Genomic DNA, 144179 nt, shown 5'->3' with positions numbered 1-144179 from the left:
AGTGAGCAGATGCCATTGGGCTACACTAGCATGCAACAGGGATGAATGGAAATGTTTCTGGTGCCCCCTCAAGCAAATCGAAGATTAATGGGCTGACAGGTGATACAAATGATTGGAATGGTTTATTATACAGCAAAATTTAACTGAAACAACAAATTAAAATGATGGTGTCAAAGGGTCTGATTCATTAATTCTGGGGTGAATACAGGCCTTAAGTGAGGTGCAAATATTGGTCTAGGTATTAGTTGGAGAAAAAAGCAAGAGAATAACACCAGAGTAAAATCACAAGCTGGAATCATTCAGGGTCAGTGCAATATCCCAGAATTTTATCCCCTAGGCCAATGTTGCCTAAACTATTCTTCAAATTTGTGTCAAAGGGTATTATCTTCATGATAAAAGGGTTTTTTTTGTTGTTGTTGAATATGTTAGAGAAATCTGTTTTGGAAAGGCATGATTCTCATTTTATTGAATATTCTAGTTCTCTCTATTCAAACTGTCATTTCTAAAAATGTTTAATTTATTGCATTTTCCCCCAGGTTTGTTATAATGCCATCCTAACAAACATACTAAAAAACAAAAAAAAGACACAGAAGACAGCCAATTCAAAATTAAACTATGAAATCATTTTTCTATGCATACTTCTGTTATATTAAAGTTTATTGCAAGACTACTCGATAGGAATACCATGGAATACCACATAGGTACCTGTAAGTTTTTTATAGCCACATTTAGTAAAATAAAAGGAAGTAAACTAATTTAATTTAATAAAATATTTTGTTCTTTATACTCTAAAATACTGTCATTTGTCATGTGATTGCTCTATCCATTTATATAATCAGGTCACGGTTCAGGTCACGGTTCTCCCGTTGTTCATCGATTTGCTTGAGCGGGCCCAGTAACATCTCCATTGTGAGACTTAATTGTTACTGTGTTTGGCATATTGAATATGCCACGGGTAGCTTGCCAGGCTCTGCCGTGCGGGAGAGATACTCTCGGTAGCTTGCCGGGCTCTCTGAGAGGGGCGGATATAACTTTTCAAAAATTAAAATCTTTTTTTTTATTCTCCCCCCATATGTCTTGAAAATGTGGCATGTATTTCGAAGCTAGCATGTATCTCAGATTGGACCAATCACATTTCAAGAGTTCATTGGGAACTGTATTATCTCATCTACTGTATTATAGAAACCAGCAGAAAATGAAAATTTGACCTTTAGTAATTTTCCAAAGGTTTGCTTTGGTTGACTGCATTTTGGACTTACATCTTCTCTTTTGAGGGATACTAAAGAGAGTGCCTATATGTAAAACAGGTCTTTTGTTTACTGTAAATCTTGATTCTCATATTATGTGTTCTCTTTATAAATATCCTGGGGGATATATATATATATACATATGTATGTATATATACACACACGTGTGTGTGTGTGTTTCTGCTCTTAGAATCCTCAATAATTGGACTTGTCTTATTGCTTTGTTCTGTTTCTCTGGACATTATATGTTGTGCAACTTGTCTCATTATCCACTTCTCATTTTATATCAGAAATACAGAATAAAATTTGTGGCCCACACACAGATGAGTATAGGATAGCATTTCCCAAACTGTTTAGGTTAATACTAACTTGTAAAACCCCAGTGTTATTCAGGCTGTTTTTTTTTAAAGAGAGAGAGAGAAATGAGAAAGAAGCAAGGAGCTGGAGACTGTAGAACAAGAGAGGGGCAGGAAAGTTTCATTGAGGAGAAGGTGTGCACAGTCTGGGCATTTGGATCCACAGATTTGTCCATCTTCGTATTTATCTTCAGAGCTTCCTGATTGGAAAGTTTTAGGTCTCTAAGGCAAAACCCACCTGCCTGGTGCTGCTGAGAATGGTGGACCACCCCTGTCTGGCACATGCAAAGCTGGCACTAAGCTCCTCTTAGTCCTGAGAGTTGGGGACTGGGCAACAGGGTGTGAATTTCCTGGTGATTTCCCTGGCAAGACCTGAGTTTCTTGCAGCCAACACCCGCTTTGGGGAAATAACACGCCATATTTCTTTTGGGGATAGGCCAGCATCAGTCTTGCTTGACAGATCAAGCCATAACAGGGATGATGGGTGTCTCTCCAGAGATTTGCAAACCTCTTGGCAACCTTTACCAATAGATCCTCCAGCCAGTGGAGGATGAAGAGCGTAGGGAAATATGAGGATTGTGAAGCTCAGGATGTTGTAAGCAGAAATATTTCCTAGGTTGCTGGCGTCATCTGACCCTTCATTGCCTCCTTCCTGGACAGTATGGGGATTTCCTCACTGGGGCCACCCAGTTTTATCTACTCAAAAACATTGTCATTTCCTCATATGATTGCTCTGATCATTTATATAATTTTTTAAAAATTGAGATCTTTTATTCTGGCCCCCTCCTACTTCCTTTATCTTCAGAAGATGAAACATGTGCTACACACTGTGTGGCATGTGATACACACTTAACATTATCTGTTTGGAACAACCACATTTCAAGTGTTGTCCTGTTTGGTCCCTGTCTTGTCCAGTCTTGCCTACAAACCAGCTTCCCGCATCTGTCCTGCCCCCCATGCCGGGCTCTGCTGACTCTGTGGCCTGAGCTATAAGGGCCTGGGGGGTGGAAAGGAGAGAGTCCCCAGGGACCTTTGAAGTCATTCCAACTGGAGCTCAGGGGGTGAAGTCAAAGCTGAAACCCACAAAGAATAGATCCCACCACAGAGGCCCCATTTTGGTGGAATGGGGTTCTTGGGGACAGCCCTGTTCTGCCAGTGACCTGGGAAGCTTACCATTGTCTATTGGGGAGCAGAGAAAGATGGGTGGGTGGAGGGGGCAGTCAGACAATATGAGGCAGCATAATATCTGAGGAGGGAGCCCCAGAACTTTGAGAATGCCTCTGTCCTGTTTTCTTCCCCACTATGCACCCCCCCCACACACACACTGTGCAGTGGGAATAATGACCTTGACGATCTCAGGGGTTCCGATGAAACTTCCACCAGGTAATGATGGTGGAGGGCTGGGCCAGGTCCCATCCGAGAGAAATGCTATAGAAATGCTGGTCAGACAAAGCAGAAAGAGATTTGGAGGGAGGACTGGGGAAAGTCAGGTGGACCCCAACTCTACTTCCTTTCTTGCCTGGCCAGCCAGTGAGCTTTGGGTATGGGGACACAGCATACCTGCAGCCATCCAGAACGGTGTCCTAGAGCTGAAGTGCAAGCCATGGGTGACCTAGGGGAATTCCAAGTCAGAGACCACTTCAGGTGCCAAATATGTCAAATCCACAGGAAATGAAGTTGACGTTTTCTTCTCACTGTTGGCTCACAAAATGACTGGGTTTGTGCTTTGTGCAAATGTGGTGCAACCTTCTTCTCTGCAGATGTGTGACCACATGAAATCTATAGATGCACATCTGATCAACACCTGAGGCCCTCCCTCACCCAAATCTAGACACCATTGAATGTAAAGAGGACATTAAAATCAAGTAATTTTTGAAATGTTCATTTTTAAGCAGAAATTTGTTATAGAGTGAGATTTTCAAATAGTGTACTAAAATTCTTTTCAAAGGTAGCCATTTTTTGAGGGGAAGGAAGCTGTTTGGGTTATATTCAGCAGTGCTCAGGAGACTGACTATTCCTCCTACTTTTATATTCATGAGTGCCCCCTGGCAGTACGGGGTGAGGTGGGCACCACTTTATGCAGTTCCAGGGCTCCAATCAGGGTAGGTAGCATGCGAGGCAAGGCATATTTTCCAAGAAATAATAAGTTTTAAATATTTGTACTGTAAGTCAAGGTTTAAAGTTCTATGTATTCTTGCTATATACTCACAAAATTCAATTAGTTTCCTAGCCATATTTCTAGCTATGTATCACTAGCAATCTTCTGAAGTTTTTTTCAGTATGGTTTTATTTTTAAAATAATTTTAAATAAATAAATAAAATAATTTTTGTAGGCCAGAGTAAGAGTACAGAGGGTAGAGCATTTGCCCTGCATATGGCCAACCTGGGCTCAATCTCTAGAATACCATATGGTCCTCTCAGCCTATCAGGTGTGAGCCCTGACCACAGAGTCAGGAGTAAGACCTGAGCATGGCTAGATATGGGCCCCAAACCAAAAAACCAAAAAACAAAACCTTTTTTTGTAATATTACTGTCTGTTATCTTAATGGTTGTTTCTTATGGTCAATAAATTAAAAGTTGTTTATCACTTCTGCGTTAGTTGATAGTGTTGTGATAACAAAATGTCACTGGGGACATTGGTGGTGGGAAATATACACTGGTGGAGGGACGAGTGTTCAGTTTTATGACTGAAATCCAGTCATGAACAACTTTGTGACTTTGTATCTCACTATGATTCAATTTTTTTTAAGTCACATTATGGGAGGCTTAAATTTCTGCTTAATACAGAAATTTCATAGCTTTTGCAAAAGTCCATGGAATAATAAAAGCAATAACAAAACTACTTTATTTTCCTAAAGTTGACCTTTCAGGGCTAGAGGGATAGTGTAGGAGAAGACTTTTGCTTGCTAGTGCTTGACCTTGATCAGATATGGCCCACTAGCACTGCTAGGAGTGATTCTTGAACACAGAGCCAGGAGTAAGCCCTGAGCACAGCCAGGTAATGGACCACAAACCAAAATAAATGAAGTAAAATAAATAAATAAGGTGACCTTTCAAACTGTGTGTTAAGGCTAAGCTTTCTTTCTCCCTAAGTTTAAACTTAAGCATAGCTGTAATGCATCTCTTGACTATTTTGTTAGTGTTTTATTCTGCTGAGCCAACCATAAGAAAACAACATAGAATGGAAAATAAACGACAGAAATTTTTTAAATTACAGTTCTGGTGCCTGAGAGCCCAGGATCAAGGTTCCCGCTGATTCTTTTTCTGGTAGAGATGCTTTTCCTGTCTGCTGACTGTGTTCTAACATGGTTTTTCCACCTTGCAGATATGTGGATAAACAGAGTGAGCCCCTCTTGTGTCTCCCCTTACTTTTTAAAAACTGAGGTGATGTTGATTTAAAAAATATGTCTTGGGGTATACAGTTTCATACTTCTTCATATGTATATTACTATACTACAACCAGTGTACCAATATCTGCCCACCAGTCCCTCCATTGCGCCCCCTCCCCTGTTTGGCTCTCCCATGCTCTCACTGACCTTAATTACAAGGTAAGGATCTAAAGGTTTCTTGCGCTGCTTCTTCACATCCCACATATGAATAAAATCATTTGGTATTTGTCTTTCTCCTGGTTTCCTGAAAGAAAAATTCACACTTCACCAAGTGAGATTAAAAACACCTTTTTTGGGCAAATACTTTGGACAAATCATCATCTTTAGGTAAAATCCTCCGAAATAATTAATACATTTAAGTAGAAGCTAATGCTTATTTAGCAATTTGTACCATCTGGATTTCATGAAATATCAAAGAAACTCATGGTGGACAGTAAATGTCAACCAACATCTTATGCAAATTACATATTTGTTCATCCCAACTTCCTTGGAAAATAAAATTCATGCTTAATCTTGTATCATGCTGGCACTTGAACTTCTTCTTTTGACAAAAAATATTTATTTGAAAAATGAAGTGTTTCAAACAATAAAATAAATCATGATGGCTCTCTACATCATCACAGCCCACCCATGGGTTCCTCTTCTCTATGGAAGGAACCTGAAGGATCATCCAGGAGCTGGTGATCCTGATTCCCAGCAGGAACTGGCAGATCAAGTCGGGTAAGGGAAGCAAGAGGTTCTTAAATGACACTGAGAGGAGAGAGATTGAAATCCCAGGAAAGGAACAAGATATTCTTACTCTAATTCCTCCATGGGTCAGCTCTACCTCCCACCTTCTTCCTCATTAACTTTCTGGTTAGGTGTCAGTAACTTGAAATTTTTGACAGCTTCTCCTATGGGAAAATATGAAGAAATCCAGAATTTTCCAGGAACGTCTCCAAGAAAACTTGCCTTGTGAAATATCTAAGTACAGGGCCCAGTTAGACCAATGCCAGCTCTTACCTATCATAATACAGCAGTGGAGGCTGTCACTGAGGGGTCCTTTTTAGTCACTCTCACCCTCTGAGGGTTCCTTGAGAATGGAGAAGCTAATAATTTTGTTTGCTTCCTCTCTTTCTTTCTGCCTCTCTCTTTCTGAGAGGGAGGTCACACTCTAGAATACTTGGTCTATTCCTGTTACATTGCTTGGGGACTGCACTTTGTGGTGCTCAGGAGACCATACAATGCCCAAGATTGAATCCAGGCCTTCCACACACAAAGATATGCTTTAACCCCTTAAATTTAACCTCCCCAACCAGCCTCTTCTTTTTGACTCTCAAATTTCCCTTCCCCATAATCCAGAATTTGTATCCTACTTCCCTATCCTTATGTTACTCTTAGACTGCTTTTACTTAGTCATTTCAGCAGAAAAAACTACCATCCCAATTAGTCCTATTTTACAGTTATTCTTCCTCTGGTATCCTAAATGACTCCTCTGTGGAGTCCTCTCCCCTAGCAGGATTAGGTGACCCCTCTGCTCACAGCACTTTTCAGATCGTCAGTGAATTGTTAACACGTTGCCGAATGTCACTCTCACTCCAACCTGAGTGTGCAGTTCTTCACAACTCTTGACATAAGAACCAGCAAGTGCTTAATGAAAATTTTCCTTCAACTTGTTAGAACTAATTTGCGCACAGATTTTAAGGTTCAGATTCTCAAGGTCATGCAACCTCTGGCCCCTCCTACCCATCTCCAGTCTCCTGTGCACATCTAACTCTTGCTTTTCTTGGCACTCTTCTCTCACTATATTTTAAATAGAGCCTTCTGACCATGAGCCCTCTGGAATAGTTTTTCCATATCTGATGTGGTCCATATGTGGGGGGAAATGGCCTGTATCCATTTTAAATCCTGCACAACAGGCTAAAGAGAAACAGTTCAGCAGGCAGGATGATTCCCTTGTAGGAGGCCAAACCATGTTTGATTCACAGCACCACATATGGTTCCCAAGCCCTACCAGAAGTGATCTCTAGAACATAGCCAGGAGTAAGCCCTGAGCACTGCTAAGTGTAGTCCAAAATAAAGCATAATAAAATCCTGCACTAGGAATATAATGATGGCATCCCAGTGGAGGAAGTCTGCAGTGTTTTTGTTTTTTAGATCACACGAGCAGTCACCCCCTACCACCACACCCCTATACACACATGCTACTCTCTTCATGGTGCTGGGGTGGGGGTTGTTGTTCTTGTAAATATTATTGTATCACACAATGAAAAGGACTGAACCCAGGGCTCCAGCATTCAAGACATGGACTCCAATTCTTTGCACTAGTTATCTGTTCCTAAAAGTCTACTGTTGAGCCCTTCCAGATTAATAAGAAAAGCAACATTTATGGAATGCACTGGCTATAGTAAAACATGCTGACACTCTTGGGAGGGAGAAATATCAATTTAAATGTCTGCCCAGCACAGGAGGCATGAGGCCCTCTTAAGACCAGCCCAATTAAGTGGCATCTATTGGCATCTATTCTGTAATTCTTACCACTTTCTCTCTCCTCTATCTTTGTCTAAACTGATATAAAAAATCATAAAATCAAGATGGAATGATGCTTGAAGAATGATGACAGATAAGCAAAAGGAAAAAGGAAGTAAGCTTAGCTGGGGAAGTGGTCTTATTTAATAATCAAATTTGGAATCTTGGCTGTTATCAGGGACTGGGTAGTAAACCGAGATTGAGTTTTCATTGTAGAATTTCCTTACCCACAGAACAGCAGAAAAATGTCAGTGCAGACCAGCGCCATCCTCATTGGATATTAAACTTAAACAGACAGTTGGAGTTAAAAATAAATTTGCTCCGATGACTATTAAAATCCTGAAGTCTTGCCAATTCTTTGTACAAGGCATACCATATAAACTGTAAGAAGTCAAGTATTGGCATTGCGTCAAAAAGGAAATAAAAAAATACAAAAAATATTCCTCGAAACAAATGAAAATTAAGATACAGACTACCTGAGCCAATGGGACACAAATAAAATTGACACTTAGCCAGATTAACTAATAACAAAAACAAATATCCATATTAATCAGTTTAGAAATGAAAGGGTAGAAATTACAATGAAAGAAATGTACAAGATTATAAGCAGTTACTGTGAGCAACTTTATACCACTAAGTTGGTGAACATGAAAGGAAGGAATACACTTTTCAGAATAATACAACTTGTCAAGACTTAAATCAGGAGGAAGCAGAAAATCTGAACAGACCAATCATGAACGGAAACTGAGGCAGTAATTAAAAATATCCCACATCCAATAAAACCCAAGTCCATAACTGCTCACTAATGAGTTCTGCCAAAACTTTAAAGAATATTTTCAACTGAACTCCTCAAACTTTCCAAACTAATGAAGAAACAAGAACTCCTAACAGTTCTGTGAATCCAACATTATCCTGATACCAAAAAGTAGAAAAAGATATTGCCAAAAAATAAAACTTCAGGCCAATATTTTTTAATAAAAGTCACTGCAAAGATCCTGGATGCTGGGGTTCTGCTGGGGTGGGGAGGGAAACTCAACCTGTTCCCCTCTGAGTTGCCAGGGTGAGGACAGCAGGACCCTGGCATCCAAAAACCTCCAGAACTCAACCATACAACCATGCTCAAGGCTGCTCTCCACAGGCTCAGATGAGCCTCACCTACGGAAGAACATGCAGAAAAAACCCAGGTATGTGGGACCCATGACTGAGATCTCCACACTCGCTTAGAACAGGATTGGGCCTCAACTCCCCTGCCCCAAGCTCACCAGTTTTCCAGTAGCTCAGCAGTCACACCCACAAACTGCTTCCAGCACTATACAATCTCATCAATGGCCAAGATCCAGAGACTATGAAATAAAGTTCCTAGAAGAGAGCGACACAGAATGTCCTGTGCAGGACAAAAGTATCACACATTTGTTTGTGTTTAACATATACGTCTATAATCTCTTATACAAGAGCTTAACTGGCTCTAGGATGAAATACAACAATTTCCTCTTCACACACTTTCCTCTTATGGTGGCGGGAAGGTGCACAGTGGTAGGATTGGTGTTTGAATATTATCTGTAATGAACTATTGTGAACAACTTTATAAAATTAACTTAAATTAAAAAAAACAAATAGGATTTATCCCTGGGATGCAAACAATGGTTCTGACTATGCAAATCAACTAAAATAACATGTTATTTCAACAAAAAGTAAAAAAATGACCACTTCAGTATATGCAGAGAAAGTTTTTTGACAAGATTCAACATCATTCATGGTAAAAAGCTTTCATAAAATATGGATGGAAGGAACATACCTCAAGAGATTAACGTCCATATGCAACAAGCCCACAGCTAACATCATACTCTAAGGCCTTCCTTCTGACATCAGACACCAGGAAATTTGTTCACTTTCTTTACTATTACTCATTATAGTCTTGGAAGTCCTTACCACAGCAATCAGGTCGATTTGCTCGAGCGGGCCCAGTAACGTCTCCATTGGAGACTTTGTTGTTACTGTGTTTGGCATATCGAATACTCTCGGTAGCTTGCCGGGCTCTCCGAGAGGGGCGGAGGAATCGAACTCGGGTCGGCCATGTTAGCCGCTTGTAAGGCGAACGCCCTACCCGCTGTGCTATCGCTCCAGCCCTAGCAATCAAGTAAGAGAAAGAAATTAAAGTATTGAAATTGGAAAAGAAGTTAAACTTTGACTTTCACACAAAGAAATTTCACACACAGAGCTTCTCAGAAACAGTAAACCAAAACAGCAAAATAACAGGTTACAAAATCAATAAACAAAAAATTGCCATTTGTATATACAATGACAAATGGGAAGAAAAATAAAAATGATAATCCAGGGGGCTGGAGTGATAGCACAGCGGGTAGGGCATTTGTCTTGCACACGACTGACCCGGGTTCGATTCCCAGCATCCCATATGGTCCCCCAAGCACCACCAGGAGTAATTTCTGAGTGCAGAGCCAGGAGTAACCCCTGAGCATTGCCGGGTATGATGCAAAAAAAAAATGATAATCCATTTAAACTAGTATTAAAAATCAGGTATACCTTGGAATAAACTTATGCATTGAAAATTGTCATTTTTGAAGGAAACATAAAGGGACACCAGGAAAAGAAAATTGTTTTCATGTTCACAGATTGGAAGAAGTAACATCGTCAAAATGAGCAACCTGCTTAAAGCATTACACAGATTAAATAGAATCCCCATCAAAATCCTCATGATATTCTTCAAGGACATATAACAAACTCAACTAAAATTTGTATGGATCATAAAACTATCTGATAGTTAAAGACATTTCTAGATTTAAAGAACGATAGAAATTGTTGCATTGACTCTAATTATATGTAAAGCTATAGAAATCAAAAAGGTGTGATACTGGCGTATTGACCAACCAATGGACTAGAATTGAGAACACAGAGACAAACCTTAGATTTATGGAGAGTTAATCTATTACAAGGAGCTGTGTGTGCATGAAGTAAAGAAAGCCTTAACAAAGGGTGCTGAAAAAACTGGACAGTCACATGCAAAATATAAAACAATATATATTGCACAACATATACACAAAATAAATCAATTAAAAGTGGATTAAAGACTTTGTGATTAGACCAGAATCCAGAAAAACATAGGTAGAACTTTCAGAATAGAAACATTAGAGTTGTCCTCAATAACTTAACCCTGAAGAGAGGTCATAGGTGATAGCTGTGTAAGAGACAACGGGAAGGAGCAGAGAATGAAATGCAAATGGTATATCTATGCTAATGAAACCAAGGGAAAGGAGAATGCCTGTTTTCTGGCAAAGGTTGGCAGTTGCCTTCCGAAAGAGCCTGGGCTTTTCCAAGAAGCAGAAGATAGATTCTAAAGCAACCTCAGTAAAGTTTCAGGGAAAAGACTATGGCAGGCCAGGGGGGGAAAGTGGGTTCATAAGAACTGAGAACTGAATTTGTGGAATATATAAATAAATAAATAAATAAATAATATGAGACTAATATCCAAGAACAATAGAAACAAGGGCTAGGAGGAGTATTCTAGGGTTGGAAAACTGCCTCAAGTGCCGGGGAGAAGACAATTAGGATAGCGAAGGGACCATTTTGACAAGATAATTGAAAATGATCAGTCTGGATAGGAACTGTGTGCTGAAAGTAGGTAAACAAATAAACATGATAACCTCTCTGTGTTTCGAACAATAGTGCCCAGAAGGAGGTGGGGAGAGGAAGAGGGACAGAAGGAAAGTGCTTGCCATAGAGTCACAGAGGCTGGCTGGGAACTGGGTGGAGGGATGCGGGAGTGGAGGGAGGGAAACTGGGGTCATTGGTGGTGGGAAATGGACAAGGTAGAGGGATATATTTTGGATCATTGTATGACTGAAACCTGATCATGAACAGCTTTGTAACTATGTACCTCATGGTGACTCAATTTTAAAAAATTTGAAAAAAAAATAGAACTGAGAACTGGGTGCCAGAGCTTTAGAACAGTAGTTAGGGCACTTGCTTTGTACACAGCCATTTGGGTTTAATCCCTGGCATCCCATATGGTCCCCGGAACCCTGGAGGAGTGATATCTGAGCTCAGAGCCAGGAGGTAGCTCTAAGCACAGCCAGGTGTGGCCAAAATAGAAAGAAAAGGAAGGAAGGAAGGAAGGAAGGAAGGAAGGAAGGAAGGAAGGAAGGAAGGGAGGGAGGGAGGGAGGGAGGGAGGGAGGGAGGGAGGGAGGGAGGGAGGGAGGAAAGAGGGATGGAGGGAGAGATGGAGGGAGGGTGGGAGGGCAAGAGGGAGGAAGGAAGGAAGGGAGGGAGGGAGGGAGGGAGGGAGAGAGAGAGAGAAAGAAAGAAAGAAAGAAAGAAAGAAAGAAAGAAAGAAAGAAAGAAAGAGAGAGAGAGGGAGGGAGGGCAAGAGGGAGGGAGGAAGGAAGGAAGGAAGGAAGGAAGGAAGGAAGGAAGGAAGGAAGGAAGGAAGGAAGGAAGGAGAAGGGAAGGCAAGGCAAGGCAAGGCAAGGAAGAGGAAGAGGAAGAGGAAGAGGAAAAGAAAAAAGAACTGAGAACTATAGGATAACAGAAATGTGAGCTAGTGCTGCTCTGCTCCCAGGTACAAGGCCAGATTTTACTGCCAGCCCACATGATACGGGTAACGTGCTCTGAAAATGTGTGCAATTGTACCCCTACAACACATAGTCTTGTAAACCAACATTGCCACAATAAAAAATAACTGCCACACCCAAGTCAGTTGATCTAGCTCTATTCAAAACCCTGAGGAGGATTTGAACCCTTAACTAAAGGAAAAACAATTCTTACTAAACCAAGGTTTGGTCTGAAATAGCTCTAGAAATTTGCTGAAGGGACGAATCCAGAACCCAGTAGTGCCTCAAGGAGGAAAGAAAAATGAAGAATGGCCTGTTATTATCAGTGAGGAAACGGAGGCATCGTCCTAGGTGTGGGTAGACTCCTAGGCCCAGCCCCTCAGGTGCCTCTGTCTCTGGAGAGACACGCAGGTAAGAAGGGGAAACAGTGCCCTCTGGCAGCAGCTGGGAGGCAGAGCAATTACCTGGCTGGAGCTTGGCTTGCACTCAGGTAATGTGCTTCACTCCCCCACATGCAGGCTATTCTTGGAATAAGGATTATCTCAGAAACGTTGGGAGGCAGATATGAGGCCATGATCCGCGACTGAAGGAACAAATATGAACCAAAAAGGCAACAGAGGAAGAACACCAGAGGGAGTAGGACAAAGGAGAAAATTCAAAAGAAGGAAGAAATGTTTTGCTCTAGATATGGCAAGTGGATTTTTCTTGTTTGCCCCAATAGGCATGCATTCTTTTGGCTTGGCATGTCTTCACCTGTGACCTCTGAGGCCTGGTTCAGGCCTAAAGCTGGTGCAACAGAATAAGGCTTTTGTTAATATGCCTCTAGAGAGAAGAGAAGCTATTTCACCATATCTGCAGGTAAGGTACATGAGAATAATGCCAAGCAGAGTTGTACTCAAGAGCAGGATGCCAAAGGGAGGCTGGATAGGCCCAATTCCCTGTCATAGAAAAGTGGAGATGGATAAGAAAGAGGTTTTCTCCCTGAAGAGACAGTGGTCTCTTTCCCAGAGAGTGATGAGGTACCACAGAACCTAAATAGAAGCACTCAGCCCACAAAATGACCAGAGAGAACACTGAAGGTAGCCTTCACCTGAGAACTCCTCATGAGAAATTACTATCAAATCTGCATTAAAAGTCTCTTGCAAGTTGTTCTGGACTTTGAGTGTGAAACTGAACCATAATAAAGTACAACCGGTCCTTAAGTAATTCCCTTCATTCTATATAATTTCATTATAATGTTGATGAGAAAAAATAATTCATTCCTGCCAGTGGTGTGTGTGTATGTGTGTATGTGTATGTGTATGTGTATGTGGTGTGTGTGTGTGTGTAGTCTGCACATTCTCCCATGTCTGTATGAGCTTTCCACAAGTTCTCAAGTTTCTTTCCACATGCCAAAGATGTGCACATTAGATTCATGAATGTGTCTCAATCATCCCATCCGAGGGGTGTAAATGTGTGTGTGGGTGTGTGGGTGTGTGTGTGTACATGTTTTGCCCAAGGTTGGTACCTGCCATGTAGTTTCAGAAATGCCAGCTTAGGGCCTGCCACCATGACCCTGAACTGGAAAAAGCAGATTAGAAAATGAATGAATGGATGCATGCATGAATGAATGAATACATGTGATTGTTAGAAATATCCTGAGACTTTATAAATTTAGTGATATTTCTGTGACCATAACTATATCAGAGAATTTGGGGGCAGAGGGATTGGGCCACACCTGGCAATGCTCAGGGCTTACTCCTGGCTCTAGACTCAAGGATCACTCCTGGTGATGTTTGGGGAATCATATGGGTTGCCAGAAATTAAGCCTGGGTCAGCCACATACTACACAAGCACCCTACCCACTGCACTATCCACTACAGCCCTTTGTCACAGAAATGTTAGTTGTTTATATCAATAGGCCTATGGTAAAAATATTTAATTTTATGTCAATTCTCTAAAGTTGATGTTTCCAAGATCTTATCAACTACTATAAGTGAGGACTTTCTCTCCTTTAATGTTGGATAATATTAAACAAGATATGAAGTCAAAACTTCCTTACTCCCCACCATGCTTCCAGTGCTTCAAACAAACAAGCAAAAAGAATCTCATGAAGTTATTGCTTTTAAAGTGTTGTTAAGAAAAAAATTAATGGATTACTCATCTTCATATTTCCAGCTGGCCTGGATATCAGGTAGGTCCATCAGTGGTTATTTGCTGCTGATGAATGGATGAATGAATGAGTCACCTCTTGAGAACTCAGATTTTATCATTACTAGACTGGCTCTAATTTGAAAGATGTTACATAAAAGCTTGTCCAGGTTGAGCTACCAGTGGGGATGTCACTCAAACACAGGATGTGGTAAGAGTTCTCACCATCTCAAGAGTGAGTGTTAAGTATTGCAGGGGGGCTTTGATTTGCTGGTGGGGCCTGTGCTGGGGCTGACTCATCTGCAGAATTCTGAGTTTAGAGGAGCAAGTTGCAAAAGAAGCAAGTAATAAATATCAGCAAAAGATGAGAAGAGGCTCTTTGCTGCACACATGCTGTAGGAGGTGCACCAGGATCCTGGTGGAAATGGAAAAAAGTGTAGTCTCTTCAGCACAGACTTGCCTAACTCCTCAGAAGGATGAAAATTTCTGTAGAATAGTGATGACTCCTTTGGGATTGGTTGTGAATATTAAATATGATCATGCATGAGAAGCACGCAGCAGAGTGCCTAGATCAGAAAGCACACCCAATAAATATCTATAATCACTTTCCAATACTTTTTGAAGGATCATTTCAATTTTCTGTCACATTGGTAAGGAGGGGAGAGTTGTGAGGTTTCAAAACATGAGGCATCAGAGAAGCCTTCCTTTGCAGTCATCCCCCACAGCCTGGTCTCTATGGGGAAACATTTCTGTCTGTTGCTGCCAAAGTCGAACCCCCATTCCCTTTGTCACATGCTGGGAGATCAGGTTCTCTAGGGGACAGATTAAGAGTCTCAACCTGGAGCTAAGATATGTATCAAGAATTTACATACAAGTGGCACTACATGGAAAGTATCATGTTAAGCAAAGTGAGTCAGAAAGAGAGGGATAGACATAGAAAGATTGCTTTCATCTGGGGAACATAAAGTAACAAAATAGGAGACTAATACCCAAGAGTGGCCGAGATTAATACCAGGAGTTTTTCTCCATGGCTTGGAGGCCAGCCACACATGCTAGGGGGAAAGGGAGCTCAGATAGAGAAGGGAGCACCAAATAAAGGGTGTTGGGAGGATCCTCCCAGGATGGGAGAAGCATGCTGAAAGTAGACTATAGACCAAACATGATTGCCACCCGTTGCCTCTTTTGCAAACCACAACACCCAAAAGGAGAGAGAGAACAAAAGGGAATGCCCTGCCACAGAGGCAGGGTGGGATGGGGGGGGGATGGGAGGGATATTGGGACCCTTGGTGGTGAAAAATGGGCACTGGTGGAGGGATGGGTGTTTGATCATTGTGCAATTAAAACCCAAGCACAAAATTTGTAAATCTACAACTGTACCTCATGGTGTTTCATTAACAAAAACTTAAAAAAAAATGTAAATGCTGGAGAATGGGCACTGGTGGAGGGATGGATACTGGATCATTGTATAACTGAAACCCAAGCACAAAAATTTGTAAGTTTACAACTGTACCTCATGGTGTTTCACTAATAAAAACTTAAAAAAAAGATATGTATCAAGAACCATTTCTAATGGGGATGGAAAGGGTAGATTTGGTTGGGAAGAAGCTGAGCTGCAAAGAGAATGAGACAGGAGACAGTCCGGAGAATAGTTCTGAATAATCTGGCCAAGAGGAGCTCTTGGAGCAAGTGATGTCCATCAGAGTTGCTCCCCTGGGACTCATGTGCCTGAGCCATTGTGCTCTCACCTCATTTATCCTACTCTTACAGGCTACCCTTAGGGCAGAACCATAGAGCAAAAACTACCTCCAGGGTAGACCCCTAGCATCAGGCTGGCTGTCAATGCAGCCCATAGCTGGCAGCAAGCCAGTATATCCTGGTATATCCAACCCCCCCCCCCCCCCAGAAGAAGGGATTTATTATTCTAGGGACTTGCTGCCAGCTACCAGGGATATTGGTGGTGGGGAATGTGCACTGATGAAGGGATGGGTGTTTGATCATTGTGTGATTGTAACCCAAACATAAAAGCTTATAACTATCTCACGGCGATTCAATAAAATTTAAAAAAGGAAAAGAAAAAAATGTTTTAATTTTTTTAAATAAAAAGATCCTTCTTTTCCAAGATACCTTTGTGATGTTTGGTTATTCCTGTCTGATGTACAGACGGGCTGGAGTGATAGCACAGCAGGTAGGACGTTTGCCTTGCATGCGGCCGACCTGGATTCGATTCCTCAGTCCCTCTTGGAGAGCCTGCCAAGCTACCGAGAGTATCCCACCCGCAAGGCAGAACCTGGCAAGATCCTCGCGAAGTATTCAATATGCTAAAAAGAGTAACAACAAGTCTCACAATGGAGACGTTACCGGTGCCCACTCGAGCAAATCGATGAACAATGAAAGGACAGTGCTACAGTGCTACAGATGTACAGACAGGTGTTTGCCATTTGATTTTCTGATGAATCCCATTTGCATAAGTGCTGCTGTTTACAGTCAACTTTCACAGATTCGGCCTCATCTTGCATATATTTGAAGTGAGGAATGCAAGACTTTGGGGTGAATCTGAAGAAGATGTCAAATGAGGAGGATCAGAGAGCTCATTCTATTGGTTCAATGTGTAATTCTCAGTTTTAGATACTGGTGACAGGAAAGACCTTCCCCAGCTAGTTTGAAAAGATGTCTTAGGTGGTCAGTGTCAGGAAAGAAGAGAGCAAGCATCCCAAGGAGTTAAGCTAGAAGGAGGCAAATACAGCCAGATCTGAAAGAAGACCCTGAGAATGCCAACATCTGGACTCTACTTTGAGCTTGAAAGACAGTTGTGTCTAGACAAACTGTTTCCACACTCTGAGTTTCAGTTCCTCTGCTTATTTCAATGTACTAATATAAGTACACTGATAAGTACACTCAGCTTCATAGTCTAGTGACTTCCCCTGAAAGGTACTACACATTTTAAAAATATTTGTGGCCAATCCAGGTCGGCTGCATGCAAGGCAACTTCGTGCCATAAACTAGAAAACTAGATTAAATAGACATAGCAATTCTTTGCAGACATCAGCAACATGAAATGTAGGACAGTGACCTTTGAGAGAAGAAACAATGAGATGAGCCGAGCTTCCTGCTTGAGAAACAATTTTCAGAAAGTAGCACAAGGAGGGAACAGCTCAGAAGAGTGTGGCCTTCTCACTGCTCTGGGGAGACAGAGATTGGAAGTTGAAAAAGGCTGGGATGTCCAGAAATTGTGTAACAGAATGCCAGAGATAAGATTGCAACATAGACCCAGAGGCTCAGAGTCAGCCTGGAGTTCTCTTGAATCTTTGATTTCTAATACATAGAATGAAACTCCAGAGGATTTAGAAAAGAACCACTGTCAAAGGGGAAAACACCATCAGCGTGCTAAAAACTAAGCAAGCACCAAAACTTCCACAGGCCTGGGAAATGGTCGATGTGAGACAGGCCAGAATGAAAAATATTTGTGGAGCACCTGAAGAAACTGAATTAGCCCCTCAGAAGAATTAAATCTTAGTTAAGGGCAGTCAACCTAAAGAGAATGCTAGATCTTCCCTAGCAGATCTTAATACAAACTTCATAATGTTCAAGTCAGTTGAAAGTAAACTTGAGCAGTGGGGGGCGGGAGACGGAGGGGTGAGGCAAGGGGTAAAAGAAGCATTGCTGATTGAAAATGTCCATTTAACCCCAAATACAAAAGTTTTCCTAGGGGTCTTACCCAGCAAAGCTCTCTTCATGCCTCATTGGATGCAAAAGAATACAGAAGCCAATACAGAAGAATAAGGTTAGTATGTATAATCCAGAGGATTTGCAATTTTTTTCTTATTTTCCTTCAGGGGGAGGTGGTCCCAATAAACCTAGGTGCCTCACTGTTGATTCAATGAAAGGATTTGAGGATGGTAGTGCTGCTCCTGCACTAGGGATTTCCTGGGTCACCCTGGCAGCGCTCAAGGGCCTCCATGACTGCACTTGGTGGTCCCCAGTGAATCATGTGGTACAGGGATTGAACCGAGGATACTAGCCACTGTCCTATGTCCTGGTCTCTGTAATTGAGTTTTTAATCCCAGAATAAGGAGTCTTTCTTCTAAAATTAAAGAATTTCTTTTGGTAGAGGGAGCAAAGAGAGGTTCTCTTAGTAGAGTCGTAACAGTGTGCATTGACAAGATTGTTAGATTGGTGGGGCCAAAGAGATAGTACAGTGGACAGGGCATTTGCCTTACATGTAGCCAAACTGGGTTCCATTCTCAGTATCCCATATGGTCCTCCAAGCATCATCAGGAGCACAAAACCAGGAGTAAGCCCTGAGCACAGCTGAGTGTGGTCCAGTAACTAAAACAAAAAGATTGTTAGGTTGTTGACAAAATTTATGTCATTGATTGTTTTTTCATTAAAGGTACTCTGTTCAGTGTTTGGTGACAGCAAATAACATGTAGTACTACCAGGTAGAACCCCTGACCCTGAGCCAAGCTATCTTCACCTGGGCCCCTTGAAGGGGAGCGGGTTGAGTTTCCCTCCCCGCCCCAAGTAGAACCCCAGGAACCAAAAGCCTCCAGAACCCACCCACAGCCATACTCAAGGCCACTCTCCACATGCTCGGATGAGCCTTCACACAAGAAGAAACTGGGAGAGGAACCCAATTATGCGGGATCCATGGCTGAGATCTCCAAGCCTGCTCAGATCGGGACTGGGCCTCCTCCACCCAGATCCTCCATTTTCCAGTAGGTTGGCAGTCTCACCCACAAACTGCCCCTGGTGCTGTGTAATTTCATCAATGGCGAAGATCCAGTGACTATAAAACAAAGCTCCCGGAAGAGAGAAACGCAGAAATTCAACTGCAGGGCAGAGCCTGGAAACTACCGTTGGAGTATTTGATATGCCAAAAATAGTAACAATAATGGGCCTCATTCTCCTGACCTTGAAGAGCCTCTAATACGGCAGCATTGGGAAGGATGAGTAAAGAGAGGCTGCTAAAATCTCAGGGCTGGGACAAATGGAGATGTGACTGGCGCCCACTCGAGCAAATCAATGAACAATGGAATAACAGTGATACGGTGATACAGCTACCATGCTGACTCTGGGGCAGGATGATCTGGAAGATTTCACCAAGGAGTTACTTGAGGGAAAGACCTTTAGGGAGGGACAGAGAGATAAAAGAGTGGGTATGGTTGGTGACTGTCTGCTAAAAATTGGCTTGCCTGGGGAACAGAGAGTTGGGGACTTATGAAGATGAACTGTCTTGGCTGTTTTAGGAATCTTAGGTTACTCTGAAGAATTGGAAGATGCGTGGAGGAAAACTAAAACAGCGGGTAGGAAAAAATGTGCATGATATATATGTAAACACATAGAAACTGTGATATAATATTGTTACAGCATATAATGTGTAATAAAGCATAATAGTGATACAGTGTATGTTCTAATACACTGTATATTTGATAGCATATAGAATACATACTATACATATAATAAAGCAGGAAGAAGAATTTATTTTGAAAAACAGTTTCTTCTTGTTGTTAGCAAACACCGGCATAATCTGTCTATTCTGAAAAGTTAAATCCCAGGTTCAGGTTTCTAGAGTGAAAAAGGAAACAAGAAAAGCTAAACTGCTCTTCAAAATAAAATAAGCCTTTAAGATTTTGTCTGAAGAGAGGGTCAAGGGGTCCTGAGACTTGGAAGAAAAGGGGAAACAGGTGGAGAGAAAGTTAAGTCCCTGATACCAGCTCCTGCTTCACAGAGAGGGAGCGGACAGCTTTCCACTGGCAGAGCCAGAATTGGAAGGCCAACTCCAAAGTCTGGTGCTCTTTATGCTGCAGCATTCCCTGCTCAGTCTGAAGAAGCTTGGGTTTGAGTCAGGAGGCCATTGGTTGGTTCTTCACAAATGTGACTATCTTCAAAAAAAAAAAAACACCAAAAACCAAACCAAACAAAACAAAACGAATGTGACTATCTTCAACTATGGAGAGACTGAGGGAAGAGTTCACCTCCTGGTGTGAAGTGAAGCATCAGAAGCTCTTGCAGGAAGCCCCTGAACCACTTTGGGGATGGGGCTACTTCCTCTGGTTAGTTCTCAGGGTGCAGGTTCCACTTGATTTCCCAGAGAGAGCTAGTAAACAACCTCACCCCACCTCTTGCCCTCTAGGCCTCCTGCAAGTAGGCCTGGTTGGGTTGCTAAGACAACCATACTTTCAATTTCCTGATAAGGAGGAGCTGAGTAGCTGGGTCCCCAAAGAATTTGCATTTTGGTTTCCTTCACATATTATTAAAAGAAAAGAAGAAGGAAAGCAAAAGCAAAACAAAGCCCATTTTTAATGGCATGGCCTATTTCTCCCTGAGAACCTGGTGCTTGGGGTTTCTCATAGATTCACGTGATTGCTGCTCAGGCCACACATGAAGTCCCTCATTAGCTGAGCTCTGCCTCCTTCTGCTACTCCCAGCTGTGAGGATGGCCTACCCCTGTGAGATACATGGCAACCGCATTATCTCAGAAATGCAGAAGACTCTACGAGTTTTCATAAGTGAACTTTCCTTGGGTTTTAACAGAAGCTTGTCTGCATCTTGCGTCAAATGTGAAAACTCCTGAGGGCAGAGATCCTTGATGCTGGGTTCAGGTCTGGATGATTGCTTTGGCAGGCCCCAGCTGGGTGCCTGAGAATCTTGGGAAATGACAAGTGCTTGAAGATGCATGAGAGTATGATGGAAAGTGAATGGGGTAATAGAGAAAACAGTGAAAAGACTGCAGCATTTTTTGTCTCTTAGTTAAAAAATCTGACATGACATAAATCCACTGAGGCAGAGGTTGACTTTGAGGCTTGAGTTGGTCCATAGTTTCAGGAAGACGGGCTTTGTGGGGGCACAGGGTTTAAGTGGCTCCATTCAGCTGAATCCAATTTTGGGATAGGTATCAACTGTGCACATAGAGTTTAAAAAAATGCGTGGGTACCTATGAGTGTGACCTTCTCTCTTATGTTATGACCAAGATAGGATGCTTTTCTCTGCCTGGACAAAGGGGAAGGAGAAGAGAGGTGTCTCTATGATCCAACTGGGCAGAGGGAGTTGGGATGTCAGATCTGTGGTGAGAGGTCAATGGGGCTCTATGAGTTTCCTCTTTACTCACAGGCTTGTCTTGCTGAGAATTGTATCATCTCCACAGCATCTCCCATGTTGAGGCCCTTACATTTAACAAGATTGTTCAGTGCATAGCTCTTCCTGGGCTGAGCTGGGGCTAGCAGACAGGAAGGAGACTATGGGAACGTGGGAGTCCTATTTTGTCAGGCTTTGTTATTAGTATGAGCACGAAAGGTCGATGTCATTAATTAATTAGTGGACAACTTTTACTGATGGTGGAGTTTTGGAGCTGTGGTGGAGTTTTGGAGCTGTGCAGGAGCTCACTGTTTGGTTTTCTCTGTTCAGTAAGAGAAAAGGCAGAGGGAAGAGTTATAGAAGACAATTATTGACCAAGTCCTTTAGTTGGGTTGAAGATGGGAGCTTGACTAGAAAGTGTAACAAGGCTTCACTCCCTTCATCTTCCACCTCTCACCCCAGCCCAAGAAGACCCAGAACCAGCAGATTTCAGGTTCTCCAGGGAGAGAACTTCCGATTACTGAGACCAAGCCAGTGATGATGCCAGTGTAGACAGAGACAGCCTGGATCATGAGAATGCCTTTGATACTGTACCTTCTGACTTGACATTCTACAGTTCTGAATTCTTTCTGTCAATAAATGGCCAGAATAAATGGTGCTTAGTGAGGTGCAGAGGAATAAACCAGGTGTGGAATCCAAGTAGGCCATAAAGAAATTCAGGCAAAGCAGAAACGAAATTCCAAGTGATCAAAACCATAATTCATATGGAAGGTGTGTTACCTCTCAAAAAATAAAAAGTAAAAGAGTTGTAGATGTGTTATATGTCAAAAAAACCCCTACCATTTTCAAAAGACTTGCTTACTTTTGGGGTTCAGCTTGTGAGCTTATGACTCATGTGGTGTAATGTTGGAATGAACATGCAGGTTTTGTTTCCTCATCCAGAGTCTCAAAACAAACCCTGATTCTAAAATGTCAGTTTGTGTTATATGTCTGAGATGGCTTTTAAGTCCCTAACTTGGATGAGAAAAATAGGTATCTCTGGGATGTTGTACACAGAAGCAGAAATATAAATATATAAATGCATAGTCGGTGCTTTTGGGAAATGGTGTTCTGTCAGGGACCAGATAGGTAAGGAGGTGGAATGAGTGGGTAGTTTATGAACCTTCAAACCCAGAATGCTGACACCTGGAAGCAGAGTGCTGCCCTTGCTGTGTGTGTGGGTGGGGTGGAGGGTAAGGAGGTTGTGGTGTCCTGTATCTGCTCTACCTCTGTTCCTTCTCCTGGAAGAATCCACCCTTGAGAAAGAAGCTTGTCCTAATAAATTAAGGCCCTCAGATGTGTAAAAAGTCTAACCTGTAGCACTGTCCTCCCATTGTTCATCGATTTGCTTGAATGGGCACCAGTAACATCTCCATTGTGAGACTTGTTACTGTTTGGGGCATACTGAATACGTCAAGGGTAGCTTGCCAGGCTTTGCTGTGCGGGCAAGATACTCTCGGTAGCTAGCCAGGCTCTCCAACAGGGGCGGAGGAATCAAACCCAGGTCACCCTCAAGCAAGGCAAACGCCCTATCCGCTGTGCTAGATAAATTAAAATAGTTAGGCATTTGACCAAAGAATGTTGTTCTTCTTGTGATGATTACTGGTCTAAGTAATAAATATTGCACACGGAAGACAGTCAGGGCTCTCAATCTATGAGGCTGTTAGCCCCCTGACCTGATGACTTTTCTCTCTTATTTCTGTCGCTTTTTCTAATCCTTGCAGCATCCCTGCTTTAGGCCTTTTCACCAAGTCGGCCATTCAGGTAAAGTGATTTGCCTTCACAATGCTGCCTGGGTTATGTTTTATCTAGTAACCTCATTTAGCAGGTGGACAAGTTTCATTTGTAGAGCTTGTTCACATATTTAGAAAGACTGCTTGTTATGATGTTGTGTTCCTTGTTAGAAGTCAACTTCTTGGAGTCTTGGAGAAAAGCAAACATATTGAAATTTTATACTTCTAGGTAGCAAAGTCTAAGTATCTTTAATTTTTCTCTAAGTATTTAAATTAAGCATCTAGTTTAATTTTTTTACTTTGGGGGTAAGGAGGATATTCCTGGCTCTGCTCAGACGTACTTGTGACTCTGTGCTCAAGGATCACTTCTGGTGGTGTTTGGGGGACCATTATGTGGCACTGGGGATCAAACAGGGGTCAACCTCAGCTTCATCCAAGGCAAGTGCTGCACTCTCTGTACTATCTCTTGGGCCCCAAAGTGTCTTTGATGAATTCCAGAGGCCTCTGTGATCCTCAAGCCCTTCTTTCCTCCTCTAATGCTGGGTGGTGGGTTCATTTCCCTACAACTTTAGTGACTTATTTACATCTTGGAGTACTTCTGGTAGCTGTGACAGCTTTTATGGCTGGCATCTGTCCCATGTAGCAAAAAAGTAATGACATTTCCTAACATTTTTGAGCCTGTTTCTTTATTGATAGAACAGAGGAGTATTATCTAGCTCAAAGAATTATTGATGATGCTTATTCAAAAAAAAAAAGGTTTGCTTAATATGGTCCCTGGGATATAGAAAGAACTCAAGCCACAAGAATTATCTGTTCTTTAGGACATGGTTGAGCAGAAATGTGCAATCAAGGTGCTAGGATTACAGTTCAGTTCAACAAGTATGGATCGACTATGTGCCAATGTTAGAGATAGCAAACCCAGGACATATTCATTGGTTTAGCAAATACTTATAAAGCAAATATTGTTAGCAAAATTAATTACGACTATTGGTTGCTTAGAGGTCTGAATAGAAAGACTTCTTTTTCTTCTCTTTCTTTTTAATTTATTCTATATTCCAAAAAGATGTTTTAAATTTTGGTGAAGGAAATTAATCAATAATGCTATACTCAGAGCTGGGATTATTGCTAAGTGGTAGAATACAGGTTTTGCATGTATGAGTTTGATCCCTGGCATTCCTCTTCCCCACACCAAGAAGCAAAGAAAATGATACAAATGACATTATTCCTTATCTATGACATTCGGGAAAAAGTACAACTATAGAGATAATGAAAGGACCAGAAGTTACCAGGGATTTCAAGGGAGGCTAGAAGGGATAAATAAACAGAACATTGGGGGTTTAGGGCACTGAAACTATTCCATAGGCTACTGTAACAGTGAAAATATGTCATTATGCATTTTCCAATACTCAAAGAAAGCACACGACAAAGTTGATTTCTAATATAAGTATGAACTATAATAACAGCATAGCAGCAGCATCAATTCCAACAAATGGCCCACATTAACTCAAGATGTAAGAGGGAAATTCACACTGTGTGAGAGGTTAGAATGAGGGAGTATATAAGAATTCTTTGTAATTTCTGTTCAATTTGTCTGTATACATTAAATCATTCTAAAATTAAGCTACTCAATGTTTTTAAAAAGTTTCATTATTCCATTAAATATCTCAGTTCCACCTTCTAGAAGTTAGATTTGAGTTTGGGTTGTTTCTTCTTCCTATTTGGGGACAGGCCCACATTTCTTCTGACCCCGGTGCCTCCACATTTTAACATTTTCCTATAGAGCAGGAACCGTGCCCTACATTTAAGTCCTCTGTTTAGACCTCTCAGTGCTTCTCATTCCACGTGTGTTACCTGTATTGACTCATTTAATCCTTTAAATAATCTGATTATATAGTTACCACACTTATCTCCATCAAGTAAGAGAAAACCAAATCACAGGAAGGTCAAGAAACAAGTTTTTTCCAGTGTAACAAAACTAGTCACTGATAGAGCATGGCCAACTCGGCTTGTCTGGCTTTAGGATTTTGGGGAAGTATCTTAAAATCCTGCCAAAATTTTTTTAAAATAGTGAAATAAATAATTTTATTTGGTGGGGGGGGCGTGATGGAGAAAAGAAGAGAGAAAGAGAGAGAGAGAAAGAGAGAGAGACATGGCTCTGGGATGTAGACACTTCAGCTACTCCTTAAACGTTTTAAACTATGGGTGACACATACTTTTGTATAGTGAAATCATTTTTTTTAAGTGTAGGAGTATTGCTATTTATTCAGTCATTGATTAGGCTGATTGAATTGGGCATGAACTCCACTAGTGAAGTCATTTTTGGGTGTTTTAAATAAACAAGTTTTCTCATGTATTGAGAGTGAAATTGTTTTTGCAAAATGTTTGCAATTTTTGTCTACTATATTGTGCGTATATTTTCTGAAGATCCTATATAAAGTGCATTTAGAAAACTCACTGCTTTAATCCAAAAGGAGAGCTAGGGCCTGAGAGAGAGAACTGATAATAAGGCACTTGTTTTGCTCTTGACCAGCCTGACTCAATCTTTGATACTCACATTTGGTCCCCTGAACTCTGCCAAGAGTGAACGGAGCCTAGAGTTACAAACCTGAGCACAGAGCCTGAATGCTACCGGGTGTGTCTCCAAGACAAATAAGCAAAAATCAACAAAAATCTTCAACCAACAAACAAGGAGAGTATTATGACCCTGGAAAAGGAGAATTCTAGAGCCAACCCAACTGCAGCCTCCAGGCTGCTCATCCCTGACTCTTGCTGTCTCACTCATCCTGCTGCCTCTGCCTATGCTCTGCAGTGTGTCCCAGCTTCTACACAGCAGCACCTGTAATCATATCCAAATTCAATAATGTCCAGGGATAGAAAAATGTCATTCCTTGTGGATTGTGATATTAACAGTCCCCAGCTCTTGCCTCTCGATGCCCAGAGTGAGTCACATGCCCACTCAAGTCAACCCAGGAAAGGAAATGGGGCTGCCAGGATCAGAATCCTCCCACCCGAAGATCTCTGATCAAAGACTGCCTGCAAAGATAAGAGAAGGAGTGGGTGTGAAACAATCTAAATGTTTTTCCAGTGTAGAAACCAAAGCAAAAATGTTTCAAGAAGGTATTCTCTATTTCCTTAAACATAGACATTTAAGGCATAAAGTCCATCTATTCAGTCATCCATTTATTGATTCCAGAAATGTTTTCTGATGATCTAATTCATGTCTGGTACTGAGATAGGCACTGGAAACACAGTGGTGAACAAAAGGAGGCACCTGGGGATGTCTCTAGAAAGGGACAGAGTAGCTGAAAAACTAGTTTCCCTCTCTCTCTCTCTCTCTCTCTCTCTCTCTCTCTCTCTCTCTCTCTCTCTCTCTCTCTCTCTCCCCCTCTATGTGTGTATTTGTGTGTGTTATATTACAAATTGTAAGTGCTTCTAAGGAAATAAGAAATTGTATGACTTGAAGTTGTAACAGTGAGATATGATTTAAGTAGCGAGGAGTGTCAGGGTTTCTTTCAGGTTGTCTAAATACAGAGCAAATCCTTTGTCTAGGAGAGAGAGAATGTTGGCTCCAGAGCCCTTTGCAGTAACATAAAAGATTAGCCTTCCCAGAGTGACATAGCAGCAGGTAGAGCACTTTCCTTGCACATGCCCAATTCAAGTTCAGTCCTCAGCATCCTGTTTGGTCTCCAGAGCACCACAAGCAGTAATTCCTGAGTGCAGAGCCAGGAGCAACCTCTGAACATTGCTGGGTATGGTCCCCAAACAAAAAACAAATAAAAGGCCCCCAAATAAAAAACAAATAAAAGACACTCCTCCCCAATTTTTCAGATGTCCTTTTTCCAACTTACTCCAGCACTTGAATCTCCAATCTCCCTTTAACTGTAGACCAACACTCATTCTACTTATCCCCAAAATTTCTCAGTTTCTGCTTAACTTGTTTAAACCTTCTTATGCCATCTTATCATCCTAATGAATACTTTCAAAAAGTCTTTTAAAGTCAAAGTTTCACATACCCTTGAATAGTACACATAAGTCTATAGAGCACAGAATAATTACATAGCTATTGTACCTAATATCTGCCACCAGGGAAGGGTATTAATGTGGTGGCAGATATTAGGTGATATCTATCCCAGAAGTCTCATCATCACTTTGTTTATCCTCCTGAAATCTAACAACATCCTAAATTCTCATTTTATATATTAGTCTTGCCTCTTTTTTCAATTAATATAATTAGGATCTTATATTAATATCTGCTCATTTCCTCTGATTCTTTTGTTCAGTATTATCTTACGTGATATAGCCATGCTATTACATGCATCTGGGTTTGTTTCTATTACTCCATTGTAATAATATGCTGAAATGCATCCATTTCACTGCTCATGAACATGATATTGTTTGAGCTATTTCAAATACATCTTTGAAGTTTTTGTACTTGGCTTTTGGCATATGTGTACATGGACTTCTTCATTTGCTATATTTTATTTATTTGGGTATTTTGGGCCACACTCAGTAGTGCTCAGGACTTCCTCCTGGCTCTGTGCACAGGCATCAGTCTGCAAGTTCTGGAGACCATTTGGGGTTCCAAGTATCAAACTTAAGTCAGCTGCATGAAAGGCAACTGCTTACCTACTCTATCTCTCTGGCTCCTTTTTCTTCTAAAGGAAGTTGTTAGCTGGGACCACAAAAGAGATGGAGAAAATTAAGGCACTGTCATAGTTAGCCAGTTGGATTAATTTATCATGAACAATTATTCTATTACATAGAGATGCAGAAGAACATGGTTGCAAGCAAGAGACGGTATTTGGGAAACAGATGTGTGCTGCATGAGGAAATACACAGAAACAGACCGTGTAATTAAGTACAAAATTGTACAGTTCCAGAGTAGAGGCAACTTTTAGAATCTCCTGGCTAAGACCAGACAGTTTAATACTAGGGCTAAGAGTCCTCCCTTCTGCTCACCTCACAGACCGCCAGGAGAGTCCCTAAGGATCTGACATGAGGAGAGAAGGGGCTAGAGGTGTGGGTGTCATTTTCATCAATGCCAAATATAGATTTCTGCCCAACTGTCTTCTTTCCGCTAGGTCCCACACTTAAACAGCCGCAAAAATGGCTGCAAATGGAGAAAGTGCAGGTGGGTTCTGTGTCCCCTCCGGCCTTCTTAGGCTCAGGACGCTGGTCCTGGGAGCCAAAGCAGAAAACCCAAGAACAACTTGGACTTGGTCTTAGATGCATGGCGCTCAGAATCCGGTCCTCTTTATAAAGCAATGAAGGTGAAGAGGCAGGAGGAAGAGGTGAACGCCTGCCTTGGAACTTGGGATTAGGAGTAGTGCGGATGGTCCATCATTATCATTCATGTCATCATCACTTAAATTTGCATCGTTTATGAGCTCACAAACAGCTTTCAATCGATTGCCCCGATTTTAAGGGTTCGTCCCCAAGAACCCCTATGCCGGGAAGGCAAGGCAAAGCCTCTATCTCTTCCCGCATTCCTCCCCGCGCCTCTCCAGACCCTTCTGCGGAGCCCAGAGGGTGCCCCTCGCTCCACTTCTCTGCGGAAAGGTAAATAGCCCTGCGGCTGGAAGGACAGCAGACGGCAAGAGACCAGGGACAGGCCCCGGGCTACAGAAGTGACCAGAGCGAGCCGGAGTAGCTGGAAACGTGACAACTCGGACACCTCAGGCGCCTGCAGGGATGGGTCCGGGACGGCCAGACGGGGCGCGGGGCCGGGGGGGCTCGGAGCGCGGGGCCGAGAGGCGGCCGGGACACGCCGGGACTTGGGGGCGCGGAGCCGCAGCTTTGGCCGCGCACCCCGCCGAGGGTGGCGCCGCCTCTCCCGGACGCACGTCGAGCGCGGTCACCCCACGTCGCCCCGCGGGGCCCCGGGCAGAGCGGGCCCGCCCAGGTGCGCGGGGGTTGGGCCGGGCAGAAGGTGCGCCGCCCCGCAGCCGGTCACGCCGGGGGCCCCGCGGGAAAGCGAAAGTGTCGGGGTGCGCGGGGGGAGGGGCGCACGGAGCCGAGGGCCATGGACGGGCTCGGCCGCCGCCTGCGATCCAGCCTGCGATTCAAGCGAGGCCGTGGGGGTCAGTGCGGGGCCGGGGTGCGCCGGGGGTGGGGGCGCGGGCCCCGGGAACTCCGCCCGGAGGCGGGCGCGGGCGCAGGGGCTCAGGTGGGTGCGAGGGAGGCGCAGGTGGAGGCGGGTCGGCGCAGGTGGGGACCCGGCTGGAGGTCAGTGCGGTGGGCAGGCCTCGGGCGAGTGCGCCGGCTGTCCCCGGAAACGACATTGGGGCCCGGGGCCACGTGTCCTCCGGATCAAGAAACTTGTGGTGCAACCGCAGGGCTGCTGCGACCGCTCGGGACCCGCCCCTCCCCGCTGCTGCAGGGGCCACTGGGTCCCCCGGAGAGATCAGCGCTCTGGGCACCCCCAAAATCCCATGCGAGATGCGCGCATATCCCTGACCCAGGGAGACTCCGGGACGGGATGAAGATTGCTTAGGAAGCCTCTGGAGTGGAATGGAGGCTGTGTGTGTGTGTGTGTGTGTGTGTGTGTGTGTGTGTGTGTGTGTGTGTGAGAGAGAGAGAGAGAGAGAGAGAGAGAGAGAGAATGTGCAACAGAGATGTATCATTCTGTCACTCCTGCTGCATCCTGCTTCTGTCAAGATGTCAAGAGAGAATCCTTGCTCCCATCCAGGATTGCGGGAGTGAAGTTCGAAGCCAAAACTCTCCTTTCTTCTTAAAGGGATCGCTGGCTGGCTGGTGAAGGAAGGCCAGGAGAGGTCCAGGTTTGCTTTCATTCATTTGACATCTATTGCCTCTGAATGTCATAGCTCACAGTCACTTTGTCCATAGTCACCTCCTGCGGAAGAAAGCAGGTTGGAAGGTCAGTGGGAGCATTTCAGACAGTTCCCTACTTCCCTGACATCCAGGAGTCAAGGGTGAAACCACCACCTCCACCTCATTCCAAGTCTCAGACTTCAGAAAACCCCAGAGTGCCCTGTCTGCTCTCCTGACACTTGCTTCCCTAACCTGATGGTTCTCCCAAATACAGGGATCAGCTCCACCCAGAGGGATCAGCCACCTGACTCTGTGCCCTCACCTGCCTTCTTGCTCCTTTCACTTGGTATCCCTCAACCTTCAAAGGTCTGTGTGAGGAGCTCCATGTTTTCCTGAGTTCCTGCTCGCCAGCCACCAAGCTGATGATGTTGCTGGGGGAGTAATAGCCAGTATTACCTGTCCTAAGCTCTGGCACCTGAACCTTCACCCTGCCAACAGTCTCCAACTGACCTCTGGGTGCACCCTCTTGGGGATTCCTCCTTGGGAGTTTCTTCTTGGGCAGTTGTGTGGTAGAAGGGTATGTGTGTGTGTGTGTGTGTGTGTGTGTGTGTGTGTGTGTGTAAATCATTATGGTGGGGACCAGGACCTGTGGTGGTGGTGGAAGAAGAGGAGCTCGGTTGCAGGAACCTCTTCATCTCCATTGTACAGTTGGGAGCCTCCATCAGGTGACTGGGAGGGGTTTTCTGTGGAGGAACAAGTGGAACCAGAGTCTGGACTTCCCTAGAAAGGGTGGCTCCCTCCTCAGCTACAAACAGGACAATCATCCCTTTACAGGGCACTAGGAAGTGAGATGAATTATGTAATTATATGAAGCATGTATGTTTGAGGGGTACTAGCTTTCAGGTTTTCTCTTCTGTTGACAGCTCCCTTTGAAAGGGGACCCTGTGTAGAGAAAGCAGCCTTTGGGAAAAAAAATTCTGGGTTCTCAACTCAAAGATCTGGTCACTTTGTTGATTTTGTTCCTTTTGCGGTTATTTGGGCTCTCCTGATGAAGAAGGAGGAAAATGACTGAAAGTGCAGCACTCAGGATTCAGGGAGAGGAACAATCTCTTCAGATCTGATGAAAGGCTTTTGCTCCTCAGTCCTGTGCAAACAAGGAGTGGTGTCGCACTGGGTGAAGGTTTGGTGCATGCTGCATTCAGAGGGCGCCTGGAGCTTGGCCTGGAGGCCTCATCATTTTCATGCACAATCATGTCTGCTCATTGTAAATAACCCCTGAATGAGTCCCTGCCTCAGTTTCCCAGTTTGTTTCAAGAAGAGGCTGGTTCCTCCAGATAGATCATGAGGTTTGCTTGGGTGTGTGCAGGCTGTGAGTAAGGTGTGGCTCTGTGGTGCGGGTGCTGTGTCTTCTGGGTCACTGCTTATGTCATCCCAGCATTCCATGCATCCTTATGAACCGTGACGAGCCTCTGTGCCAGAGCATGGCTGGAACACTGAGCTTGCTCTTGCTAGTCCCATAATTGCCAGATCTGAAGCTCAGGAGCAAGGCAGCTATGCCCCTCTCTCAGTACCCTCTTTTTTCCTGGACAACTGATACTTCCTGACAAGTGGGAAGATTGACACCAAGCCCTTTGACCTTTCTGGTTCTCTAAGGGACAGTTTCCTGGCCCAACTCCTTTAATTTTGTATCACATGTATTTTGTGATTTAATGGTTAAAGGGTAGGAGGGGCAGAGAGATAGTACAGGGATTAAGGTCCTTGTTTTGCATGTGACCAAGCCCCTTTCTATGCCTGGCACCACATGTGGTCCTCTGAGCACTGCCATGAGTGACCCTGGAGTGCAGAGCCAGAAGTAAGACTTAAGCTCTTCCAGGTATGACCCCGAAACAAAACAACAAAGGCTTCTGTGGGATTTTAGGATGGTTTTTATTTATTTATTTATTTAAATCTTTCTCAGCCCCTAGATGCTGCCTCTATAGACACCATTACAACTCCAGGGTAACTGCTCTGTTGTTAGTTTGAGTGGAACCACCCTTGGCCAATTATGGGTAAGATATGGAAGTAGTAAGGATAGGGCAGAGAATACCCAGACACTTTCCACTGCCACTAAATGACCCTCAATTTCCTGATGCAACTAGTCCCCTACTCTGGGGGAACTTCCTGAGTCAGTAAACAAGATGTATTCTCTGCTAGAGCCTCAGAACAGGGCTCCAGTGAGAAAAGTTTATCCTAGTCAGCCTGTGTGGGAGATAAAAGACCCAACAGAATCCAGAGTGTCGGCTCAGAGATGGACTTTGCTTTCTGCTTAGCTACTGGGATTGGAGGCTCCTAAGTCTGAATTGGTCTGCATGATACCCTCTTTGGTCAGACCAATTTTATCATTTAGGTCAACTCCAGTCCTCTTCCATGGGGAGGCCGGGGCCTCCCAGCTCTGGGTGGTATTTGTGCCTGTGTGCTTACTCATGGAGCTCAAATCCTGGAACTTCAGATCAGCTGATGACCTTACAGCATGGCTACGGTTGAGTAAGCAAAAGGTCAGGAATCCAAGTCAAGGTGATACAGGATCCCTTTCCTTGGCCTTAAGGTTATCAGGCTTTTTGCAGCCTGCAGAGCCTGGCAAGCTCCCTGTGGTGTATTCGATATGCTAAAAACAATAACAACAAGTCTCACAATGGAGACATTACTGGTGCCCACTAGAGCAAATGGATGAACAATGGGAGGACAGTGCAGTGCTAAGGTTATCAGGCTTTCTATACTCAAGGGAGTAGGAAATAATCCCCCTGCAGAGTGCGTAACCCAGCAAAGTCCTTAGCCCAGCCCAGCAGCTGGGCTTTGGAGGAGCTCGTGACCTTTTCTCTCACCACACCCTGGGGCTCTTGGGAGGAGCTGAGGTCTGTGCTGCATTGCCAGGATGCTGCCTCTGACAGTGCGGCTGTTCTGCTGCCTTCCTGGGCCCCATCACATCCTTCTCGCCCAGACCGTGGGTGCCCAGGATGGCAACTTCTCTTCCCCGTTTGGAGGACAACACGGGGCTTGGCTCTATCGAGTTGTGGTTGGAGACTAAAGCAGTGGCCACTTTCTCGGGCTTTTGGTAGCCAGGCAGTGCTGGAGAGGGAAGTCCCTCTGAGACAATGGAAGGACAAGTGGTAGGAGGCGTGCTCAGGCTCTTCCGCAAACGGAGTCCTCTTCGGCTGCCACGACGCCGACCAGGTTTGGACTAGATTACCCACTTCCTTTCTTAAATTGTACTTTCTCCATGGTTGCTTCCTTGAAATGTGTCTTCCTCCTTTTCTTTTTATAGTTCGACCTCTACCAGGCCCCCGGAGGTCCAAGCCTGGAGGTTTCCCATGTTGGTTTTCAGAACCAGTCATACCCATTGTGGTGGTTGATATAGCCCCCATCTCTTGCCCCCGGGCCTTATTCTGATTTCTTTCTGATTATTTTTAGACCTCTCTCCTTGGTGATGTCACAATGATGGGGTGGGGGCAGGAGCGATAGCACAGCGGTAGGGTGTTCGCCTTATAAGTGGCCAACATGGCCAGCCCGAGTTTGATTCCTCCGCCCCTCTCGGAGAGCCCGGCAAGCTACCGAGAGTATTCGATATGCCAAACACAGTAACAACAAAGTCTCCAATGGAGACGTTACTGGGCCCGCTAGAGCAAATCGACGATCAACGGGAGGGCCTTTACCTTTACCTTTATTTTTAGACCTCTCTCCTCTCCTTGGTGATGTCACAATGATGGGGTGGGGGCAGGAGGCCACGTATTTCTATTGTGGGTCTCAGTGGGGACTCATCCATTTGAGTTGTGCTTCCTGCCTGCTGCGTTTCAGTGATGCGAGTCTGGCTGGAGGGGGAGGGATCAAACTCTTTAACATCCTCATGCCTTCAAGGCAAGTGCTATACCTCAGATCTATCCTGGGCCTCCTAGTTCTGATTAAACAGAAGTCAACATAATTCCCAGCACTGGCACTGTGGGGGAGAGGCAGTGTTTAGTACTTGGGGTGAGTGGCCTCCAGGGCATTGCCTTGGCTCTCCGATCTGTGGTTTCTTTGTTCTTAGTTTCCCCGCAGTTTCCCGCAGGTTCAGGTGTCTCAGGGCAGGCGCTGGAAACTGCCCAACTGGCTCTGATCCTGTTCATGACTTGAGGTGCTGGACAGGCCCCAGTGGGACCTGGCAGCCTCCAGGGAGCTGGAAGTCTACACACTCCACTTGCCGGGTCCTGAACCAATAAGATACTGAACTGAGCCTGTGTCTTAGTTTCAGCCCCACCACAAGACAACACTGGGGCCACAGACAAGGAGCCAGAAAGGACTCAGGAATACAGTTTGCCTAACCTCGCCGGAGGCCAGCACTTCTTTGAATACCTTCTTGTGGTTTCCCTAAAAAAAAAGCCTTCTGGGACCAATTATGCACCCACAATCACCTACCAGTTTCCCAAGGTAAGGACCCAGGGAGTCAAAGGACTGTGGTATTTGGAAGGGGGTAGTGGGGTGTGCTTTTCTCCCCAACATGCTCTAGTCTCGCTTCTTCTGCTTCCCTTCTCGCCCAGCCCTGGGCTCTATCACCAACAGAATCTAGGTCTGGCTTCTGGATGATGTGCTGGCAGGATGCCTTGCCCCCAAATGAGGCTAGAATGTCCCTTTGGAACCTCTGGGTTCCTTCACATTCCACCCTTAATCACCTTTCCCTGGGAGCAGCTTACCTTCGGCCTGAACTCCTTGCTGGAAGCCCCTCCCTGGGGTGGTGTCGGGAGAAGGTGGAGTGGCCTGTGGGGAGGCCCAGCCTGTGGCCTCAGCCCAAGCATCAGGTTCCTTCTTGTCTGAGGCAGCTATGCTGGAGCTGGGTGGGAGTGGGGCGGGGACAGGCCACTCTTCTCCTTAACCCTGTCTTAACCTTCATCCTTAACTAAGCTGGTGCTTCTTTTCCTGACCTAGCATCTCTCTGATGTGGTCGCCACCTCTGAGCTCTTCTGCACACAAGCTGGTCCAAATCCCCTTTCTTAGTTGTAAGAGTAAGAAAGCTTCATGAGTTCTAACTTGGGTCCATGGGTTCCTTGAAACAGTCCAGGAGGGGCTGTTTCAGTCTCAGGGATCTTGCTGCCACACTTTGAATGAGCTTGTGCACAGAGACAGGCCGGGGCTCTCTATGAGCCCCCGTGCTCATGAAGAAGCTCCTACCAGGGCTGTTAGACCGTTAAAGGAGGCCTGCTGGCCTCACTTGTTGTGCCCCATCCCTGAACTCTGCCATCCTTGTCTCTTCTTGTTCCTTCTAGCGGGAGAATCTGCTTCGGGGCCAACAGGAGGAGGAGGAGCGGCTGCTCGGAGCCATTCCCTTATTCTGCTTCCCAGATGGGAACGAGTGGGTACCACTCACTGAGTATCCCAGGTAACTGCCCAGCTATGGGAGAGGGGGTCTGGAATTGGGTGCCAAGGGGCAGGTGAGGGCTGTGCAGTTCTGTGGCCTCTTGTGCAGTGAGTGTGCGTGTCCCCTCAGACTTCCCTCCTGTGTAGAGGCACTGGGTGGACTTACTTATAAACTCCTCGGTTGCAGGCCCAGCTGCCCAGGCTCTCAGCTAACTAATCACACCTATCCCTGGACTAGAGAAGGGGTAGTTCTCTGCCCTGTCTCAGGAAGGAGAACCACAGTGCTTTGACTTGGCTTCTGGGAGAATATATATTCAGAAGCAATCTGCTGGTCTCCTAGAAAGAGACCTGCCCAAGTGCCTCATAGCACAAGCCCGGGATGGATCAGGTCACCTACCTTACTTGCATATTTTGGCTTTTATGAGTCTGACGACCCTGAGTAGGAAACACTCTCTCAGATCCTCACTCAGAACCTGCATCTTTGAAGTGAGAGAATCACTGAGAGCACCTCAAAGGGTTGCTCTGTGGATGAAATGAACAGAGACAAGCAGGCTTAAGACCAGACAGCACTTTAGATGTTCCTGAGGTTATTATTACCCTTGGGATCAATCGGTAACTACCCTCTGCTCCCCTGCCCTCCCTCACCCCACTCAGCTGTCAGCACCCCTCAGACTCTGGCTGCCTTCCTGTTTGAGAATCTAGCCAACAAATGCAAACCGGATGTTGTCCGTTCTTCCTCAGGGAGACCTTCTCCTTCGTTCTGACCAATGTGGACGGCAGCAGGAAGATCGGCTACTGCAGGCGCCTGTTGGTCTGTGCATCTCAGAACCACTCCCTCCTCCCAGTAGCTGGCTGGGTTCCACCGCTGAATTTGCCCAGGGCAGAACTGCAAAAGCCCAGGTCCCCAGGCAAATATGGTTGTAGCAAGGGCACAGCCCAGCACCTGCTGCCATATAAATCAGCCCCTGCCCTAGCAATCCTCAAGCACGAAGACATACCTCCCATTCTCTCCCCGAGGGGCCCTTTGCCAGCTTGCCTTGGACTTTAGCCCTCCCTGATGTTCATCATCAGCCCCCTTCAGAGGGAGGCTCCACCAGAATCCTCGAGCCAAGGTTTGTAGCCTTAGCTCCTGGCTTGGTGCACCCAGCGCGCACACTGAAACTTAAACCCTGAGTTTCAGTTTGGCGTCGCAGGAGGACTATCCAGGTCGCTGTCCTGTTGCTCATCTTGTCAGTCATCTGCATCTCTACAGCCCCAGGTTCCCCTACGGTGCTGGCACTAACTGTCACCTTGCTTGCCTGGGTGATATCTTGCTCCAGTTAAGCTGTTTCAGGTCCACCATGGCCTAGCCCCAGCCACCATACCCAGGCCTCCTCAGTCCTAATCAGGTGACACTGTGGAGTCACTGTGGTGCTGAAGGTGCCTCTCTGTCCCCCCAGCCTGCCGGCACCGGCCCTCGCCTCCCAAAGGTGTACTGTATCATCAGCTGCCTCGGCTGCTTCGGCTTGTTCTCCAAGGTACAGGCGGGTATAGCGCGGCTCCTTGGAGGCTTGTTTGGTGGGCTTGACTTCTGGGGGTCCGCTTCAGGCTGCCCTGTTTGCCCCCTGAATCTTCCATGGAATTGCACCCTCAAGACCCCCTCCTTCATGGGTCTATTGGGAGAGAAAAACACTTGGGAAAATTGAGGCAGATTATGGTGGGGGTCAGCTTGATTTCAGGGGAAAGTAGGAGTGAAACCTAGAGCGTGGTCTGCCCCCTTCCCTGCAGAGACCCCCGCCCCTCTATTCAGTTGAGAGCAGTGGGGGTGGTGGAAGAGCCACAGATTAGGAACTGGAAGTTTCAGAAGACGCCTGACCTTGAGATTCAGCTTTCTGTTCTGTCAGATGTGTGATGGGGTCCTCATGCTCCCTGGTGGCATGAGGCTCTAGTGAGGTGATGTGGGAGACTCTAAGCACACAGGAGGCTGCTGGTTATGTGAAGGTGCCTTCTTCCAACTCCTAGTTATGCAGCTAGTGTGAGCCCAGAGCTCCTGGGCTGGGGAGTGCCAGGGGATGGCAAGTCTTAAAAGACCAATGGACCCAATGGATCATTGAACAATACACATTTGAATGGTGTGGATCCATTTGACCCTGGATTTTCTTTTCTTTTCTTTTTAGTTCTGCACCACACCTAGCTATGTTCAGGGCTTATTCCTGGTGGTATTTAGGGACCCATTGGTGGTGCAGGGGATTTGAAGTTGGGCTTGCTGCACATAATTACCTAATTTTGTGTACCATCTCTCTGGCTCCATCCTTGGATTGTTTTTTTGGGGGGTGGAGAGGGGCACACCCCATGTTTCTCAGGAGTTATTTGTGGTTCTGTGCTCAGGGATCACTCCTGACAAGTTCTGAGGACCATATGGGGTTCTGGAGTTCAAATCCAGGTCAGCTTCATGCAAGCTAAGTGCCCTGCCCACTGTACTATTTCTCCGGTCCCCCATCCCTAGATTTTCTTATATAAAAAAGATGATGCAAACTTGTAACATGGATAAGTACGGTAATGCAAATGTATTTTTCCTTGTTACTTTTTACATCTTAAGAGCCCGGCAAGCTACCGAGAGTATTCGATATGCCAGACACAGTAACAACAAAGTCTCCAATGGAGACGTTACTGGGCCCGCTCGAGCAAATCGACGATCAACGGGAGGGCCTTTACCTTTATTTTCTTTATTTTACTTTAAGAATACAGTATATAGCACACTGTCACTGTCACTGTCACCTCCTCCCATTGTTCATCGATTTGCTCGAGCGGGCCCAGTAACTTCTCCATTTTGAGACTTGTTACTGTGTTTGGCATATCGTATACGTCACAGGTCGCTTGCCAGGCTTTGCACACATACTATACAAATTATGTGTTGAATGGCCTATTGGCAGCGTTTCTTGTCAATGTCAGGCTGATAGCAGTTAAGCCTTTGATAAGTCCATGATTGATTATACAGAATTTCTGACTGTTCAGGGGGCTGGTGCCCTTCCTGCATGTCAGAAAGTGTGTTGTGCTCTGGAATGAGTACTGGGAAGACTGTTGTGCTGATGTTAGGGAGAGGAGAGGAACATGCATTAGTAGAGAGAGAATGAAACTAGGGAGAGATAATACAGCAGGTAGTGGGCATTTACTTTTACTTTGACTGACCCTGGTTTGACCGCTGGGCACTGCATAAGAAAGATCCCTTGAACATTGACTTGTACCTGAGTACCACCTGGTGTGATTCAAAAAGCAAAAAAGCAGGTTTGGAGCAGCAGATAAGTAGCAGATTGTTCAACAGAAGGTCCATTCCTAGCAAGAAGAGAACCAGTTGGTGGAGGAGCTGAGGAGGGACAAAGGAGGGGACCTGGAGAGGCGAGTGTTGGTCCCACCCCCAGAAGTCTCCCCTTGAGCCATGCCACTCCCCTGTCCCTTTTCCCTGCAGATCCTGGACGAAGTGGAGAAGAGGCATCAGATCTCCATGGCCGTCATCTACCCCTTCATGCAGGGCCTTCGAGAAGCAGCCTTCCCTGCTCCTGGGAAGACTGTCACCCTCAAGAGCTTCATCCCCGACTCAGGAACTGAGGTGGGTTAGTAAAATGGGAGAGAACGGCACTGCCTGGAGAGCCTGCACTCCCCTGGGTGTTCCCTCGTGCTCCACTCACTGCTTGTTCCCAGAACTCCCAGCCAGGTGGGACTTGGCTACAGTTAGGGATAGAGATGAAAATCAAGCTTAACTTGTTGGATCCTCCCTACCTGATGTTTCTGAGGTTCTAGTCCCCATTCAGGACACCAGATTTACATATGTAGTAAATGAACCAGGAAAGCCAAGATTCTCAGTACTAGAAGGGTCTTTGACCCCAGACCACCCCCACACCTGCCTTTTGTCCCTGAGACCACCCCAAACCCTGCCTTTTGCCCCTGGAGCTGTTCCTGCTCATGTCCTGTATCTCTCCCTCCACCTGCATCTGTCTCTTATCGCTCATGTCTCCACCCAGGCCACATAGGCTTGCCATTGTTCTTAGGCAGTGGCCTGACCTCTGCTACTCCGGATAATCTAGGCGCCTCTGAACTTTGGTTTCCCTAAGTAAACGGAGGCGAAAGAGACTCGGCTTTTTCACTCATTCAAAAAGTGCCTGTGGGGAGAGGCCCTGCACTCTGAGGCCTTTGGAGCGCGACGACACCCTCTTTCTTCTCTCTCCACAGTTCATCTCGCTAACAAGGCCTCTGGACTCCCACCTGGAGCATGTGGATTTCAGTTCTCTGGTGCGATGTCTGTGTTTTGAGCAGATTCTCCAGATCTTTGCCTCTGCAGTGCTGGAGAGAAGGATCATCTTCCTGGCAGATGATCTCAGGTGGGTGCAATGCTTGGACGGCTCCCTGGCACTGTTGGGCATCCTTGGGCCCAGGCAGCAGATGTGAGGGCCCTCATTTGAAACCAGACTGTGAGCCTGGATGCTCACCTTCCTGCCTCTTGGTGCACACAAGGACCCCAGAAGTAGCTGTTGCAATCTTCTTGTTCCCATCTCCACACTTGATTGCTTCTGCCTGTCAGGTATAAAGTTCCTGATTTAGCTCTGAGAAGGGCCTGCTGTTTTTCCAGCAACAGCCCAGGTGATGACTAGTTAGGGTGGATACAAATGTGATTTGGCTTTGAAAGGCTCTAGGGGAAGTGAGGACAGACCAGGAGGAGCACACGGTTCATGTGTCCATGTCTTCACTCATCCCACAGGCACTTGGTTTGTGTCAGCTGGTTGCCAGATGCTGAGAATTGGGAAGGTGCAGACACACAAAACGAGGTCATTGACCTCAGGGACTCTAAATTATCTCATGGTTGAAAGCAGACATGTTGAAATCAGCAGAATGAGGTTCAAGACCCACGTGGTTTCTAACTGCTTGAAGTTGTGATTTTTTCCTATCTGTAAAATGAAGATAATGGTTGCATTTACCTAATAAGGTTCTGGTAAGGAGAAGTAAGTGAGTTAAAGCACAGTAGGTACCTAGGACCCTGCTGGGTTAATTGATATTTTAATAATAAATCCACTCTTGGATGGATGGATGTTTGAAACAGGGGTACGTAGTCATCTTTTTTCTTTTTCTTTCCTTCTTTTTTTAATTTTTTTTTTTTTATTTTGGGTACACCTAGCAATGCTCAGGGTTAGTCCTGCTCTCTGCCGTCAGGAATTACTCCTGGCAGTGCTCAGAGGACCATACAGGATGCCTGGAACAACCCCAGGTTGGCTGCCTGCAAGTCAAATGTGCTACCCACTGTACTATTGCGTGGGTCCTCCTCGCCACCCCCCAGTCATATCTTGATCTCTTATCTCTGGAGTGTTTCGAGTCCGAGAATGATAAGGAGGGAATGGGGAAGGCAGACCGAAACAAAACCCAAGAGGTTGATTTCTTCATGCCAGGGTAGGGAAAAAACTTGAAATACAGAACCAGCAACCTTAGTTCTGTATTTTAAGGAAGATGGAAGAAAAGATGTTAGCAGTCCAGAGGCTAGGAACAGGTCAGGAGAATGTCATGGGTTTTAGAGGAAAGGAAGCTTGGGCAGGGAGTAGGGTTTCTGAGTTACAAATTCCACAAAGAATCTGATAAGCAAAAGAAACTCCATACAGGCTGGTCCTTGAAAAGATGATGTATCTTTTGCTTTGGAAAAAGCACAGCCATGCAGGCAGATTTCTGTTGTGTGGAGCTGGATTTGTGATACTTCCCCCTGAGTTCTGTGTTTAGGAAGTGAAAGTGACAGGTGTCATTTGACCTGGAAGTGGGGAGCACTACTGGTAGGACCCCTTTCAAGGTTAACTTTCTCTGGGGAGATTCCCACCACTCCCTGCATCCTTCCCTCTGAACTTTTCAGCTCCCTGAAGTGCTGGCAGGGAGGGGACTTCCAAGCAGCAGCCTCTGTGCTCAGAGACTCTCTCCAGCATAGGAAGTGCCCCGTTAATGCCAAGAATTGAAACAAGGTTTCCACATCTGTGTTTCTACTGGCCTTGACTTTGCGCCATTTGGAGAACTGATTGAGCCACTACAGCTGAGTGGAGACTAGAGAGAGGAGTTGTGTGTGCCAAGGGGGAGAGTGAGGTGCTGAGTCCTTACCTTGGGGTAATGCTTCCTTGGAAAGGTCAGAGGACATTCCCCTGTGGGACTTTCCTGTAGGAATCGCCTGGCGGAGATTCCTGGAATCTAGGAATTTCCCATGTTAATACAAGCATTGACCTGGTAACTTTGTTTATTTGGTATTTGGGGTCACACCCAGTGGTGCACAGGGCTTCCTTCTGGCTCTGGGCTCGGGGATCTCTTCTGGTGGAGCTTGGGCCTTATATGGTACTAGGGACTGAACATGCAAGGAACAGAAGTGCTTTCACACCTGTGCTCCCATTCCCAACCTGGTAACTTTAAACTAGCATGATTAGAAGAAACCATGGGAGGAAAGACAGCATGAGGTGGACCCGCCCAAACAGGAAATAAGGCTGTGCCTCTCTTTTGCACTCCAGTGTTCACCTTTATCTCTGTAACTATATGGTGAGTTCCTTAAAAGTAGGGTCCTATATTTCTATAGAGGCCACCCTCAGTGTTTCTTGGAATGTTTGGAAGCGACTTTTGGCAGAGTCTGGCCTGGTATGGGAGGTACTGGGCCACTCCCACCAGAGCTAGGGAAGGAGCATGTAATGCCAAGGCTTGAACTTGGGACCTCAGCCCTGCCAGCCATGTGCTGTGCCCCCTGACTCAGTTTCCTGGCCAGCAGGAGCCATCTTACAAATATTAACCATCTGCACGTCTTCATCTCAGTGGGGAGGCTCTGGAAGGGGCTCAGTCAGCGATCTGTGTGAATAGAGGCATTTATTTCTTCTCCCTCCTTCTTGAGAACCTCTTCCACTTTTGGGAGTCACAGATGGAGAAGACTAATGGTAAAGAGAGGGCTCTAGGAGAGAGCCTTGGCTTCTCCTAGTTTCCACCCCACTCCCCACCCCCCGACACACACACACACACACACATACACACACACACACACACAGAGCTGCGAGTCATCATGTCTGACCTTTGCATCTCCCAGACTTGCCATTGCACACACAGGCAGCATTCCTAGGAGTTGCTGTGTGAGCTAAAGCTGGAGGCCTGGGAGAATCCCTGACATCCGTTCTCTGTCCCCAGCACCTTGTCTCAGTGCATCCATGCTGCTGCCGCTCTGCTCTATCCCTTCAACTGGGCACACACCTACATCCCTGTCGTCCCTGAGAGCCTTTTGGCCACCGTCTGCTGCCCCACCCCCTTCATGGTTGGAGTACAAATGCGATTTCTGCAGGAGGTCCTGGACAGCCCCATGGAAGAGGTAGGATACACCAAGAAGAGGGTCTGGTTTGGAGGCAGGGTGCTCGAAATTCCATCCTAGCGATGCCACTAGCTGTGCCATGATTTCAAGTTTGAAGCCTGTTGCTCACCCTCTTTTAGCCTGAGCATCCTCATCTGTAAAAGGAGGATAAGGATGTGCAGGTTCGAGGGATGATGAGTCTGGGTTGTGGGGTAGGAAGTGGGGAATACTCTGCATCAAGTCTCTCGTCCAGGTATAGTTGAGAGTAAGTACCTGTTCCCTGCTCCAGGGTGTCTGCCTTTGGGTTAAAAGGACAGCACGTAGCTTGTTCAGAGGTCATCCAGCTGTTCCAGCCAGCTAGTCCTAATGAATCTGCTTCAGGATGTCCCGTCACTCATCAGTGGATTCGCTCAGCTGCTCTCTTGCCACACACACCCTACCTGATGCATTTAGAGTGCTTGAGTGAGCTAATATAGCTCTCCACGCACATTCTGACTTCAAATGTAGATTTTTGTTGCAAGAATCATCTCTCATTAGTGTGAAGCTTACTTGGCTAATGAGGGTACAGGTCCAAACCCCCTTTGATTTTTTTTTCTCTTGGTTGTTGTTAGCTTTTTATTTCTTGGCATTTCCCCAGATACACTGGAGGGCTTGGTGGTAAAAGTGGGTTTTAAGAGGTTAAATCAATCCTAGTGTTGAAAGGGCAACTCAAAACATGCACTCTGCTATGAGCTGTCTAGTAGGAACCTTCAAAGGAGAGCAGCTTCCTATCATCTCAAGCCAAAAGAATTCTGTGGGTGCATGTACACCTGGAAACCACAGACTCTGTATAGAGGAAGGGCCCACCAAGGAGAGAGACACAGTCAGAGGAAAGCTACTACTGAAGCTGCTGTAATTTCTCCCATTTTGCACGGGCAAGCTTTCAGTTCGTGTCCAGCTGACTTCCCCAGGCCAAACAGGCAAGATGGAAGCCTTCCTAAAAATCTTCTGACACGAAGCACTGCTGGGAGCCAAGCAGCAGGCTGTTTCCCTTCCTCGTCTCCCAGCCCCCCTTGAACTGCTGAGTACACACACATGCACTTTGAACAGGCCTTTGCCTTATGACTAACTGGGGCAGAGTATCAGCCCCATGTTTAGCAATTACGTTTCAAATGTCCCAACCCCCAAAGTTAGGAAATTTCCTGACGCAGCAGCTCAAGCTCCCCAGATGTTGCAGCCCCTCCCCGCCAGGGGCTTGCAGGAAGACACCAGAAGGCCACTAGGACTGAAGCTGCAGTTCCTGTTCTTGGCCTGTTCTCCCAAGAAGAAGGCAGAAGCCAAAGGCCTGAGTGGGCGTGAGTGGACTCCCTGACTACCACGCACATCTCAGGAAGGGCTTACTTGACAGTAATAAGTGCCAGTATTGGGAAGATTTCTGGGGACAACTTCTCAACAGAAATCTTTACACACTCTTAGCTCCAACTTCAGCCCATCTCCGAGCAGATCAGCCTCTGACTAGTTGAGCTTGTCTCCCTGCTGATAACTAATGAGGGCAAGTGCTGTCTTTGATACTTCCCAGTCCCTCTATTTGCTCCCATTGGAAAGAAAGGAGCAAGGCCTTTCATTCCTTCATTGTCAGCACCCAGGAATGCCCCCACAGAAGGCACCAGCAGGCATTTAAGTGTCCAACAATGATTGGGTGTGTCTGTGTGCTGTGTGTGTGGGGAGGTCTGGGGTGGGGAGTGGGGTAGCATTTATGTGCTGTGAGGAGACGACTATGCTCAGTTCTGTCAGAACGTCACCCTTTAGAAATGTGGGCATGGGTAGGAGCTGCGGACATTTTAGATGTTCCCAAACCAAACCTTGGGTGAAAATTTTCAATTCAAATAACGGAAGAAAACCCAGAGTGCTAATCATTATACCAATTGGGCCTTCGGCAAAATTTTCTTTTTGGTTTGTTTTTGTTTGGGGGTTTGGGGGTCAAACCGGTTGATGCGCAGGAGTTACTTCCTGACTGTGCACTCAGAAATTAGAAGCTCCTTGTGGAGCTTCAGGGATACTTTGGGATGCCAGGAATTGAACCCAGGTTTCCTCCATGCAAGGCAAGTCCCCTGCCCACTGTACTAGCTCTCCCGCCTAGAAACAAATCCAATTGTTTAAAAGTACTCTTGGAATTAAAGAAACATAACTGTGTGTTGGAAGTCAGCCAGCAGGGGTTGGGAAGGCTGAGGGGCTTCAGGCAGTGATGGGGTTGGTACTAGAAAACCCATATCTCCCAAGTTATACCCTTAACCACCTCATTTCCAGCCTATAGGCATAAGATGTCCTCAAAGCCATTCTCTCCCTGCCTGCTGAGACTGGGATCGTTTCTTTTGCTGTGTCCTTTTGGGCTGGAAAGGGCTGTACACAGTGCCAGGAGTCAAACCTGGTTTGGCCACTTGCAGGGCAAGCATGCCTTAACCATTGCATTATTTCTCCAGCCTCTTTGGGAGAGTTTTCAAAGTAGAACAGGCAATTATATGTCCAGCTCTTATAAGCATTAAAAGATTGAAGGAAAAAGAAAAGTCCATAGCTGTGCTAAAGCTGAGCGGAGGGGAGGGGATTGAGGGGTCACTGTAGATGGAGTTGTACAGCCCCAAACACTGTACCATCTAAGTGTGGAAATTGGTTCCACTCACTGTTACAGTGTTATCACCTCAGATGATTTAGCTTTTTTTGGTTCGCTTCCTCTCCTGCTAAACAGGAATGGTACTTGCCTTGACAGGCTGAAATGAGATAAATTTCACAAAGTACTTACTAACTTCTCACTGTGCTACAGATAGAAGCAATCTCTGTGATCAGTTTTATGAAGGGTTTGATTGGCTGGGAACACCCCATAGGTGTTCCTGTTCTCTTCTAACTTTTTGTTCTTGACTGGGAAAACCCCGGGTATTCCTGTTCTCCCGTAACTTTCTATCCTTGTCCTCACTTCCTACACCTTTAAACCTTTTCCCCAGGTTTCTAAAGTGGAGGATAGTGAGAAGAGGATTAGTCGGGGAATTAGAATTGAAGATTCTGATTCTGTTGCTGCTTGGGCTTCAAGACATAGGGGTAGAAATGGAGATGCTAAGTTCTAATTCTCCCAAAGGGGGCAAGATCAAGTGGTTGTTCTGTGTTCCTTTCAGGTCCTGTTGGTGAATCTCTGTAATGGCACCTTCATAATGTCAGTAAGTTTCTACACCTCAGCCCACTCTCACCTTATCCCCTTATTTCAATGAACTTTAAATTCTTCTGTTGAGTGAGAACTCTTAGACTTCTCTTTCAAAGTGCCTATGGTAAAGAGACAAATGACTTTATTAGAGCAGTAAGGCCACTGGTCTCTGTACTTTTTGAGCAAGGATAATAGCCAAGTAGCACAGGAATAGAGATTTGCAAATGTTTAGACTTAAACTAAGACCAAGAATCAGCTTGTTTTGCTCCACAGTGGCTGACTAGTTGGGGGCTGGGACAGTAAATTTGTACCCTCCTTATGCTCCTTGTCACCATTTCACTCTACACCACTCCCTCACTATTGACCCTGAGTTGAGTCTCCTTTCTTAGGTTGGTGATGAAAAAGATATTCTGCCCTCCAAGCTTCAGGACGACATTTTAAACTCTCTTGGCCAGGACATCAGTGATTTACAGAGTAAGTCCAAGAACCCTCTTTTTTGGGGGGGGTTTCTCCAAAGAACTGTATGGAAGACATGGTTCCTAATATTCCCTTCTAGGTCTAGGATGAACTCACTTAGTAGTTTGGGACTGGTCTCAGTGATAAAGCTGTAATCTTATATTCCAGGGCAAGACCCAGTCTGAAATTTTGTTCTTCCCAAGGAATGGTGGAAACCCCAGTTGTCCCTTAAAATCAACCCACAATTATTAGCTCTACTTTAACCCCTTCCCTGGCAGCTTTCAGCCTGAAATGAAAATCACTTGGAGGTATGAGTGGGTTGTTTCAATCACTGCTCCTTCTAAAATGGTCTCTGTTCCCTGCAGCTTCAGAACAAATCAACGAGCATGTTTCAGGTCCTTTTGTGCAGTTCTTTGTCAAGACATTGGGTCATTATGCTTCCTATATCAAGCGGGAGGCAAATGGACAAGGCCATTTCCAGGAAAGGTCCTTCTATAAAGCTCTGAGCCAAAAGCCCGTCAGGAGATTTGTGAAGAAGTTTGTGAAGACACAGCTCTTCTCCCTTTTCATTCAAGAAGCAGAGAAAAGCAAGAATCCTCCTGCAGGTAACTGACAGCCTTCTAGTGATCTGCGTCCAGAGGGATGTGTGTGTGTGTGTGTGTGTGTGTGTGTGTGTGTGTGTGTGTGTGTGGTGGGGATGGGGGGTATAGGAAGGAGAGGAAGAGAAAGAAGATATAGAGCATTTCTGGAGGTGAACAGAGTTGTAATCTTATTAGTGAAGTGGAAATAACATGGGGTCTAAGAAAGTATCTCCTGGGCTAACATTTTATAGCAATTTCTCTACACATAAGGTCATTTTAAAGTGGCCTTTTCCCTTGCTTTAGTCTGGAGCTAATTCCTGTCAATGACTCCCTGATTTTTGGCCCATTTGTTTGGAGTCGATTAAATTTCCAGATCTCCAGTATCCTGTCAGGGCACATGAATCCTGGCAGGAACGTGTGTATGTGTGTGCGTGTGTTGAGGGGGTACGACTGTGGTGAGCAGAGGATATTGCTGATCTTACTCCTAAAATGGGCCAGTTTAGAAGATACTGACACTTTGTATTTGACCCCACAGGGTATTTCCAACGGAAAATACTTGAGTATGAGGAACAGAAGAAACAGAAGAAATCAAAGACTGTGAAATAAGAGTGGTGGTGAGCAGGACTGACATGATCAACAGGCCAGTTCTGGACTCTGGTCTGCAGGATAGCATCAGCCAAGCTCTCGGCCTGTACACTCCACAGGGCTCTGAGTCCTGACTCCTGGTCTTGCATTGAGCTGGTGTCTGAGTGTGGAATCCCTGGGATCAGCTGTCTCATGCCTCTGGGAGGCTTTGACCTCTTTGCTCATGGAGCTGGGCTCCAAGCTGCCTTTCTTCAGAGATGATCCAGAGCCGACACAGTAGCACAGGTGGTTAGGGACTTACTTAGAAGCTGCTGCAACTGTCCTCTCCTGGGAGACACTTTTTATAAAGTCTTCCACAGAGATAGCAGTTGGCCCCAAGCCTCAGTCTCTCTGCATTAAAAATAAAAAAAAAATATATATATAAAAAGAGGTCTGTGGGCATGTGAGGATAAGAATAAAGATCAAAATAAAAATTTTCCTGTGGTTAATGTGCATACGTTTGGTTTCCAGTTGAGGGGAGAAGCACGAAAATTGAGGATGAACTAGGCTAGAAGAGGATGATTTGGTCATAGTGGCCCAGAAATTTCGGCTGTGTGGTTTTGTGTGTTAGAGGGTGCAGCAGCTCCATGTCTAACAGGAGTCAGAGATGCTGGAGAGAGCAGGACAGCCGTGAGGACTGGACAGCAGCTCTTACTCCTAGTCGGGTATGCAGTCTTGAGTCCTGGAAGGAGTCACTGTTGGACAGCATGGAATTCTTCCAGTCTAGTAAAGTGAGGTTAGGAATTCCAGTTCGTGAAGCCAGAGGGAAACATTGTGCCTCTTCCATAAATGTCAGCTCATCAGTTGCAGTTCGGAGTCTTCTGTTGTAGATATTCGAAATCCTGTTTTGTTGTCTCCAGATCAACTCTATAGATGTAGGCAGAGGGATCCCTGTATTTCTTTTTGAAATGAGACTCAGAATTGTTTAAGAGTCCAGAGGAACTGAGCCATCACCTTGTCTAGTTCTCTTCTCTACCACTACTGACTGCTGCTGCTTCACAGCTGTAAGAGATGGGAAGTGATTAGAGAGGATCAAATTTTCCATCTTCTTTATGTGTCTCTGAATGTAGTCCTCAAGGCCCTTGAATTCTCTACAAAGAACACTTGTTTTGGGAGGCTGGAATAGGGGCATGGGGTTGCCAAACTGAAGTGAAAGCCAATATACCTTGATTTGGGGACAAAGAGAATGGCTGCAGTTGGCAGATTGTTACCACATTCCACCTCTAATGATGCTGCTACTACTTCTAATACACACTGTTTTATTGTTCTGGGCCCTATTTGGTGGTACTTCAAAAGTATTTAGAATAAGGACTTGAATCCTAGGAAATGTAAAAAATACGAAGACTCTATTCCATAGCTACCAAATCCTGCCTAGCCCTGAGGCTGGAGAAGTTTCGAGTAAAAAAAGGTGATGAGGGTTCTCCCTTTCCTGCTACACAACCTAGCAAAGTCACTGCTAATCCAGATGATACATGGGACTGACAGAACCAGCAAAAGCACAAGCAAGCTGCCAAGTTGAGGCATTACAGCTATTACTTATCCTTGATTATGGAAATGGCATAAAAGGAAATTAGAAAGAAGATACTCTTTACCCAAAGTTAAAATCTTTTTTGCTGTCTTCTCTTCAATCAAGCAACTGAATTATCTATGTACCATGGAAAGAAATCTGATTTGCAATTACTGAGAATACTTGACTCTAATTTGTATAATTAGTAGCTAAAAAAGACAAAATCAGATTTGCAATAAATGCTTAGAAAGGCTTGGGAAATTACTGAAAATGTGTGGGAAAGGCTGAGACTCCATTAAGATGGATAATTCTCATGAGTGACAATTATAACAACACAAATCTACTTTTTTTAAAAAAAGCTGAACAGTTTATATAAAATAGAAAGGTGACAAGACACAACTGCAGCTGACTGAATCTCCTTATTTATTAAAGAACAGAAATAAATTTCGCTTAAATTAAAAAAAAATGACATTATAACTTAGTTTATCTTTCCAATGAATAAAACAGAAAAAAAGCTGGCTTTCAGATCATATATTTATTTAAAAAAATAAAATGGATTGACAAAATTACCACATTATTTTGCATGCTAACAGGATTTCCCAAGCCCATAGAGACCATTTTTTCAGAGCAATAAAAAAATGACTTCTTCAACAATATCAAGATAGGAAACCTTTCGATCCAAATTCAAGGTCTTTACCACAAGTTCATCTCACAAACCAGTGGGAATGTATCTGTGCCCCAGCTGAGTTCCTTAGTAAAGAATGCTTGAGAAAACACGCAATAAGGATGTCACTAAAAGATGATAATTTGTTAAAATTAGATAGCAATCATCTTTTGTCCTGCAAATATTCTACATCAGAAATCTCCACCACTGCGTATCTGCTCCCCATGACAATTTTCTTCTGAATCCAGGATAATTACAAACACATGGAATCTTTTCCTGCATGCTTTCTTGGACCAAACCCTGTACAACAACATGTACAAGATACAGGATGGGAGTTGAAATTCCCATTCTCACACAGGATAGTTAAAAGAGTGTTACCAATAACAAAGAAGGGAAGTTATACAACATTGATTATTATAAATTATATTTGTTCCTATCCATCCCATTCTTCTTAATATGTTCAGATTCTTTCCTGTAGAAAACATGAGTTTCCTATATGACACCGATTACATCATTAGTGATGATTAGAATGACCTGTAGAGACCTTGATTCTGAAGACATGTATGTGCAGGTGAGAAGCAATCTGGTTGCAGACACTGACACAGTAGCGGATCAAGTCAAAGAAAGAAAAGACCTAGAAAGAAAAGTGATGATTAGATTCTCAAGGACTCGTGGAGGCATTAAGTTTCCAGGAAGTAATGAATAGAATTTCTAACTCCTTGCTTCAGATTCATCCCCAAAGCCATAAAATTTATTATCTTGGCTTCCTCATGAATCTTTCCTTTGCATTAATGATAAACTTTGTCAAAGAGAGGGTAAATATTTTAGACGTTGCTAATCACAATGTCTTTGTCACAAGATGTAGAGTAGCTTAACTCTCCACTATGGTATGAGGTATAAAAGCAGGAATAGATAATATAGCAATAAGCACTCATAGCTGTGTTCCAATAAAACCTTATTTACAAAAAACAGGCCACTGGTCTCCCAGGGTATAGTTTTCCAACTTTGGCCTTAAATTTAGAAATCTGTAACTTATGAGTAGGCAAAACTAATGCAAATTATGCAAATTATGACTCAAAGATAACATCACAGAATTTCTGATAAGGTCTCATAAATATGGTTTTCTGACAATCCAAATCATTATTTGGTTGTGGGGAATGCTCAGGGATTACTACTGGTTCTGTGCTAAGGATGAGGGTGAGGGGGGTCATTTCTGGTGGCACTCAGGCAATCGTATGCAGTTCTGGAAATCAAACTGGGGCTAGCTATATACAAGTCAAGTACCTCTGTTCTAGCTCTCTGGCTATTTCATTACATCTATTTCAAAGGACTGGCAAGAAGCAAGAAAACAACCTCCAACTCATGAAACAGGACAAAGGACAGCACTTACCAGGGCAATCCAAAGTACAATATATTCATCAATAAAGCTGTTAAAATACTGGTCTAGAAACAAAAGTGCTGGGCCTATAAATGCCGTGTCATGCAAATGCATTTCACTTTTAGTCATATGTGCAACCTATGAATAAAACAGAATCAATGAGGTAAGCATTTTTCCATAAGAGCAATTGTAAATAAGTTTTGTTCAAAGGCTTTAAGAATTATATAGAAATATTTATTACATTTCCCAAACTAAAAAACTGAGCTGTTTACTGGAGGAATATCTATCTATCTATCTATCTATCTATCTATCTATCTATCTATCTAATAAGCCCCCACCCTCAGCTGTTCTTCCTTAAAGGTCTTACTTTGAATGTAGAGATTAAAGAGTGCAAATTAGCTAAATAAACAAACTGAACTTCGAATAAAGGAGAGAGCTCCAATAACCTCAGATGTGGTTTTACAGGAAAAAAAAATTGCTTCCATGTTCATGCCAAGAGACTGACTGGAGAACAAACTTTTTTTTTTTCTTTTTCTTTTTGGGTCACAGCTGGTGATACACAGGGGTTACTCCTGACTCTGCACTCAGGAATTACTCCTGGTGGTGCTCAGGGGATCATATGGAATGCTGGGACTTGAACCCTGGTCAGCCGCATGCAAGGCAAAAGCCCTACCCGCTGTGCTGCTATTGCTCCAGCCCCTGGAGAACAGTCTTGAACAGCTTAGGTGCTACAAAATGAAAAATGATAGCCCTCAAACTACACTGAGATGCAAATTAAAAGTCAAACAAATAAAAAAATCTGGTGCTTACCACAAGTTTGTTAGTGATTTTAGCAGATACAAAACCAAATGTAAGTATATAGAGACAAGGATGCTTCTCAAAAAGCTGAACTGCTGATTTTTTGTAGATCATTGCAGCTAATGTAATCACTGATCCAATATGAAGGAAAGGAGAAAGGACACTTGTTCCCTGTGCAGAGAAAAGAGAATTAATGAAATACTAGTAGATACTGGAAGAAGATCAACTCAGACTATTGAGAACACCGTAGTGTCTGAGCCAGTAAATTGTTTTGTTTTTGGAAAGGTGGGGGGTGGTGACACCTGGTGGTGCTTAGGGCTTTACTCTTTGCTCTGTTCTCAGGTATCACTCCTGGTGATGCTGGAAATAACACTGGGGTCAGCCACATGTGCCTTAGTCCTAATTATCTCCAGTCCAGAGACAGTCATTTCTAGAACTCAGTATCCTTCATTAGTAAACTAAAGTTTACAACATTTGAGAGCTTATCGCTTTCAGTACAAGTAATGAAAATCAATAATATGGACTGGGTACCATATAATTGAGGACTTTACTTGGGAGTTAGGCTTATTTTACAAAACAAGTCATACTTAAAAAAAATACACGTGTATAAAAATATATGTATAATTTATACTAGTTATATGAGATTTACACTAATAAGTGAACAAAATATGCAAACACAAGCATATGAAGTAAATGCGGTGGACAAATCCTGGATACTTTTTCCTGTTGGTGATGGGAGGAGGCATACCAGGTAGTGCTGGGAGATTACTTCTAGCTCTGTGCACTTGGGTCAACCCCAGCAGTGCTCAAGGTATCAGGCAGTGTCAAAGATTGCCTCCTGCGTGCGAAGCATGTGCTCAGCCCTTTTAGCTATCTCTCTGGCCCTTGATTTTACTTTTTAAAAAGATAAAGCTGAAACTCTAAATTATCAGGTGGTCCCCTCATCCCCAATTCAAGTAAAAACAAAATGACCACATAACCAAGCCCCAGTGTTCCAACAATCATTGGAAATCTTATGATATACTTACTGCTATTGTTGATCCATTTTTTCCAACACCACCTGTGAAGATTACACGGAAGTAATTTGTACAGGAAAATATGGTCCCCGCTACTGTACAAAGTGCAGGAAAAATTTTCATTTGAATATTCAGCACTGGAATCTTTAATGAGTAAAAAGAAAGAAAAATTAAAATTTTTGTACAAAAATTGAAATTAGAAAACTATTTGATTCATGTTTTGAATATTCTCAAAATCCTCACAGTTTGGTAAATAGTTAATAGAAATTCCCTGATCCCTTTCACTATAAGCAATATAGTAAGTCTCAAGAAATAAGGGGGGAAATATAGAAGTCATTCACATATCTGACACCAAAGTCGAAGAGAATAGTGAATCCCAATCTTATTAATTTGTGTCATAAGCAAAGTTTTAACTAATGCAGGCCAGAAGTCTGGCAACAATAAGCCAGGCTGCTTCCCAGATTTTTTTTTTTTTTTAATAAAAGAAGTGTACCATGCCAGGAGTATGGAAAGCCAGGAGTAACTCCTGAGCTTTGCCAGATAGGGTCCCCAAACTAAATAAATTAAGGACCAGAGCAATAGTACAGTGGCTAGGGCTTGGCTGACCTGGGTTTGATCCCTGGCATCCCATATGGTCCCCTGAGCACCACCAGGAGTAATTCCTCTGTGCAGAGCCAGGAATAACCCCTGAGGACCACTGGGTGTGGCCCCCACACAAAACGAAACAGAAATGCACCTTGCCTTTTCCTTCTTGCGGTTTTTGAACTCTCTCTTAGCTAGATTTTAAAAAAATCTACAAACTAAAGAATGGAAGATCAAAGTGGGTAAAAATCTATTCAGGAGAGTTCCCAAATCCAAACAGTTAAGATGCAGACAGTTAGTAGAAGCAGTGGGCTAACCAGAAGATGTTCATATGCAGGGGTAAATAAAACTCAAGTACATCCAGCTCCACAAAATTTAAATACTTATGTTCATATTCATAAGTAGTATATACATTGTATAGTAAACAAAAATTTATTTACCTAACATAGGTGCTAAGTAAGCTGAGATCATGTATTTAACATTTCAAGTATAATGTCCATCATTTAAAAAATATACTTAAACTGAATTTTTAAGTCCCTCCCTTTTTTTGCATGTTTCCTTTACCATTTGTGAAATTCACCATAAATGTTGTCTAATGCGAATAAAGCAAAATTATCATTCTAGTAATGGAAAGACATGACTACATGAACAAGATTCCAGATGCTCAATTTGGTTTAATATGTGTTGAGTTCTTACATTAAAAACATTTAATTAGGGCTGTTTATACATTTTTTTGGGGGCTACCACCTTGACCACTCTTTAAAATAAAGAGAGACCGTGGGGGCAGGGTGGGGGTCGGGGAAGGAAAACTCAGGATGTTGGTGCTGGAAATTACACTGGTGGAGGGATGGGTTTTGGAACATAGTATGACTGAAACCCAATCATGAACAGCTTTGTAATGCTCATCTCATAGTGATTCAATTAAAAAGAAAAGCAGGAATCGGCATGTTTGTATAGCTCAAATAATATTTGAGCTAAAGAAAAGTACTAAATGATAGTAATGAACATTACATACTGATTAAGGGACCAATAAATAGATCAAAAGGAAAAAAAGAGGAAAACAATACTTTCTGGTGTTTGTTGTATAAAACTCTAGTACAACTGCAGGCATGAATCTAAATGTTTAGTTACTGCATTTCTTCAAAACTCTTAAGAATTCTCAAGGACTAAAACTCTCAAGAACGACTCAACTTGTTTACACAAAGCTCTTTTGCAAGATGATAACTCAAAAAACCTCTGAAATCAATTTCAGACTTCAAGTAATACTGTGGCTGTGTTTAATTTTCTAAAATGAAACTAGTACACTTAAAAATCAAGTTCAAAAATACAAAAATAAAGAATATCTTAAATGGTCATCTTCCCCCACTAAATGAGCTCCAATTTTTACATACTAATTCAAAACTTTTCAGTGAAGGTGCCATGATTGCTACTGAACCCCAAGAAAAGAAAAAAAAATTTTGCTCTATTTCAGTAAACTAGGGATATTACAATCTAAATCCAAAGCACCTGGCTGAAATTCAATATTCTGGAGCTAGTTTTCTTTTTCCTTCAGAGACAAAGGACCTGACTGGCACAAGGTGAAATACTAGACTCCCTCAGAACACAAAAGAAGCCAAGTATTTATCCATTACAGGGGCATCCCTATGTTAGGTTTAAGCTACCGAATAACAATAACTGGCAGCCCTGCTGTGAAAGTAATCTGTGCCACAACTGAACTGACTAGATCACAACAGTATTCAAGGTTTGGTTCAGGATCATGGAAACTGTTGCCAGCTGAAAGAATTAGCATAAATATTAGAAAAGCCAGCATATTTGTCAATGGCTCAGAGCACAAAGCAAACTACAGATTTATGAACAACCTATCATCAACAAAATCAGTAAGAGCAAGCACCTTTTACCTCCCTGAATTTTTCTTTTGTTCTCTTCCTCCAAAAACTCCTTGTGTCCGTAGTATAGCTGCTCTACAGAAATGGGCACAAAGTGATAGACCTTCACCTAAGGAAAACTCTGGAGTTCCAGAAGTCTTCTAGACTGGGAAGAGTTAGAACTGTCTTGTGTCAAACCCAATACAGCCAGAGGATAGTGCTTTGGATTCATGCCATGAATTTATGCATCCAAATAAATACCAATTTAGTACAATTAATCTTTTTAAGAAGTGGTGAAAAAAAAATCTTAAATTGTGAACCACATGATAATGGCCATATTTTGGTTCGATCATTTGCATTATAGCAGCTACTAAACTGTGAGGCTATTTTTCTTACTGGCATAGCAAAATATTCGTACAACGTTTGAAAATTTCAGCAGAAATAGAAGCATCATTTTGAGATTAGATATTTTCTTCCAAAGAATGTGAAAAGTCTGTAAAAACTTTTTGTGTAAGTGAATTCCATAAAAATAAAATGTAACAAGTATTAATGTCCACTACATGTTGAAGAAAAATCCCCATGTCTTAATTATTTAAGTCTAAGGGCAATTCTAAAGTTTTCACTTCAGAAGAGAAATAAATTACAGCACATAGTCTTTAGTTAAACATAATGAATTTTGAAACCTCCTATGCTCACCATTTACCTTCACTGAGTTCCAAAAGGTGTCTTATAGTTTAATTAACGCCCATATTTAAAAGAATCAAGCATCAGTGAAAGTAACTATGAAAAGATTACATAAAGGTGTTTTTCAAGGTAAAAGATTTTTTACTTTATAAAGATGACATGAGGAAAGATAGATTTAAGACATTCAGAAGGAAATAGCCTTGTGGGAAATACACAGAAATGTATTTTGTTTCTTGAATGTGTAAATCATCCAGAGTTTGTTTTTCGTTTTTAGGCCACACCCGGCAATGCTCAGGGATTGTTCCTGGCTCTGTGCTCAGGAGTCACTCCCAGTGGTGGTCAGGGGACCACATAGGATTGGACCTGGGTCTGCCACATGCAAGGGAGGTGCCTTACCTGCTATACTATCACTCTGGCCCCCACCCACTGACTTTTGAGTATGAAAATAATTTTCCTCCTTAAAAAATAACCAAGGAGGAAATGCATGTAGTAAAGGGGTGAATGCCTAGATCACACTTGACCCCAGAGGATAGAGAGGAGGATACAGAAGGAAAGTAGGGGAGTGGTGAGAAGATGAGAAAGGATTGGGTTTCAGTTATACTGGTGATGTTGGGTTCATGTATGTAGCTGTATTTCTGAAGTAGAGAGCCAACAACACTGAAAACACAAGATCTAAGTTGCAACCACTGAACTTTGAAATGTAGCTGTCAAGGTGGCAGCTAGGGGTTGAGGGGAAGAGGGTGGGATGGGAAGGAGCACAGGAACACTGGTTGAAGGAAGCTGACACGGGTGGTGGGATTGGTGTTGAAATATAGTATGCCAAAAACTCACAGTTAAATTAGAAAGGTAAATTGAAAACAACCAAGGGAAAAGTTATCAAAAAAAAAAGATAATCAAAACCTTTGATAAAAAAACCCACCTTGAAGGAAAAAAAGCAGCAGCAGGAAATTGATAGTAAACAGTACATAAATAAATCACTTACCTTTGTGAAAGAGTTAATCTTCTGGAACCAGCATTATAACATTTGCTGGTTTTTTTTTTTTTTACCATAAATTTGCTTTCTAAATATCAGTAAGGACTTTTAATGAGAATTTGGAGAGCAATTTCCATTTTATGGCCTCAACTTTAAAGGAGGAAAGTTTCACATCTGAATCTAAATAAATATCTTTTATCTATTTTGGCACAAATAAGTAAAAGCACCGCATGTAGCAATCTTGCTGAATATTATGCAATTCAAAATAGCATATTCAGCAGTGAACCCAGAGGGCAAAACAAAAAGGAAAAAGAAACATAGGGGTCTGTGGTCAGTTATGTGAATCTGTACTGGGAATTGTGTATAGGATACAAAATATTTCTCTAAGTCTCCAAATATCACCAGAAAAGCCCCTTTTCATTTACTGATGACAATAGTCAGTTAAGAACAAGACAGGGACCAGAATTTGTTTTCCTAACCTGATCTTATAACCTAAACTTGCTAAGCCTGGAATTAGATTGCTGAGGTTAGGAACGTCATTTTGATCTTGGAGATTCTTGGAATACTTTTTGAAATTTCATTTCAAAGCATTCATTCAGTGTGGAGGTCATAGCCAACTTATTATGCCAAATATGCTGCTCAGCTTAAGTACATGACTGAAAAATTGAAAAAAACCTTTTTTTTGGGGGGGTGGTGTTGATGGTTTGTTTTGGGGTCACAACTTGCAGTACTCAGGGCTCTGGAGACCATATAGGGTATCAGAGATTGAACCCAGGCCAGCCGCATGGAAGGCAAGCACCCTATCTACTGTGCTATCTTTCTTCAGTCCCTGAAAAGAAAATCCTGAAAGTCAAAGGCCTATTTTAATCTGGTTATTGAAGAACTGCCCATATTACCTGCTGCTTCCTTAGCTGTAAAGGAATGACACAACATGATTCATATCATTTTATATGAACCTACGGTATGACAGAACTCTAGTAGTAAAGGTAAAATTCACCATACCCTAAAGAGAAGTAGATGTCCTACTCTTGTTGTTCCCTTTCATTTTCATAAAAGAAAATAATTTTACATATCACCCTTTACCTGGATTATCCTATATTAGAACACACAAGCAAAAGACAACATGCATTATGAGATACACAATGTGAACAGTTACCATAGATTGCCAAAAAGGTGGTCCTCCAATCACTGCCAGCAAATGCATGATTATTATGAAGATTTGCACTTCAGTCACATCAATTCTGATTAGGTACAAAAAGCCAAAAAAGCAGAATTACTCAAAAACAATTTCAAGTTAATTACTTGCAAGCTTAGCAGCATTCCTCTATCATGCACAATAGAAAAAAAAATCTCAAATATTGAGGAAAGGGGAAAAGGAGGTGTCAAAAATTTGTTATGAGCATAATCAAATAAAATTCAGTCTTTAAATTTGATGAATTTCACAGAGCAATAAAAACCCCTCCTTTCAAAAGTAAATTTCTGACTCATTAAGATTGGGTTGAAACTATAGCTTAACCTTTCCCACCCAAAAAGTGGGGGGGCGGGGGGAATAGCTATATGTCTATTAAATTTTAAACATCAGCAGAGGATTATAACATACTGTTATATAATAGAAAATAATGAAATAAGGGCTTTGTAGTATCAAATGGAAGAAATAGAGAGCTTTTACTAAAGTTACATCAATCTCTGCGATCTTGCAAATCTTACTGCCCTTAGATATATTAACATCCTCCATTGTATGTTTATGAAAAAAAAAATTCAAATTTTTACCCTAAGTAAGTACCTTAAGATTTCTAGAAAGAAGATCAGAAAGTGGCCAAGAATTAGCTTGAAGTTTGCTGAAAATGACTTTAGAGTCAAGAAGAGATAAACCTGGTGCAAAAACAGGGCAGCAGAAATGAGAAGTTTGAAAGTCTGAAAAAAAAAGATTCTGGGAAAAAAGATTGAGTAGCAAAGCATTAACTGGAGTTTTCCTTCTGGAGACCAGCACTTTGTATAATCTTGAGAGTATCATCTCAGATTGTTGGGTCCAAATGCCTTTTAATGATGAAAATTTATCCTACCCATCTGTTTACAAATGTGTGCAAGGCTATTCTGTAGAACATATTTCATAATAGCAAAATTCAAATCATCCCGCAATAACAGAATGATTATATCAATATAGCAATTATAGTCCTTCCAAATAATATCTGGGGGCTTATAAAAAAATGAAAAAAAAAGGAAGAACAAGGAGGCTCCCTGTACAGTGATATAGAATAAAATCAAAGAAATGGAAGTCCCCAAAAAGATATCACAGAATATATATGTGTACATATATATGCTACTTTTCATGTAAAAAAGAAAAATAATACTTAATTTTTATTCTTGCCAATATTTACATAACAAATTTCTGGAAAAATACATGACAGGGTAAGAACAGGTTACCTATTGGAGAGGTCAGTGTAGGGACTGGGCAGTTGGCGGGTGAGGATGGGAAGGACACTAATCACTGCAGACCTTTGTTTATAATATTAGTTTAAAAATAAAATAGTTTAGCCATTAAGGTAATTTTTTAAAAAGTAAGCAGTCTAAAAAAAAATAGGTATCAACAATAGCAAGGGGGTTCAATTTCCAGATTAGAACAGAGCCCCCAATTCTAAGTCTGATACTTCAAGCAGAAACCTATATTCTGAGCTTAAGTTACAATCTTTATTGAAAGCTTCATGCTTGTAATAAACAACGTGGCTGCAACCAGTCTCTCACAACTGTAAAACTGCTCTTTGTTTGCTAAAGAATGTTTTTAAATGGATTATTAAGCTGCAAACATATCGTGATGTAGTTATCTTGATATACACATTAGGAAAAAAAATGGAACTGAATTAAGCTAAGAAGAATCTGTAGAGCTGACCTGTGAGTGGTGTTGCCAATAGGGGGAATTACACACAGTAGCAGACTCAGGAGACTAAGCAGGTGTCAAAGATGATCGACTCTGTCTTGGGTGGAGAAGGGTAGACATCTTACAACATTTTGCTGGACATATGAAGCAGCCTTTTGGGAGGGGAAGGGCCAGAAGTATAGAATTACAAAATAAAAGTGGAGGGAACCTCATGCAGTTTATCTTTGTACCGTGGATGAATGTAAAAGAGAATAGGAAACATGAAACAGATCTTTACAGATTGGGTCTTTAGGGCAGCGGTTTTCAAATGCCAGTCAGCAGACCAGTGCCCATCTGCAAGTGTAATAAGGTTGAAAGCTTTGGTCTACATCATTTGATAGGGTAAAGGGTGGCCTGCTTGGAAATTTGGGAAAAATGTTCTAAACCATTCAGATATTGTCACTGTATTTTAATTAACAATGCCTTAATGCCAAAAGGAAGGCCCATAGAAGACTTACTTACCAGAATATTTGTTCCAGTTTATCTGGTCTAAAGGAATACTCTATTCCCTGATACCTCAAGGTGTGAGAGTCATGAACACTGTCTAGCACTACTCTTTGAGGTTGCCTCTACTCTTGACTATCAGTAAAAAAGGTGCAATACAAAGGTGCCACAGGAGAGAAATGAAGCAAGCCAAGGAAGGACAGGTAGCAGAAATGACTGACAATGAATAAGAGTTAAGGGTTCTGTTTAGAAGAGACTGACAATCTGTGACAATAAATTTTTCTACCTTCCCACTAAGAATTCTCACAAAACGAAACTGAATTTAGATTAACACATGCTTGGAGGGACTCTTTTACTTTTTTGAGCTATTTAGGAAAGACGGTTATCTAGAAGGGATAATATTATATAAGGGCAGAAATGTGTTATTTCTAGAGTCACTTGTTTTTCTAATTTTTTTTTATTGCTCTTTGTGGGGCTGGAGATTGAACCCAGATCCCATGCATGCAAGGCAAGTGCTTTGCTGCTGTGTCACACCCTCAACTTATTATTTTCAAAATGGGTGACAATATTCCTTAGTGCTGGAACTTAGAGTAGAAAACAAAGAATAAACAAAATCAACCTCCATAACTACACCAAAGTTAAGCCTTTCAGGACCTGGTGATACAGGGTAGACATGCAACTAAAACACCAGGATGCTTTATGGGAAAAAATGGGAAAACAAGTACATCTGTAGCACTCTATTTTCAGAAGAAGAAGTGAGATAATAGCAAACATAATTTCCTGTAACCATAAAAGTCCTTGAATAACTTTACTTGGTATTGCTTTTTTAAAATAACTTTATTTTCATTCCGGTTGTGAAAGGAGAAAAGTTACTTCCCCAATTGCTTGGATAATGCATCCGAGTATTTTGAACAGGATAAACTCCTGCAACAAGCCAGGAACAATGTTCTGGTGGCTGTCCTGGAGTGGGGCAAAGGAAGGAAAGAAGGAAACTAACTTTCATTGGAACTAAAGCTTTGCCATTTTTCTGATGGGAGGTGTTAACTGTGGCATTCAACACACATTCAACACACACAAGGCATCTTTTGGGTCTGTCATTCCCTATAAGCTGAGTGGTATATTGTGTAAGAGGCAAAGAGACTAAAATGTCTTAAATGAATGCGAGTAATTCTAACTCTAAAAATGGAACAGAGATTCTACCTGGAATGAAGATCACAGGGAACCTTGATCACCATAAAAAGGCAGTGGAGAATTCCCGGATCAGGGCAGTTAAAATATCAGAAATACAGTTTTTAAAGATAACTATATAATACAGTTCCAAATTATACAAGTTGGTTAACTGAAGAAAATGTGTCTATACTGAAAGTTTCATTTTTATTTCTTAGTATTCTAAGATAACTAGCAAATATATTTCATTTGAACTTTAATATGACTATTGAGGGATGTGAGATTTAAGAACATACTGTTAAGAGTTGATAAGCAGGTTAATGATCTTTTCCCAAAACTTTTCTTATTTGGTTTTGGGACCATACCCAGAAGTGGGCTGATTTTTGTTCAGGGATCACTCCTGGTACTGCTGGGGACCATATAGGATGCAAGGGACAGAACCTGGATAGGATGCAGCCAAGGTATGTGCCTTAACTACTGTACTTTCTCTCCAGTCCTTCCTGAACTTTTCTATATCTTTCTCCTTTAATATCAGAAATAAGACTATTTAGTCCATCTCTTTATTTTCAACACTTATAACATGACCATGATACTTTAAAAGTATACTTGCAATTAATTTGTGACAAATACTTTTTGTTAAGTATGCATATAAATAAAATTGTGTTGTCTTTGGCTTGGTTATTCTCTGGTTAAAAAAAGAATATGTTCCAGAACTAAATTCACAATGTCAAAAAACCCCTAGTTCTTAATAATTTTACTTGTGTAAGCTATTATTTTAAAATAAACATTTCTTTTAAAGTTATTTATTGGAGGTGTGGAATCCTATTCAAAGATTAGATTATCATTAACTATAGTCTAACAATTATTAGTAAATGGATCTGAAGTTTTAGTAAATTGTTAATTTAAAATGAGGATCAGTTTAGAAATTCAATACACCACAATATTGGTAAGAAAAACTCATAATAAAAAAGTGAAGAATTCTGGAGAAGAGTAGGAGTAACATAGGTTTCAGATTAACAAATTAATAATGAAATGACAGAGAATATTTACTATATGCCAGGTGTTATGAGCACATATCTTTTATTCTTAATTTTCATGACTATTTGACTTATCATATTATACATGAGGAAATTTAGTCAAATTTTTTGACTAGCTTTCCTAAGGTTATAGAGAAAGTGGGAAAGTGTTAAAAGAAAACAGGAATATTATTACTACATAGCATGGGAATTCTCAATTTTCAGTCTACCAATTAATGGAGGCAAATACTTGTCAGGTTTGAACTTGCTATCACTCAGATATCCGAACTTTCAGAATGATGTTTCTCGTATTTTAACACAATAGTTCCTAATCTGGAAATACATTAGAAATAAAAATTCCAAAGCTTACTTTCTAAAATGCATCTGATAACTTCAATTCAATCACTACATTTGTTACAGCAAGAAATACTTAAAGCAAAAAAAAAAAAAATCTCTGCAAGTTAGCAACAGGCCAAAGTGAAGACATTATACCTGGAGGAAAAAAGAAAGCTTTTCTAAAACTTTAATCATGATGGTAAATGCACTCATTTATAGGAACATTTTAATGGGAGGGGCTCTCTAAATGTAGTGTACCTTGTTATCACAGTCAAACAAGGTGTGAGTAAATAATTCAGTCAACATCCTGACTGTTAATTTTACTAGTAACATCAGTAGAAAGGACCTTTCATACACATAATAATAGAAGCTCAGTAAGCATAAACCCTCAGACCTTTGGAGAAAGCGGGAGGTTAGGGTAGAGGGGGTGTGAAAGAATGATACATCCTGAATAATGCACATCATTCTGCTCTCTGAGGAAACCCCACAAATAATTTACTTGACTATACTGCAAATTCAACTGATAATGGCTTTCTTCAACTTTGCTCCTATAGAACATTTCTCAGTATGCTCCATAATTCAAATGTATTTTGAAAGAAAATATAGAAAATCTATCACTATTAATGTGTATCCAACGTCTTCACTACTGCTCCTGAATAAATGGACTTAAAGCACTGCAGGATACCTTTCAGGAAGAACTTTGCTACCTGAAGCTCACAATTTCTCTCACTTTAGTGAAGCATTTCTGGACTTAGGGAATTAATGTAGGAAACCTTTTCACTAAAATGATCTGCCAGGTGTCCAGATGAATACTCCATGAACTGTAAAATAAGTGGAATGAATCTAATTTCTATTTTTATTGTAAATAAACTACAAATGTGCAAGAGATTCTAAATTGTTCTACTGGGAAACCATTTCCTAATGAATCTTTTTTAATGTTTGAAAGTCATAAGGTCAAAACTACAATTATGAGAGGAAATAATGTTACTTACTCTTGTAATTAAGGATTTACTACAAAAATCTGAGAAAAGGAGATTGTTCAAAGGTTGACCACAGTAACATGAGAAGCTAAGAATACTAGTTTAAAGGCACAGTTCAGAAAGGAAAACAGAACATAAAACAAATAGAAATGAAAATTGCTTTTAGCATTAATTTTAAAAAATCGAGATCATAGAAAACCCAAGCAAAGGAATTAGTATCAGACTGCTTAAAGGATACACTAAAGAAGTGAAGAGAATAAACAAAATCTTCCCAATGTTTTATAGAATTTTCTCAACTTAGCATATAAGGAAAACTGCTGGCTCTCTTCATTTTTTCAAAATACAAATGTTTTAAAAATATTTCATGGTGGAAAGGGATTTTCCTTCTAAATCACATAAAGTGAAAAATAGTATTAGGTGCAATAAGTAAGCCAGGAGGATTATTTTTAGTATCAAATCACCAGAAATGTTATTTTTGAAAAAATTTTAATAGGGTGGATTTTTATTGCCCTAGTATATTAAAATTATTTGTTTTCTCATGACCTTTTGTCTGTGAAATACCAACAGGTTGACTTTTTACTTTTTAATTACTCTGTGCATGACAAAGGTGCTGTTTTGAGTTCACGCCATTGTTCATTGGACAGCATGAATATTCTAGCAGTTACCGTGAAGTTCCAGAACCAAGGTCCCAGGGTTCCTGTGAGAAGCTGGCATATTATAATTATGATCTGGGACTCTGTAACATCGAATCTATGCATAAGGAAACAAACATTTCAAAATAAACTTTACTCAGAGCTTTTGCTAAAGAACCCTACTAAAACAGGAAGCAAAGAGATTTTAAAAGGCAGCATTCCTATTATAGACATCAATAAAAGTCAATGATACAGTTTCTACAGTACTACTGCTATCCTTATGCATACATTTATATCTTGTACCCAAATCAAGAACAGTAAGAAAATGTAAAAACTGCAACTGCAACACACTAAATTGCTTGTTAATAGGCAGCTGAAAACCCGAACTAAAAACACAAGAGTTCAATCTCAATTTACATAGGATAGATGTAAATTTACTGGTGCCTCAAACACTGGTCTCTTATCTAGTGTCCCACTTTAAAGTCATTTATGGGTCTGATGTCATATACTGTGCCCTTTCACTGCTCCATATCTCACTGTGCTCCTATTTCTGCACTTTCCAATAAAAGCTGGAAAGGGCAAGTAGGAAGTAGTTTCTTTGGATGTGATTAGAACACAAATCAAATTAGTTATTTTCTTGTCTTGTTTCCTGATGATCTCTAGCTCAGAATATTGATATTTTTCTCTGTTCACTTCCCTTATTTCCACACCTGCATTGTAACCATGCTGGATTAATTTCTAAGCGGTAAGCAAAAGTAAACATCCAATTCAATCACTAAAGATGTTTTTAAACTCAGATGTTAACAAAAAAGAGGAGCAATATACAAGAAACTTCAAATAAAAACTATGTAATTAAAATTTAGAATGGAGGAATGCTGTAAGAGATGCACAATTTCACCTGATCTGGGAGTCAAACTGCAATCCTGACTTTGTATGAACACAAACAGTTGTTTAGAAGAATATAAAACTTTGATAAAATAAAATTAAATTGGGCAGCATTCAAAGGAATAAATCACCAAAGAAGAATAAATTTCAGAGAAACTGAAAACGAAAAGGAAATTTTCTGTTATTTAATAATTCACCTTAAACTTTTAAAGACCTGCAGATCCTATACAGGTATTCAACCTATTACTAATCCACAGAATGTGAATTGTATGTTAACAGAGGACAGTTTTTAATTATTTAAAGTCAGAAATTTATTTCTATAAAATAAACATTTAAAATGGTAGGAGTTATGGTTAAACATGAAACCTTGGAATTAAGAATTGAAAATGTGATGAAGATAAATAATTATAAGTACACTAGAAATTAACACCTGTAAAATTAATACTCACTGAAGAAACTTTAGATAACACCTAATTTAAAACTCTTACAATACAAATTAGACAATGGGCACATGAAAGTTTTGGGCCTTGCATCAGCAGATTAACAGACAAGATAATGTGGAAATGATACTTGAGGCATGATATAATGGACTTAGTTCAATTTATTATATCTTTTTGTTCACTAAAAACATAAGATCTTTTGTTTGTTTCTGGAAATAATAATTATCTTTTTCAATGTGGAAGATTTTAAAAGGCTCTTGCTTTGCACAAATACAACTTTATTAAAATTGGCTAGGATTTCTAAAAATTTACAAAAATTACTTTGTACTCACATCTGGCAAGTCATGAATTTAAAAATACCCGACAATACAGAGTTTAGATCTTAACGAAGGATTTGTGAACATTTAATATAATTAATAAACATTTTATTATTTTTACTTATTTTTTTGTAATTTTGTTGTTGTTGTTGTTGTTCACACCTGGCAGTGCTCAGGCCTGACTTCTGGCTCTGCACTCAAGAGTTCACTCCTTGTAGGGGTTGGGGACTATACAGGATGCCAGGGATCAAACCCGGGCTGGCTGCGCACTACAAGCACCTTACCCACTGTACTACTGCTCCCCTCCAAAAACATTTTAAAGAAAATTTTACAAGTTACTTCAACTTCTTCAACTTATCTTCTTCCATGAACCCAACCTATCCATGAAATTCCAATCTCAGCTCACTTCCCACCCCGTGAGTCTTCCATTTTTCTAAGGCAGTAAAAGTCCTCAAGGATTATAACAGGTCTGAAACAGCCACAATGAGCAATTTCACCTCTACATAAACTTCAGCTCAATATGTAGCTGACAAATGCCTCTACCTATTTTATCTGCTCTCGAGAGTATGTAAAATCTAAATTGCTTCTTTAAAGGCTTCTTTAGGAATAGTTGTATTATTCCTTGTGACTCCATTACACTGATATTTTAATATACTGTTCCTTCAATATAAAGGACTATTAACATATTATTAACTGTACAAATTCAACACTGTGAAGAGTGTTGAATATAAATGTGAGTGCAGGATTTTAGGAATTTTATAATTTTCCAAATCGAAACGAATCCCTTACCATACTAATATCTAACAGAAATGTTATATTTAAAACTAGTCTTAATTACTTTGTGACTATCCCTACATGTTATTATGAAGAAGCACTACAGTGGCACAGTGTCTCCTTATCTAGTTTCTGTTACCCTAAATCACTTTTTAAAATTGCTGCTTTTTCCAGCAATTTAGTTTCATAAGCCTCACTTCCTCTTTCCTGTTATCTTCACTCTCTTTTCTAGTTAATTTCCAGAACCTTGAACCCGTTTTCTGATGAATGCCTTCCTCCTTTCTACCGTAGAGACATATTTTGCAGTATAAACTGCTTATTAATTTCATTTACTTCTCATCCCCTGCAAGTTGGCTTCATTGCACCGCTATAGGGAAACTACTCTGGATAGCCTCATATCGCCAAGTCCATGTACAATGTTTCTCTCCTCTTTTTGAATATTGGCAGCATTTAGAGTTACTCTCTTTTGAAGTTCATCTCTGTTTTGACTTTCCATTCCAATACACTTCCTCCTACTCTGGCTTTTCAACCACTTTCACGGACTTTCTTTTAGGTGTGCTCTCTAAGTTTTCTGCCGTATCTAAAATTCCTCACACACATGTTCTAGACAGAGGTATCTTTCAAAGAGGTTCTTCCTCCTATAGCATCCTTCTCTACTTTCCATCCAACCATCCACAGAGGGCAGAAAGGAATCACCCTACAGTCTGTGCTCTCATTCATTTCCCATATCCAAGGGCAGACTGTGTCCTGTATTGTTACCTTTTTAAATTTTTCTGCAGCCTACCCCTTTCTCTTCAAAGGGGTGACTGTGATTGTGCTAATTCAGATCTCACCAGTCTTCTTCCTTACTTCTGTCATAATCTTTTCCAATTCAATCTCTAAAAAAATCATCAGACTAATCTTTCCAAATATTACATTATTTGGGGATTGGGGGTGAGGCTGGGGTGTGGAGGGCATATCCGGAGATGCTCAGGGCTTACAGCTAGCTCTGTGCTCAGGGGACAAAATGCAGCACTAGGAACCAATTCTGGGTTGGCTATGTGCAAAGCAAGTGTTTTAACCTGTATTTTCTCTCCAGTCCAAAACTGGTACTTTTGCCATTTCCCTGCTTTAGTTCTGCCACTGATTCAGGGAAATAACCCACATTTCTTGACAGAACATCAGATACCTTTCTGATTCCTCCTCAGCCTACTGCTGGCTTCTCCCTTATAGGCATCTTCTGCTCTAATACAGAACTGCTTACTGTTCTCAAAGGTTCATCAAAGGAGCAAACCATGAGAGAAATTCTAAAGTTGGCAAACAGAAAGCTGTGACATCAAGTTCTCCTAAAACCACTATTTACTCTTCCCCTAGTTCCCTAATTCATTCTTTCTGCTTTCTTTCATTCCCACACCATTTGTTTGGTGTTGCTTTACTTGAAAGGGAAAGAAAATACATGACGACTTCATGGTAAATAAGCTTTCAATTTAAATTTAACTGAAATAATAAGCAATAAAGTAAACTATGCAAACTCCAGACACTACAAATTCAGCTACTTTTGGAAATAGTAACATCACTAAAATTAAAACTGAACTAGGGCAAACCAAGTGATCGGAGTAGTCCATCAACATTTTGTGGTTTTAAAAATTGTATTATTTATTATTGGCTTTTGGGATCATATCCAGTGATGCAGTGCCAGGGATCAAGCCAGGGTTGGCTGCATGTAAGACAAGCACCTTACCCACTATACTGTCCCTTCACCCCTATGATTTTACTTAATGAGGAAAAAGAGGAAGAAAATATTAAGAGAAAAATCTATATAATGTGAAGGGGAAAAAAAAATCTTTGTTTTTTTCAATTAATATACTCCTTTTATGCCAGGCATCTTCAGTCCTTTCAAACTATTCATCATTTTATAAACTGCTGATGAATTAGGCAGTTTTCAATTGCACATTCATGACTACTATGAAACTTAAAATACTTAAATAAGGCTATCACTGGATGGGCCTTAAACATATTTTCCAATTCCCTTTATTTAAAAATCCTTCTGAGACATGTCTTTTAGTTAACATCCAAAGTATTATTTATTAAATTATTTAGTTAATATCATAATTTAAGAACATCTTAAATTCTATTTAAATAAATTTAACAAAAAGCATCTGAACTGAACTTGTAAGGTACAGCTGAATTTTCATGCTTTCTGGCTTGTTGAAGGCCTAGAAAAGTAAATTTATTAAGGATCTATAAATTTAAAAATCCATTAATAATCAATTCTGAAGAGACAGGTTAAGATGTTCTCCTATCATCTGCCACCTGAGATTTTTAATATATCATGAAGTATTCTATTTTTTTCTTGGTGGGGGGAGGGACCCACAACTGGCAGTGCATAGGGCTTTGTCTTGGCTCTGGGCTCAGAGATCACTACTGGAAGAGCTAACGGAACCATATGTGGTGCTGGGGATCAAATCAATGTTGGCCGCAAGTGAGGCAAGTGCCTTAACCCCTATTCTCATCTCTCCAGTCCAAAGTATTCAGTTTTTTCTCAAGTTTTTTTCGCTTTTAAACCTATACCATGTAAGTAGGAACTGTGACACTTCAGTACCATTTGGTAAATACATCCTAAGCACTGTTCCAAGACAGGGTCACTCATAAATATTTATGGAAAAGTAATGATGTCCAAGTAGGAATTATTCATTTTGAAATTTGAAAGGAATTTAGTTTTCCTTAGGTTTTAGCTTCTGTTGGGTACTAATCTATGTGGTGTGTTCATGCCAACAGAATTATCAAAAGCATAGATTTTTATAAATTAAAATACCTAGAAAAAAAGTGAAAAATAAAATCTATTAAGCTGATATTTAGAGAAGAAAATTGTTCTGTTCTCTCAAAAACTATGATCTTTCCTGAAAATTCAATTTCACATGTCAAAATATTAACAGTAGGGGGGAAAGAATGAATCTGTCTGAGGGGAAAAAAGGCTATGAATGAGCAAGGGCTACTGCTTTTCATTTTATTTAAAAAATACTGGTTGGGGTGGGTGGATGGTTGGATGCTATTTTGTTGCTCAAGGTGGGTGGCTGTGGATGTTAAGGGGGTCAGGGTAGAAAAATAAATAAAAGAAGAAAGAAGGGGGGGAGAAAAGAAAGAAGGGAGGGAGGAAAGGTAGGAAGGAGGGAGGAAGGGAGGAAGGATTTGGTTAGGTGGGCCAGTGATAGTCCTATAGGACACTGTTGCACACAGCCAACACTGTTCAATCCCTGACACCCCGTATCATCCTTAGTCCTGCCAAGAATGATTCATGAGATCAGAGCCAGGAGGAACCCCTGGGCATCACTGGGAGTGCCCCCACACCATGTTTTTGGCCGTTTTTTTTTTTGGCCGGGGGGAGGGGTGGTGGGGGAGTTGGTTGGGAGATTCTAGTACTTCCTTTTAAAAAGAGTGATAGGAGAAAACATGAGAGATGATAAGGTAAGCTTAAAATTCATTTACTAGTTCAGTGATCGATCAAATCCTAATACTCAAATACCAAAAGCAACATTCTCCTTATCTGAGTGAACAAAATCTCCATTAAGCGTTACTTACATTCCAAATCGCAAGGTTCCAGAAACATATGTTTGCCAGTGTGCACAGTAGAACATGAAAGTCCCAGCAAAACAACAAAAAAACATCCAATCAGGGTTTGTCCCCAGTTGTACAGCAATACACGTTCCAAGAACCACAAAAACTGCAAAAGAAACATCACAATGAAAACCCAGCAATCTCAATAACAAACATTAGCTGAGCTGGAAATTATTTTAGATGTTCCAAAGATTTGCTATAAATGTCCAATCAACTCTTATGTATGGTAACAGGAAAGTAGGATATGACTTTCAAATTATCTTTTCAGTTTTATTTCAACCTCTTCTTTCATTATACCATGCAGTGGGACCAAAGTTCTTGAAAGCAACAAAAACACTTCAGTATGGGGGCTGGAGCAATAGCACAGCGGGTAGGGTGTTTGCTTTGCACACGGCTGACCCGGGTTAATTCCCAGCATCCTATTACGGTCCCCTGAGCACCGCCAGGAGTAATTCCTGAGTGCAGAGCCAAAAGTAACCCCTGTGCATCACCACTGCAGAGCCAGGAGTAACCCCTGTGCATCGCCAGGTGTGACACAAAAAGGAAAAAAAAAAACAATCTTCAGTACATTTTGTAGTGAATTCTCTCAACCTAGTGATAGCATAATAATGAGCAATAAAAAATGATAAGGCAGAGTCAAAAAAAAAAAAAGAACAAAAAACCCTAAATAATTAAGAAACCCAACAGCTGTAAATTGATAGGTGCCTTCAATATGGGTGAACAACAAGAAAAAAAATTCCTATAAAGATTTGGGAATTGGGAAGAGGGGGAGGGAAGAGGGGTAAAGGGTAAAAGAGGAGGAGTGGGGAGAGGGAGAGAGAGAAGCAGGGTTTCACCCAGCAGCCCCAGTAGCCCCTCCTTCCACCTGCCCCCAAAAGTTTAGAAATCAAACTACACAGTGAAATGACTATACCTTAATATAACTAGATACTCATCTTTCTGCAGTCACATATATAATTAAAATAGCCTTTCAATAAGTCTCATTAGCCTTTATTTGAAGTTCTAAGTCTGTAAAAGTTATGAGCTCCAATCTGACCCTTTTCTTTTAGGATACACTGAAATAATTTCAATCTGCGTCCACATCTGAGAAGGGGGTTCACAGGGTAAAACTACCACGGGATTTTGTTCAATCTTTTAAAAATGTTAAAGGCTAAGAATCTAATTTAAGAAAAAATAAGTGTGGTGTGCAGAAGAGTTCCTCTCAGGGAGACTAGTTAGAAACTTTCATTTTGTTTTTAAATTTTTTCTCACCTCTAAAAGTATTAAAGAGAAAAATTAATAAAAGCATTAAAATTTAATTTAAAAAGAGCACAAATACATGGTACCTATAGTCTAACTATGACAACTCTTCAACTACTAGAACATTAGTGTACTGTTTTAGCTTTTTATCTAAATCCATTAGCATAGTCATACTCATAATTAAGTTGACAGCATATTTTTACTTAAATCATTGTTTTTATGGTGCCAGGGATTGAGCCTAGCATCTTACAGTACATGCAAGGCAATACAACATAATTTTATAAATACATCTGTTTTCTCTTGCGATACTGGGGACTGAACACAGTGTCTCACACATGCAAGGCAATCACTCTGCTGCTAAACTAAGTATCTGACAGCCCTCCCCCCAAATAAAATGAACACTTCCTTCTTTGTTTCCTCTTGTTATGGTGGTGCTAGGGATTGAATTTAGGGCTTTGAATGTGTTAAGTTACATGTCCAACACAATAGTATGTTAAATGTCTACATAATATCCATTTGAGTATAAAGACCATGAAATTCTCATTCTTCCACTTTCATACTTAAACCTAATTTATGAGATTTTTTTTCTGCTTTTTTTTGGGGGGGGAGGGGTCACACCCAGCAGTGCCGAGTGGCTCTGCACTCAGGAATTACTCCTGGTGGTGCTTCGGGGACCATATGGGATGCCAGGGATTGAACTTGAGTCGGCCACATGCAAGGCAAGCGCCCTATCCACTGTGCTATCCCTCTGGCCCCATGAGATTGTTTTTTGATGATGAAAAGTATGCCTTATGATTTTAAAAACAAATGCTAAAGAAATAAAGTCTAGGGTTAAAACAAAATGCTGAAAGCAGACTATAGACCAAACATGATTGCCACTCAATGCCTCTTTTGCAAACCACAACACCCAAAAGGAGAGAGAGAACAGAGGGGAATGTCCTGTCACAGAGGCAGGGTGGGATGGGGGGGATGGGGGGGTGGGAGGGATACTGGGATCCGTGGTGGTGGGGTGGTGGGAAATGGGCACTGGTGGAGGGATGGGTATTTGATCATTGTATAATTGAAACCCAAGCACAAAATTTGTAAGTCTACAACTGTACCTCATGGTGTCTTACTAATAAAAAAAAATTGGAAAAAAAACCCCCCTTAAGATAGAAAATAGCTTAATATCTAAATTTCTCATTAATAAATATTAACCAGATTTATAGTGTTTTGAAAATAATAAAACTTATAATTATTCTATTTACACATATCTCTTATTTATTCTAGCACTTTAACATATTTCATGTATCACTGTTAATCATTAACATAAAAAAATCAGTAATACCTGTTGATAGTGAATCACAACCATGATCAAAAAGTTCTCCCAAAGGAGAACTACTATTGGTCCTTCTTGCCTGCTTTCCATCTATAGCATCCAAAGACTGGTAAATGAAAAGGCCACACGCACAAGCAATATATGCCCACAGAGGTGCCTGTGAAATAAAAGGCAAAAATATTGAGACACATTAATTTCTTTGGGTTGCTAATCTATTTATACTTGCAGATAATTTTATCTTTAAGAAGTATTGCTAGTCAGAAGTTATGGAAGAGAAAATCCAAGTGCATCATAATGAAAAGCTTTTTGAAACAAATCTGATTTGTTTTATAATAATATTAATATAATAATATAATAGAATTAAATTTCCTACCTTGGAGGTGCTTACGCAGATGCTGACTAACTCCTTTTTCAGGAAAATAACTAAAATCCCATGAGAGTGAATACAAAGGTCCCGCCTACTATTTAACTTTTATGAATCAATTAATAAACAACATATAGTACAATTTTCTCAACTGTATCTTCAAGATGATTGTGGGCATTACACAGAAAAATAATTTCATTCCCAACTCATGCAGGAAGCCCTGGATTAAACAATATTACACATATTTCTCGACTAGTCACTCATGCCCATTATGACTATTCAAGAGAGGATTGAATATGTTGCCATTTTCCAAGTTAATTTGAGCACGAAACTTATTTTCAAACGCACTTCTTCAATGGTCCATGGAACAAGAGGGAAAGATGATCTAGGATAGAGTGACTAGAACATTCCCCGCCCCCCCCAGATATCTGTGGTCACTTTTAGGGAAGGGGGGTTGGCCCATACCCAGCAGAGGGGAACATACACAGTTCAGGGGACTGAAATGAGGTAAACACATGCAAGGTACGCACCCAGGTACTATCTCTCTCCCTGCAATGGTCACATTTTAATTTTTTTTTTTAATTTATTGAATCATCGTGAGAACAGTTACAAAGCTTTCAGATTTAAGTCTCGGTCATACAATGATCAAACACCCAGTGCATATTTTCCACCACCAAAAATCCCAATATACCCCCCCACACTACCTCTCCATGTGCCTGTGAGGCAGATAATTTGCACTTAACTCTCTCTCTACTTTGATTACATTCATTATTTCGACAAAATGTAATGCCTCATCATTATTATTTGGAATTTCCCCCCAACAATCAAACCTGCTGAAAAGGCATCATGAAATAATTTGTTTTCTATTGCTGGTTATGAGGACGATATGATGTCGCACGGCCACTACCAATTTTGGATTTCTGATATTTTTACTAATTAAGTCAGGAGGGATTTCTGCCAAAAGCCAAATAGTTCCAAGATTGGTTTGAGTGCCTCTGGGGCCATGGCTGTGCCGGAGAGCCGCTTGTGGGGGGCAACTCATGGTCTTGGCAAGGCAAGAAGGATGTGCTGGTTCTGCGCCCCATCCCATGAGGCTGCAGTCGCCCTGTCACCGCCGGCTCATACCAGGTTGTCCAATAAGCTCCAAACCGGCGGCCACCATGCTGTGTGTGTTTGTGTGTGTGTGTGTGGGGGGGGGGGGGGGGGCGGGGGGATTGGTGGAAAAGACAGACACCCTTTCCCTAGGAGGGCAGGATGGGGGGACTTGGCACTGTAGCTTAATGTATAGTCCACAATGGTCACATTTTTTAAGCAATAGTGTTTTGGTTTTTTTTTTCCTCCCCACATGGAAACTTAATCAGATCACTTGGACTGAATTTAAATGACAGATATTTAAAAGGGAGAGCTTCTACTTGGCTTATTCTTTTTAAGAGGATGTGAAAAAAAGTAATTCACAGTAACAAAATATTTTCTCAGATATTCTCTATTAAGTTAAACTCTGAGTATTCAGTGTAGAGAGGAACATATTAGGACTCTTCAGAGCTGCAAATAACACTTAGTTTATTCCAAATTTACAGACGTGCCTCTTTGATAGAGATCTATTTAGTCCTGTTATTAAAGACAAGGATCTTCTCATATACTTTTCTTGAAGTTTAATATTTTAGCACACTGTAGCTGTCAAAAGAACTATGGTATATACTTGCCCAAAGTCACACTTACAAATCCTGAAAACAGTAAAACACTTTACACTTAGCCATGATGGAGAGAGTGACTAATCTTGTATGACAAAGAACCCCCTCTTCTAGGTCTCAGGCCTACCGCTTCTTGCTCTTAAGGAAGTCAGTAAATTTCCAAATCTGCATTGTCCTATAGCAGAAAGTACCCTGTGGTCACTGTCTTTGAATTTTTGAAAATCACACTGAAAGTAAAATTCAGTTGCAAAGGCACATTTCAAGTGTGCAACAGTCAGGCGTTGTCATTGCTCTAATATTGACCACAAAGATCCAGAGCTTGATCTTTGCAGAAAATTTCATTCAATAGTAGTACTACTTCAGGGAAACAGAAAACCAGGGATATCTTTGAGCCTAAATTTAGGATTACTACAGGTCAAAATGTTACTCTGGAACACAGTCAAGTTCAACTGTTAGGGGAAAAAAAAAAATCCTAGGAAATAGCAAATGGTAATTATAAGAATATTTATATGAGAATGGTAATATATGAGAACTAAGCCTTTTCATATTTGAGTTTTTCTCCCTGTACAATTCTAAAACTAATATTTGTATTTTTCTTCCTTGTTCCCATTATTTCACAACTCTCAGGCCACATTCAAGAACAAATTTGGTCTCAGCTAGGTTAAGAATTTGAGAGACTAGTGAAAGAATTTATGTATTAGACAGGAAGTAATTACACCTGGGTAGGTGGGTGGGGAACAACTAGCATAAGCAAATAATCTTATCAGAATGTGTCAATTAGTTAACTTGCAAAATCCTACAGTGATACTCTTTATTTTACTTTGCAGGGTGACTTCCCAAGCAGTCCTCAGGATACTTTAAGCATTCCTTTCTTCCGTTCACATGCCTCCCTCACGTTCCTTTCCTCCCCACAGTTCTTGGCCCACGTGGGGGTTCAATACAAGGGTAAGAGGATGGTGGTACAAGGATGAAAGGATGAAGTATTTGGGCCCAACAATGAGGGAGATTAACCTGGGCCAGCAGATAATACAGAGAGTACCATGTGATGTCATATATTGAACCTAGGTAGCTGCATGCTTAAGCGAGTACTTAAGCCCTGTACTATCTCTCTGGCCCCTTACAGAGATATTATTTGAATAAACTAAAGTGGGAAAAATCTAAGAAACATAGGGTTTCCTTAATCTTTAAAGCAGAACTGATGAACTTACACATATACAAATATGTTCATATTTTAGTACAAGTGATTTTTCTTCCTCAAAGGCTATATTAACAATTGTTACGAATTATAAATGAGGTTGGAGAGACAACACAGCTTGCTTTCTCACAGCTGATCCTGGTTCAATCCCCAACACCACATAAGGTCCCCATCCTGTGACAACAATGGTGCCTGCACACAGAGCCAGAAGCCCTCAGTACCACTGAGTGTGGACCTCAAAAACCAAACAGCAACAACAAAAATAATTATACAAGAAAAGATGAACTGGAGGTAGCACTATGAAGTCATGTTTAAAAGAAAAAAAAGGAAGAATTTTACTTTTGTTTTATACCTTCCTGCTCTCCTTCTTGCTTTTAATGTCAGTATGAGTGAACGAGATTATAGGCAATGGGTCATTAAAATGGGTCCTCTTCATTTTTCTGTATTAAAGATTTTTTAGTGTTTTGTATTTACACACAGTTAGGTGGGTGGGAGTAAGAACTCCAGGGATTTCTTTGAGCCCAAACAGTCATTGTTTTTATTAAGTTACTTAAAAATGTAACTTACTTAAAATGTAAGTAACTTAATAAAAATAAATGAGCATTAAAAGAAAAGCTCTTAAGATGTTCATATTCCAAAAAGCTTTTATTTCCCAATCTAATAAAGTTCTTATTAGTTTGAATTTAACTTATAGTTAAACTGTTTTTCTTACATATACAGTAAAAAGTAAAGTAAAGGCCCTCCCGTTGATCATCGATTTGCTCGAGCGGGCCCAGTAACGTCTCCATTGGAGATTTTGTTGTTACTGTGTCTGGCATATCCAATACTCTCGGTAGCTTGCCGGGCTCTCCGAGAGGGGCGGAGGAATCGAACTCGGGTCGGCCATGTTGGCTTCATGCAAGGCAAACGCCCTACCCACTGTGCTATCGCTCCAGCCCTACATATACAGCAGAAAATACCAATTTGCTTTATTTTGCATGGCAAGAGCAATTATAAAACACATCAAGGTGCAAAATAAATTACACATGAATTTTGGATACCCAAAACAACACCTCACTGATGAGGTTTAAATACTTTATTGGAACGACACTGTGAGAATATTTTGGTACTCTGTATCAAAAGAGAAAAAAATACCCATTTCTATCATTGGAATTTGTGGGGGGAAAAAAAAGTCGACTCTTCCTTTCTTACCTACCCGAAAGTCTTTACCCCCTTCCATTTTTTTTTTCTACTGTTGCAATGTCTTGGTTTCATTCTGGGATGCAATGTGTAGTTAACTACCTACACAGGGTGCCACAGAACCACGAAAGAAGTGCCACTTGGAGAAGCGGGGCAGTGCCACACAGGGAACTTGCACATCTGCAAGGCAGGTGCTCTACCGTTGAGCCACATTCCCTGGTCTCCTGAACAGCAAGTTTTTTCTAATGATGGCTAAATCAACTGAAACCATTACAAATGTAATGTTCCTATCTGCTAGAAATATTGGTATCTGAAACTCATCAATATTAAAATAGTAGTATCAAAGGCAAGTTCATAATTTAACATAATTTAATGCTCACCTACTTGTATAAGGCCCCAAAGAAACAGAGCTACAATAATTGAGAACTTCCCTAAGTAACAAAGTAATAAGGTATGAAACCTTTAAATTCTAAGATACCAATAAAGGAAAAAATAAGAAATTCAATAAGGAATTAGACAAATGTGTGATTCCATACATAATGTACTACTAGAGGAAATCAGGAAAGAAGAGGTTATGTGGGAAAAAATAAGCTATATACCTAAATCTTTTTTTAATCAGTGTAATATCTTCTTACCTTTCACTGAACATTATATGCACTCTCCACATAATATTACTTAATCCTCTTTACACTATAAAATTTGAAAGAATAAACTGCAACTTTGCCTTGCACGCAGCCAACATGGCCGACCCGTGTTCCATTCCTCCGCCCCTCTCGGAGAGCCCGGCAAGTTACCGAGAGGATCTCGCCCGCACGGCAGAGCCTGGCAAGCTCCCCTTGACGTATTCGATATGCCAGACACAGTAACAACAAAGTCTCCAATGGAGACGTTACTGGGCCCACTCAGCAAATTGATGAACAATGGGAGGACAGTGACAGTGAAACTGCAACTTTGTAAGTCTTTGCAGAATTAAAAAATTAAATTCTCACTAAAGATCACTATCACAGTCATGTCAATTTTAATGCATTATGATATAGCAGCTATAAGCATATCTACCTCACCTCTTAGGAACCACCTTCCATTGCAATGTACCATTTTTCAACTTGATTCCTCCCAGCAATGATTTTTGAAAGTTTCTCTACAGTATTTCCTATTTTGTAAGTTTTTCCAGAAAAGTTCATTAATTCTGGGGTTAACCCAATATTTCCAAATCACTCAAAAATAAGTATTGTAAGTAACATGATGCCTGTAAATTCTAAAGAATTCAATAAATGACTATTAGATGACTATTAATAGCTGAGAGACCTTTGGACTTGCTCTCATTCCCTGATTCCCATTCTGAAACCAGTTCAAGATTACTGGAAGGCTTCCAGAGAAAATATATTACTTTTCTGTTGTTCTAATATATCTCTGAAGGCCTAGGATAGCTGAAGAATAACTCAGTTTTCCAAATAAGCTTCAGAGGTAACCTTGAATTAAAACAACTCAAAGAACTGTACACTGTAGCACTGTCCACCCACTGTTCACTGATTTGCTCGAGCGGGCACCAGCAATATCTCCATTGTGAGAAGGAGGGGGGTGGGGAGAGGTTCTAGTTTCAGTTTTGGTTTTAAGTAATGGGCAGCAGAGGGTAACTGAGGTACCATCAGGAGAGAGACTAGTCTTTGAGAAGGCCCTGGAGATAGTCTTTGTAAGCAATACTATGTTTTATTTCTTTAATGGTAACCAAAACAGGATGCAGAACAGGAAATACATCATACTGATTTTTTCTCATACTTCTCTGTCTTGTTAGAGTAATAGAATAATATCTGAGGTCCCCATATCAACTACGTGTTCAGGAGTCAAAAGGGATATTCAGTAAGTTTCACTGAAATGGAAAGGAAAAAAAACCTTCCATAGGACTGGTTTACTGCCATGTAGTCTCACTACATGATACATTTATTTTAAACTTAAACTTTATTCAGTCATTAGAAATAGAGTGAAGCGTTCATAAAGAACTTGGATTTGCTGAATTTAGAAGGACTATTTAGCATGTCACCTTCTATAAACACTCATGTATATTCTAGAACCAGAGTCTAGCTTTAGTGTCTGTTTTTTCATAAACTTAGTACATAAAGTAGCTTGTAGTTATAAGTTTTGTTAATAATACACATGATACATTATTCGCAAAGAGTTGATAAATAGCTGTCAGATTATCTAATCTTTAAAATCCTAATTAGGTACTGGAGCTATAGCTATAGTTATAGCTATACCATACGTGGGTAGGGTATTTGCCTTGCACGCAGCGGACACGATATGTAGCATCCCATATGGTCCTCCAAGCACCACCAGGAATAATTCCTGAGTCCTAAATTAGGAGTAATCCCTGAACATCGCTGGGTGTGAACCCAGAAGAAAAATGAGTAAAATTTTTAAAATAATAGAAAGAGTGCTTTTGGTATATAATAAATGTTTTTTTTTTAAAATATGGTTTTCTTTGGGGTGGGGGTGGAACTTCTGGTGGTACTCAGGATCACTCCTGGCAGGGTTCAGAGGACAATATTGAATGCCAGGGATTGAAGCTGGGTCTGCCACATGCAAGGTAAGCGCTCTACCTTCTGTATGATTGCTCAGGCCCATTTTTATCTGGTGTGAAGAAACTCCTCTTACCTGCTCTGTAGCTGTGGGGCAGTAGAAGACTAATAAAACTGTTGTACAGATGTTTATCGACAATCCAATGATGGTGATAAGATTTGGGGCAATCCAGGAGGGAACTCTTCCAACTAGCCATTCCCAATACCCTTGCATTAAGGGTTCAAGTAGGGACCGTCCAGCACTCTGGTATCTGTGTTCTTCCAGCCGCTTTAGTTGGTGTCTTGACAGTGGTGGTGTAGGTAACTGAAACAATTTATTTAATATACACCCTGGAGTACTCATATGCCTGAAGCCCATAGAGGACTCCGGGTGAGTCTCTCCATATCTTTTTCTTGCTGACCGATGCCCACTCATGGATCTTGACTTTCTTTTATTTGAAGAGAATAATATACCTAATTCTGTAGCTATTTATGGCTGATATTTATCTGAAAAAAAAAAAGATTAATTTGTCAATGACTTTGGCAATATCAGCAATTTTTTTAAAAAACCATCAGATGGAATAAATTAATAAATATATAACACAGGCATCACAAAACCAGGAAGAAATAGTTCTAAACCAAGAGAAGTCACATAACCTCTACATTAGCAAAAATTTAAAGATTTTAATCTTTTCTGATAGATTTGTAATTTCTGACTTCAAAACTCATGTTTTTTTTCTTTCTACTGAGTACTTTCTTTCAGCAATAAAATAATTTCATATATATAAATAAGGCATAAAGGTTTACTCAAAGATGGCTAGCAAATTAGTAACACTATACGGACAGCTACTTTCTAAACATATATTTTTTTTTCCTTTTGGTTTTGGGCTACATCTGGTGGTGCTCAGGGCTCTGCACTCAGGGATCCTCCTGGTGGGCTCATGGAACTACATGGGTACCAGGCATCAAACATAGGTCAGCAAAGTGTGAAGCAAACGTCCTACCTCCTATACTATCAGTCTGGCCCCTAAACACATTTTCTATGTTAACTCACCTAAGCCTACAAATTTAAAAACTATCAATTGATTTTCTTTACAGGAAAAAGAGACTGAAACACAGAGAGGCTAATTAAACTCATATGTAGCTAATAATCATATAAGCATATGGTTACTATTTAAGGTAAATGTATCATTAATAGAAAGGGGTACAATGTTATTTTAAGTGAAGATCAAACAGAAATGAAAAATTTAGATCAAACAGAAATGAAAAATGTACAGAATACATATATTAATAAAGACAGCTAATAAACTGAGAGCTTAATCCCTTAAGTTCTTGTATTTAACATGAAAAGATTAAATGCTATTAAGTGACTTAAAATAATGACAAGTATTTTTCAAGATTAACAATTATCTGTATCTATATCTGTATCAGATGGGGGTCGGAGAGAGAGTATAGTGGGTAAAGCACTTGTCTTGTCTTGCTCTGTGCTCAGAAATCATTCCTAGTGGTACACAGGGACCATATGTAGTGCAGGAAATAGAACCAGTCTGTTTTGATCAGGGAAAGTGCCTTAACCCTTGTTCTCTCTCTCTGACTCCTAAAGTAACTTAGAGATACGTATCTTTTACTTTATTATTTTGATTTTTGTATCTCACCCAGTGGGGCTCAGGGTTTACTCCTGTCTCTAGGCTCACTCCTGGTGTGCTTGGGGAACCATATGGAGTGCCAGGGACCAAACCCAGGTCCACCATAGAGCAAATGCCCTACCCACTGTACTAGTATTCCAGTCTCAAAATACAGATCTTTTAGATAAAACCAAATGACGAGAATTTAGGTAAGAGACGAACATCAACTTAAAACATCAACTTAAAAACTAAATCTATTAAGGCCAGAAAGTGGAAATTCTTGAAGGGATTATGTATAAGAGAAGGAAAATAAAGAACCTGTGGGAAACTCAAAGTGAGCAGGAGGAAGAGAAGCCATAGGATTAAAAACAGAAAGAAAAAAAAGCATGAAAAGGGTAATGGCATTGAACAGGTACTTTGATATCTCTCCATAGAAAGCTATTAAGAATGCAGGATGAAATTCCCAGAAATGCTGTATGCTGGGAATATAGCAAGTGATATAGGACCTATAGGATATGTGAGCTATGATCTAGCAACATGCCCATAACTTCTTACTTTCATCCTCATTAATTTCAAATTCTAAAATTTCACTGTCATCATGATCAATAGTAGCATCCCTCAATCTGGGCCAATCACGTATCTCATAATTAATTCAGAAACAGTCATTATGAGGGTCTGAAGATAGTACAATGGTTAGGGTATTTGCCTTGCAAGCAGCTGACCTGGGTTATAGCCAACCCGGGTTCAATCCCCAGCACCCCATAAGGTCCCCTGCGGTGTGTCAGGAATGATTTCTGAGTGCAGAGCCAGGTGTTATCCCTGAGCACCATCTGGTATGGCCCATAAAATAAAACAAAACAAAATGAAGCAATCATTGTGAGATTTGATTATCTTAAAAAATTTTTTTAATGAGTTAGTCAGCTTTTTGGAATTCCATTTAAAATAGAAATAATTTAATAAATCGATTCACATTTTGTGCTGTTCCATTCTCCAAGACTGGGGGGAGGAGCGCGGGAATCTGACATACTGTGAGTGCTGATCCGTTTTTGGCACTAAACAGCTACAAGCAACTGATCCTAATGGTTTTAAGTTTGAACATTTGGCAGGACTGTCTGATAAACTGATACTTTCCTTCTGAGAGTGTTTCCCTTCCTTGGCCTAATTTTATTTTAACCTTCTATTTTCTTTTAGGAAAATCTACATTTTGACAAGCCTTTCTAGATTTAACCATTATATAATTCATGGGGGGGGGGGGGAAGCCAGAGATTTTGAAGGTCGGTAACACTGTGTCTATGAAGCGATTAGAAACAAGATTACAAATATAAATTCACATCCTTGTTACTTCTGACACAGAGACACAGCTACTCCGCTGGAACCATACAGATGACTAAGAAGTTGCTGGACCCATTGTGGTTCATCTCTACTCTTTCCAATCACACTGAGACTCACAAACTAGTGCTATGGAAACCTTTTGAAGAAAAGAAGCTGGAGAGAGAGCAGTAAAGGTGCCTGACCTGCACAGGGCCTGACCTGGATTTGATCTCCAGCATCCCATCTGGTCCCCAGAGCCCTACTGGGAGTGATCCCTGAGCACAGCCACAAGGGAGCACAGCCACATGGAAGCACAGTCAGGAAACAAAACAAAAACAGCAGCTTTTGAATTTCAGCAAACAGAATCTTTTCAAGGGAACCAGAGAAGGAGGGGGGTTGTAATAGAAAGTTTGGATTGAGAGAGGAAGAACTGGGACAGGAATATGTAGATATAAACATTAAAACAATATTCTAGCCATTTGTGATCCTATTTTTCTAGAGTCAGACTTTTGCCTAAAGGAGTGTTAAGAGTGTAAGTGTCCTCTTTCCACACTATAAGAAACCAAAAAAAAATTATGTAATTAATGAAAATTATTGCTGGTTAACCTAGAAGCATGACCACCTGTGAGGTTTTATAAGAAACTAGATTCAAAGTTCCAAATGCACCCAGCCAATATCTGAATGTGATACATAAGTCAGACATGGTCCCAGCTCCCTTTACCAATGGGAAAATAATTAAAAATACAAACATGTAAATAACATTCTGCACTGTTTGAGTGCTATGAGGAAAACAAGTGTGTGGCCAGTAAAGGGCATATTTCAAATATGGTTGTAGTCTCTGAAGAAGGAGCTTTTACACCTAATTCAGAGGAAGAGGAGAAGCAAGCAATTCCAAGAGCAGGAAAGAGGGAAGTTCAAGAAAAGTGACAAGTCCTGAGGCAAGAAGGAGCTTTCGAGTCCAGGTTCCTTAGCAATCTCAAGGTGAGGTAAGAGGCAAACAGATGAGAGTGGGACAAAATGAAGCTTGAAATGCCACCCAGTCAATGCAAAGGATGACAGAACATGGTATAGAATTATAAGATTTTATTCTTAATTATGGAAAGCCACCTGTGGCTTATAAGTAAACCTGCAATTTTGGGTCCAGTTAACTGTGGATTTCATTATAAATCGTGACAGTGAAAGTATTTTAAACTATATATATATATGTGTGTGTATATATACACATATATTTGTGTATATATATACACATATATATAAAGACCTTATCACCTGGCATTCAGTATGCAATTTTGATCGCATTCTTACTTAAAGCAACCATTCCACTTGCAAGCAACAATTTCCCCTCTCTTCATAGCTATAAATCATAGCTTGAGTTCCTTTCCCTTTCATAGAACTTATCACATTTTGAGCCTTCTTTGTTCCTTCTCCCACAACAGTCTGTAAGCTCCACGCGTATGGGGACCAGCTCTGCCTGAACATTCTTTTCCCCTGAATCTCAACCTGCACTGTACACCAAGTGGGTAATCAGTACTTATTTGTGAAATAACAAACAAAATATGATTTGTTGAGGATCAAATGCGTACCTAGTTGTCCTTGAGCCAGAATAAACAGAAAGTCTGAATATGCCACACATGCTCACAACGAAAGTTCAAAGAGGGTGATTGGGGCGGGGGCCTTCTTGAAAACAGCTAAGTTACAATAGGTTGTGAACAAACTGTTCTGGGAGTCCAGAGGAGGGGACACATATGGTCCAACAAACTATTCTCCTTGTGCAGGCATGAATATTTATGTTAAAGTATAATGGTACAAAAATACAACTGGGGATATTTAAGGGACACCTCTACTAAAATTACACACACCCTGTGGACCTTAAATCTCTGATGCAGAACATCTATGCAATAGCAGCAGAGGATAAGGGCATGCTGTTTTAATCTGTGTTCAGTACTGAGTTACAGCTGGCAAATGTCATATTAAAAAATAAATATCCAACTGCTCCTTAAGAGCAAAAGGTAAGCTTATACAACATCCAACCTTTGGTGTAAAAATCCAAATCCCCATCCTCCCATTGCACCCAGTGCCAAATCTTTGAGCTGCATTGATTCAGCAGTATGTTTACAGTTCTTTCACAGGACCTAGTGACTACACAGCCCTTTCCAACCTTTATGACAAGACTAAAGGGCAACATTCCTGGGGAAGCAGAAGAAATTATAAACAGCAAAAAAAAAAAATGCAAATAGGCTCACAGGATTACACTCAACATTATTTAACAAGTGATACACAGAAGAACAAGTTAGCAAATACAAAAAAGCCTTTTATCAGCAGTATTGGAGGCTAAAGCAGTACTGTGTAATACAATTTAAGTCTACTGTTTTACTGAAGTGAAATCTTGTGTTCCTAAAAAAAAAAAAAAGGAAATACCTTCCTCCAGAAAAATAAAAGACGCGAAAGCCTGACAATTTATAGATGATTTTCCTATCCCTTACAAATTAAAGTCATAGTTGGATAGAAGCACAGCGGGTAGGGCTTTTGCCTTGAATGCGGCAGACTTGGGTTTGACTCCCCAGGACCACAAAAGGCTTCCGGAGCCCTTCCGAGGCGCTCCCTACCTGAGCACGGAGCCGGCAAGGAAGCCCTGAGAACACCGGGTGTGGTTTAGAAACCAAGAGGACCCTCTGTTCAAACAGACTAATACTACTACGAGGCAGCTTTAGCTGAATTATTAAAAATGGAAGTGTGGCAGCGTGAGAAGACAAGATACACGCGAGGGACTCTGACTAGCTTTTTTACGAGCTAAATCTCTGAGATTTTACATGACCACCTATGTCATCAAGCCAATTCGACACACACACACACACACACACACACACACACACACACACAGCGCAAGATCCTACTAGTGTCAGAGCAGTTTGCTAAACGTGCCTACAAGGAAATCAGAGAGACTCGAAGCCTGACACTCAATACTGACGTTTCGAAATGCCAACACCAACAAAGTGACACCCAGAAAAGAACCCAAAGCGCCCAACTGGCGAAAACAAGTTCCACCCCGCCTGCTGGAGACCCATTCATCGAGCGCCCCCGGGCACCGGGCACGGCTCCGCCGCTCGCCCGGGCCTTTCTCCTTCCAAGAATCCGCCCCGGCTGACGAGCGCGGGCGCCCTCGGAGCTCGTCAGTACTGGCTGAAATCTCCCGACCAGCTGCCGAGCCCCCAAGGCAGGGCCCACCCCCGACACACCGCCGGCCCCGCACTCCGGCGGAGCCGGTCGGTAGACTCGGCTGCGCCCGGGCAGGAGGGCGTGGAGCTGACAGGCAAGGTCGGCTCCGTGCGGGCAGCGCCCCCACCCCCCGGCCGGGGCAGGTCGTCCCCGCTCCGGCGCCCGCCACCCCGCGTCCCTGCAGCGGGGCCCGGCCCCGCGCTCGTCCCGCACCTCGGCGGCAGGGCCACCCCTCCCGAGGAAGGACGGCGCTCGCTTCCCTCCGCTCCGCGCACCGCTCCCGTCCAGCGCCCCACCCGAAGCCGGGAGCCGCCGCTCCAGCCCCTGGGCCGGCCGTGCCCCCAAACACGCTCCTCGCGCCCCGCAGGCCTTCCCCACGGCGAGCCCCGCAGCCTTACCCTGCGCCCCCGAAGCGCGCCCCTAGGAATAAGACCGCCGACTCCAGCCTACCGGGTGACTCCGATCGGCGGCAGCGAGCTTCGCGACACCTTCACGACTGCCGTAAAGGGATACTGGGGGGGAGCGCGCGGCGGCGCGGGCGCGTTCCCGCGGCCGGCGAGCGCGCCCCGGGCCCGGCCCGGCTGCTCGGGAGCGCGCTCCGGGCCCCGCCCCGTCTCCGTCTGTGCCCGCGGGCTCGCAGCCGCCCTGCACCCCGCGCCGGTGGGGTCTTCCCGAGTCAGGTAGGCCGCGAGGGAGGGGGAGCACCTACCTCGGCGCTATCCGGGGCTCAGTAATGGGGACTCAGAGAGGGCGGCTCCGGCCGGGGGCACCGCCCAGAGCCCCGCGGCCAGCGTGGTTGTCGCGTGTCGGCTCGCCCAGCCTCCGGGGTTTGCTCCGTGCCCGGCGCGGGGGAGGCTGAGCGGGTGGCGGGAGCCCAGGCGGACCCCGGAGCCCCGGGGGCGGGTAGGGCTCCGGGCTCCCGGGCTCACCTTGCGGTCCACGTCCTGGGTCCTCTCCGCGCTCCACCCCCATCCTCGTTCCCTGCGGGGACAAACTCCGCCTTTTGCCCATTCCCCCGCCACTGGCAAATCGGAGCTGCGGTGCTTTTCCTAGTTCGTTGCCCCCGGAACGAGACAGCGGTCGCAGTTCATATGCATGTGTGTGTGCACACATATATGTATATGTTTTACAAAACCGGCTTTGAGGACCTTTCTCCCGGCCCCACAAAAAACTGCGTGCGGCTCGAGGACGCGTTTCAGGTGTCCTTGGACTCAGATTCCGGGGTGGCGGGTGAAGGGGAAAGTTTGAAATTGAGATCCTTGGTGACCTTGTGTTTACTCCTAGTCTGGTCAGCCACGCGCAATTCTAGCACGAGGGGGTGGATCCAGGTGGTAGTTAATCCTATGTGTATCTTCACTGCTGCGCTCTAACAACAGCCACCGCGGGTACGTTTGGGAAATAGAAACTACAACCGCCGGCATGATTTTTCCCTTTGTTGCAATTTTTAATTTGTTTGTTGGTGGCCAGATGCGCATATGTCAGTTGCAATGCAACTTAAGCTTCTTTCTCATTTATTTCCTGAAACTTCGGATTCAGTTTTTAAGTTACACTGCCGGATGCTTTAGGATTTTACAAGAATATTAACGTTTGTTGACAGCCGTAGTGATTGTATAGCCAGTAGAGTGTTGGATCTCTGGCACCCCATGTGTTCTGTATTATCCCTTCATCCTACGAGAAGTGAACCCAGAGCACAGAGCCAGGAGTAATATATATGCAACAGTGAACTCAGAGAGAATTAAATGACATGTGTTTATATGTACTATATAACATTTGCTGAGAGGCAAGTTATATTTTTAAAAAATCATTTTCTGTCATTCTTTGCTTTGGGTCTGGTGGTATGTTGTACCTCAAAATAAGTTTAGGACTTTCTCTCTTCACTTGGAATATCCAGAATTTACATCTGGATATTGCGTCTCAATAGAGGAGAATAGTATAAAGAATAGATCAAATTGCCAGTGGTGGTTCACACTTGAGAAAATTGAAAATGGTGTCTGACTTTCTGTTTCATGGATCTTCAGAGAAAGCAGAGATTAAAAAAGGGAAGAGATGCAAGAATCTTTTGTTAAACACTTGCAGTATATGAAGGTTAATCCTGGATATCTTTGGATATTTTGAAAGGTTTCTTAAATTATTAACAATTACATTTCCGGTTGGCTTGATTAGCACCTAGTCTGTCATGCTTCCAGATTTCTATGAAAATTGAAAATTTTAACTAGCCATGAATTGAAAATTCATGAATTATTATGGTAATCACCTACCCATGCATCTACATTTCTCAGTTATCATTAGCAAACTGATAAATTCTTCTATCCCTGCCTCTATTTAAATAACCAAAACCCTTAAAATCCAAGGAGATCTACATTGGTGGTGTTTAGGAATGATAGAGCTAAATATCTAACCACGGTCAACAATCTGAAATCATGTTACCCAAACTTTAACAACTGAACTCAAAAAGGTACCCATCAAGGTGATAGGCTTGGGGCCTGGAGGTTGCCATATGGAAGGGAACCTGGAAACATTAGTGGAGGGAACTTGACACATTTGGTTCTGGAACTTTGTATATCTAAAACTTAACTATGAATAACTTTGTAAATCTTGGTATCTTAAAATAATTAAAAAAAAATCTAAGGAGATTGGAATCCAAGATATTTCAGGCTATAATATAAAGAAGTGGGTATTTCTTTTCATGCTCCATGGCTAGTTATAATTGTACACACTTAAAAAATTAACTTTCATAGCATTGTGTGTTTATTGTGTGCCACTTGTTCTGGGGAACCAGCCTTGGAGGTAATTGCTTCATAAGTTGGAATACCTTACCCCCTGGAAGGAAGATCAGTCAGTGCTGAAACCAAGCATTGGAAGGCACTAAAGCTAGAATTTGCATTTAGATAAATCTGACCTCATGGTTGTGTTCTTTTCATTAGCTCACACAGACCAGTTAATGCGTTATTTTGTCTAATGATTAGCTGTCATTCTTTTCTGATCTTTGTCTTTCACAGAAGAAAATGGTTTTCTCTTTATCCTTTTTGATGACAATGAAAGGTGTCTAATGTGAGAATGAATAAGAAAATTGATGTTCTAGATTAAGACTATTGTTTAATTCCAGATTCTACAACACCAATAGGAAATACAAGTATTGACTTTAAAAAAATAAATAATGTTCTGCCCATTACACATTATGCTAACATATAGTGTTCTACCCATGATTTATATTTGCACATTGATTTGAAATTATACATATTTAAAAGTAAGTAGCTTGAAACAATTTTTTATTTTCTTTCTATGTGGATTCCACGATTAAAGGTGCAAGTTTGGACAGTTATGAAGACTGATAGTTTGTAAACATGTAAAATAGGTCATTCATTGTTTGCATTTCTTTAAACAAAATTCATTTATTAACTACTTATTAGGTTATGTATTTATTTATTTTGGTTTTGGGTCCCACTTGGCTGTTCTCAGGGCTTACTGTTGGCTCTGTGTTCAGGATCATTCCTGGCAGGACTCAGGGAATCATATGGGATGCCAAGGATCAGACCCCAGTCAGCCTCATGCAAGGCATGCACTTTACCTGCTGTGCTATTTCTCTGGCCTTTCATTTAATTCTTGAATAATTTTCTATGAAGCAGGTGTACTACAAGCTACCATTTATCCTGTAGTGATGCATTAAATTCTTTACTGTGAGATATTAGTCCAGTTCCTGCAGTAACTTCCCATACCATTCAGCAGAACTTTTCCATAAAAATTTCTGTGTTTTTACTACTCTTGTATGACACCAACTCTAAAGGTGTAGCACTTGAAGTATAGTTAGCCTAACTGAAGCTTGAAGTTTTAAATTTTATTTTAATTGGAAATGTAATTTAAATAACAACAAATGGGCTCATGGCTACTGTATTGGACACACCAGCATTATACCCATTTTTCAAAAGGAAACTGGTTCAGAGAGGTTTGAACTTTTATTTAAGTCCTTTCTCCCTCCCTCCCTTCCTTCCTTCTATTGCCACACCTGGCAGTCCACAGGGCTTACTCCTGGCTCAGCACTCAGGGATCACTCCTGGCAGTACTTAGGGGACCATATGGGGTGCCAGGGATCTAACCTCAGTTGATTGCATGTAAGGCATATGTCCTATCCATTGTACTATCACTTTGGCCTCATGTCACAGTTCTCTTTGAAAAAATTTTTGAGTAAAAGTATGATTAGGAATGTTAAGTTGACAGTACTTATGGACTGGACTATGGGAAAAGAGAAAAAATAAACATGTGACAACAAGAATTGAGAATCTGACTTGTCACATTGGGAAGTTGAGTGGTTACTAATAACTGGAGGTAGAATTGCTGTCACTTGGTAAGAGCATGGGAGGCCTGCTCCCTCCAGGAACACAAAGAGCCTCAAACCAATTGTTCAGGGTCTTGACGAAGAAGTCTGACCATCTCGTAGGTGGGGGCCACGTAATCCTTTGACATCCCTTGGAATCCAGTCGATAACGGCTCTAGTCCAGCAGTCATCTCCAAATTGCATTATGTCTCCAGCCCATCTGATTTTTTAATGCCTTGGCAAATGAGACAGTGTCCCTGATTCTCGATTGTCAACGGAGGTCAGAACTCTGGATTCTTTCTCTCACTTGAGTGAAGCGTGATACTCCAAGCATAGCTCTTTAAATTCCTCTTTGGGAGATCCAAATAGCATTCTCATCCTGTTTTCGAGGGCCCAGGTCTCAGAGGTGTATGTTAATGAATGAAGAACAGTGGAGTTGAAGAGATGTGCCAGGAGCTGGAGGTTCTTCGTCCTCTTAGCTATTTCTTTGATGCTCTTGAAGGCTTTCCAAGCTGCTCGCTCTCTTCCTCCTGCACAACTCAGGTGCCAGGTCATTCGTCATGTTGAGTTCTCAACCTAGGTACACATAACTGCTGCATTCGGAGATGTTCGCTTCGTTGGGAGCAAATGGAATGTCAGGAATGAATCCGTCTCTCATAAACTTTGTCTTCATGAGATTCAGCTGCAGTCCAGCCTTTGCACACTCATGGTTGAAGTCAGCCAGCATTTGTTCTACTTGGCTAATGTTTGGTGTTATTAGAACTAGGTCATCAGCAAAGAGGAGGTGGTGTAGTTGCCAACCCTCTATCTTCACTCCCATTCCTTCCCATTCCAGTTGTCGCATGACATTCTCGAGGTGGCATTGAAGAGTTTCAGTGAAATGGTATTACCCTGCCAAACCCCTCTCTTGATGTCGATGATCACTTCCTTGTAGAATGGTGAAATCCTGGTAGTGAATCAGTAATACAGCTCATGGAGGATCCTGATATATTGAGTTTGAATGCTCTGTTTGGCTAGGGCTTCGATGACTGCTTCAGTCTCAACAGAATCAAAGGCCTTTTTTGAATCAATGAACGTTAGACAGAGCAGCACCTTGAACTCCTGAGAAACCTCAATGAGCTTGGTTACCGTGAGGATATGGTCGATCGTGCTGAATCCTTTGCAGAACCCGGCTTGCTCACATGGTTGTCCTTCATCTAGTGTTCTGCCAGTCCTATTCAGGATGACTTGAGTAAACAGCTTATAGATGACAGAAAACAGGCAGATCAGCCGATAGTTGCCAATGTTATGGATGTCTCCCTTCTTGTACAGTAGAACGGTCCTGCTGGTTTTCCATTGGGATGGAACCTTGCGTTCAGACAGGTAGCATGTGAAGAGCCGAGCCAATGTATTGATGAGTACTGACGGCAGATTCTTCAGCTGTTTGGGTCTGGCCTTGTCTGGGCCGGGTGCTGTTCGCTTCTTTACCAACGAAATGGCATGTTGGATTTCAGAAGGCACACGGTTGGGAACAACATATCCATCCTGAGGAATTTGGTATGTGTGCAGGTGGATGTGGCTATCGAAGAGATCCGAGTAGAAGTCATGGATAATCTTCTCTATTGCCCTTCTGGAAGTTGTGATAGATCCATCAGGACGTGGGAGGGCAGTCATCTTGGTCTTGTAGTTGGCAAAGGACAGGCAGGCATTGTGAATGCTTTTCCCAGCTTCTGCCACATCTGCCAGCACTGCTGCTCTTCTCTCTTTGAGGTCTTCCTTTATCGTTTCTGTGCACTGCTTTGTGAGCTCGATATTTGCTTGTGGTTGCCTGAGGCTCGCACCTCAGCAAAACAACAAAGGGGGAACAAGACTCCTAAGTACAGTAGTTAGGAATTGCCATAAACAAAGTAGTACTTAAAGAAATGAGTGGTAACTAGAGGAAGAAAAAATAAGATAGTGGAATGTTAAGAATTGGTCAGAGATAAGGAACAGAAAGGAGATGTGTGATAATCCAGGCAGGAATTTACTTACATCAAGCTTCTAATAGTTACTGCAAGGAAAAAGGAAAAGAAACTTATTAAGCAAGATTGAAATGTGCATGTTTAGCAGTAAGTCAGATGATTGAGTAAATGACAAAAATAACTCAGAAATGACCATGATTTCGATATTGAAAAGGTCAGCTTAATATACGGAAGCAGGAGTACATTATAGGAGGGCGGAGGTAAAAGTTGGAAGCGCCTATAAAATTTGTAGGAAATACTGATTTTTAGTTTGTCAGACTAAGAGGAAGCTCCCCTGCCTCCAAAAATTAATAATATTTATTTTTAATTAAGTGCAGATACATATATGTTACTGAGTCATTATTCCTCACTAATATCCGCAGCCTAAAGTATAAGCGGTCATACATGGTCTTTATTTAAGCGTTTTCTGCTTTTGTCTCCCTCTCATGTAGGAACTGGAAATGGTGAACAAAAGAGTAGGCGCCTCCTGTCATTGACCTTAAAATTAAGTGAGGAAGACAGAAACCAAACAAGCAAATAACAGTTAAGTTTGGTAAGTGCCATGTTTGGGCAAGTAAAGGCGATTACTGGAAACAAAGCCAGCCAACTGAATCTAAAGAAGTTGGACTTGAAATGTGTAGGTTGGGAGTGGGAAGGAAAGGGTAAGAGCAAAGAGGTCTAATTCAAAGTAGGGACCCCACAGCCCTCTATGCATCCCCAGTATGTTATGGGGCGGGGGGGCGGGGCAATGCATAAATGGGGTGGGTGGCACACGGTACTGGACTCTGGGGTCAACCAGTAGGACAGGGTGCTCCCAGCAAGGAAATAAGGTCAGAAGGGGGTACAGTCAGATAAAACTGCTCTAGTAGTACCTACTGGAAGATGTGTTTGAAAGTCTTTAGATGGGCTAGAGATCAGGATGCATGGGAAGATCTGATCGAAGTTTCCTATGACTTGAGGGTGTAGTGATTTGGTGCTAGGAGGAACTGCTTGAGTTTGTATCCTGACTACTCGGACAGTTCTCTTAAGGTGTGTAATTCTGTTGAGATGCCTCTGCAGGAGATCATGTTTTTAAGTGCTTAGTGACATGACTTAACAAGGACAAAACACCAGCTAACTTCCTTTGTCATGATAGTGGAGATGATGATAGCTAGAGAAGGAATTGGGAGCAGAATGACCCAGAGATAAAAATGACCCAGAGATAAATCTAGGAAGGTGACTGGAGATCTGAGAATGTAAGGACCTTAAAGTGTACGTAAAGGAAGAATGTATAAGGAGACATAAGAGTGGCACAGAATTTGTCTTTGTAGAGCAAGATGGTCAGTTTGTTATTTTAGAGCAAGAAGACTCCTTCGGGGGTAAAGGTGGTGTCAAGATTTGTGTGGTTCCAGACTAAAGGAGGACCATTTAGGAGGCTATAATTATAATCTACAAGGAATAATGGTAGTTTAGGCAGTAAAGATGGAGAGAAAGAGCTGTGAAGGAAATGTAAGAGGTGAAATAGTCTTAGTACTTGATTATGTTGGAATGATGGGGAGAAAGTTTCTGGATATGGCAAGTGGCTGGGTCTTGATTCCATTTACTGAGAATGTGAAGAAGAACTGGTGTTAGTACATGCATTGGGGGATGGTTGTAGAAGTGTAAAAGGACCCTTTGTTGGTTAAATATGAGGTTGTGGGCCTGCATGGCTAAAGAATCCAGGAAGACTTGTGACTAATCTTTTCTAATTTGTGTTTCTGCTTTAGAAAATCAGTTTGAAATGTGGTGGTTTCAGCAAGGCCTCAGTTTCCTTCCTTCAGCCCTTGTCATTTGGACAGCTGCTGCTTTCATATTTTCATATATCACTGCCATCGTCCTTCACCACGTTGACCCTGCTTTGCCTTACATCAGGTCAGTGAGGTGTATTCTTAGAAAATAATTTTTATCTTATTAGCATTAACTTATTAGCAGAGTCTCCTGCCCCCAAGCCTGGCTGTCCTCACCAGGGCCCTTTGGAGGAGGGCACATTAAGTTTCCCTCTCCACCCTGATCAGAGCCCTGGCAGCTACAGACCTCTAGGACCCAGCCACAGCCATGCTGAGACAACTCTCCACATGCTCAGATGAGCCTCATGCATGAAGGAACCGGCAGAGGAATCCTGGTGTGCGGGACCCAGGACTGAGATCTTGGTTTGGGACTGGGCCTCCTCCACCCAGATCTCCCATCTTCCAGTAGCTAGACAGTTACACCCACCAACTGTTGTGTAACCCCATCAATGACCAGGATCCAGAGACTATAAAACCAAGGTCCTGGAAGTGGCCACGCGACCTCTTATTCTCTAGTTCTCATCTCAGAGAACACGGCAGACTACTGAGAGTATCCTGCCCACATATATGCCTGACTGGGAACACCTGTAAAGGTGATTAGAGGCTGCCCCCAAAGCCTCCATTTCCTCTCAGAGAGCCCAGCAAGCTACCGAGAGTATCCCTCCCACATGGCAGAGCCTGACAAGCTACCCGTGGCGTAGTCAATAAGCCAAAAACAGTAACAATGATGGTCCTCATTCCCCTGATCCTTAAAGAGCCCCCAATATGCCATTGGGCTACACTAGCACGTGACAGGGACGAATGGAGACATTACTGGCGCCCGCTCGAGCAAATCGATCAGCAACGGGGTGATAGTGATAGCATTAACTGCCAATTTTTAATGTCAGCGAATTCAAATTCAGATTTTTGTTTGTTTTGTTTGGGGGACACCCCTGGCCACACCTGATGCTCAAGGATTACTCCTGGCTCTGTATTAGGAATCACTCCTGGGGGCTCTCAAGGGGCCATATGGGATTCCAGGGAAAGCAGAAGTCCCTTATTTCTATGGCCCCTTAAATTAAGATTTTGCAATTGGTATTAATAATTCTAAAAAATGGAAGTTGTACTTGGTTCTTTCTATATAATAGAGAAATATGGAGAGAGAATGGTATGATTCAGTTATAGAATGACTTAGTAATTGCGACCCTGACATCCAAGTAAGTCGTTGAGGTTATTTCAAAAGATATGGTTGGAATGTACTTTTAATGCTCGTACGCTGGCATCTACTGCATCCATTGAAGACCTTATGGTACAAGCGCGAAAGATCAAGTACGACATCATTGGTCTGACCGAAACGAGAAGACATCAATCCCATCATGCTATTTTCGACACTGGAGAAGAACTGTTCCTTGGAACATGTGATAAAAGAGGCGTCGGTGGTGTTGGTATCCTTGTCAACACAAACTTAGTCATGAGCATTGATTCATTCGAATGCCTAACAACCCGAATCGGACGATTACACTTGAATAAATGTGGCTCACTACCGGCAGTTTCTATCTTTGTTGTCTATGCACCAACATCCAGTTATGGTGAAAGAGAAACTGAGAAATTCTACATGGAGCTGGAGAAGTTCTATAAAGAAGATCACACCTTCTACAAGATCATTGTCGGTGATTTTAATGCCAAGATAGGACCAGTGGATGAACCCCACATCGGAACCCATGGCCTGGAATGGAACGAACAATGTGACAGACTGTCTGAGTTCATCATGTCAACCAAAACCTTCCATGGTAACTCACAATTCCAAAAGGCTGAATCTAAACGTTGGACAAGGGAGTCTCCCGATGGACGGTTCCACAATGAAATAGACCACATCATATTCAATCGGCGGTTTTGCCTAACCGATGTTGCTGTTTTCCCAAAATTCCAAACGGGATCAGACCACCGTCTTCTTCGTGCAAAATTCTACCTCACAGAACGAGGAGAAAAGAATGCAAGGTTTAAGAAGTGGACTCCCAGAACAACCACCAACTGGGAGCTCTTTGGCTCTATTGCGGCAACATGGGAAGATGCCGTCATTGACAACATTGATGAGGAATACAATCGAATGATTCAGCACCTCCATGATTGTGCAAGGAATGCCAAGAGAGAGATAACCACAAAAAACCGTCTTTCTTCGAACACTCTTGAACTTATTCCCCAACGTGGCTTGGCACATGCCTCAGGCAACCACAAGCGAACATCCGAACTGGCAAAACAGTGCAGAGAAGCCATCAAGGATGACCTCAAAAACAGGAGAGCAGCAGTACTGGTAGATGCAGCAGAAGCTGGGAAAAACATTCGTAATGCCCGCCTGTCCTTCACCAACTACAAAACCAAGATGACTGCCCTCCAACATCATGATGGATCTATCACATCTTCCAGAAGGGCAATGGAGAAGATTATTCATGACTTCTACTCAGATCTCTTTAATAGCCACATCTACTTGCCCACATACCACATACCACATGATGGATATGTCGTTCCCAATGTTCTCCCTTCCGAAATCCAACATGCCATCTCGTCGATAAAGAAACAAAAAGCACCTGGCCCAGACAAGATCAGACCTGAACACCTGAAGAACTTACCATCAGTACTCATCAATACATTGGCTCGACTCTTCACACGCTACCTGTCTGAATGCAAGGTTCCATCCCAATGGAAAACTAGCAGAACTGTACTACTATACAAGAAAGGAGACATCCACGACATTGGCAACTATCGCCCAATCTGCCTATTGTCTGTCATCTACAAACTATTCACTCGAGTCATCCTGAATAGGATTAGCAGAACACTAGATGAAGGACAACCATGTGAACAAGCTGGATTCCGAAAAGGATTCAGTACCATCGACCATATCCACACAATAACCAAGCTCATTGAGGTATCTCGGGAGTTCAAGATGCCGCTCTGTCTAAAGTTCATTGATTTAAAGAAGGCCTTTGATTCTGTTGAGACGGAAGCGGTCATGGAAGCCCTAGCCAATCAGGGCGTACAAACTCAATACATCAGGATCCTTCGTGAGCTCTATTGCGGATTCACTACCAAAATCTCACCATTCTACAAAGAAGTAATCATCCATATCAAGAGAGGGGTTCGGCAGGGTGATACCATTTCACCAAAACTCTTCAGTGCCACCCTCAAGAACATCATGCGACGACTGGAATGGGAAAACATGGGAGTGAAGATAGATGGTTGGCAACTACACCACCTCCGCTTTGTTGATGACATCGTTCTAATAACACCAAACATCAGCCAAGCGGCACAAATGCTGAACGACTTTGACCGTGAATGTGAAAAGGTCGGACTACAGCTGAATCTTACGAAGACAATGTTTATGAGAAACAGCCTTGTTCCTGACGCTCCATTCGCTCTCAATGGAACCACCATCTTCGAATGCAACAGTTATATATACCTAGGTCGAGAAATCAACATGATGAATGACCTGGCACCTGAGTTGCGCAGGAGGAAGAGAGCGGCTTGGAATGCCTTCAAGAGCATTGAAGAAACAACTAAAAGGACAAAGAACCTCCAGCTACGAGCACATCTCTTTGATTCCACTATTCTTCCTGCATTAACATATGCCTCAGAGACTTGGACCCTATGAAAACAGGATGAGAACGCTATTCGGGTCTCTCAAAGAGGAATCGAAAGAACTATGCTTGGAATATCACGATTCACTCAAATGAGAGATAGAATCCGGAGTTCTGATCTTCGTCAACGCTCAAGAATCAGGGACGCTGTCTCATTTGCCAAGACATCAAAAATCAGATGGACTGGACACGTAATGAGGTTTACAGACAACCGCTGGACTAGAGCCATTACTGATTGGATTCCACGGGACATCAAAAGATCACGTGGACGCCCACCTATAAGATGGTCAAACTTCTTCGTCAAGACCCTAAATGATCGGTTTGAGGCTCTGCATGTTCCTAGAACGAACAGATACCATTGGGCTATGCTAGTATGCAACCGGGATGAATGGAGACGTTACTGGCACCCGCTCGAATAAATCGATGAATAACGGGGATTAAGTGATTAAGTGATGGTTGGAATTATTCTCTTAAAATTAAAAATTATTACAAATTTGCATTTATATTATTATTAATAACATTACAGCATAGCAATAAACAACATATATTTATAATGTGTTATGTATATATAAATATATTATCATATATGTCACTGTCACCCCGTTGTTCATTGATTTGTTTGAGCAGGCACCAGTAACATCTCACAACAAATTGTGAGACTTCTTACTGTTTTTGGCATATTGACTACGTCACGGGTAGCTTGCCAGGCTTTGCCATGCGGGCAAGATACTCTCAGTAGCTTGCCGGGCTCTCCAAGAGGGGCAGAGGAATCAAACCCGGGTCAGCCGCGTGCAAGGCAGATGCCCTACCCACTGTACTATTGCTCTAGCCCATCGTATATGTATTTTTATATAAATAATTATGTGTAATAAATTATGGGTTATATAATATATACATTGTTATATATAAATGTTGCATATAATATAACATGACATACATTGTATATAATTTAACAGTAATATATCATGCAGCACTGTAGCACTGTCATCCCATTGTTCACGATTTGCTCCAGTGGGGTACCAGTAATGTCCCCATTGTGAGAGTTGTTGTTACTGTTTTTGTCATATCCAGTACACCACGGGAAGCTTGCCAGGCTGTGAAAGGGATACTCTCAGTAGCTTGCCGGGTTCTCTGAGAGGGATGCAGGAATCAAACCTGGGTTGGCCGCTTGCAAGGCAAATGCCCTGTGCTATTCGCTCCAGCCCATATATCATATACAACAGTAAAAAATGTTGTACTTTATTATGTGATTATTAGTGATTATAAGATAATGATAACAAGCTTTTATTAATGCACTTATTAGATTCAAGGTAAACATTTTTCTTTTTTTCTTTTCTTTTTTTTTTTTTTATTAGTGAAGCACCATGAGGTACAGTTGTAGATTTACAAATCTTTGTGCCTGAGTTTCGGTCATACAATGATCAAATACCCATCCCTCCACCAGTGCCCATTTCCCCCCACCCGCCCTCCCACCCTGCCTCTGTGGCAGGGCATTCCCCTTTGTTCTCTCTCTCCTTTTGGGTGTTGTGGTCTGCAAAAGAGGCATTGAGTGGCAATCATGTTCAGTCCATAGTCTACTTTCAACATGCATTTCCCCTCCTGGGAGGATCCTCCAAACACCTTTCATTTGGTGTTCCCTTCTCTATCTGAACTGCCCTTTCCCCTAGAACATCCGGCTGGCCTCTAAGTTATGGAGTAATCCTCCTGGTGGTAAACATTTTTCAAGTCGTTCTTCAAGTCATAAATACTTGAATGTTCCCAGCCATGCTTTGAGTTAAGAGCTCTTGTGTCCCTATAAAGGAGGAAGAAAGGAGTTCTCTCTATAAGCGCGCACAGCTCAGTAGCGCCGGAACCAGATTCCATTTGACTGCTCTTGTGGCCCCTGGAAACTCTTGCTCTTTGAGACACATGTCTAGATCTTTCTGATATTTTAAGAATCAAATTTTGGTAATACTTTGAAATTTCAAAAACTGCCAGTATTGTAAGACTCAGAGACTATAAAATCCAGCTCCCGGACGAGACCAGTGCAGTCTCCTGCCCCTGCGCCTGGCTGTTCCTCGCCGGGGTCCCTTGGAAGGGAGCGGGTTGAGCTTTCCTCCCCGCCCCGACCAGGGCTCCGGCAGCGGAAGACCTCCAGGACCAGCCACCACCATGCCGAGACCACTCTCCGCACACATGAAGGTACTAGCAGAGGGACAAAGCCACGCGGGTTCCGGGGCCGAGATCTTCAAGCCTACTCGGATTGGAGTCGAGCATTTTCCACCCAGATCCTCCAAATTCCAGTAGGCGGGGGTCACACCCACCACCTGGCCCCCTGGCCCTGTGTAATCCCACCAACGGCCAAGACTCAGAGACTATAAAATCCAGCTCCTGGAACCACGCGGCCGCTCAACATCTTATCAGGACATCTTTTTATGACATCTTATTATCTCATTCCTACTTTGGACAAACTTGCAGGCTATCGAATGTAGCCTGCCCACAGGGCAGAGTCTGGCAAACTCCCCTTGGCGTACCAAATATGCCAAATACCAGTAACAATGATGGGTCTCATTCTCCTAAAGAGCCTTGAATATAATCTCAGGGCTAGGATGAAAGAGACGTTACTGGGGCCTGCTTGAGGCAATCGACGAAAAACAGGATGATGAATGAATGAATGAATTGTAAGTTTAGATGTTCAGTTGCATCATCCTCTTCCTTTTGGTGGTGGTGGTGTGGGGGGGGAAGGGGGGTATGGGGGAAGATGGAAGGGCACCCTCTGGTAGTGCATAGGGGGCCCTTTCCAGTGATACAGAGCCAACCAGACTGAATGGTTCAATGCTTGCTTCCAAGGATGTAATACTACTTTGTCTCAGTGGGCCCCCCCCAGCTCTGCTAGGGGTCTGGAGGGCTACACTTTGCAATGCTGGGGATCAGGCAATGCAATACCAGGAATTGAAAAGGGGTCCTGCCTGGAGACCGAGTCCATGCTATCTCCCCTGCCCTTTAACCTTCTTTTTAACCATTATTTCATCCCTGGCACCATGTGGTCTCCCCAAGTTCTTGCCAGGTGTGACCCTGGTAGCCCCCAAGCACCACTAAAATGGCGATGGTGGACCCTGGCACTGCAGGGTCCTATCACTGAGCTGCCAGTCCAACTGGCAAAATGTCTCTGGGAGTAGCCCTGGCCCCTGAGTGCTGTCACCTATGAAGAAGTGGCAAATGGGAAGCCTAGTCACCCCCAAAATATTATAAAGGAGGTATGTGCTTATAATAATGGATTTTAAATACTACTAGTGATTATAAATTTAAAAGACAGAAGTCCCCAGGCTAGTGTAATGGCTTAAAAGAGCTGGAGTGCAGAACTTTGCTTCTGGGAAGTCTGGATTTGATCCCTGACACTCTTTGGTACCCTAAGCACTACCAGAAGCAACCCCTGGGTATTGAGGCAAGGTAACCCTCAGGGTGTTGCCAGTTCCTCTCTCTGTCACTGCCCCCCAAAATATAAACTGCTTTCCCTGGTCAGGAATGTGGCTCAGGGTAGAACAGATGCCTTGCTTATATAAGACCCTAGTTTTCCATCCCTGGCTCTTCGAAGGCCCTCCTTCAGTTCCTGTCCTTCCCCCCAAATTGATTAATGGTTTGGTTGGTTTATTTCCAGACTTGGGTTTGCTTTGTCATCCGTATTTATACAGAGCTGTCTGTTTCCCCCACTCATCTTTCCCTTCTTCCTTCCTTATCATTTTTATGTTTTGGGTTATAGTGGAGGAGGCTAGAGTTCATTTGTTTGCTTTATTACCAAAAATAATATAATATGTTTATAAGGAAGTTGATCTTTATTTTTTTAGCTGTTACAATAAGTATCTCATAATATATAAATGTATACACTTCTGCTAATATTAGTATGAGGTGGATTCCTAGAAGTGGGATTATTGGATAGGTAATTGAGCACCAGCTCTTTTAGTTGGACTCTGCCAGGTTTCTCTCTTAAAGAATTCCATCAGTTTATGAGTTCACAAAGAATATGAAATATTTCTAATGATAATGAATCATTTCTGCAACTATAAAGATTTAAACTTTTATATAAAGCTAAAAGACTTAAAGAGTCAGATAAAGAAAATGTTATTCAAATGCCATTTTAAAGTATGATTCAGAGATTATCAGTGTTAAAATCTTAATGATTCCACACTGGGTAAGGTTCAGTAATTTTTGTTTTAAGCAGTTCACTTCTATATGATGCTTTTGAAATCTCATCTGTGGGCATGGCAAATGAATTGCTTTTCTAAAAAAAATCATTACTTTATTGTTACTTTGTTTACTTTCTCTATAATAACTTTTACAACACTGAAAGTAATAAACTTTTAAAGGATGATAAATTAGAAGCTTAAAAAGTTTATAGGGGCTGTAGGGCACAGCAGGTAGGGCACTTGCGGTTGACCTGGTTTTGATTCCTGGCGTCCATATGGTTCCCCAAGCACTACCAGAAGTAATTCCTGAGTGGAGAGCCAGAAGTAATCCCTGAGCATCACTGGTTGTGGCTCCAAATCAAAACAAAATACAGATTAAATAAAAACATTTATAAAATATGGCATTGCCATCAACATTGTTTCTCAGTGATATGGTGTAACTCAAAGGATATAAAGAAATTCAGTTTGCTTTGGGAAGATTTAGAAAGCCCCAAAATATTTTAGAATTCATGGTATAAATTCTCAGAATAATTTTTTAATAATCACACTATTTATCACATTGCTTGGGAAACACACACACACACAAATACATATACATGTGTGTGTATATATATGTAGCATTGAGAAACAATGTTATATATATGATACATGAGGGTCTTCAGCACTTTTATTTCCCCTTTTGAGAACTGGCATGCTTTCATTTTGTCTGGAGTTTCAGTTCTCTGATGGTACTGCATGTGATTTTCTGTTGGGTAGTACCCCAGACACTTGCATTTCTGTTCTTATCTTTCTGCCTTTTTTTTCTTCTTCCAGTGAAATTGGTGTTACTCTGGGATCTATCCAATATTCTAATATGCCCAATGATTCTCTCTTTTTTTTTAAAAAAGCTCATATTCTTCATCTGAATCAATGATTATACATTTAACTAGACTTCTGCAAAGTTCTTTTTGGTTTATAAACTCTATCTAAAATTTTCAGTTGTTATAATCCCCAAAGAACCTAACCAGTGTAAATTCCACTTGTAAGATAAATGCAGAATCATTCTCTTCAAAATAGAACCAGTTATTGGTTCAAGTAGAGGATGTCTAAGTATAGAGTGCATGAAACTAGCCACTGGAGTATGAGAAGAAACTACTAGAACTTTTCATAGATTTTACTCTCAAAATATTTAAATTTTATTATATAATAATCACATATATTTTAAAGGTACATATTAGACATTTTTAGTGTATATGATCAAAATCATTTGTTGACCAGTAAGTGAAAGTGTTCTGCTGATGAGTAGATGGATTTAGCTGTTTTCACTTGTATCCAGCTTATGTCCTTTTCCTGCAGAGCCAAGAAATGAGAACACTCAGCTAGACATCTTGAATACATTCTTTTCTTTGTGTATGGAATAATACAAAACAAGAGCATTGTTTATAATTATCGAAAGTGTAAAGTTTTTTCCCTTGACTTTAAGAATGCATGAGAGAGATAGTAATGAGGTTGCATTTAGCCAACCCTGGTTTAATCCCCAGCAATGCTTCTGGTCTCCTAAGTACCTCTAGAAGTGACCCTTTAGCACAAAACCAGGTATAACCCCCAAGCACTGCTGAATGGCGTCCCCAAATCCCCCCGAAAGCTCCCAAACTGTAATGCATATACATTATAGAAAACTTAGAAGGTAGAAGGAATGACAAAAAAAATCTATGATCCTTACTCCCTCAAGACAATCAAAGAGTAACAAAAATCTATGGTATGTGAAGTTTGTGAGCCAGAATCTTTTGATTCATATTTGATATTTTTTCCATTGTTCACTAAATTTTATTAATTCTTTATTAAAGATGACTTTCCATTTCCTTTTATAAAAATTCCCATTGCACTGCCTTTTAGTCTCTTTCCTATATAGTATTTGGAGACCAATAATTTTCTTTTCTATCAATTTGTATAATAATTGAATGTAAGAGAGAGGAACCCACATTTAATAGGTGTTTCTGTGTGCCTTCTGTACATTATCACATATTTTATCATACTGGTCCAGTGAGACTGGGAGGGAAACAACGGCCTGATTTCACAGATGAAGAAACTCTTTAAGGTGTTGTCCTTTTTCTTGACACTGTATTCATGATTTTAAAATGTTTGGCATGCAGTAAGAGCTTGATAAATACTTTTTTAATTAATCAGGAAGTGGTTAGGTGTTGGTTGAATTCTAAGCAAAGTTAATAACATGCAGAAAGACAGAGTTGTGAAAGAACGTGTGGGGTTGTTAGGTAATATTGAACTAAGGCAGATAAACATGTCTACTTGATTGATTAAAGAGTCCATGCCAATGATAACTTTTTAAAAAATCTAGTAAAGTAAGTAAAGTAAAGGCCCTCCCGTTGATCGTCGATTTGCTCGAGCGGGCCCAGTAACATCTCCATTGGAGACTTTGTTGTTACTGTGTCTGGCATATCCAATACTCTCAGTAGCTTGCCGGGCTCTCCGAGAGGGGCGGAGGAATCGAACTCGGGTCGGCCATGTTGGCCGCTTGTAAGGCGAACACCCTACCCACTGTGCTATCACTCCAACTTTTAAAAAATCTAATTTATATTATTTTTATTACATACAAAAGACATAATGAGGGAAATACGTGAGTGGAAAATGATACTGAAAGTTCTAATTATTTTGTGCTCCTTTTAAAATTATATATGGGCTGAATGCATTGATTTCTTAAAAGACAAAGAATTTGAAATAACTGTGATCTCTATAAGAAAAACATGTGTTTATCTAGTGTGGGAAATTCACATTCCTTCTTTTTTTTTTTTTTTTCCCTAGTGACACTGGTACAGTAGCTCCAGAAAAATGCTTGTTTGGGGCAATGTTAAATGTTGCAGCAATTTTATGTAAGTAATGAGTGTTTTTTCTTTCTTTCATTTTTCCTTTCATTGTTTTTTATTTAATAAGTATTTATTTACAGTGCCATTTTATGGCAAACAGTAAATGATTAGGATATGATATTCCAGTTGGACAAGTGTACAAAGAATGAATTTCATCATTTCATTTCATCATCCTGTTATTCGTTGATTGCCTCGAGCAGGCCCCAGTAACGTCTCTTTCATCCTAGCCCTGAGATTATATTCAAGGCTCTTTAGGAGAATGAGACCCATCATTGTTACTGGTATTTGACATATTTGGTACGCCACGGGGAGTTTGCCAGACTCTGCCCTGTGGGCAGGCTACATTCGATAGCCTGCAAGTTTGTTCAAAGAATGAATAAAGAGATATAAATATGACCTCAAAGGTAGCTCAAATATGACCTCAAAGAGCTATACGATTTTGTAAAGTAGGCTCTATCTAACCTGTAACACACTCCTTCTTGACCTGAAGCCGCTATTTTACACAGATCGAATGTTCTAGAAGTGATTGTCCTAATCTAGAAGTCTTTCATCTTTTATTTTGAATGTTATAACTTTCAAAATATTTCAAAATGTTATAACTTTGAAAATAGTAGTGAAATAAGGTTTTGATATTTAGGGCTATTCTAATACAAAAGAATGGACATAAGCAGTATTTTGCAATTCTCTTACTTATTTTTGGAAGAAGATTTTTACTAATGGTTTAGAAAAGTTTCCATCAGATGCTTTAAAAAAATTTTATTCTTCTTATATTTACTCACAGAAAAAGTTGAAGTCAGAGAGTTAGAGTGATGGTATAGTGGGCAGGGCCTTTGTCTTGCATGCATCCAAACCAGACTCAATCCCTAGCACCCTATATGATCGCTGGAACACTGCCAAGTGTGTCCCAAAACCAAACAAAGTGCTGAAGTCAGGAAAATGATTCTGTTTATAGGAGGTCATATTAGGGTCAATTTTTTCACTACATTCACAAAAGCATATCTCTATTAAATTGTCAACACTTTTGGATTTTTGGAAATACATTCACAATGAAAAATTTGGTTTAGCTCTTTCCTGACCAATCAGAACAGTGACGTGTTTTGGTTTTTTTTGTCTAATTATTATTTTTTGTTTCAGCCATCTTATAATTTGAAGTAAATGAATACTAATAATCTTTTATTTTTGCTTATGCTCATTTTATTCATGTATGAGCATAATTACTTTAGACTTTGGTGCTAATCACACAGAATATTTTGTGTTTTATAAGACCATCATTAGAGATTGTCCAAAAACATCAAACTTATCTCTTCTGTTTATCCTAAAGTTTGGGGGCTGGGGAGATAATATAGTAGTTAGGGCACTTCCCTCACATGTGGCCCACCAGGGTTCGATCACTGACATCCCATATGGTCCGTGAGCACTGCCAGGTATTGTTCCTGAGTTCAGAGCCAAAGTAAGCCCTGAGCATTGCCAGGCATGGCACGAAAACAAAAACAAGCAAAAGTTCTTTTTTGTTTTTGTTTATTTCTATTTTTATTTTTTGGTTTATTTTGATCATATCCAGAGATGCTCAGGACTTACTCCTGGCTCTGTGCTTAGAAATTCTCATCCTGATGCTCTGGGGACCATATGGGATGCCGGGGATGGAACCTAGGCCACCTGTATACAAGGCAATTGCCCTACCTGCTGTGTTATCTTTCTGGCCCCTGAAACAAAATTTCTTTAAATTCTACAATTATTTTGCTTTGTTCTGTTTTGTTTTCATATCAACTTTAAAGAGAAATCTCTTTCTAGGTATCAGTGACCTTTGTAAACTCTTGTTGGCAGCTTAATTCCTTGGCCACTTAAGATTTGGCTGGCTTTTTGGTTATTTTTATTATATCTTCCTAGGCATTGCTACCATTTATGTTCGTTATAAGCAAGTACAAGCTCTGAATCCTGAAGAGAATCGTGTCATCAAATTAAACAAAGCTGGACTTATAATTGGATTATTCAGTTGTTTAGGACTCTCCATTGTGGCAAACTTTCAGGTTTGTATTTCAGCCCAGGATAGATATTTCATGAAGTATATAATGCTCAGTTATATATTGTTACTGTTTCTTTATCTAAAGATAAAGAATCTGTTCCTTTTTTAATTTATTGAACCCGCTTAGAAATCGCAGCATTCACACAAAGTGACTCATTAATTTGTTTTTCTTTAGTGAAAGACATATGTTCCATTATAGCATTATACATTAGTTGTGTATGTGTGTGTGTGGGGCGGGGGGGTGAGAGGGAGAGGAAAAGAGGTGAATTGGGATTTTTCCTCACAAGTGATGCTCAGAGCCTGAGGTCCCCTCCTGGCAATTCTCAGCCAACCTGCCCTGAGGATGAGGTGCTGTTTGGTTGTATAGTGTTAGACCCACAAAGATCCCACCTCCAGGGCTACAACATGCAGTTGGAGGAGGTCATCATTTGGTGCCAGGGATCAAACAGGAATCCACACTGGGATTGGACACATGTCTTGCATGTCCCCCTCTACCTTGTCATATCTCCCCTGCCCTAAATTAACTCATTCTCAATACAAATATTTGTATATTTGTATTCAACAAATATAAATATTCTAACTTCCTAAAAATCAGTTGTTAGCTGGAGATTACTCTCAGACCAGAATTGACTATGGAACACAATTAGAAACTTAAACTTTTAAAAGTATGCCTGACAAGTTACACTCATTTTGTAATACAAGTATACATGACTTTGTGTTCTTGTTTCCATGTTGTTATTGACTGCTTAAATTCCTAGCTGCCAGGACCCTTGTTTGCGGAAGTCCAGTGAGGACCTTTGTGGTCTTGTAGCAGTGACCCTTCACCAGATGCTTGCAAACTCCTTACATTCCTTTCTATTGACATTCTTTCAGATAAGTCTGTGAAAGGGAATATAACCTGAGCATGTTACACTTTTTGAATAATCACTCTGCAGTTCTTAGATTCAGTTCAGACTTTTGATAACCCATTAGAACCTCTAAAAATTGTTCAGACTTACACTCATTGTACAATAGTAATATATAGGCGTTTTCCGTCTTGCTCTAGTTTTTTGTTTCTTTTTGTTTTGGGGCCATCCCAGTGGTACTCAAGGCTTATTCCTGGCTCTGCACGCAGGGGTCTCTCCTCAGCACCCATATGTGGTGCCAAGGGTCAAATCCAGGTCAACTGCATGCAAAGCAAGCACCCTGCCCACTGTACTACCTATCAGGCCCCAAATGTAATTTTTTGTTGTTGTTATTTTGATTTTTGGCTACACCCAGTAATATTCAGAGGTTACTCTTGGTTCTGTGCTCAGAAATTATTCCTGGTGTTGCTCCGGGGACCATATAAGATGCTGGGGATCAAACTTGGCTCGGTCACATTCAAGGCAAGGACCCTATCCATTCTTGTATTGCTCCAGCCCCATTTTCTGTTTCTCTTATTCCCACTTCTCCATTCCTTTATTTCTCATTAATCTTCCCTATTTCCCACAGTTTTAAAATAATGAAACAAAGCCCTAGATTTCAGTGGTCTAAATAGCAAAAGTTACTTTCATACCTGTGTCCAAACCCAGTATTTTTTGGTTATAGGCAACTTTTCTCCCACAACTAATTAGGATCCATACTATCTTTTTGAGGGCTTGCCATTTTTAACATTTTATTGACCTCTGGATCTCACTAACTGAAACAGTGAAAGTAGAATTCGTCCCTGCTCGTTAAGAACCTTGGCCTGGGAGCTGGAGCCATAGCAAAGCAGGTAGGGTGTTTGCCTTGCACGCGACTGACCCGGGTTTGATTCCCAGTAACCCATATGGTCCCCCAAGCACCGCCAGGAGTAATTCCTGAGTGCATGAGCCATCAGTAACCCTGTGCATTGCCAGGTGTGACCCAAAAACAAAAACCAAAAAAAAAAAAAAAAAAAAAAAAACCTTAGCCTGGCAGTGAATCAGATTCCACTAACATTTATTTATATGGTAAATCCAAAGAAGCCTGGAACAATATCAAGTTCCCAGGAAGCTCTGATATCTTGAAAGGCACACAAAACTTTGGTGGACCACTAAATATTGGTGCCATAAGCAGGGTCCTATCTTCCCGGTTTCTAAAACTCAGTATTAAGAAGACACTTTAAAAGAAATTTTAGTGTATGAATGGTGATTCTTTGCTTTAGTTGTTGCTTGACCAATTTTAATATATTTTACATTTTACCACTGTGTAACAAAAATGAATCCCAAAGTGACCTCCGTATATACTGTTTCTCAGTTGTGGCCCACAATCACAGTGCTCAGGGGATCAAGTCATTTTTGTATTGAACCCGAGCCTCTGATATGCATAGCATGTACTGTAGGCCTTTGAGCCATCTCCTCTGCCCTCCACATACTATTTATTTATGTATTTATCTATTTTGCTTTTTGGTTCACACCCAGCGATGCACAGGGGTCATTCCTGGCTTATGCACTCAGGAATTACTCCTTGTGGTGCTCGGGGGACACTATGGGATGCTGGGAGTTGAACCTGGGTCAGCCAAGAAAGGCAAATGCCCTACCTGCTGTGCTGTCGCTCCAGCCCTCTATTTCTTTTAGTAACATATTTGATTACACAGTAAATTCTACTGGAGCGATAGCACAGCGGTAGGGTGTTTGCCTTGCACGCAGCCAACATCGCCGACCCGAGTTCGATTCTTCCGACCCTCTTGGAGAGCCCGGCAAGCTACCAAGAGTATCTCGCCTGCACGGCAGAGCCTGGCAAGCTACCCGTGATGTATTCGAGATGCCAAACACCGTAACAACAAAGTCTCCAATGGAGACGTTACTGGGCCCGCTCGAGCAAATCAATGATCAACGGGAGGGCCTTTACTTTTACTTTTAGTAAATTCTAATAGTAGTTCCTAGTAACACACCAAACTCTTTTTTTTTTTAAATGTATGAGTACTCCTATTTATTCAGCCACGAATTAGCTGATTGAATTGGGCATGAACTCCACCTTACTTTTTTTCTCTTTTTTTATAATTTTATTTATTGAATCATCGTGAGAGCAGTTACAAAGCTTTCGGGTTTAAGTCTCGGTAATACAATGAAACACCCAGTGCCCATTCGCCACCACCAAAACCCCAGTATACCCCTATCCCACACCCTCCCCCTACCTGTGGGGCAGATGATTTCCACATTACTCTCTCTCTCTACTTTGAGTACATTCAATATTTTGACAGCAGGCCCACCATTATTATTTGGGATTTTACCCCAATACTCAGATCTGCTGAAAAGGCTACAGTGGACAATTTTTTTTTTATCAGTCAGTTTAACTTTTTTTTTATATATTTTTTAATTTTTTTATTATTAGTGAAACACCATGAGGTACAGTTGTAGATTTACAAATTTTTTGTGCTTGGATCTCGGTCATACCACGATCAAATACCCATCCCTCCACCAGTGCCCATTTTCCATCACCAGGATAATATCCCTCCCCCCCATCCCCCCATCCCCCCCTGCCACTGTGGCAGGGCATTCCCTTTTGTTCTCTCTCTCTCCTTTTGGGTGTTGTGATCAGCCAAAGAGGCATTGAGTGGCGAACATGTTCAGTCCAGTCTACTTTCAACCTGCATCTCCCCTCCTGGGAGGATCCTCCAAACACCCTCCACTTGGTGTTCCCCTTTCTATCTGAATTGTCCTTTCCCCTAGAATACCCGGCTGGCCTCTAAGTTATGGAGTAATTCTCCTGGTGTTGATCTCAGCTATTCTTGGGTATTAATCTCATATTTTGTTATTTTATATCCCCCAGATGAATGCAATCTTTCTATGTCTATCCCTCTCTTTCTGACTCATTTCGCTTAGCATGATACTTTCCATGTTGTACCACTTGTATGTAAAGTTCATGACTTCATCTTTTCTAAGAGCTACATAGTACTCCATTGTGTAGATGTACCAAAGTTTCTTTAACCAGTCATCTGTTCTTGGGCACTCAGGTCTCTTCCAGTTTCTGGCTACTGTAAAGAGTGCTGCAATGAACAAACAAGTGCAGATGTCACTTCGGCTACACATTTTTGCCTCTCTGGGATATATTCCCAGGAGTGGTATCGCTGGGTCAAATGGGAGCTCAATTTCTAATTTTTTGAGGAACGTCCGTACTGTTTTCCAAAAGGGCTGAACCAGTCGGCATTCCCACCAACAGTGAAGGAGTGTCCCTTTCTCGCCACATCCGTGCCAGCAAGGGTTGCTTTTGTTCTTTTGAATGTGGGCCAGTCTCTGAGGTGTGAGATGGTATCTCATTGTGGTTTTGATCTGCATCTCCCTGATGATTAATGATGTAGAGCATTTTCTCATGTGCTTTTTTGCCATTCAGATTTCTTCTTTGAGAAAGTTTCTGTTCATTTCATTGCCCCATTTTTTGATGGGGTTGGATGTTTTCTTCTTGTGGAGTTCAACCAGTATTTTATATATCCTTGATATCAACTCCTTGTCAGATGTGTATTCGGTGAATATTCTTTCCCATTCTGTAGACTGTCTTTGTATTTTGATCACTGTTTCTTTGGAGGTACAGAAGCTTCTTAGTTTAAGATAGTCCCATTTATCTATCTCTGTTTTCACTTGCTCAGCCAGTGGCGTGTCATCTTTGAAAATACCATTAGCCTCAATGTCATAGAGGGTTTTGCCAACTTTGTCTTCAATGTATCTTATGGTTTCTGGTCTGATGTTGAGGTCTTTAATCCATTTTGATCTTACCTTTGTACATGGTGTTAGGCAGAGTTCTGAGCCCATTTTTTTGCATGTAGCCGTCCAGTGATGCCAGCACAATTTGTTAAAGAGGCTTTCCTTACTCTACTTCACATTTCTTGCACCTTTATCAAAGATTAGATGATCATATGATTGAGGGGAGATGTCAGTGTATTCAACCCTGTTCCATTGGTCTGCAGTTCTGCCTTTGTTCCAGTACCATGCTGTTTTGATTATTACCGCTTTGTAGTGAAGTTTGAAGTTAGGGAGGTTGATTCCTCCCATTTTCTTTTCCCCAAGAATTGCTTTAGCTATTCGTGGGGGTTTATTGTTCCATATAAATTTCAGGAGTGTTTGCTCCATTTCTTTGAAGAATGTCATGGGTATCCTTATAGGAATTGCATTGAATTTGTACAGTGCTTTCGGTAGTATTGCCATTTTGACAATGTTAAGTCTCCCGACCCAAGAGCAGGGGATGTCTTTCCATTTCCTCATGTCCTCTTTTATTTCCTGAAGTAGCGTTTTGTAGTTTTCTTTGTACAGGTCCTTTACTTCCTTAGTTAAGCTGATTCCTAGGTACTTGATTTTCTGGGGCACAATTGTGAACGGGATTGATTTTTTCATATAGCTTTCCTCTCTCTCTACAGTGGACAATTTGATTTCTATTATTGGTTATGAATAACATATGATATCACGTGGCTGCAGTACTGGCCACATGATTTTGAAATTCTGAAATTTTAACAATTAAATCTGGAGGGATTTCTGCCAAAACCTGCTGAGTTCCAAGATTTGTTCCTGTGTCTCTTGGATCATGGCCGTTAAACAGCTTGATCAGGAGCCTGAAAGGCCATTTATGGGAGGCAACTCGGGGTCTTGTTGGGATGGGGAGGAAAGGGCCGGCTCCACCCCCATCCCATGAGGCCCCAAGTGTCTTGTCACTGTGGGCCCAAACCTGACTGTCCAGTGGCCTCTGGCCGATGACGGCCACCAAGCCGCCAAGGGGGAGCAGGTGGAGGGACAGCACCCTTTCCCCCCTGGGTGGCCTGGCGACAGTAACCTACTACAAGGTCCAGACACATTTCTGCCAAAAGCCACTGGGTTTCAAGATTTGTTTCTGAGTCTCTGGCATCATGGCCATTAAACAGCTTGATCAGGAGCCAGAGAGGCCATTTGTGGGCAACGACTAGGGGTCTTGTTGGGATGGGGAGAAAAGGGCCAGCTCCACCCCATCCCATGAGGCCCCGTGTGTCTCATCACTGAGGGTCCAAGCCTGACTGTCCAGTGGTCTCTGGATGATGGCAGCCACTGGGCCACCGGGGGAAACAGGCCAAGGCACGAAACCTATTTCCACCTGGGGTGGCCCAGCGCCTGTAACCTACTGCAGGGTTCGGACGCATTTCTGCCAAAAGCTGTTGAGTTTCGAGATTTGTTTCTGAGTCTCTGGGATCTTGGCCATTAAACAGTTCGATCAGGAACCAGAGAGGCCATGCCTCCAATTATATAGCTGAGCTGAAGGTGGTTTGTGGGTGTGTCTCCCACATACCTAACTTTTGGCCATTTACTTTCTTGGTAAGCTTTGCCCCAAGTTGTTGGGGTCTGGCCAAAGGCACAGCAGCAATTTTGGGGTATCTGAAAGTCTGAAGGCACCATCAGGATGCTGATGCACTCGCCTCACGGGTACAGATTGACCTGCTGGCGGCACCATACCCCCAACACACCAAACTCTTAATTTTCTCATTTGCCCTCATAGACAGTTTATGTGTACATACTTTTTTGACTTTGTTTTCAACTTTAATTCACCTTCCCCACCAGATTCTCTGTGTTCTCATAATTATCACTCAGGTTACTTTCTCTCACTTGATTACATCTCTTTCCTTTGCTGTTTACAGTATTACGCAGGCATTAAATGCTTATCTTTCTTTTTTTGTTTTGTTTTGTTTTCTGGCCACATTAGGCAGTGTTCAGGACTTACTCCTGGCTCTGCACTCAGAAGTAACTCCTGTCGGAGCTCAGGCAACCATAAATGGTGCCAAGGATTGGGCCTGGATTGACTGCATGCAGGACAAGCACCACACTCACTGTACTCTCTCCAGCCCCTTCACTTTCTTTCCTAATATAAACTTGTACTGCTTATTTAAAGTAACTGTGAGGCGAGGGAGATAGTATAGTTGGTACGGCATTTGCCTCGCATGTGCCTGACCTGAGTTTGATTACTGGCACATGTGATCTCCTGACTATATAAGACCCATCAGGAAAGATCTCTGAGTACAAAGCTGGGTGTAAGCCCTGAGCATCACCAGTGTGACCCCAGAACAAGCAAATGAAACAAAAGCCATAAAGTGGCATGTGTATCATTACCTTTTCTCTCCGTTACATAGTAAAACTCTGGTTGAATTAGATAGGGAAAATTGTGTGCATACATAGTCTATAAAAGCTTAACACGTGGTGGAGAGCATGACTGGAAGAGAGGTTAGCCCTGTTTATATTTAGGGCTTTCATGGAGTGAACCTAGGACCTCACAAATGGAAAGGTTGTGCTCTACTACTTCACTTTATTCCTGACTGAGTGCCATCTCTCCCTCCCCCCTCCCTCTCTCTCTCTATATATGTGTGTGTATGTATATATAATTTTTCCTTTTTATGAGAGTCATCCCTAGTGGTGCCAAGTGAGGACCTAGGGATTATACCTGAGCATTCTTGATGGATCTTGACATTTGACAGTTTGGGGTTTAGACTAGTTTTACAGTGCTTCTTAGGATGGGTGTTACTTAGGGGCCACTAGGACCACTCCTGCTGCTTAGGGGTCTTCAGGACAGCACTTGGCAGTGCCTGGGGGTCTATTTAATGTGGGGATTACACTCAGTCCCTCACATGTTTGACATGTGCTCTCTCACCTAGGCTATCTCCTTGGCCCCAAATACCAGACTTTAAAGTAGGGACTTGTTGACTTTACCTCTTAACTATTTCTTCAAAGCACCTGCTTCTCTTTATTTGTCTCCTATAGCTCCCTCTTGATTTATATAGCTTTTCTCATCTCTCTTGAGGAGTTCTGTCCTGGTCCCTTTAGTGCTACTTCTGAATTTTCTCTTTTCTGCTTTTAATACTGTTGCCAGAGCTCACTTAATTTCCCTGTATCCTTACTTAAAAGCTCTGAAGATCCAAAATTGCTTGTAAATGATACAATCAAGAGAGGAAAAGTAATTTGGAAAACTGCCATGGTGCTTAATAACCCAAAGATCTAGTCTGATCTGGCTCCAGCCTATGTGTCTTGCCACATTTTGCATCATTTCCCTATGTAATGCTTCTACTGTACATATGCTGGTCTTTCTCTGTTCTTTAAACGGACAAGTTTCCACAACTCCAAGCCTAAATGAAATTAGGCATCTTGTATGTACTTTCTCAGGGAAATAATTTTACAGGAGTAAATTTGTTATGGTATATTTTAAGTTTTCTTCCTTTGCATTATCCAAGTGCCCATACAACTAATTCTTCTTAACACGTACTATAATCTGATTTTTCTATGTAAGCTTTCCTATTTATTAAATTTTTTAATGTTTTTTCCTCTGTTAATTATAAGAACAACCAAAGCATAACATAATACTTAGCATTGAGTATGTTTTGTTAACTATACAACAACTCAGAGCAGAAAGAGGAACTAAGGATGAAAAACATATTTTCTTGCTATTATTGTGATTGTATTTAAAAAAATACATTGTAGAACAGAGAAATGACTCAAGGAGCTGTACACAGCAAGCCAGGTTTGATCCCTGAGCACCACTGCCCCCAGGAGTGATCCCTGAGCACAGAGCTAGAAGCAGCCCCATCCTGTAGGGCCACTAAATCAAAATAAATCAGTAAAGCTGTATCTAGGAATTATTGTATTGGAAAAATATGATGCAAAATATTTTCTCTGATAGAAACTATGCATAATACCACTCAGCAAAACAAACCCATGGTAAATATCCTTGTTCTCTACTGAGAGGTATTTTTCCCATTTAGCAAATTGTTCCTTTAAAGAAACTTGGGAGGGATAAATAGGCAGACATCGGTTTCAGTTTCCTACTGCTGCCTTAGCAAGCTACTACAAACTGGAAGGATGAAAAAACAGAAATGTATTCTCTCAAAAGTGAGGAGGCCAAAAGTGTGGCATCCAGGCAGTGGTTAGGTTGGCTGCCTTCTTGGGGGCTCAGAGAGAGAAATCTGTTAGTGCTTCTCTCCTCAGTGCTGATGGTTTGCCAGCACTCTTTTTTTTTTTATTTGTTTATTTTTTAATAGTGAGGCACCATGAGGTACAGTTGTAGACTTACACATTTTTGTGCTTGGGTTTCGATTATACAATGATCAAACACCCAACCCTCCACCAGTGCGCATTTCCCACCACCTCGGATCCCAGCATCCCCTCCCTCCCCCCCAGCCCCTATCCCACCCTGCCTCTGTGGCAGGGCATTTCCCTCTCTCTCCTTTTGAGTGCCATGGTCAACAAAAGAGTCATTGAGTGGCAATCATGCTTGGTCAACAGTCTACCCTCAGCATGCTCTCCCATCATGGGCGGATCCTCCCAATACCCTTTATTTGGTGTTCCCTTCTCTTTCTGAGCTCCCCCTTCCCCTAACATGTGTGGTTGTCCTCCGGGTCATTGAGTAAAATTCCTGGTACTAATCTCTGCCATACTTGGGTGTTAGTTTCCTATTTTGTTACTTTATGTTCCCCAGATGAATGCAATCTTTCTATGTCTATCCCTTTCTTTCTGAGTCATTTCGCTTAACATGATACTTTCCATGTAGTACCACTTGTATGTAAACTTCATGACTTCGTCTTTCCTAACAGCTACATAGTACTCCATTGTGTAAATGTGCCAGGGTTTCTTCAACCAGTCATCTGTTCTTGGGCACTCAGGTTTTTTCCAGATTCTGGCTATTGTAAAGAGTGCTGCAATAAACAGACAATTGCAGATGTCACTTCGGCTATACTTTTTTGCCTCTCTGGGATATATTCCCAGGAGTGGTATTGCTGGGTCAAATGGGAGCTCAATTTCTAGTTTTTTGAGAATCATCCATACTGCTTTCCAGAAGGGCTGAACCAGTCGGCATTCCCACCAACAGTGAAGGAGTGTCCCTTTCTCACCACATCCGCGCCAGCACCGGTTGCTTTTGTTCTTGTGGATATGGGCCAGTCTCTGTGGTGTGAGGTGATACCTCATTGTGGTTTTGATCTGCATCTCCCTGATGATTAATGATGTGGAACATTTTCTCATGTGTCTTTTAGCCATTCAGATTTCTACTTTGTCAAAGTTTCTATTCATTTCATCTCCCCATTTTTTGATGGGGTTGAATGTTTTCTTTTTGTGGAGTTGAACCAGTATTTTGTATATCCTTGAAATTAACCCCTTATCATCTGTACAAAGAAAACTACAAAACGCTACTTCAGGAAATAAAAGAGGACACGAGGAAATGGAAAAATATCCCCTGTTCATGGATGGGGAGAATCAACATTGTCAAAATGGCAATACTTCCCAAGGCACTGTACAAATTCAATGCAATCCCTATAAGGATACCCACAACATTCTTCAAAGAAATGGAGCAAACACTCCTGAAATTTATATGGAACAATAAGCCCCCACGAATAGCTAAAGCAATTCTTGGGAAAAAGAAAATGGGAGGAATCAACCTCCCTAACTTCAAGCTCTACTACAAAGCAGTAATAATCAAATCAGCATGGTACTGGAACAAAGGCAGAGTTGCAGACCAATGGAAGAGAGTTGAATATACTGACATTTCCTCCCAAACATATAATCATCTAATCTTCGATAAGGGGGCAAGAAAAGTGAAATGGAGCAGGGAAAGCCTCTTTAATAAATTGTGCTGGCAAAACTGGACGGCTACATGCAAAAAAGTGGGCTCAGATCTCTGCCTAACACCATGCACAAAAGTAAGATCGAAATGGATTTATGACCTCAACATCAGACCGGAATCCATAATGTTTATTGAAGACAAAGTTGGCAAAACTCTCCACGATATTGAACTTAGTGGTATCTTCAAAGATGTCACGCCACTGGCCGAGCAAGTGAAAACAGAGATAGACAAATGGGACTATCTTAAACTAAGAAGCTTCTGCACCTCAAAAGAAACAGTGATCAAAATACAAAGACAGCCTACAGAATGGGAAAGAATATTCATCAAATACACATCCGACAAGGGGTTGATTTCAAGGATATACAAGGTACTGGTTAAACCTCACAAGAAGAAATCACCCAACCCCATCAAAAAATGGGGCGAGGAAATGAACAGAAACTTTCGCAAAGAAGAAATCCCAATGGCAAAAAGGCACATGAGAAAATGCTCTACATCACTAATCATCAGAGAGATGCAGATCAAAACAACAATGAGATATCATTTCACACCACAGAGACTGGCCCACATCCACAAGAACAAAAGCAACAGGTGCTGGCGCGGATGTGGCGAGAAAGGGACCCTCCTTCACTGCTGGTGGGAATGCAGGCTGGTCCAACCCTTTTGGAAAACAGTATGGACGATTCTCAAAAAATTAGAATTCGATCTCCCATTTGACCCAGCTATAGCACTCCTGGGAATATATCCCAGAGAGGCAAAAAGGTATAGTCGAAGTGACATCTGCAATTGTTTGTTCATTGCAGCACTCTTTACAATAGCCAGAATCTGGAAAAAACCTGAGTGCCCAAGAACAGATGACTGGTTAAAGAAACTTTGGTACATTTACACAATGGAGTACTATGTAGCTGTTAGAAAAGATGAAGTTATGAAATTTACATACAAGTGGTACTACATGGAAAGTATCATGTTAAGCGAAATGAGTCAGAAAGAGCGGGATAGACACAGAAAGATTGCATTCATCTGGGGAACATAAAGCAACAAAACGGGAGACTAACACCCAGGAAGGGCTCAGATTAGTACCAGGAATTTTGCTCCATGACTTGAAGGCCAGCCACATGTGCTAGGTGAGAAGGAAGCTCAGATAGAGAAGAGAGCACCAAATAAAGGGTGTTGTGAAGACCCTCCCAGGGTGGGAGAGACATGCTAAAAGTAGTCTATAGACCAAACATGATTGCCACTCAATGCCTCTCTGGCAAAACACAGTACCCAAAAGAAGAGAGAGAGAACAGGGGGGAATGCCCTGCCACAGCGGCAGGGGGGGGGGGGGGGGGGGGATGGGGGGTGGGAGGGATGCTGGGACCTGTGGTGGGGGAGGATGGGCACTGGTGGAGGGATGGGTACTTGATCATTATATAACTGAAACCCAAGCACAAAAATTTATAAGTCTATAAGTGTACTTCATGGTGTTTCACTAATAAAAAAAAGATAAAAAAATAAATAAAAGCATAATAAAAAACAACATATTCATTCTATACAGTAAAAAAAAAAAATTAACCCCTTATCAGATGTGTAGTTGGTGAATATCCTTTCCCGTTCAGTTGACTGTCTTTGTATTTTGGTCACTGTTTCTTTTGAGGTGCAGAAGCTTCTTAGTTTAAGATAGTCCCATTTATCTATCTCTGTTTTCACTTGCTTGGCCAGCGGTGTGACATCTTTGAAGACACTATTAGCTTCTATGTCATGAAGGGTTTTGCCAACATTTTCCTCAATGTATCTTATAGATTCCGGTCTGATGTTGAGGTCTTTAATCCACTTAGATCTTACTTTTGTACATGGAGTTAGGCAGAGATCTGAGCCCATTTTTTTGCATATAGCCGTCCAGTTTTGCCAGCATAATTTGTTAAAGAGGGTTTCCCTGCTCCACTTCACTTTTCTTGCCCCCTTATCGAAGATTAGATGCTCGTATACTTGGGGGGGGGGGGGGGACGTCAGTATATTCAACCCTGTTCCATTGGTCTACAGCTCTGCCTTTGTTCCAGTACCATGCTGTTTTAATTATTACTGCCTTGTAGTAGAGTTTGACGTTAGGGAGGTTGATTCCTCCCATTTTCTTTTTCCCTAGAATTGCTTTAGCTATTCATGGGGGCTTATTGTTCCATATGAATTTCAGGAGTGTTTGTTCCAATTCTTTAAAGAATGTCATGGGTATCCTAATAGGGATTGCGTTGCATTTATACAGTGCTTTGAGAAGTATTGCCATTTTGACAATGTTAATTCTCCTGATCCATGAACAGGGGATATTTTTCCATTTCCTCGTATCCACTTTTATTTCCTGAAGTAGAGTTTTGTAGTTTTCTTTGTACAGATCCTTTACTTCCTTAGTTAAGGTGATTCCTAGGTACTTGATTTTCTGGGGCACAATTGTGAATGGGATTGTTTTCTTCATGTCTTTTTCTTCTCTTTCACTATTTGCATATAGGAAAGCCATGGACTTTTGGGCATTGATTTTATAACCTGCCACTTTACTATACAAGCCTATTGTTTCTAGAAGTTTCTTGATAGAGGTTTTAGGGTTTTCTAAGTATAGTATCATATCATCTGCAAATAGTGAGAGCTTGATTTCTTCCTTTCCTACCTGGATGCCCCTGATATCCTTTTCTTGCCTAATCGCTATTGCAAGTACTTCCAATACTATATTGAACAGCAGTGGAGAGAGTGGGCATCCTTGTCTCGTCCCTGATCTTAGAGGGAAGGCTCTCAGTTTTTCGCCATTGAGGACGATGCTTGCTGTAGGCTTGTGGTAGATGGCTTTAACTATATTGAGAAAAGTTCCCTCTATCCCCATTTTGGCTAGGGTTTTCATCATAAATGGGTGCTGGATCTTGTCAAATGCTTTCTCTGCATCTATTGATATGATCATATGATTTTTATCTTTTCTTTTGTTGATGTGGTGGATTATGTTGATTGATTTCCTAGTGTTAAACCAGCCTTGCATCCCCGGGATGAATCCTACTTGGTCATGGTGTATGATCTTTTTGATGAGTAGTTGAATTCTATTTGCTAGTATTTTGTTGAGAATCTTCGCATCGGTGTTCATCAGGGATATCGGCCTGTAGTTTTCTTTTCTCGTGATATCTTTGTTTCCTTTTGGTATTAGAGAGATATGGGCTTCATAGAAACTGTTTGGGAGAGTTTCCGTTTTTTCAATTTCCTGAAAGAGCTTGAGAAGGACTGGCAGCAGGTCCTCTTTAAATGTTTGGAAAAATTCGCTAGTGAATCCATCTGGGCCTGGGCTTTTGTTTTTGGGAAGGCTTTTGATTGCAGTTTCTATTTCGTTGATGTTAATAGGTCTATTCAGATACTCCAGGTCTTCTTGATTCAGCTTTGGGAGCTTATAGGAGTCCAGGAATTTGTCCATTTCTTCTAGGTTCTCTTGTTTCGTGGCATACAGACTTTCAAAGTAGTCTCTGATGATCTTTTGGATTTCTTTGGTTTCTGTTGTGATATCCCCCTTCTCATTTCTGATTCGGTTTATTAGGGTTCTCTCTCTCTCTGTTTCTTTGTGAGTGTTGCGAGTGGTTTATCTATCTTGTTTATTCTCTCGAAGAACCAGCTCTTGGTTTCATTGATCTTTCGGATTGTTTCTTTGGTTTCCATGTCATTGATTTCTGCTCTAAGTTTTATGATCTCTTTCCTTCTGCCTGATTTAGGTTCTTTCTGTTGATCCTTTTCTAAGGACTTGAGCTGTGAGGTCAAGTTGTTTATGTGCACCATTTCTACAGACCTAAGATATGCTTGCAGAGCTATAAATTTTCCCCTTAATACAGCTTTCGCTGCATCCCATAGGTTCTGGTAGCTCGTGTCTTCATTCTCATTTGTTTCCAGGTATCTTTTGATTTCGTCCTTGACTTCGTTCCTGACCTATTCATTGTTCAGCATCGAGTTGTTTAATTTCCAGGTGTTTAATTTGGTTCTCCGTGTCTGTGTGTGATTCACTTCTATCCTCAGTGCATCATGGTCTGAAAAGATGGCTGATACTATTTCTATCTTCCTTATTTTGTTGAGGTATGTTTTGTGTCCTAGCACATGGTCTATTTTGGAAAATGTTCCGTGTGCACTGGAGAAGAATGTGTATTCTTTCTTTTTGGGGTGTAAAGCCCTTTATAAGTCTATAAGCCCTCTCTCTTCTATTTCTTCTTTCAAAGCCAATGATTCCTTGCTGGGTTTTGTTCTTGTTGATCTGTCCAGAGGTGATAGGGCATGTTGAAGTCTCCAAGTACTATTGTGCTGCTTGCAATGTCCTCCTTAAAGTCTGTTAGCAGTTGTTTTAAATATTTGACTGTTCCCTCATTAGGTGCGTATACATTTAAGAGTGTGATCTCTTCCTGTTGTACGTATCCCTTGATGAATAGAAAATGGCCTTCACTGTCCCTTCTAGCCTTTTTCAGGGTGAAATTAATGTTTTCAGATACTAGTATGGCCACCTCAGCTTTTTTACAGGAGCTGTTTGCTTGCAGGATTGTTTTCCATCCTTTGACTTTGAGTCTGTGTTTGCTCTGAGTGTTGAGATGAGTTTCTTGTAGGCAGCAGAATGTTGGGTTCTGTCTCTGTATCCATTTTGCCGCTCTGTGTCTCTTCAATGGTGAATTGAGACCGTTACATTGAGAGTATGGTTATGGGGTTTTGTGTCATATTTCTGTGCGGGTGTGTTGTGGTTGTAGGGTTTGTCTTGTCTTATAGTAGCCCCTTTAGTCCTTGTTTTAGGTTTGGTTTTGAGTCTATGAAGTTCCTGAGCTGCTGTTTATCTAGAAAATAGTGTAGCTTTCCATCTATTTGGAGTGAGAGTTTAGCCGGATAGAGTATTCTTGGTGAAGCATTCATTTCATTGAGTTTTTTGACTATATCTCGCCACTGTCTTCGGGCTTGCAGGGTTTCCTCTGAGAGGTATGCTGTGAATCTCAGGGGTACTCCTTTGTATGTGATTTCCTTTTTTGCCCTTGCTGCTTGCAGTATTGTGTCTCTATCGGCAGCATCGATCATTCTGACTATAATATGTCTTGGGGTGTTTCTGTTGGGGTCTCTTTTAGCTGGCACCCTTCGGGCTTCTTGAATCTGGATGGCTGTATCATGGAGCGCTGGGAATTTTTCGGCAATAATTTGTTTCAGCAGGTTTTTTTCATTGGGATTGTTTCCTTGAGCTTCTGGTAGTCCAATGATTCTAATGTTGTTTCTTCTGGAATCATCTCGTAGGACTCTGATTTGCTCTTGAGCTATTTTGAGGTCCCTTGCCATCGTTTGCTGTTGTCTGTTGGCTTGGTGCAGCTGATCTTCCAAGTCACTGATTCTTTCCTCAGCTGTGGTTGTTCTGTTGTTGAGGGCAGTGAGTGAGGTTTTGACTTCGTCTATGGAATCTGTGATGCGTGCCATTTCTGTGTGGAGCTTTCCAATTTCGGCTCTCATTTCTTGCTGTATTTTGTCAATTGTGCGATCGATTGTTTCTTTCGTGTCCTCTTTCAGTTTAGCGGATATGTGTGTGACTGTTTCATCGAGTTGATTGAACATCTTGATGACTTCATATCTGAATTCCTTCTCAGAGAGGTCCCTAAGGTGGCTAGCTCCTACTGAGTCTTCTTGAGAGATTTCCTCATGGTCTCCCTGTGGTGGGGATTTGCGTTGTTTCCTCATGTTGTTGTGTATGTGGAGGGGTAATATTTGTTGGTTTCGCCAGCACTCTTTGCATGTGGTATCGTCGCTCTTTAATTCACGCCTCTGTCATCACCCTAGAAAGAAAGGATAAGAATAAGCAGAAAAGAGGCTTCTATTTCCCTCAGCTGTTCTTGGATGACTGTTACAGACCATGCAATGTTATAACGTCCATATCAAAAATTTGCTTTTGAACAACTTATCCTCTTTCACGTCTCTTGATTGTCTTTTGTTAAAGAATAATTTTTGAAGTAGTTAACTCTAAATTTTGTCCATGTCATAAGTTACTAATTAACAGTAACTTAATTACTAATGAAATGGGAGGAATCAACCTTCCCAACCTCAAACTCGACTACAAGGCAGTAATAATTGAAACAGCATGGTACTGGAACAAATACAGAGCCACAGATCAATGGAACAGGGTTGAATATACTGACACTCCCCTCCCCAAGTATATGATCAGCTAATCTTTGATAAGGGAGCAAGAAATGTGAAGTGGAGCAAGGAAAGCCTCTTTAACTAATTGTACTGGCAAAACTGGACAGCTACATGCAAAAAAAAAAGGGGGGGGGGCTCAGATCTCTACCTAACACCATGTACAAAAGTAAGATAAAAATGGATTAAAGACCTCAACATCAGACTGGAATCCATAAGGTACATGGATTCCTCCACGACATTGAAGCTAAAGGTGTCTTTAAAGATGACACGCCACTGGCCAAGCAAAGTGAAAACAGAGATAGAAAAACTGGGACTATCTTAAGCTAAGAAACTTCTGCACCTCAAAAGAAACAGTGACCAAAATACAAAGACAGTCTACAGAATGGGAAAGGATATTTACCCAAAACCCATCTGATAAGGGGTTGATATCAAGGATATACAAAGTACTGGTTGAATTCCACAAGAAGAAAACATCCAACCCCATCAAAAAGTGGGGCGACGAAATGAACAGAAACTTTCTCAAAGAAGAAATCTGAGTGGTAAAAAGGCACATGAGGAAATGCTCTACATCATTATTCATCAGGGAGATGCAGATCAAAACAACAATGAGATATCTCACACCACAGAGACTGGTCCACATCCAAAAGAACAAAAGCAACCGATGTTGGTGCAGATATGGCGAGAAAGGGACCCTCCTTCACTGCAGGTGGGAATGCCGACTGGTTCAGCCCTTTTGGAAAACAGTGTGGACGATTTCAAAAAATTAGAAATTGAGCTCCCATTTGACCCAGCAATACCACTCCTGGGAATATATCCCGGAGAGGTCAAAAGAGTACAGTTGAAATGACATCTGCACTTGTATGTTCATTGCTGCACTGTTTACAATAGCCAAAATTTGGAAAAAACCTGAGTGCCCGAGAACAGATGACTGGTTAAAGAAACTTTGGTACATCTATACAATGGAATACTATGCAGCTGTTAGAAAAGTTGAAGTCATGAAATTTACATACAAGTGATTCTACATGGAAAGTATCATGCTAAATGAAATGAGTCAGAAAGAGAGGGACAGACACAGACTGCGCTCATGTGGAGAATATAAAGTATCAGAATGGGAGATGAACACCCAAGAATAGCTGAGATAAGTACCAGGAGGTCTGCTCCAAGGCTTGGAAGCCGGCAGCACATGCTAGGGGAAAAGGCAGCTCAAATAGAGAAGGGAACACCAAGTAAAGTATGTTTGGAGGATTCACTTGGGATGCGAGATGTGTGCTGAAAGTACACTATAGACTGAACATGATGGCCACTCAATACCTCTATTGCAAACCACAACACCTTAAAGGAAAGAGAGAGCAAAAGGGAAATCGAAACCCAAGCACAAAACTTTGTAAATCTACAACTGTACCTCATGGTGTTCCACTAATAAAAAAATAAATAAAATAAAATTTTAAAAAAAGGGAATGCCCTGCCACAAAGGCGGGGCGGGGTGGGGATGGGGGTGGAAGACTATTGGGATTATTGATGGTGGAGAATGGGTACTGGTGGAGGGATGGGTACTCGATCATTGTATAACTGAAACCCAACCACAAAAGTTTGTAAGTCTACAACTGTACCTCATGGTGTTTCCCTAATGGGAAAAAAAAATAGTAGCTATTATAAATTAGCTACAGAAAGAAGCCAAAATACCAAACTCTCATAGCTAGAGAATGCTAAAGTGAATTTAAAAGTGTATAAAATCTAGAGCTGGAGAGATAGAACAGGAGTGAAGGCATTTGTTTGGGACTCAGCTGACTCAGATATCACTTGATAGTGACCTTCCTTAAAACATAAGAGGCACCCAAACAAAACTATAAAGATTACTAATGTATTTTCTGAAGCAGTGTATGAAATGATTTGATTTTACTGGCAGATTCAATTTCTTCTGATTATTTTGAGAAAAAAAAAGATGTCAAGAAGTAACTTGTTAGAATCTGCAGAGCTGTTCTACTCACTGGACATTCTATTTAAAATCTCTGCCACAGTGCTGATAATGCTTAATGAGTTTTTGCTATTTACTTATTTCTTCTTTCTACTTCAGAAAACAACCATTTTTGTTGTGCACGTATGTGGAGCCGCACTCACCTTTGGTATGGGTTCATTATATATGTTTGTTCAGACCATCATCTCCTATCAAATGCAGCCCAAAATTCATGGCAAACAAGTCTTCTGGATAAGATTACTGGTAGTGATCTGGTGTGGAGTAAGTGCCTTTAGCAGTATCCTTTGCTTAAAGTGTAATTACATTGGTAAGAAATTAGACAATAAAGTTTACTTTTTTTTTTTTTTTTGGTTTTGAGGCAACTGCCAGCAGTTCTTAGTTCTTAGTCCTCGCTCTGTTCTCAGGGATAACTTGTGGAGGAGTTTGGAGGACCATATTGGGTGCCAGGCAAGCAAGCACCATTCCTCTATACTGTCCCTCCTGCCCCTTAGATGAAAAAATTTAAATGAACACTACTGCTGTGTTTTGTTGCCTTATTTTGATTCCTGAATTAGTCATGCAAATTAAAGGACTTGAAGTATAAAATTGAAATTTTACATAAACCGCAGTAATTGTGTTAAGAACTTAATGTTTACCCAGATCATTCTCATTACAACTTAAAAAAGAATGAAGTGACACTCCCCCTGAGCAACTTTGTAACACGCTGATCATAGAGCTTTAATTCACTGAGTAATTTACTGAGTAAAGAGGGATTGACTATACAGAAGTTATAATAGTAATATAATAGGGTAATCCTTTGGGAATATTTAAACTTTCACAGATTTCATATGGCTGTAGCAATAGCACAGCAGGTAGGGCATTTGCCTTGCATGCAGCTGACGTGGCCAACCCAGGTTTGATTCCTCCACCCTGTTCAGAGAGCCTGGCAAGCTACCTGTGGCGTATTCAATATGCCAAAACCAGTAACAACAAGTCTCACAATGTCAATGTCACTGGGCCCGCTGGAGCAAATCGATGAACAATGGTTACAGTGCATATGACAATGCCTTTAAGAAAATTATTTGGACCTAGGGAACAAATATATAATTAATCCCTTTTGACCTTTAAAATGGTTTTTTTAAAAAAATTTTTTAAAATATCTGTGAGGTAGACGATTGCAAATATGTTCATGATTAGATTTCAGTCATGCAGTGATCCCAACTCCCATCCCTCCACCAGTGTACATTTCCCACCACCGATGTACCCCGTTTCCCTCCCATCCACCTCCAACCTGCCTCGATGGCAGGCACTTTTCTTCTTTCTTGCTCTCTTTTTATGCATTATGGTTTGCAGTACAGGTAGGTAATCATGTTTGTTCAGGGGATTCAGCATTTTTATTGGGAAGGAACAACTGGAATAGCCTTTTTAACTGGGTGGCAGCTTTGGGGTGTGGATGTGACTGCCGAAGCATCTGAAAGTACAGAGAGGTGGGGGAAGGTAGCCCATCCTTACCCCAAGAAAGCCTGGAGATTTCAGTCACAAAACCCGTATACCCAAATTTTCAGCGGATTATATCTTGGTGAGGTCCTTCCCGAGACGGTGGAGTCTAGCCAAAGGCATGGAAGTGATTTTGGATCTTTGGATCATGAAAGCAAGCCGCTGCTGAGGACTCTGCTTGGGCCTGCTCCCTTCTCCCTCCAAATTCCCCAATTTTTTTAGCCTTACCTGGGTCCGAGATTAAATGTAGCTTTTAGTTCTTTTTTGAGATTTATTTATGGGGCTTTGAAGCAAGGCCAGAAGAGCTTACATGGTGACTCTGGAGCTGGTTCTTGGGGGTGACTGCCAGTGCTTCCAGGAGTATAGGGAAGTGGACAGAAGTAGCCCATCCCAACTCTGAGACAGCCTGGAGATTTCAGCCACAAAACCCACATAACTGAATTTTCAACAGGTTAATATCTTGGTGAGGTCCATCCTGAGATGATAGAGTTCAGGTGGGGGCATGGTGGCAATTTTGGGTTTTGTTTTGGATCTAATTTAAACTTACAGGTCTTCTCTGAGAGTCTTCCTTGACTTCTTTTATAGTGCTGACTTGTTCATCACTTTTGTACAGTGGCAATTTTGGCAATGATATAGTTCAGAAACTCCATTGGAACCCTGAGGACAAGGTAGGAATTTAGAATCAATAAAACTTAGGTTTATCATAAAGATGAATATTTTGGTGTATTTTTTATTTCTTCACTAGTGAAACAGTAGGATAATGTAGTTGGAGTACTTTGTGTATGTGACGGAGTTTATGCCAAACTCTCCCTATTCTCCTGTCATCTATGATCTGTGGGCAGTTTCAGGATAGAATTGTGAATGGCAGTGTTTTCTCAGAGATTGACTTTTCTAAATATGAATATTGTACAACATATTACCAGCTTAAATATTCCACTAACAGAATACTTTTTTTAACTGAACTGAAAAGATATCTTCTATTTTTGTTATATGAAAGTATTAGTATAGACACTCTGTTTAGGTTATAAGAGAGTGTCTTTTTTTTTTTTTACAAAGGTTTTTACAAAGCATTTGGAGATGGTTATTTTAAATTTGTGTGTGTGTGTGTGTGTGTGTGTGCGCGCGCGTAGCTGGGGATTGAACCCATGACCTTATACATGCAAGGCATGCCCTCTACTCCAAAGACACCTCCCCAGCCTTTATGTTAATTTTCAAGAGTCACTTCTAGATATGACAGATTTGTGAAAATAAAAGTTTACCAGAATCTTTTTTTTTTTAATGTAGGAGTACTGCTATTTAATCAGCCATTAATTAGCTGATTGAATTGGGCATGAACTCCACCTTACTTTTTTTTTTTCATTTTTTATAATTTTATTTATTAAATCACCGTGAGAGCAGTTACAAAGCTTTCGGGTCTAAGTCTCAGTCATACAATGAAACACCCATACCTTCACCAGTGCCCATTCTCCACCACCAAAAACCCTAGTATCTCCCATTCCCCACCCTCCCCCTACCTGTGGGGCAGATGATTTCCACATTACTCTCTCTACTTTGATCACATTCAATATTTTGACACCAGACTCACCATTATTATTTGAGATTTTACCCCAACACTCAGATCTGCTGAAAAGGCAACAGTAGACAATTTGTGTTCTATTGCTGGTTATGAATAACATATGATGTTGCGTGGCTGCAGTAGGGTCATGTGATTTTGAAATTCCGAAATTTTAACACTTAAATCTGGAGGGATTTCTGCCAAAAGCCACTGGGTTTCAAGATTTGCTCCTGAGTCTCTGGGATCATGGCTGTTGAGCAGCTTGATCAGGAGCCAGAGAGGCCATTAATGGGCGATGACTTGGGGTCTCGTTGGGACCGGGAGACCAGGACCGGCTCCACCCCCATCCTTTGAGACCCAACAAGTTTTGTCACTGCGGGCCCAGACCTGACTGTCCCATGGCCTCTGGAGGATGACTGCCACCGAGCCGCTAAGGGCAGGCGGAGGGACAACATCCTTTCCCCCTTGGGGTGGCCCGGCGACAGTAACCTACTGCGGGGTCCTGACGCATTTCTGCCAAAAGCCGCTGGGTTTCGAGATTTGTTTCTGAGTTTCTGGGATCATGGCCATTGAGCAGCTTGATCAGGAGCCAGAGAGGCCGTTCGTGGGCGATGACTTAGGGTCTCATTGGGGTGGGGATGACAGGCCCATCTCCACCCCCATCTTGTGAGGCCCTGCGTGTCTCGTCACTGGGGGCCCAAACCTGACTGTCCAGTGGCCTCTGAAGGATGGCGGCCACTGGGCCACCGGGGGAAACAGGCCAAGGCACGAAACCTATTCCCACCTGGGTTGGCCCAGCATCAGTAACCTACTGCAGGGACCGGACGCATTTCTGCCAAAAGCTGCTAGGTTTCGAGATTTGTTTCTGAGTCTCTGGGATCATGGCCATTAAGCAGTTCAATCAGGAAACAGAGAGGCTATGCCTCCAATTATATAGCTGAGCCGGAGGTGGTTTGTAGGTGTGTCTCCCACATACCTAACTTCTGGCCATTTACTTTCTTGGTAAACTTTTCCCCAAGTTTTTGGTGTCTGGCCAAAGGCACAACAGCAATATTGGGGTATCTGGAAGTCTGAAGGCGCCATCAGGCTGAAGATGCACTCGCCTCATAAGTACAGACTGACCTGCTGGCGGCACCATACCCCCGTACCAGAATCTCATAATCAATTCATTATGTATGGCTTGAAAATAACACTAAGCTTATTGTGAACATTGTTTGCTCAAGACATCTTCAAAATCTTATCTTGAATGGTTGTGAGAATAATAACTGAATTAGTTAGTGCAGAGTACTAATTCTTCTGTTTGCCCCAGATCAGTGGTTTTTAGACACTGGTTCACAGATGTAAATAGGTTGAAAATTGCTGGTTTCCTGCCATGGTTACCAGCCACAAGTCGATAGATTGGGTCCAGTTCGCAGATTGAAAGTTATTTTTCTAGATTAGGCTTCAGCTTTTTCCACTTGTGATTCCTTTTTTACCTGTGAAGTATTTACATGATCTGGGGTAGACAGATATATAAAATAGTTATGCAAATCAAATATTCACTGTTAATAAATCATAAGGAAATATGTTATTAAATGATACTTACATTCAGTTTTGCCACCCCTGTGGTGCCACAGGTCACTGTTTGTATTTAAGAAGCTAGATTCTAGATGACGCTAAAATAGCTAGATTATTTAAGAGGACTTACCAAATGCCTAACTTTAAATTCTCAAAATATGCTCAAGTCAGTGGTTAAATATCAGAAGCCAATTTATATGGATTTTATATTTTTTCTTATTTGAGAGTAATTCTGGATCATTTGAATCAGATTTCACAGTATTGTTCTTTCCCATTGTCACTTAAGGGCTACGTGCTTCATATGATCACGACAGCAGCTGAATGGTCTATGTCATTTTCCTTCTTTGGTTTTTTCCTGACTTATATCCGTGATTTTCAGGTAAGAAAATACAGAATTAGACTCAGGCAGTCAGATTTCCTCCAAGTAGAGGAAGAGAACTTTCTGTAGAAAAATCCTCATTGCTTTTGAAAATTAACTTTAGAATTGGGCACCAGAGCAATGATGCTGAAAGAGCAACTCAGGTGAGTTGTTTCTGTTTGGAGAAGTAGCATGTTGCTAATCAGTTTCAGTCTTTTTTTTTTCCTGATGGTGCTTATCCATTTTCCTTCTCGCATTTACTTTCTCCCCACCCCTAATTTTTATTTAAGCACCCTGATTTATAGTTCTGTTAATAATAGAGTTTCAGGCAGACCGTGTTCCAGCTTCACGCCCTCTGCCAGTATCAGTGTTTTTCCACCATGGATCACTCCTCACTCCCTTGCCCTACCTCCTTAGCATGCTCTACTCAGTCCTATAGGCTGACTCTTAGGGTCTGGTACCAGCAGCCATTTGTTTTCCCTTAGTAAGTCTCATAACATTTCACCTATACATGTCCCTCTCCCTCTGATTAACCTCAGTTAGCATGATGCCTTCTAGTTCATGTAGTATCAAATCACATAATTTAATTTTATAACTGGCAGTATTCCATTGTGTGTCATCTATAATGTATATATCCATATATATTATATATCCATATATAATAATGTAAAGGTAAAGGCCCTCCCGTTGATCGTCGATTTGCTCGAGCGGGCCCAGTAACATCTCCATTGGAGACTTTGTTGTTACTGTGTTTGGCATATCGAATACTCTATATACATATATATTATATATATACCACAATTTTTTTATCCACTTATCTGTTCCTGGACGCTTGGGTTGTTTCCATATCTTGACTACTGCAGACAGCACTGCTGTGAAATATAAATGCAAATATATTTTCTAAATGCTTTTTTGGTCCCTTGGGGAGACACCAAGAAGTAGAATTCCATAAGGAAGTTCAATTCTTAATTTTTTGAGAAGGCTCCATACTGTTCTCCATAGAGCCTGAACCAGACAACATTCCCACCCACAGTGAGTGACAGTTCCTTTTCCCTCACTTTCCACTGACTCTGGTTGCTTACTCTCTTTTTGATGTGTGGCAGGTTTAAGTCTTAAAAATGGAACTGTAAAACAAGTTGGTAGAAATTCTTTTTAACATAACTTTTATATTTGCTCCCTACAATTATGTAGGTTATCCTCAACATTTAATTTTACTGGTATTTTTTTTATTTTTATACTTAAAAAAATTCTAAATTAATCACTGTGAGATACACAGTTACAAAGTTGTTCATGATTTGGCTTCTTACTGGTACTTTTTAAAAACCAAAGAAAAATAAGGGTTTTCTGAGCAAAGAAATTAAAATTTCCCCTTCTCTGATACTACAGATGGTTCCTTTTATGGTACAACAATAATTTCACTTTCGGTTGTAATAAATTGATTTACATTGCTAATCACAAAAGATGTATAGATGTGATACAGAATGTGTAGATGTGGTCTGTCTTTAAGGAACTACGTTATATGTCTAATTTTCTTTTCTGTTCCAGAAAATCTCCTTAAGGGTGGAAGCCAATTTACAAGGATTAACCCTCTATGACACTGCCCCTTGTCCTGTTAATAATGAACGAACACTACTGCTTTCCAGAGATTTATGATGAAAGGATAAAATATTTCTCTGATGATTATGATTCTCAGGGATTGGGAAATGATCATGAAAGTTACTTATTTTGCTCTGAAATTTTCAACCACCCAACCAATCAAGACTGACATTGACTATGATGAGTGCTTGTAATTGAAAGATGTGAAGTGAACCACTAAAGAACTTGTTTAAGGGTGTCATCAAGAAGACCACATCAAAACATTAATGCCTTTACGTTTTTTTTTAACCCCAGGAAATAATACCAAAGGACTACAACAAAGGAGTTTTTTCCCACTTCCAGAAATGGACAGAGCAATCTGAAATACTCAGCCTTTCACATTTTATAAATCATTGTAAAGCATTTTTGTTTGGAGCACTTTAATGAGAGACATTTTCAAGGACCCTAAATAATCAGCCAGCTTTGCTCAGTAGTTTCTATAGAATGGATTTAGAAGTAATAGTTGATGTAATAGTTTTTAACCATATAATACATTTCTTATGTTTTTTTTTCCTGAAGTCTACTTACAGAGGTTAACAGACCTGAATTCACAGAAGCGCTTTCAGTTGCTTAAGCTTTGCACAGAAGAGTCTGAGAGTATTGGTTCAGCTTTTACCGTGAGGTCAGAGTCTATGCTAACTGGTCTGTCCACACATGCTTCTAGTAGTTTAATGAAGCTTAGTCTCTGGTATTAGAATTTAATAACTAATGAATGAGAGAGGTAGCTATAGGTAAATTTATTTGTTATATTTTATATAGAATATGGGTCAATATTTATGTTACACGGCTGATAATTTTATGAATAACAGCAGATATGATTTATATAAAATAAAAATTACCCCAAACGAGAGTCAAGAGCTTCTTAGATTTTCATTTACAGCTAATTATAATCACTTGTACAGAAAAGAAAAGTAGATTTAAGCAAGCAAATATTGCACCTTTGCAACATGATACGATTTTTTATAAGAACCACAATTCTGAAGGATAACGTCAACAATTCAAAAAAATCCAAAAAAAGAAAAATTTATCTGAAAGGTGCCTAGTGGCACACTGTTTTGCAAAGAAATATTTGAAGGCATTTAATAAAACTTAGCCTTCAGAAGAAATGGTTACATAACCAGAATAAAAGTTGGTGAGAGCACAAGTCTTGAATACTACCCTTTAAAAATGAAAGGGACTGGAGCGATAGCACAGCAAGTAGGGCGTTTGCTTTGCACACAACCAACATGGCCAACCGAAGTTTGATTCCTCCGCCTTTCTGGAGAGCTCGGCAAGCTACAAAAGTATCTCGCCCATACAGCAAAGCCTGGCAAGCTACCTGTGACATATTTGATATGCCAAACATAGTAACAAGTCTCACAATGTTACTGGGCCCACTTGAGCAAATCGATGAACAACAGGAGGAAAGTGACAGAAGAATGAAAGAGTTTTGGGACTAGAGAGATGGTACAGCAGGTAAGGCATGCCTTGCATGCAGCCGACCTGGGTTCAGTTTCCTCGGCATCCCCTATGGTCCTCAGTGCTTACCAGGAGTGATTTCTGAGAGCAGAACCAGGAGTAACCCCTGAGCACCTCCAGATGTGACCCCCCCCCAAAAAAAAAGCTTTGGGGGTTGGAGCGACATTAGGTATAGTGCATACTTTGCAAGTGGCTGACCCAGGTTTGATCCTCTGCACTACATATAGACCCCAGAGCCCTGCCAAAAGTGATCCCTGAACTTCACTGATCATGGCCAAGTGTGCCTAAAATCTGTAAATAAAGTAGGGTGAAAAGAAAATTCAAATCACACAAAAATCAAAACCATCCTGTTATTCGTCGATTGCCTCAAGCAGGCCCCAGTAACGTCTCCTTCGTCCTAGCCCTGAGATTTTTTTAAAAAGTGCCATATTCAAGGTTCTTTCAGAGTTAGAAGAATGAGACCCTTCATTGTTACTGGTATTTGGCATATTGGGTATGCCACGGGGAGTTTGCCAGACTCTGCCTTGTGGGCAGGTTACATTTGGTAGACTGCCAGTTTGTCAAAGTAGGAATGAGATGATAAGATGCCGCATTTGCGGCCGCGCACTTCTGGAAACAGGGTTTTATAGTTTCTGAGTCTTGGCCGTTGATGGGATTACATGGTGTCAGGGGGCCAGTTGGTGGGTGTGACCTCGCCTACTGGAATTTGGAGGATCTGGGTGGAGGATGCTCAGCCCCAATCCGAGTAGGCTTGGAGATCTCGGCCCCGGGACCTGCGTGGCTTTGGTCCTCTGCCGGTACCTTCATGTGTGCGGAGAGTGGTCTCAGCATGGTGGTGGCTGGTTCTGGAGGTCTTTGGCTGCCGGAGCCCTGGTCAGGGCGGGGAGGAAAACTCAACCCGCTCCCCTCCAAGGGGCCCTGGCGAGGACAGCCAGGCGCGGGGGCAGGAGACTCTGCGCTGTTCTCTTCCGGGAGCTGGGTTTTATAGTCTCTGAGTCTTGGCTGTTGATGGGATTACATGGCACCAGGGGGCCAGTTGGTGGGTGTGACCCCCGCCTACTGGAATTTGGAGGATCTGGGTGGAGGATGCTCAGCCCCAATCTGAGTAGGCTTGGAAAAGTAAATTAGCTAAGAAAATTACAATATGAATTCATAGGAAAAATATATTTTCTTTTTGTTTTGGTTTCATCTGTTTCCTTTTTATACATTGCTACATTTTCTAGCTTCTTTTCCACTTAAATGAAAGCATGAAACTGAAATTTCAGTGAAATGTAAATGGAGTAGATAGATTTATTATCTTTTGACTAATGTTTGAAAGCCATTCTTTTTTACCCAGTTTTTCCTAATGGGATATTCATAGAATGATATTAGAACCACATGATACAGGTGCCTGAACATGCCCACTTTTAATTGTAGAAAAATCAAACTGGAGCTCTAATACATAAGATCTCGAGTTTTGTCCAGCCAATTCTTAATGTAGTGTGTATTTCTAGTATGGTTGTAAATACACAATGAGTTTGTGAAAGACAGTTCCCCTCTTTTGCAGTGTCCTCTACAGGATATCTGCAAAACAATGTTCAGTCAATTCTGGCTTTTCAGTGCCTTTGTAAATTCATGATCTGTCTCTACCTGCCTTTTTTGGGGGGTGGGGGAGGTCACACCCGGCAATGCACAGGGGTTACTCCTGGCTCATGCACTCAGGAATTACTCCTGGCAGTGCTTGGGACCATATGGGATGCTGGGAATAGAACCCGGGTCAGCTGCGTGCAAGGCGAACACCTTACCCGCTGTGCTATCGCTCCAGTCCCGTTTTTTGTTTTGTTTTGTTTTGTTTTGTTTTAGGGCCATACTTGGTGGTGCTCAGGGATCACTCCTGTGGGACTGGGGAAATATCAAATGTAATACAAAGCAAGCACCCTACCTGCTGTCTATCTTTTTGGCCCTCTTGATTCTGTCTTGCCTCTTTTAGAGTAGCCCCAGTTCTGGTTTTTAAAAGACACACTATGACCTGAGAGCTAGTGTAGAGGTTTGTCTTCCTTGTAGCTGACCCCAGTTTGGTTCTGGCATGCAGATAGTCACTTAGCACGTCCAGGAGTGACCCCTGAGGCCTCTAAAATAAATGAATAAATGAAAAATAAAGACATACTAATTTTTACAAAGATGAGTCATTACACGTTACATTTTTAAAACAAAAATATTTCTGGAGATTATGATTCTTAACACTACGAGCATTTCTACTCTCCAAAAGACATGGTAATTTGGCAGAGTTCCAAGGGACAGTCTGGAAGAGCATGAAAATACAGATCTGGAATGTGGAAAAGAGAGAACTCCCCTCTTCTTTAGAAAATCAGTGGCTTAGCTGAAGAGGATGAAGGTTCCATTAGAATCACACCAAGTTCAGATACCAATGTCTGTTAAAAGTAATTCTGTGCACTTAAAATATTTGAAGTTGATGGCAGAGTAAAACTAAAGCAGCAACAAAATTCATCCCCACCTCACTACAGATGCCTTTCATCCTTAGAGGGTGCTAAATGTAGAGGGGTACCCTTTTTTACCGAGCAGTGGTCTTGCCACCCAACTTGTTTAGGGACAAGACAGCCCTGAACCAGTTTTTGAGAAAAGTTTTATTGCAAGATTAATCTGCAAAGGGGCTGAAGCGATAGCACAGTGGGTAGGGCATTTGCTTTGCATGGAGCCAACATGGCTGACCCGAGTTCAATTCCTCCGCCCCTCTCGGAGAGCCCGGAAAGCTACCGAGAGTATCTCACCCACACGGCAAAGCCTGGCAAGCTCCCCGTGACGTATTCAATATGCCAAACACAGTAACAACAAGTCTCACGATGGAGATGTTACTGGGCCCGCTTGAGCAAATCGATGAATAACGGGAGGACTGTGATCTGGAATCTGCAAAGAGTCAAGAGGCCAAAACTCAAATCCGGCTTCCCAGTTCAGCAGGGGACATTTTAAAATAGGGCCAGGATAGGAGGAATATGTTGGTTTGTTAAGGGTTTATTGGAGCAATCCTTAAGGGCATGTCTAACTGGAGTCAGCAGTTTAGGGTTTAGACTGCAGCCTTGCTTGGTTTCCTTTGTTGCTGAGTGTGGTTTGCTGAACCAGATTTCAGCTTCAGTTCTGTTTTTGTAAGGCTTTTTGGTTATGCCTAGAGGATAAAGGATAAAGTTCTGAGGAAAGATCCCGAGTGAAATTGATTAGTTTCTGTGATGCAATTCCTTTGAAAGGTTTGTTGTTCTTGCTACTGCTGTTCCAGTTGGGAACTGGTAGTTGAAGTTGTTACAAGAAGTCTAAAAACAGTACAACATCAGGACTTTTTTTAAAAAATTTTTATTAGTTCACTGTGAGGTACAGTAACAAAAATCTCATGTTCGAACTTTGATCATATGGTCATCAAAAACCCATCCCTTCACTGGTGCACGCTTTCCACCACCAAAATCCCCAGATTCCCCTCCACCCCTCCATTCCACACCTCTTCCTACCTGTATGGCAGAAAATTTGCAGAATATTCTTTCTCTACTTTAGTTACCTTCGATATTTCAAGACCAGTCCTACCACCCCTCATACCTGCCGAAAATGCAATGCTAGACAATGTGTTTTGTATTGCTTGTTATGGACATAATATAATGTCGCACAGCCACAAAAGTGGCTGCATACTCAAGGAATTCTAAGATTTTAATAATTGAGGTCTGAAGAAATTGCTGCAGCAAGTTGCTGGGGTCCAAGATTCATTTGTGGAGAAGGCCTTTTGCAAAGTCCAGGGACATATCTGCCGCAGATTGCTCAGGTCTGAGATTCATCTTTGTGTTTCTGAATCGTGGCCATGTGGGAGCTTAAGTAGACAGTGGGAAGATGTGACATCATCTTGGCATCCCATTGGGACGGTGGGGGAGAAAGACCCACTCCTCTCCTGTCCCATGAGACTTGGGATTTGCCATCACTACAAACTCCTCCCTGGTGCTTCTCCCTGGCTTCTAGAAAATGGCAACTGCTGGCGCGCTTAGAGGGCAGGCAGAGGGACAACACCCGTCCCCGTCTGGAGCAGCCCAGTGGAGAAGGCAGTTTGCAAAGTGCAGGGCCATCTCTGCCACAAGTTGCTCAGATCTGAGATTCATCTGTGTGTCTCAACATCAGGACTTTTAAAGAAAATAAATTTAAATCTCAATATATACCTATTTTATTGATTGGGGTACTGTGATTTTTTAGTTATTAATGATGGTGTCCCCGTACATAATTCCAACATCACACCCATTGTGGGTGTACCCATATGAGAACTTTGGGAGAGGGTGTACCTCTCCCAAAGTTCCCAATGTCCCTTTTACCTCCCCCTTCTCAGCCACAAACTCAGTTCTGTGGATCAGTTCTCTCATTGTGTTGACTTTGCTCTTGTTGCCACTTTTCTGTGTATCTTTTAAGGCCCATATGAGATCATTCTGTATTTACCCCTTCTGAAAAATGAAGCAATTTGCTATGACATTGGGGTTTTTTTGTTGTTGTTGTTTGTTTAATAAGTAGCTGATGTGGGGTGCGCTCTCTTTCCTGGAGATAACTTTTTATGTCTATTTTTTAAAATATAAAAATATCCAGCATAAAGTTGATAAGTATAAGCATGCAAAGGTTACAGAAAAAAATGATCTAAGAGAAAATAGCTGGTTGAAGCAGATTCTGATATTGCCCAGATGTTGCAATTCAAAGGTAGATAACTAATATGAAAATGCTGAGGAAAGTAGTAAAAAGAGTACAAAAGAGTAATGCAGAAATGTAGATATTCAACAAAGGCATGCAAACATTAAATAACAGAAATTCTAGAATTTTGGATCAAGGCATTTACAAAATCGGGCAAGTGAAAATATGTGAACAAAAAAGAGTTGAAGAAAGTGAAAATAACGGTCTTTGATTTTTTTTATTATTAAATTTATTTATTTATTTTGAATACCCATTCCTCCACCAGTAACCATTTCCCATCACCACAGATCCCAGTAACCCTCCCACCCCACCCCCCATTCCACCCTGCCTCTGTGGCAGGGCATTCCCTTTTGTTCTCTCTCTCCTATTGGGTGTTGTGGCCTGTATAAGAGTTAGGCCTGATTTTCAGGAAGAAACGTTGGATGATTTACTTTTCATTGACACTTTATATATAAGAAGATGTCGCGCGGCCGCGGAAGTGGCCGCGTGGTTAGGAGTAAGAGTCCTGGTTCCTGCATAAGCGAGCTATGTTTGTAGAGGCTCATGGTCACCAGGGTTCCCTCTGGAGGAGGCGGGATGCGGCACCTATTCCATCTGGGACTTCCCGGTGATCTCGGCTCTCTTCAGGACCCGGAGCATTCTCGGTAGCTGTGGAGGGCCCCCACGGCCTTTCTTCTCTGTGGCTGTGTGCTGTAAAGATGGCGCTGGGGGGCGGGTTGTGGGAGTGACTTCCGGAGTCAAAGTGAATTTTAAAAATTAAATTGATAATATGGCAAGTGTATGTTTAATAGTATTTTCACCGAAGTCATGTCCTTAGAACTTTAGAATGACTTTATTTGAAATAAGATGTGAGCAGGTAATTATTTAAAATGTGGTTATACTGGGTGAGAATAACCCTCAATTAAATGACTGGTGTCCATATAAAAAGGTCATGTAGTAACATAGGAAGGCCATGTGATGACTGAGGCAAAGATTGGAGCAGTGCAGCTGTAAGCCAGACTGCCAGCAAACAAAATCTAAGGAGAGACAAGAAAGGATTCTCCCCTTCAGCCTGTAGATGATCTTGGTTTTGCACTTCTTCCTTCCAGAAATGTGAGAGAACAAGTTTTTGTCATTAAAGTCACTCAATATATGACAATTTGTTTTGACAGCTTTGGAATTAAAGAAAACAAAAAAATCTAGTAGAAAGGTGGAAAGAAGCAATTTGAAAGGATATCACTACAAAGTCTATTGCCATTAAAGCTAAGAAGAGCATGTTATGAATACATCAAGGCCAGTAAATAAATACATAATTTCAAAACATCAAAAATTGTTTGACAAATAATTTTTGAAGCATATCAAAGTGGGACAAGAAGAAAAAATTATATAAAATCCTTCTAAATATGAAACTCCAAGATTTGGGTACTTCACTGGCAAATTCTTTCAAATATTTGTCAGAAAGAATGCTGAGTTTTGCATACCCTTTTCAGAAATACAGAAGAGAATTTTATAACTTATGAGATCAGAATAAACCCAGTAACAATACAAAGTAGGGTCTATTCATCTATGATAACCTAACAGCTAATATAGTAGTTAAAAATTTAATATCAAATCCTTCGTATGATCAGAGGAAAAGAGATAACTTTTCTTGATAATCTTTTAGCATTACAATAGAAGCCCAAGTCCATATATCAAAGCAAGAAAAAGTAGTTTTAAAAAATTAGAGAAATGATAGTATACTAACAAAAATCCGATGAAAATTTCAAAACTGCTAATTTTGGACATGAATTTAGCAAGGTCACAGCATAGAAAATCAACGAAAATTATAAATGAAGTTAACAATGGACACTAAAAGACAGTATGATGTTACCATCAGTAACACAATCATAGATTTAGAAACAAATTATTTCAGAAGAACAAATCTGATGGAGAGTGCAAAGCCCTTATGCTGAAAGTTAAAAAAGTGGCTGAGAATAATTTAAAAATGTCTAACAAGCAAACACTCTTCATGTGTTTCCTGGAAATCTGGATTTCCTGGGAAAGGTTTACCTTCTTTTTACACTTTTTGATGGGGTTATTATTTCTTTCTGTTGTTGGCCTTTGAATACTTTTGGTAACTTGAATTATCTGAAGTATAGTGTGAAAATATTTATTTTTCCCATTCATCTGGGTGTCTTTATTTTAGCCCAGGTTTCTTTTGCTATGAAAAAACTTTTTAAATTTGAAGTCATTTCATTTATTTACTTGTTTTTGGTAATTAAGTCAAATCATTGAAAACACCTCAGTAACCATATTCTGGAGAGTTCTTCCTTTGTTTTCCTCAATATATTTTCTGGATACCTGTCTAATGTCAATATCTTTAGTTCATTTTATTTATTTGTGTATGTCTGTGTGTATTTTGGGGACACACATAGCAGTGCCCAAGCCTTACTCTTGGCTCTGCACTCAGGGATAACTCCCTCCCATGGGCTCATGGAACCATATGGGATGCCGGAGATCAAATGCAAGTCAGCCACATGCGAGGGAAACACCTACCTCACTATCTCTCTGGACCCTCAAAATAATCATTTTAATCCATTTGAAGTTGACTTCTATGTATAGTGTGATATGAAATTCCAGTTTTGTGAGTTTCTTTTCTTGCATATTTAATCCAGTTTCCCCAGCACCATGTTGTGCCTGAATTTCATATCCCCAGTTTTGGAGAGACAAGTCTATACACAATAATGCAAAAGCAAAGGAACTTTATTGCTAGCTCAAGCTAGTGTCCAACTCTCATCCAACACAGTACGGTGTTGGGCCCAGGAACTTTTCAGATAGGTTCAGGTTGGCTAGTTACACATTGTTTGATTTCTGGGAAACAAACTATTTCGGTTCCAAGAAATGAACCTGAGACCTACTCAGATTTGAGGGAATGATTAAAAAATTCTCAAACAAGAGCTCAAGACTGTTTACTGCATCCAGAACAGTTCTGCAAGGAATACTGGATTTCCTCCTATAAAAAGCAAATACTTGACACAAAATGATTGATCACAACCTTCATAGAAAAATTCTAAGAACTTCCATAATATCAGTAAGTTCTCTATATAACAATAGACATAACAGTTTGTTTAAAAGGCAATGGCCCTATGAATCAGGAAACAAAATATTAACCTTCTGCTAAATACCAGAAGAACTAAACCTCTTCTCAATTGTTGCATCAGAAATAGTTGACAAAATTAATAGTAAAGTAAAGTAAAGTAAAATAAAGGCCCTCCCGTTGATCATCGATTTGCTCGAGCGGGCCCAGTAACGTCTCCATTGGAGACTTTGCTGTTACTGTGTCTGGCATATCGAATATGTCACAGGGAGCTTGCCAGGCTCTGCTGTGCGGGCGAGATACTCTCGGTAGTTTGCCGGGCTCTCCGAGAGGGGCGGAGGAACCAAACTCGGGTCGGCTATGTTGGCTGCGTGCAAGGCAAACGCCCTACCGCTGTGCAATCGCTCCAGACAAAATTAATAACATGATAAAATATTCAGTGAACTAATAATTGTGTGAAATAACCTTAAAAGAATAATATCTGTGTATGAAAAACATGCAGCAATTTATAAACTCAATGGTGAAAGAATAAATTATTTTACCTAAGTTTCAAAACTAATATATTCAAGGGTGAAAACTAATAGCTACAAAGGGAAGGGAAATGGGAGTATAATCACTTAATCACTTAACTTCCCGTTAGTCGTCGATTTGCTCGAGCGGGTGCCAGTAACGTCTCCATTTGTCCCTGTCGCGTGCTAGTGTAGCCCAATGGCATCTGTTCACTCCGGGAACATGAAGGGCCTCAAACCGATCGTTCATGATCTTGACGAAGAAGTGTGACCATCTGGTAGGTGGGCGGCCACGCGGTCTCTTGACATCCCGTGGAATCCAATCAGTAACAGCTCTAGTCCAACGGTCGTCTTTAAATCTCATTACGTGACCAGCCCATCTGATTTTCGACACCTTGGCAAATGAGACAGCGTCCCTGATCCTTGATCGTCGACGGATGTCAGAACTCCGGATTCGTTCTCATTTGAGTGAAACGAGATATTCCAAGCATAGCTCTTTCTATTCTTCTTTGGGAGACCTGAATGGCGTTCTCATCTTATTTGCGTAGGGCCCAGGTCTCTGAGGCATATGTTAATGCAGGAAGAACAGTGAAATCAAAGAGATGTGCCCGGAGCCGGAGGTTCTTCGTCCTCTTAGCTATTTCTTCGACGTTCTTGAAGGCGTTCCAAGCCACTCTCTTCCTCCTGCGCAGCTCAGGTGCCAGGTCATTTGTCATGTTGACTTCTCAACCTAGGTACACATAGCTGTTGCATTCGGAGATGGTCGTTCCATTGAGAGCGAATGGGGCATCAGGAACGAGGCTGTTTCTCATAAACATTGTCTTTGTAAGATTCAGCTGTAGTCCTACCTTTCCACACTCACGGTCAAAGTTGGCCAGCATTTGTGCCGCTTGGCTGATGTTTGGTGTTATTAAAACAATGTCATCAGCAAAGCGGAGGTGGTGTAGTTGCCGACCATCTATCTTCACTCCCATTCCTTCCCATTCCAGTCGTCACATGATGTTCTCGAGGGTGGCACTGAAGAGTTTCGGTGAAATGGTATCACCCTGCCGCACCCCTCTCTTGACATCAACGATCACTTTTTTGTAGAATGGTGAGATCCTGGTAGTGAATCCGCAATACAGCTCACCGAGGATCCTGATGTATTGGGCTTGAATGCCCTGATTGGCTAGGGCTTCAATGACCGCTTCCGTTTCAACAGAATCAAAGGCCTTCTTTAAATCAATGAACGTTAAGCAGAGCGGCATCTTGAACTCCCGAGAAACCTAAATGAGCTTGGTTACCGTGTGGATATGGTCGATGGTGCTGAATCCTTTGCGGAACCCTGCTTGCTCACATGATTGTCCTTCATCTAGTGTTCTGCCAATCCTATTCAGGATGACTCGAGTGAACAACTTGTAGATGACAGACAATAGGCAGATCGGGCGATAGTTGCCAATGTCATGGATGTCTCCCTTCTTGAACAGTAGTACGGTCCTGCTGGTTTTCCATTGGGACGGAACCTTGAGCTAATTCGCCAGCGTGGTTTGGCGCATGCCTCAGGCAACCGCAAGCTAACGTCCGAGCTTGCAAAGCAGTGCAGAGATGCGATCAAGGAAGACCTCAAAGAGAAAAGAGCAGAAGTACTGGTAGATGCGGCAGAAGCCGGGAAAAGTATTTGTAACGCCCGCCTGTCCTTCGCCAACTATAAGACCAAGATGACTGCCCTCCGACATCCTGATGGATCCATCACATCCTCCAGAACGGCAATGGGGAAGATTATCCATGACTTCTACTCAAATCTCTTCGATAGCCACATCCACCTGCACACATACCAAATTCCACAGGATGGATATGTCGTTCCCAACGTTCTCCCTTCTGAAATCCGACACGCCATTTTGTTGGTAAAGAAACAAACAGCACCCGGCCCAGACAAGGTCAGACCTGAACACCTGAAGAATCTGCCGTCAGTACTCATCAATACACTGGCTCGGCTCTTCACTCGCTACCTGTCTGAATGGGGGTATAACGTTTTTTAAATTTTGATTAGTGAAACACCATAAGAGACAGTTGTAGACTTACAAATTTTTGTTCCTGGGTTTCAATTATACAATGATCGAGTACCCATCCCTTCACCATTGCCCATTCTCACCAGCAACTATCCCAGTATCGCTCCCACACCCCATCCCACCCATCATACACCAACTCTGTCTCAGGGCATTCCCCTTTGTTCTCTCTCTCCTTTTGGGTGCTGTGGTTTGCAAAAGAAGCATTGAATGGCAATCATGTTCGGTCTACTTTCAGCATGCATCTCCCATCCTGGGAAGATCCTCCCAACACACTTTACTTGGTGCTCCCTTCTCTATCTGAGCTGCCTTTTCCCCTATCATGTGTGGCTGGCCTCCAAGTCATGGGGTGAAGCTCCTGGTACTTATCTAAGCTATTCTTGGGTGTTAGTCTCCTATTTTGTTACTTTATATTCCCCAGATGAATGCAATCATTCTATGTCTGTCCCTC

The 144179-nt window shown here is 41.7% G+C and overlaps 3 protein-coding genes across 6 annotated transcripts; 2 read left to right on the top strand and 1 right to left on the bottom strand.

Annotated features, from left to right (window-relative positions):
- Positions 1-28993: 28993 nt before the first annotated feature.
- DENND2D (DENN domain containing 2D) lies at positions 28994-49349 on the top strand. The gene is made up of 12 exons (XM_056122823.1): positions 28994-29123; positions 34073-34254; positions 35088-35200; positions 35920-35989; positions 36618-36695; positions 38624-38764; positions 39385-39533; positions 42337-42514; positions 45637-45678; positions 46052-46136; positions 46484-46723; positions 47235-49349. Exons 1-12 carry the CDS (start codon positions 29066-29068, stop codon positions 47303-47305), a joined length of 1407 nt encoding a protein of 468 aa, XP_055978798.1. The 5' UTR covers positions 28994-29065; the 3' UTR covers positions 47306-49349.
- Positions 49347-86874, bottom strand: CEPT1 (choline/ethanolamine phosphotransferase 1). 3 transcript variants are annotated; one of them, XM_056122827.1, is made up of 9 exons: positions 86689-86874; positions 79925-80334; positions 72856-73003; positions 70254-70395; positions 57947-58031; positions 52699-52830; positions 51683-51841; positions 50885-51010; positions 49347-50128 (listed from the first exon to the last, which is right to left on the bottom strand). In XM_056122827.1, exons 2-9 carry the CDS (start codon positions 80261-80263, stop codon positions 50009-50011), a joined length of 1251 nt encoding a protein of 416 aa, XP_055978802.1. In that variant the 5' UTR covers positions 80264-80334; positions 86689-86874; the 3' UTR covers positions 49347-50008. The 3 variants fall into 3 exon arrangements, with proteins under 3 accessions (XP_055978802.1, XP_055978800.1, XP_055978799.1); XM_056122825.1 differs by lacking the exons at positions 57947-58031; positions 86689-86874 and adding exons at positions 64313-64397; positions 86378-86497; XM_056122824.1 differs by lacking the exon at positions 86689-86874 and adding an exon at positions 86378-86496.
- DRAM2 (DNA damage regulated autophagy modulator 2) lies at positions 86595-132813 on the top strand. Of its 2 annotated transcripts, none has more exons than XM_056122828.1 (9): positions 86595-86659; positions 92723-92823; positions 94016-94160; positions 104649-104716; positions 106598-106737; positions 125482-125659; positions 127444-127526; positions 130257-130349; positions 131874-132813. In XM_056122828.1, exons 3-9 carry the CDS (start codon positions 94030-94032, stop codon positions 131979-131981), a joined length of 801 nt encoding a protein of 266 aa, XP_055978803.1. In that variant the 5' UTR covers positions 86595-86659; positions 92723-92823; positions 94016-94029; the 3' UTR covers positions 131982-132813. The 2 variants fall into 2 exon arrangements, with proteins under 2 accessions (XP_055978803.1, XP_055978804.1); XM_056122829.1 differs by lacking the exon at positions 86595-86659 and adding an exon at positions 87093-87178.
- The last annotated feature ends 11366 nt before the right edge of the window (positions 132814-144179 follow it).

This window comes from Sorex fumeus, unplaced genomic scaffold, assembly GCF_029834395.1.
Source record: "Sorex fumeus unplaced genomic scaffold, SorFum_2.1 ptg000047l, whole genome shotgun sequence".
Taxonomy (NCBI): domain Eukaryota; kingdom Metazoa; phylum Chordata; class Mammalia; order Eulipotyphla; family Soricidae; genus Sorex; species Sorex fumeus.
The sequence above is the reverse complement of the archived record's forward strand: the minus strand, read 5'-3'. Positions and strand labels throughout refer to the sequence as shown.

Coding starts and splice junctions, on each gene's coding strand:
- DENND2D (XM_056122823.1), top strand. CDS start 29,066: ATGGACGGGCTCGGCCGCCGCCTGCGATCCAGCCTGCGATTCAAGCGA. Junction 29,124..34,072: donor ATTCAAGCGAGGCCGTGGGG/GTCAGTGCGGGG, acceptor CCTGTGTCTTAG/TTTCAGCCCCACCACAAGAC. Junction 39,534..42,336: donor TTCCTGGCAGATGATCTCAG/GTGGGTGCAATG, acceptor CTCTGTCCCCAG/CACCTTGTCTCAGTGCATCC.
- CEPT1 (XM_056122827.1), bottom strand. CDS start 80,263: ATGAGTGGGCATCGGTCAGCAAGAAAAAGATATGGAGAGACTCACCCG. Junction 52,831..57,946: donor CACCTTTTTGGCAATCTATG/GTAACTGTTCAC, acceptor TACTCATTAAAG/ATTCCAGTGCTGAATATTCA. Junction 51,011..51,682: donor AAATCACTAACAAACTTGTG/GTAAGCACCAGA, acceptor TTTTATTCATAG/GTTGCACATATGACTAAAAG.
- DRAM2 (XM_056122828.1), top strand. CDS start 94,030: ATGTGGTGGTTTCAGCAAGGCCTCAGTTTCCTTCCTTCAGCCCTTGTC. Junction 106,738..125,481: donor CCATTGTGGCAAACTTTCAG/GTTTGTATTTCA, acceptor TTTCTACTTCAG/AAAACAACCATTTTTGTTGT. Junction 130,350..131,873: donor CTTATATCCGTGATTTTCAG/GTAAGAAAATAC, acceptor TTTCTGTTCCAG/AAAATCTCCTTAAGGGTGGA.